Source organism: Rhea americana, unplaced genomic scaffold, assembly GCF_003343005.1.
Source record: "Rhea americana isolate MKP2758 unplaced genomic scaffold, rheAme1 scaffold_189, whole genome shotgun sequence".
In the NCBI taxonomy this organism is placed as follows: Eukaryota; Metazoa; Chordata; class Aves; order Rheiformes; family Rheidae; genus Rhea; species Rhea americana.
Window position 1 is genome coordinate 1,389,486 of NW_028186027.1, and position 119,260 is coordinate 1,508,745.

At 45.5% G+C, this 119,260-nt stretch overlaps 5 protein-coding genes across 8 annotated transcripts; 4 read left to right on the plus strand and 1 right to left on the minus strand.

Annotated features, from left to right (window-relative positions):
- The first annotated feature begins 1,382 nt into the window (after window positions 1-1,382).
- Window positions 1,383-16,704, plus strand: STK38 (serine/threonine kinase 38). The gene is given in 13 exon segments (XM_085302271.1): window positions 1,383-1,513; window positions 3,669-3,720; window positions 3,873-3,995; window positions 4,564-4,647; window positions 6,407-6,530; window positions 7,443-7,597; window positions 8,728-8,830; window positions 9,994-10,055; window positions 10,597-10,714; window positions 10,909-11,032; window positions 11,788-11,883; window positions 12,148-12,242; window positions 13,355-16,704. Coding segments are annotated over 13 exon segments (1,401 nt in total). The 3' UTR covers window positions 13,489-16,704.
- A 1,049-nt stretch (window positions 16,705-17,753) lies between these two features.
- Window positions 17,754-45,983, minus strand: KCTD20 (potassium channel tetramerization domain containing 20). Of its 4 annotated transcripts, none has more exons than XM_085302273.1 (9): window positions 45,914-45,983; window positions 39,824-39,880; window positions 26,012-26,211; window positions 25,012-25,291; window positions 24,036-24,138; window positions 23,417-23,537; window positions 22,417-22,614; window positions 21,719-21,829; window positions 17,754-21,027 (listed from the first exon to the last, which is right to left on the minus strand). In XM_085302273.1, the coding sequence occupies exons 3-9, from the start codon at window positions 26,160-26,162 to the stop codon at window positions 20,735-20,737; spliced, it is 1,257 nt and encodes a 418-aa protein (XP_085158399.1). In that variant the 5' UTR covers window positions 26,163-26,211; window positions 39,824-39,880; window positions 45,914-45,983; the 3' UTR covers window positions 17,754-20,734. The 4 variants fall into 4 exon arrangements, with proteins under 4 accessions (XP_085158399.1, XP_085158400.1, XP_085158401.1 ...); XM_085302274.1 differs by lacking the exon at window positions 45,914-45,983 and adding an exon at window positions 44,110-44,187; XM_085302275.1 differs by lacking the exon at window positions 45,914-45,983 and adding an exon at window positions 40,013-40,677.
- Window positions 45,984-47,212: 1,229 nt separating this feature from the next.
- On the plus strand, window positions 47,213-55,950 carry ETV7 (ETS variant transcription factor 7). Its single transcript, XM_085302277.1, has 8 exons — window positions 47,213-47,585; window positions 50,313-50,430; window positions 50,693-50,857; window positions 51,687-51,794; window positions 52,827-53,042; window positions 53,293-53,435; window positions 53,848-53,948; window positions 54,752-55,950. The coding sequence occupies exons 1-8, from the start codon at window positions 47,580-47,582 to the stop codon at window positions 54,861-54,863; spliced, it is 969 nt and encodes a 322-aa protein (XP_085158403.1). The 5' UTR covers window positions 47,213-47,579; the 3' UTR covers window positions 54,864-55,950.
- A 6,298-nt stretch (window positions 55,951-62,248) lies between these two features.
- LOC146597361 (uncharacterized) lies at window positions 62,249-65,693 on the plus strand. Its single transcript, XM_085302300.1, has 7 exons — window positions 62,249-62,270; window positions 62,340-63,167; window positions 63,986-64,120; window positions 64,560-64,621; window positions 64,896-65,159; window positions 65,200-65,202; window positions 65,649-65,693. The coding sequence occupies exons 1-7, from the start codon at window positions 62,249-62,251 to the stop codon at window positions 65,691-65,693; spliced, it is 1,359 nt and encodes a 452-aa protein (XP_085158426.1).
- A 6,816-nt stretch (window positions 65,694-72,509) lies between these two features.
- Window positions 72,510-80,698, plus strand: PNPLA1 (patatin like domain 1, omega-hydroxyceramide transacylase). Its single transcript, XM_085302276.1, has 8 exons — window positions 72,510-72,711; window positions 75,635-75,867; window positions 77,002-77,067; window positions 78,611-78,823; window positions 79,214-79,274; window positions 79,387-79,527; window positions 79,944-80,052; window positions 80,584-80,698. Exons 1-8 carry the CDS (start codon window positions 72,510-72,512, stop codon window positions 80,696-80,698), a joined length of 1,140 nt encoding a protein of 379 aa, XP_085158402.1.
- Window positions 80,699-119,260: the final 38,562 nt, after the last annotated feature.

Consider the following 119,260-nt stretch of genomic DNA (forward strand, 5'->3'; position numbering starts at 1 on the left):
GGCGATGCTGCCGCCGCCGCCGCCGCCCCGGGCAAGACCCGCGGGGTCGTTGCGCTGGGACGAGCGCGGGCGAGCCGTGCTGCCGGGCGGAGCGCGCCCCTCTCGGCGCTCCTGGCGCGTCCGTCCCGCTGTCGCTGCACCTAAAAAGGAACAGGTGGTTTTTACTGCGTTTCAGTTTGATACTTTCTCTTTTTTTTTTTTTCTTCTAACCTGCTTCTACGAGATAATTTTCACACTCTGTTTTCTAGGAAATGAAAGCTAGAGGCATAGTTTTCCTAAACGCACACTTGTGTGCAGGTCTCTAACGCGATCTCCCCAGTGTCGTGTGGAGATCGTGACCCTGCTTCTTCGTGGGRTGTCACTTAGAGCTGCTGTTCCGCAAGGGCATAACTCCACTAAAAAAGAAAAAAAAAAAAGTACAGCCAGAAGCTCTTACCTGGTTCCCTCATTATATCTTGTCTATGAAGAAACCCACATGCCAAACAAAGCAGTTATGTTCTGTAAAGAATATAATTTGTAAAGGTACTGTGATACCTTCATAAATAACTGCAAAAAGTACACAGGCAAAATCCAATTTTGCTAGCACCTAAATATTGAAAAAAGGGGAAGCGTGTCTAACTTAGGTTTGTCTGAAATTTCTAGTAGTAGCTGAAAACTTCAGTTACATTGTGACTGGTAAGTGTAGACTAAAATATAATTTTGCCTTTGATATTTCTGAATTTGAATGTATTTTAGAAAGCAGAGTTAGGCTGTAAATATGCTGTGCGGCAAGATGGAATTGGTGTATTCTGATATAGTTCTTAAAAAAAAAATCAGTGTAAATAAAGGATGCTTAAACTAGTATTTGCTGTTTGTTTGTTTTAAGCAACTAAATGCCTTTTTTTCTTTCTCAATTACTCCCTTATCAGGATAACTTTCAGGATTCACAGTAGAGGAGATAGCATGCAACTGATGGTTTTATTTCTGCAAGGGTCAAAGGAAGAGGAACTTCTGGATTAGATGTTTCAGTGTGATGTTTTTGAATTCTTAGTATTTATGAATGATAGGGAGAAAATATTGGGAGAAGTACAAAACATTTGCAGCACTGCCTAAAATTGTGRGTTTTGAGGCATCATGTTTCTTAAGTTTCCTTCCCTCTTATTTTCAGATCAAAAATGTTCAAAACAGGAAGTTTGACTTGTACCTTTATTTTGTAAGATTTTTTTTTCTCTACTTGGTTGTAGCTTATACAACTGGACTTTATTACTTGTTTTGCTGATAATACTAAAATTTAGCTCTGGCCTCTGTGATTCAGCATTGCTTAATTGATTATAGTTCTCATTTGAAGATTATTTGGCATTTCTAATGTCAAATGTTTCCTCCCTTTTTCTTTTCTAATAGCCATGGCAATGACAGGCCCAACACCCTGCTCATCCATGAGTAATCACACCAAGGAGCGAGTTACAATGACAAAGGTGACATTAGAAAACTTCTAYAGCAATCTCATTGCACAGCATGAAGAACGGGAGATGAGGTAAAAATCTTTCTTGCTTCTATTCTACATTGGTTAAGACCCCAGCAGAAACATTAACTGATTTTTTTAGCTATCTGTGTCCAAAGCAAAACCAGAAAATCTCTGCTGAGCAGGTACCTAAACTCATGAGAATAGTACCTAGATGTGGCTTGGCGTGAGCATCCAGAGGCAACTGCTGGGTTTCTGGATCCCAGTGTAGTTTAGGCTGGAGCTTTTTGAGTCTCTTCTGAAATAACCTGAAACATGCTTGCAAATGCAAAAGTGAGGTGATGGTCATCAGGKTTTAAAAAGTGTATATTTGATCATACGACTAAATAGAAACTAACTTCAGAGTCATTCAGGTACAATGCTGAAGTAAAAACTCAGCATTTCCAAATGCTTATCCTGTCTACTTCTGTTCTGTGATTTCTTACCTTCTGATGTCTCTGGTTGTAACTGAAATCCCATGGCATCAATTTCATTTTGGGTTGTAATTTGTCATAGAGTCAGCTGGTAAGGGAAGCTTAATCTTTTCAAAGGCAATGAGCGATTGCTATATGGATGTCATTTAATGTCATTTCGTGCTAACTTCTTGCCTGTGAATTAGCTGAATTTATCACATCCATTGACATATATCAGTCAAAATATATAAAGTGATTTAACTGAGATGTATTATTTTTGTTTTCCTTTGATTGGAACCTTCTAATTTGCTGAACACCCTCAAAATGTAGCACTGAGACTGTTGTGTATTCTCAACTTGTAGTCTATAATTGGAATTTTCAGAAGGATTTGGTGTTCCTTTGCTTTCAGACTTAGAGCTAAAAAAGATAACTTGATCCAAATGCAATGTCTGCTAACTACATGAATGGCAGAAATGAAGAAGCAATTTAGAAATAAATAGCAAGTTCTCCAAGACTTCAAATTAATAATGAGAGAAAACAGAAAAATATCACTGATTTAATTCATTGCTTTCTCTTYGTATAGTTCTTGCTTTGTGTTATGAGTATTGCTTTCTACTCCCAAAACCTCAATGACAGCTGTTGTTGTTGAAGACCAAGATTTTTTTCTGAAGAAATATAATGGGCTTTTATAAGTTATGTGGTTTTTAACATGTGCTTGTGGATGTGCARTTTAGACTTTCAATAGCATTGATAAATGTATTCTGAAGTGCAGATAGGACTTATTAAGGATATTTAGGAGAACTTCAGCATTGCTCAGTCATTCTGAGCTACTTAATGTTGTACACTGTAGTAGTGGTCCTCTTCTGTTGCCTTGAGTCACTGTTTTGAGTGTGAAATGTGATGACTGGACAGTGCAGACTGTGTACTTAAATAAGGGCAAATCAATTTAAATGTGCTGGATTCTGGAAGCAGTAGCCCACAATACTATCACATAGTAGCAGCTGCTCAGTAGCATAGGAGACCGGAAGGGGATTGTGCAAAGAATGACTTGCATAAAAAGAAGGAATTATTTAATATGCTCTTAATGTCATACCAAAAAAACAAACACGCACAAAAACTTACTTCAGCCAGCTACTGATGTGATCAGTGCTGGGAAAAGTTCCCACCAGATAATCATAACAAATGTTCCCTGAAGCCATTCTCCCATCTGAAGTCTTGTTTCCTTTTCTTTTTTTGCTCCCATATAATCATTTTGTACTAAGGTTTGACATACTCTCTGAAGGGAAGAAATAGTCTTTAGAGAATGTGTAGTGACATGTTCCCTCTTCCCAAGTATTTTGAGCATCTCAAGTATTAGGAAGTTGAGAGAAACTTTTTCTCATTTTGCATATGGTGAGTTTGAGATGCAGAGATACTACAATGCAGATYCACAAAAGTTTTTGGACAGCTTAATTCTCCTGGGAATAAAGGAGACTACAGTGTTTAAATATTTATATGGCTGTGGCCTTAAGTGACTGAAATTCCAGGCAGGCAGGTTTAAATTTTTGAAATTAAGGAGAACAGAGCTATAGCAGTAAAACTGTAAGGTTAGATTCTTCAAAACTAATCTTACTTCTGACTCTCTTTTATATAGCTGATCATTTACACTACTTGTTATTTGCTGGCATTACATCCTCTTTTCACAGCAGCACAGCTGGAGGTGTTGGGTATGTGCATGTGATTAAGAAAAAAATATTAAAGATTCAACTTTTTCTTAATTTCTGTCTCTGCTTTAGACAAAAGAAGCTAGAACAAATGATGGAAGAAGAAGGCTTAAAAGATGAAGAGGTAATGAATATGGAAAAAATGATTTTAATGGTTAGATAATACAAGTGATTTGCTTTTATAAATGGAGATCTAACACCTTTACTTGGATTGCTGTCATATCTGTACAGAACCTAACTGCAGAATTCTTATTGTGCCTTTTTTGTAAACTTCAGAAGAGAATTAGGAGGTCAGCACATGCACAGAAGGAAACAGAATTTCTTCGCCTAAAGAGAACAAGGCTGGGTTTGGAAGACTTTGAGTCTTTAAAAGTAATCGGCAGAGGAGCATTTGGAGAGGTAAACCAGAAAAGATGACTGCTTTCAAAAGGCACTGATACTTGTTGAAGACTTACAGTTTACACAAGTCAAAGATAAATTGTGCAATAATTGCAGATTGGTTTAGTTCAACAGTTGCATGTATTTGTCTTTATGCYTATTCAATTCTGGCATAAAAACATTGTGCTTTAAATGAATATTAATGCTGTTGAAAAGGATTTGATGGGCAACCTAAATGCAAGTTGGGCGGTGTACTTTGAATTCAGACCTTCTGGGGCTGGTTTTATAGAACAATGAGAACTGAAGGGGCGCTTAGTATTGAGGTGGCTTTTTTTCAGGGAAAATGGCTTTGGACCATCTAATTCAGTTGAGTGGTTGCTGAATGTATCRTCTGTATTAAAATGATTTGATATCCTAGAATTAACAGAACTTGTATGCCATTACTATGCACTAAGTAATACTCATTTTTATCAATCTGATATGACTTCCAGAAAGAGGCCAAACACCTGTTTTAAGGGCTTGATATTCAATTTAGGAATAGTTGCGGTGCTAATGGTGTATTTGACTCAAATTTTTGCATACTTTCCAGGTGCGACTTGTCCAGAAGAAAGATACAGGACATGTTTATGCAATGAAAATATTACGCAAAGCTGATATGCTTGAAAAAGAGCAGGTGAATAACCRTATTAAGTAGCAACATTATCAACCCTGTTTTAGATGACTTTGGGAAGTAATTGTCGTTTGTGGTGAGGAGTAATGGGTACCTGTAGTCTATGTTTCATAGTTAAAAACTTCTGCTGATATTTTTGTCTGTCTTTTTTAATCGAGGGACTAGAACATAAAAATCTCATATGAATTCACAAGGACCAATCATCTAGTGGCTTCTCTCAACTCGCTTTTCTTTTCCTTTTTTTTTTAGCTCTTTTTGTAACAAAAATTTGAAGAATACGTAATTTTCATCTAAATAGGGTTACAGTAGTGATGACAAGCTATAAATATACACTATGGTTTGTAACTGAATGCTCAGTTGCCTGCAATGCCTTGCTTAGTCTTAATGGATGCCACAATTGTAACACTTTTCTTAGATGCTCTTCAGTCTGAAGTCGGGTAGGACTGAACTCAGTTTGTACTTGAAAASATGGTAAAGCAGATCGTTTTTCGAAGAACTAGATTTGTCTTTCAAACGCAACAAAAGGACAGTTGTATATGTCTGACTTACATTCCTTTTCCTCATTTTATGAGGTACATTATATGTCTTTTTATCATCACATGCAAATGCCTCAGCACACACATTAGATCAGTGGTTTACAGCATTTCTCACTTACGGAATCAGATGTAAATATTAAAATGCTATGACTGCTGGAATTGTTTTGACTTAATTGAGGGATGTCCAAAGTATTGGCATTTAACATTTTAAGGCTTTCCTCTGACAGTACTTCTGAGAATACAGTGGTCTAAAATAATCATTTCTTGTTCAGCGCTGGGATTAATCTAGGAAGTGCTCTGTGTGTGTTGCATAAAACTCAGGAACTGGTTCCCATTTCTCAAAGTACATGTTTAAAAAACAAGCACCCATGTGCTCACACATGAGCTTTATGCAGCACTGCTAAATAAATGCTCTGGTCTAAATCTGTGGGAGTAGGCTGAAGCCATATTTGAAGGACATATTAMCTGTTTAGAAAAGAGTTAGTTCTTTAAAGAGCAGAAAAAATGGGATATTTTTGTATATAGGATTAACCTGCTTATATAATCAACCATATGTTTCTCAGAACTCTGTAACTTATATTTTCTGTCTCCTGATTCTTCATGTGGTAATAAATTGTGTTTTGGACTGGCCTGTTATCCAAGTAGTTGTGTTTTTTGTAGTGTCGCATATCACATGTACAGTTGTGACTTGAAGGGGACCCAAACTTCTTAACAGTTAAAAGAGTAAAATGTAGATGTGGAGTTATCTTTCTATTGGAACCTCATTGTTCAGTAAGGTGGTTTCAGTTTCTCTAGCTTGAGCTTTTGCTTGTCTCAAAAAAGTCCCTAKAAGCTTTCCAGTAGAAGTTTTTGAAAGTAAATGGTCTTTCAAAACTTCATGCTGTAGAATGAAAAGAAAGTATTCAGTGGAATATCAGATTAAAAAAATTAGATCATTTGAAAAATATGGCAGTGAGTTTAATCAAAGCTGCTCATCTTTCTGCTGTCAGAAACAAGCTTTGTGAGTCCATTTTTAAAGGTACTATGCTATTTTGTTACCTGAAAAAAAAATATTTGAGTGGTGAACCCATTGATGTTTTTAAGGTATTTGCTTTCATGCAGAAGTTTTGACTGTTGTATTTTCAWTATTTAGTGCTTTTCAAAATAATACTTGAATTGTCTATGAAATAAATTTATCTAGTAAAACATAGGCTTGTCATTAATCAAATGCATACTTKTATCTGCAGGTTGGCCATATTCGTGCAGAGCGGGACATTCTAGTGGAAGCAGACAGTTTGTGGGTTGTGAAAATGTTTTATAGTTTCCAGGACAAGCTAAACCTCTACCTTATCATGGAGTTCCTGCCTGGAGGTAATTACCTGAAATAAAAGGTTATTTTTCTCTTGTTCTGTTGAGGTCTAATCTCTTAACTACAAATCTTGTCTTTTATTACTAGGACTAGAGTACCATACAGCGCTGTCTGTACTGGACATTACTTTGTGAAGAAACAAATCACTCCTAAAGCTCTCKGCTTTTAAGAGTTAGAGTGCTGAGCTCTTTGTTGGGTCAGGTTCGAAGTTACCTGCTTGCATCTACTAGCTGCAGATGTTTGATGATTGGCCTTAATGTTCTGCTGGGTATCCTTACTGTGTGATGGCTGTCCACAGAACCATAACCAGCTTTTAATTTTCTGTCCCTTTGCTTTTAGCTGGCTTGCAGCAGAAATAACTTTCAAGATCAAGATCACCCCTTTTTTTTTCAAAGGGTGAAGATGTTCGTCCTCCAATGATAACACTACTGTAGCTAACTTCACAAGAAAGTCATACTGAAAAACATGTAATATATGTGACTAATGAAACCACAAGAATGCTTTCTGATACGATGCTGCACGAAAGCAGTCTGTTTTTTGTAGCAGCTCTGTAGCCAAAAGTATGTGTTTTAATCTGTGATCCAGTTATGCAGTCAGGAATGGTTGTACATAGCTGACTCTTATTTAAGGGATATTTCTACAGGTATTTCATGCTATTTAGCTGTCTTATTAGAACTTTAATGCAACTACAGAGCAAGCCTGTCCACCTACAGTGATTCAAAGCAAAACAAAAGTTTGCTAAATCACATAAGTGCTGGGCAACTGTATTTACTACTTTATAAAAGATGAGTTTAGATTTCATGAGATTTTTAATAGCTTAGTTATTTTTTTTGTAAATGTCCTCAAAATTAGGGAGACTGGCGCTCATGTATTAGTTTGTATTTACCTTTGCTCTTTGTGGGGCTGGCTTCTAGGTGATATGATGACATTGTTGATGAAAAAAGATACCCTAACAGAAGAAGAGACACAGTTCTATATAGCTGAGACTGTGCTAGCCATTGATTCTATTCATCAGCTGGGTTTTATCCATCGCGACATCAAACCAGACAACCTTCTTCTGGATAGCAAGGTATGTACTAACCACTTGGTAGTAGTATACAGGTCTTGTAACTTTTAATACTGACCTGAACTAGTGTTGAGAATTGTGAAAGGAATCACTGCTTCTTATTTAGCCTTCTTCCTCCTAACCTTCAAGGGCATCTCTGCCATATCCCTGGGGAAAAAAAGATGGACCTCTCCACCCTCAATTGTATTAGTAATTCACTTAGGATGTATTTTCTTGTGACAGTTGTTTCAGCTATTTTTGGTTATTTCAGCTGCAATTTAAAACATATATTCAGTTTCAGTTCTCCCCTCTTAGTCAAGATGTTTCCTTTTGGTCTCACATCTGTTATGCACATGTTTCCCAACTATTGAGAAGATGATCATAGCAAATGTGAAGGATGTAGCTACTGCATTAGCAAGCGTGAATGCTGAGCTATTCTCTGTCTTGGAATAAGGACGTATTTTGGAAGGCTAGTCAAGTTACTTGGTTGCTTCTAGATGTTTATTGCTGGCAGTTTGCTGAAAGCTTGCCTATTTCATTATTCTCCTATTGCCAACGACAAGTTTGCTTAAAATTTAGCTTGCTTGGAAAAGCTGGCCAAAGGTAAATACTTGCCTTTTAGTATTAGCCTGCTAATAATGCATTGCCTCAATTACTGTTTTAGTTCAGTATGTGTAAATCTAGATGTAGATAAATTCAGGGTTTGAAAAATGATGTTAGTTTTAATTTTGGAAGAAAAAATTCCACACAGTCAGCGTGGTCTTAAATTATGCACTAGGACAGATCCAGTAACTCACCTTAAGGTGATTCTTCCTCCTATCTAGCAGTGTTAATGCAAAATCCAGGGACTACAGCTCCCTCTGGAGACATTTGCTTTCAGTCTGAAGCAGTCATCAGCCCTCAGTTTAAAGTGGTCAATAGCTTGCAGGAGCAGAGATTTCTTGGAAGAGAAGTAAATGGCTCCTGGGCTTTCTGTGTTAGCAGTGAGGAACGTATTAATAGCTTGATTCTGTGTACACAACAAGTCTTAGGCTAAAACAAGAAAAACCAAAACACTGCATGTACTTCTTACACAAAATGAAGGTGAAGAAGTAGAAAAATATACTCATTATGATAATGTCTCATTTTTGTATTTGGGGCCTTTTCATTTCTAGGGCCACGTGAAACTATCGGATTTCGGTCTGTGCACAGGACTAAAGAAAGCTCACAGAACAGAGTTTTATAGAAACTTGAACCACAGTCTTCCCAGTGACTTCAGTAAGTTATTTGGCTTCAGAAGCAGTATCTGTGTACTTCTTGGGGCCTGACATAACTGATTTTAGTTTGAGCTTAGAATGCCACAGATGGTGTCTAATAATCAACATTGTACCTTAAGGTGTAGTTTTGATTTTCTGTAAAACATCTTCATAAAAATAATTTGTTACTTTCATGTATGCAAGCAGCAGATGACTGAATTCTCACTTGAGTTTAAATTGTGAAGCTGTTATAGGGGGAATATTGTCTATATATATATAGCTAGCCAAAAAAGAAAAAATTACTGTAACTGTCTAATTAGCTAAACACATCTCTGAACAGAGCAAACCCTGCTGGAACATTTCTAAGTGTGAGACAGTTATTTGACTGCTTGGAGTCTGCATTTTGAGAAGTTAATCTGTCAGATAGACCTCTGCTGTAGCCCTCCTTACCAYGTGTAATAAACCTCAGATGAAAACTTTAAGTGTGACTTGGTAGATGCTAGCTGTATTTCATGTGTTACTTAAGTTAACAAGTGCAATCAGAGTCTCTTTGAACATTCAGATATTTTCTCAAGGAGAGTAACTTTGATCCTAAAGTGTAAAAAAGCCTTTGAAAGCATAGTTCTCCAATGAAAGTCTTGATAACACTTAATTAATTGTACTCAAAATGTATATGTAGCAGTTATGGGTTTGGAAGTTGTTGTTGAGTTTAAGGTATTGACAGATGTGCTCTTTGCAGCCATCTGTACTGGCAGAAGAGGTTACATCCCTTGCTTGCTCTTAACTGTTAGCTGTCTGGGTGCTGATCACTTCAATCTTCTGGAGGTGCCATGTAGGCACCCCTAGATTGTTCCAGGTAAAATGAGCAAGGCAAGGTTAGGGAAGTTTTACTAGTTCATCTCTGCTTAATTTTGCTCATCTTCTGTGAAGTGAATTGGGGTGTGCTTCTACAAATAGCTCTAGCATCTGGATGATAGTAACCTTTGGCTGTAGGGGCCAGTGATGAGCACCTGGGGACTGTAACCTCTTCCTGGCACAGCTGAATACAACCTGGGTGGTTTGTCCAGGACCTGGCTACTTTTTTGATGTTGGGAAGGAGATTTTAAGCAGTGCAGTGGTTTGGGGGTAAGACTGTATGTGGGATGACCAGTAGCATTCAGTCACATACATTCCAACCCCCTTTAGCTTTCCAGAACATGAATTCCAAGAGGAAAGCAGAAACTTGGAAGAGAAATAGACGTCAGTTGGTAAGTACACTTCATCTGTTTGGAAATATTCTCTGCTGAGCCTGTTGCATTCAAATGGTGCAGATATTTAAATGGCACGAATTCTTGTCAGATTTCTAAACCACGATGAAATATAGAAGATTTTGCTGTTTCTCTTAAAAAGGGGAGTGACTCTAATTTGTCCTTCATCCATATGACAAAGAGCTGGTGACATATGGGCCTGAGATAGGGGCTGCCATAGTTGGTTACTTTGATATATGATGCCTTCTAGCTAAAACTAAGAGTTCTTGCTGCTTTCAATAAAACAATAGGTTAACGGCCCATTCCCAGCTGTATGTAGACAATGATAACTTTCCTTGTTTGTGTGAAGGTGTTTTCAGACTTCTTCAGTTGAGTGTTGATTTTGTTTCTACATATCTTGAAATAAGAGCTCTAAACAACTTTGCTAAAGATTTAACAGAGAATCTGGAGTCTTTTGCAAAATTACCATTTTTGCATAAGCTCCCATTTCCATAGCAGGCAGTTTTCTGTAAAGATGTGTAACTGAAGGTACTTGTTTCAGGCTTTTTCTACTGTGGGAACCCCGGATTACATTGCTCCTGAAGTTTTCATGCAGACTGGATACAACAAGCTTTGTGACTGGTGGTCACTCGGGGTCATCATGTATGAGATGTTAATTGGTAAGAAATAGGCAGTGCACTAGTTTTAAGCAGGAGTTGTAGATTATCAGCTGTCTTTGTGTGCTTGTAGTCAGTCTCAAAGCATACGCTCCTTGTGTGGTTTTTGAGGGTGTTCTGACTGGTGCAGTGTAGATTTTAGGAGTTATAGGAACTACTTTTGCATTATAAAGGATACTACTTTTTTTTCTTTTCAGGTTATCCTCCTTTCTGTTCTGAGACTCCTCAAGAAACTTACAAGAAAGTAATGAATTGGAAAGAGACTCTCACGTTTCCTCCAGAAGTTCCGATATCTGATAAAGCAAAAGATCTTATTTTAAGGTGCCAGTCATATGGTTTACCAATTAATATATTACTAATTTTCTTGTCATGTAAACTGTACTAAATACCTCTCATATGTGGTTTCACATTCAAAAAAACTGATGCTTAAAAGTGCTACTTATTTTGTTATGCACATGCATCAACTGCTGAGCTCCCAAATCAAATATATTTGTGTTTCAGTGTTAATTTAGTGGAGCCCTGACTGCATTGTGCTAAAAAGGAGCTCTCCTCTAAGTGCTGCTAGTTTGGCAAAATCTGAATGTTTCTGCTCTTTATTTTTTCTACAGGCTTCTCTTGGAAGTGAGTAGATCTTTTTGCCAGAGCTAGCATCTTAACATAGCAATGATTTTGACATTGTATGTACTGGAGCATACAAACATATCCTAGTGCATGCTGACTTGCTCTTTCTCTTCCTACCCCACCCCCTCCAGTGCACCTAATATTTTCAGTCACTAATCTGTTCTTAGGACAAAAATATAAATACCTAGCTTATTAGGCTTTATATGTTTTCCTGCTCTGTACTGGTCCTGAAAAGGCACGACCCTGTTGTGAAAGAATACTGCATCTTAACTGCAGCATTTGACATGACATTCCTGACCATAGCTTTGTTATTTTTGCAGTGGGAGTTCTTAACCTTCTCCATTTACAAGTTGTTAAGAAACCATAGGAGCATCAGTTCAGAAAGCTGTTCCATTTCTAAATGGAATGCTTTTGTTTTCATTCTTCCTTCATTTTCATTCTTCCTTCCATCTCAGATTTTGCTGTGAATGGGAGCACAGAATTGGTGCATCTGGTGTGGAGGAAATAAAGAGTAACCTGTTCTTTGAAGGGGTTGACTGGGAGCATATCAGGTAAGATGCCTTGCAGAAAAGGCAGCTGCTCTTCTGTATGAACTCTTTAAAGCTAGTCTTGTTCAGCAGAAATGAGCAGCTTGAGTGACATGGGAGGAGTTCTCTATGGTATCTAGATGTCGGTGAGAATAGTTTGGGCCTTGATCCAAGTTTGCTAAGGTTTAGGTACCTTCAGTCTTTGAGTCTATTGAAAAATWGGACATGTTTGAGTCCTGCTTTCTTTTACCTTTGAAATTCTAATGCCGAATCTGCTCCTGTTGGCAGAGAGAGACCTGCTGCAATTTCGATAGAAATTAAAAGCATTGATGACACCTCAAACTTTGATGAATTCCCAGAATCTGATATCCTTAAACCAACAGGTAAATGCTTTGATTCTGCATGTAAACAGTCTTGCATTATTCTACTGGAGAAGAAGAAACTTTCCTGTTACCAGAGAATCCCAAGATCTTACTATATCTTACTACGAAGCAATAGAAAGTTCAGAGTAAGAGTTAATTATGTTCTGCTTTGGGGTGTTACAAATGTTAACTTACTGGCAGTGGCTATACCCTGCGAGATTTTCTGTACAGTGAGCTTGCAGTGAGTTTGGAGAAAATTGGATGAGGGGTCAAGCTCGTGGGGGTCTGCTGATGCACTGCAGAAGATAAAGGCATAAATGGCATTAGAAGACCATTTCATAYTAAAATTCATGACACGTCCTCTTTGCTCTTCCACACGCCTCTTACTTCCTCAGCCTTACTCAGTAATTGAGCTATATGGTACATACTCTGGTTTAATAATAAGTCAGAAGTGCAGTGTAGGAGTGCCTGACAACTGCGTTGGCTTTCTTTAGATATATGTGGCAAGAGATAAGATAACAGTGTAGTACTGATGCTTTCCATGGTGTTACTGTTCATTTCCATAGAGCCACTGGTATTTAATTTGTTAGGGTGTATGCGTGAGGCTTAAAATAGCAAATGCTAGATTTATCACGATCAAATTGTTAGCTGGTAGTCTGGTGATAAAGATATCTGCGAGCTGTAACTTGGGTAGCAGAAGATGGCAAGCAGACTTGGGAATGACGCTAGGAGCCATCTGAGGAAGGACATCTGTGAGGGGCAGCACTGCTTCCAGGAAGCTGTGAGCCCAGCAGGACCTGTGAGCCCRGTGCTGTGAGGTAGTACCTCTTGGCACTATCGGTGTACTTGCTAGCATATCTAACTCTCCTCATGTGGTGGGGGGAACGTGAAGGGGAAGATATGGTTTGGTATAAAAGTCTTGGGAGGATCCTTGTATCTATGTGTCAAAACCTATTCAAAACCGCACACCACCGCAGTTCTTCTGGGTTGGGCTTGAAGAACGGAACTGAACTGCACTGCCTAGATCTAGGGTGCTTCTTTAGAAGTACTTTCCCCTCCCCCAAAATCTAGCGTGTTGTATGAAAATAAACTTCAGACTTTAAGTGGTAACTCTTTTCTCTTCGTCTTAACAGTCACCACAAGCAACCACCCAGAGACTGACTATAAGAACAAAGACTGGGTTTTTATCAATTACACCTACAAGCGTTTTGAGGGTCTGACAGCCCGAGGAGCAATACCATCCTATATGAAAGCAGGAAAGTARTAAGTCTTTACCGGGGACGACTTCTGAGCCTTGAGATTTCATTTGTCTACTCTGGGTTTCTACCCATAGAACAACTTTTCTTTTTTAAAGAAAACATGAGGGCTATGGACTCTTGGAGAAGATTTCAGGAGGATTTGTTACGCACCCTGATTATTACCAAGGACTTGTTCTTTCTGCGCCATTGAAAACTTCCACAAAAAGTTTGTCATCTGTGCTGCCAGCACGTTTTGCTGCCTCAGGAGCAATAGATTTTCTTTTTAAATTCTTTGCCAGATTGTACAGTCCATCAGGAGATGGGAGCAAACCTTTACTTTGATGTTGCAAAGTGTGTGATATTTGCACGGACTGGTTTGCAAGTCYTGCATTAAGTGACATACTCAGTCTGCCAACTCTGCCAGCACTGTTTTCCCAGTGACAAAGGACTTCAGTACAGGRGAAATGAAGCAATAATTAAAGCTTSAGGTAGACAACTCTCCAGTAAACTATCTAGCAGAAGGGCACAACTTATATTGCCTTAACTTTAGTTTGTAGTGCTGTTTTTTATAATGCTACTTGGAAGCCTCTTTTTAATAGCATTTCTTTACTCTATTGCAATGGCCTCAAGTCGCAGTGCACTTTACTTTTGGTACTAAGACAGCAACCCTCAAGTCATTTAATATTTTTCTAAATTAAAAAATTGTGTAACTTTTTATTTTTCCTCCTCCTAAACAGTGGTAAGAGACAGGTCTCTTGCCACAAAGCGTAACAGGYTTTGGTTACTGCATGGAGAGAGACACACACAAAAAAAAATGCAGATAATAAAAACTGCAGCTGGTAACACAGGCAGATCTGGAATTAGGGCAGAGAGAGGGTGGGAAATTAATTTAACCTGATCATTGGTGGGCATATTGTGTGCAGTTGGGTCAGCCATGAGGCTTCCTGCTCCTGCTGCTGCCATCTTTTGGCCACTCTTAGCATTCGCTGCCTTTTCATCCRTTTCAAAGGTGAAACCAACTTGTGGCATTCTTGTGCTTGGTTTCCACCAGAGCAGTATCACATTATTCCTTAAAAGCCTTGGTGATGGGGCATCTCTGGCTTTTCCTTCCCAAGTTCCTCTTGCTGTCATGGCTGAACTGTCTGTCCCTGGAGCRTTCCAAAGAGACAGTGCCTCCTGGGGCCACTTTTGGCAGATGGGACCCACCACATTCCTCTTTGATTATTGCCTAATGTAATTTATAAAAGCACATGCTGTTATGATCAGGATGCTCTCCAGCAGCACCCCAAAGTGCCTTTCTTTGCCTAAACTTTTCTCAGAATATGATTGCATTTTGGGAGGGAGGATTCTTCCTCAGTTAAGCTTTTGGTAATTCCCTTCTATAAGCCTGAGCTCTGCTTTCAACCTGTTTTGTAGTTAGCTTTGCACTCCAGTGGCAGGAGACATTAACCTTTGGACCTAACTGGTGCCAGTCTTTAATTTGCATTTTTTTTTCTAATTTAATGAGGTTTCTAAAAGCATGTATCAATTTGAACTGTTTCAGGTTCTTGTGAACTCTTATTGGTGCTGAACACTAAGTATGTAACACAGACAAAAAAAAAAAAGCTGTTTAAAAAAAACCCTCCCAAAACTAAAGCAGTGTTTCAAAGTGACAGGGTGGCTTTTAGTTACATTTAGTCCTATTTTTCTAAGTTAGTAAGAAAATGGGATTGTAGTGAAACTTTTTGATAGGTGCTTTTAGGACATTTCTACCTAGATGTCTTTTGAATTGAGTGCCATCATGAAGGATTGATGGGGAACGGGTAGGGGGTTGAGTTAAAGTATTGTATATAGCTAAGGCTGTGTGGTAACTTGTTAGCACCCTCTCCCTGAACACCCTTTGTGCTTTTTTTTCTTTTATGTGTTGTAGGAGTTAAATGAAATGCCATAAGCAGTTTAGATATTAGCTGGATCTGCAAAAATAGCCTTAATATAAGTACCAGGCTCACTGTAGTCAGTTGGAGCTACCCTTAAGAATAAGGGCTAACTGAAGTAATGATTTATAGGATCAGGCTTTTCATCGACTAGTCAATAATACCATCTTCTACCCTCTCCTCCCCTTCTTATTTATTTTTAAAAAAATCTAGAACTGATACCTGCTTCTCAAACTGGTCTATCTCCTTATCCTGCAGTTTCTTTCAACCATTTGAAAATGYTGCCTTAGAAAACCATTGGAAAATTAAGAGCTGTTAATATCTAAACAATTCTTTCAACTCCTAACAACTTAGGGCCTTACAGTTAAAAAAGCAAAACCCTTCAAAGCTGCTGTGGATGAGGAGTAAATGATTTTGAGATGGTAGTTGCATTATTAGCCCTTTACTAAAGGGAGTGGTGGTTTTATTTATAGATACCAAAGATTAGAGAAGCTATACAATTATGAATTGTAATAACTTGCTGTGGAAAAAATATAGTAATATGTATTATGCATTTTTTACTGCATGTTTTTTAAACTGTCTTCTGAAATTTCAGCTTGTTCACTCCCCCACCCCATTATCACCTTTTTTGAGTTAAAGGCAAAGTTTTTTCAAAGGCACAAAAACAACACCTGGGTACCTCACCTCTGTCTTTCAGTACAAGGTAGATATCTTTGAGTATGCTCCTCTGGGAAGGAGTCTTGGACATCTTTTCTGTGGGTAGGTTTTCTCTAGCAATTGTATCATAAGCCTGTTTCCTTTTCCTAGTGTTGGTAAACATCTGTAATGAGTACAGTGTCTTGTTTCTAGGATCCATACTTCACTGCTAACAGCATAGTACTTTTGTATGCCTGTTCCATTCCCCTCTATACATTAGCCAAACATTTTTATTATCTGCTGGTTTATGTGTATATTTTTCATTAGCTGCTAAATCAAGTATCTTTTAGCTCTTCTTTTCTTTTAAGATGCAAGCAGTTGTTTTCTTGCATTTTTTTTTTCCAACTGGAATTTCCAGGAATAATTCCAAGCTAAATTTCCAGTGGAGCTGAATGTGAGTTATGCTGCCAGTTCATCTCTGTATCATGCCTAGCACCAAACTGCACTTACAAGTGTTTCTTATCACTGTGCCCTGACTCTGCCTTATTGTGTAAAATGAAAGTGTTCTGTAAATACTTAAAAGCTGTTACTAAATTGCACTGTAAAACTTGGCAGATGTCGTGTGTGATGCTGGGGGAGACAACTTTTTATGGAACGATTTTTGCATTGTGTTGCATAAATAAAACTCTTAAAACAATATTGCTAACAGGCTTTTGTTTTTACAAACCGGAATCCCTCTTGGGGAAGGCTTTCCTTTGAATCAGTGACGGCTTGAGACTATTTTCAGAATCAACTGCTTGCATATGAGACTGCAAAGCTAACGCAGGTTCAAGACTGCATTTCCTAAAGATGCGCGGCAGACATATGAAGAAATAATCACCCTGTTAAAGATAAAAAGTACTGCCAGTCTTCAGAAGAGTTTAGCACTTCTCAGGAGGATGTGCCTGGTCTCTAGGCAAAAGGCGGGTGGACCCTGGCCTTACTGATGCCTAGGTGCCTGCATTGTGTAAATGTCATTTCAGTTTACCAACTTCAGCACAAGCTGGTTTTTATCCTTTCYTGTTTCTATTTTTAAAAGGGATAATAAGCAGTGAGAAAGTGGTGGTGGAAATGAAGATATGACCCTTCAGTTTTTCAACCAGTTTGTAACAAGCCAAAGTCAACTTCACATTTTTGCCTGTTCCCCTTTGAGTACAAACTTATGGCACCATTAACCTCAGTAATTCCACTTAAACCCAAATSGGATTCTTATCACCTTAATCACAAACTCTACCCTCTTTCTCAAGCTTTAGCAAAAGAGCCTTTGAACCATGTCCAATACTGAAGATGGAAAGAAAAGCCAGACTTGCTCCAAAGCTATTTTATTCCAAAGACAGAAATAGGCAGAAGAGACTTTTTCACAGCAYGCTAACCAAAAATAGCACTGGGGCCTGTTGATATGCTGCATAGTTTGTGGGTTAAGTAGTATTGTCTCATACCTGTGTTATGTGCTGCTTTCCAAATATCAGCACAATCACTTGGCAAACTTTCTCAAGGTCCTCAGCACGCTAGRTAGTAACACTTCTGTGCAGCTGCTGCACTAGGTTGCTGCCAAGGGGCCAGGCTCTCCGAAATTCCAAGGCTTTTGCATCCCAAACCTCATCTACTTTGTGAAGCAAGGAAGCAAAACCTTCTGGCAATCTACCTCCTTATCCAGTCTCCTGCTCTGTATTTAAAATAATCTTAAAAGAGCCAAACAAGCCACATATAATTTATACTTTAATACAGAAAAGAAACCATACATCTGCAGGGATTTGTAAATACCACAGGTAACACTTCAGTATATCTGGAACAACACAAAACTTGACCTTGTACCTGAATGGTTGGTGACCATGAGAGAAAGGCGGAAAAGCAAACATTTTTTTTTTGATTGATTTAGCATTCCAATGGACTTTGTTCTACTAAAAAAAAAAAAAGAATAAAAATAAATCCTTTAATAACTTGGGAAAGCCAATAAAAGTATAGTGGCCTTTTGGAGTATCAGCAGAACAGTGCATGTAGAGCATGAAAGTCCTCTCTCCCCATTGCACGCTGAAGGACCACTTACAGAGAGCACTAAGTCACTACATGGCCTTGAGAGGCTTTAACTCTCAGTCCCTCAGTCAACATCCTGCTTCAGTAAAGTGCCTGGAGTCGCTACTTCTAACAAGCTGACTGAATCCTCTTGATGGATTGCGTGGTGCCTGAATTTGCTACTTAGCTGTCAGATCCCATAAGGTGCCATCAGTATCAGACGCTCAGCATCTGGCACCTCCACGCAGGTCAGAATGTACAGGGAAGTGCTCAAAACCATGCACATTCGGGTCAACAGAGCATAACGTGTAAAACTCCAATTCCAAGCCAGCTAGTCAACACCAATACACATTTASTTAACACTGTTGAATAAATAAATACACAACATAAAACCGATAGGGCCAGGGATCAAGCTCCATCACTGCTGGGTGGGCAAGCTCACTGCTTCCTTGGCTTGACTTAGGGGAGCAGCTCATCACCAGGGCAAGTAATGGGTTTGGTCTGGCTCTCAGCTGGAAGGCTAATGTTCCGTATGTCTACCTTTCTCTACTATAAAATTAGAAACTCATCTAGAGAAACAATGGAAAGTGATCGCACACCATCTACATCACCTCTTTGCAGACACTTAAGGACACTTCTCCATCCTGATCTGAAGACACAGCAGGAGGATTTTTCAAAAGTTGSCAGGGGAACCTGGGTATCTAAACTCCTTGGACACTCAGCTGGGCCTTAAGCACTTTTGGAAATCTTCCCATAGGCACTTATAAAAAGAAGAAATTTATTTGCTGCACTTAGGAAAGAAATTAAGAACAGAAATATTGCAAATAATGGAACCTGTATCCATACAGACGGGAACTAAATATATCAGCAAGTATACGCATTGACAAAGACGATTTTGATTGCTTTTTAACTGAAGTAGCATTCATACATCTTTAAGGTAAATTGTGTCTGATATTGTCATGTTACTTACACAGGGAAAAAGAAATGTCCTTAGCACCAAAACAGTAACAATCTTCACTATTATTAAGACTACCTTACATTTTGCAAACAGATCTTTAAAGAACAATTAAAACCTGCTTGATGAAGCAACCCTGACAAAGGATTAAATATTTAGACTGATACTTGCCTCTATGTTGCTAAGTATGACCAGGTAACTTGATGTCTAATTAGTACAGGTTTTAACTGCAGTCAGTTGCAAAAGCAGAACTGACCTGAACTTGGGAAATTTGCATGGGAACTAACTCTCCTTTTACATATTTGTTTTTAAGGATTTCAAAGTTTCCTTGGACCAACATCATGCCTAAGGTGCCTATAACTCTACTTTGCATATGGAAAATCTAYGCTGCCTTCAGAAATGACAGATGTGTAAGGCAGGCCCATTCCAGTTAACCTGGCAGCACTGAACACTGTGCTAATCAGYGGGTTAAGCAAGTCTACAGGAAACTTCATACTGCAGGAGCAGAACCAGATAGTCTCCACGATAACTAGTTGAGCTGAACCAGCCTGGAAGACTTCTATACTATATCACATACTTGCGGTCACAGCTCCTTCGGTCCTGAATCCAAAGCGAACAAAGCTTTAACCACAGACTATAATATATTCAGAGCAGCAGTGGAGAGTTGTTCCCAGATGCATGCATTTTCCTTGTTGAAGGCTGCTTTATTATTGATATTTCTTACCTGCCTGACAGCAAAACTGGTTCCAGACTGGGAAGAAAGTAGCTGGCCTTTCAAAGCTGCAATGGGCCCTGTGGGTTGAGCACTCCTTGGAAAGTCAGCAGGAACTCTAAGGCTGATGGGACCAAGGGCTTTACTTGGCTGTTAGCCTGCCTGTACAGAGAGCTCCTCCGCTGGCTTTTGTTTGGCTTAGCAGAGGGATGGAAAAGAAAACTGCAAGTCTTTAACATGCACAGTCACCTCTAGAGAGCTTCTTGCATCTATTTCACTATTAAACAGATTCACTTAGTTTGTAAAATATCAACTAGAGTCTTTTTTTGGGCTTTTTCCTTCAGCCTGATTGCTCATTTTACTGAACGGAAACAATATCCCTAAAACCAGTGCGATTCCCTCTTATGCAGAAGTATATATGGGGAAATTCCTGTGAACAGGAACACGCTTCCTACTAAACTAGTTTCATCTTTCCTAAAAACAGCAGTACAACATCACTGGATGCAAAGCCAGGTGGCAGTGTAAGCAGATTCCCCCACACTCAGTATTTTGCTGTCACAACAGTGCTACATTTCTGCTGGTTGATGAAAGAGTGTAATCTGTCTTGCTTTGATGTTCGGTCCTTTGTAACCAATTATCACAAAAGCAAACCTAAGTGCCTAATGGTAAAAGAAAGCTTTGTCTTGAGAGGCCTGGAATTTTCTCTCTCATACCAAATACTTCTGCTCTTCTTTTAGAAGTTTAGGTAAAAGATTCAGCACCCACCAATCTGGAAGTTTTTGTAGTGGAAGCAAACAGCATCATTTCTTTCTGTTGGAGGAGACGTTGCTTTTGATTGCACAGTTAGACTAGGGAGTGTGGCTCTTTATTAACATGCTTGAAATAAGACAAYGTAGTAAGAGCATGAACAAGGGTAAAACACCTTGCAGGAGTTTGTTCCATCACCTGGGTGGAAACTATGCTGAGATGTTTCCAGATCAAGTGGGCCTATCTGCCCTGAGCCATGACTAATCTGGTAGATCGTTAACAGCCATTTGGGAGAACGGTGCGTTTAGCCTGTCCAGTTCATCTACCTGTGGGGGGTGATGCATTAATATCTCGTGGTCCTCAGAAACGTCATCACCCACAGTGACTAGATTTGTTAGAGATTTGCTCCTAACGCACTGGAAGTCGACGTGACGGCTTTTGCCCTCTTCCTTCTCCCACGACATCTGGATGAATGGCCGTTGAACGTAGTTGTATATCACTTCTGACCGGCCACCAGGCCTCCTCTTCACCTTCTCTTTACAGGTGGGRTATCCTGAAAACACAGACAGCCAGTCAGTTGCACTAAGCTCTTCTGACTTGCACAAAGAGACAACCGGGTCTCAGAAGAGTGGCCAAATAGAAGTGACTGGGAAAGACAGGGGAACTTGTTAGACAAATGCTCATATTTCATATTTACCACTACCGGCTTGTGAAAAACTACTTTTTTCCTCTAGAATGAGGTTGCAGCCATTGTGTGTAGTCATTACAATCAAAGGCTGCACAGTATTAGCCAGTATGCGAGCAAACTACTATAGCAATGAGATAGTCTCCTCCAGGACACAGCACAAGATTCTAAGTTCCCTAGGTAAATGCTTGGACCARCAGGAATGGTGGAAGTGTGATTCCCCTTTTCTGCTTGCGTGGTCCTAAAAGACAGAAGACTTACAGATAGGCACTATGGAGCTACCAGTTCCCCTTAACTTTCAAACAACCTGGCCAATTTCAAAGAAACATGACAAAGGTGAAGGAAGATTATCAAGTTTCTACTAGCTTCAACATGTGGTAAAACAGAGATTTCTTAGTACCCCTCCATGGAGAAAGTCTTCAGTGGAGGGTCAACCTTTATTAGAGACCAAAAAACTCACATCGGAAGTCTGCCTGGACAAAAATTCATAGGAAAACAGGATTTACTGACTACAGAGTAGCCCATTTTAGAATTTGCTTGGCTGAGAAAATATTTTTACCTTCAATGCCAATGCGAATATTTTTCAGACCCCGTTCCTTTAATACAGCTTTTGCAACGTCGCGATTCTCAATGTACTTGAAGAATCTGTACAGCTTGGAACTGTAAAGGACTTGAGAAATAAAAAGGGTGATTAGAAATTACAGGAAGGGACTGTTTTTGACATGGTTAGCTGTGGGGATGCCAAAACAACAGATCTATCCACTCTCATCACTGAGATTAGCTAAACTTCCTTAGTGGGAAGGTATTGATACATGTTATAGTCTGGATAGAATGAGACTTGGAAAAACTTTATTGCTCAGTATGCTGAAGCCACAGGCTTTGCTCCCATCTGGAATTTGATGAGGGTATAAAGCAAAGAGTATTCACTACTAGGAGCCAAGGAAGGGACACAGCGAATGCTGTTTGTTCTGCAGATATTCAGATCAAAGCTCTAACTAGCCAGCTATCCTGCTCCTGGCCACGGCCAGCTCAGGAAGATCATGCATAACAGGACTCCATTTGCTAGCATCTGTTCCCTACCCAGGGGGGCACTGCTTTTTGGGCATTAGGTTCTTCCCTAATGCCCAGATACCTGAGTGCGCAATGAGCACAGAGCCAGGAGCTGCTCTATCAGGTGCACATGCAGGAAAAGTGGCTGCCACAGCTGAGTCACCATGATCTGACATGTGCTTCAGCATCAATAGAGAGTACCCTTACTTTGCGAGTACTCCTCTCCCATTGGAGGTGGATGATCTTCATCCCAGTCCACTGTGTCTTCATCTGTCAGCACGACAATATGGCACTCACGTTCCCCTTTCCTGGCGCTATCCACCATTATAGGCAGAATCAGCTCCTCCAGATAGCTATCAAACTGTTTGTGAGCACCATCATTGGACAGCTCATGTAGCAAAGCACCTAATGAAACATGAATCACATGATTTTTTTTAATATGAAAACATGTCCCTACACCATAGGGCCACTATACATTACCATTAAAAAAAAAAAAAAAAAACAGTAAGGTCCAGCCAACATAGTGAAATAACAGAGACTGAATAATTTTATGATACTTAACTTGAATTTCCAGCAACAATTTCTGCACTTGAAACCATATTTTCTGCCATCTCTGTGATCAGTCAGAGGACAGAGTAGGAAATGCCATCAAAGCCTGTGCTATGATGCTATATGCCACATTTCAACATAGAGCCTTTCATAAATTTGCCTATGTTAAAGGTACTTTTCTGCCTGCCAGCATCCCCCAAAAGCCGCTCCCCATCAGATTTCTTCAATGAGTAGGCACTTTCTGACCTCTGTGTCTTTAGTGCCTTCTCTGCCCATCCTTCTTCAGCTTAAATTGTTCACTTTCTCCAGTACATTTGAGACAGGGATTATAACCCTGCTTTTAACCTTCATTTTACTTGGCTGTAACAGCAAGTTCTTCTAGCCTCTTCTTGTAACAGAAGCTGAGAGAGCGTTTTACAACTTCAGTTTGCTCTTTTGAGCAAGATGTCTGCATTCTACAGGATTCAATCACTTCACTTTGGTTTAATGTAGGAAAAAAGGAACTAGTTTAAGTACAATCCGTATATCAGGCCTAGTGATGTCTATGGGACTACCCTCATGCTTAAACTAAAGCATACGATTAAAACTGCATCAAATCAGAATCAGAGCACTCCTCTCCATGCAGATCTCCTCAGAGACGATTTCTCTCTGTACTTACTTAGATCTTGACATTTGATTGTGTTGAAGTCAAAGTTGATGCAGAGGTAATCACATGTGTCTCGAAGGTCTGGGATTGAAATCCCGTCAGGGCAGTTAATGATCCCTGTTTTGTAATAATCCTGCAAATAAAAAGGACAAGTGTCAGAAAGAAAACTCAGAGGAGCTTGGATATCGATCATTTTCAATTAGCTTTTTGCTCTTTTCATCAATGTTTGTTAGTTACAGGGGAAATAGAACAGCAGAAACAGCCCTGTTTGTCCAAGAATCTGTGTCTCTTGGCAGATTCTCTTGGGTCTGATAAACTGTAGACTCTAGTTAAAACTTTTACCATGATGTGGGGTTTCATAACATCCTATACGCAACATTCATTYATATGCCACCATGAGGTCAGGACAGAGCTCAGGAATTAAAAAAGCATGACACAAGAAAGGTAAAAAGCAACAYGAGCAAGTATCTGATATGCTGATTCATACCAAAATCTATTACAAGTTTTTAGCACAACACTAAATAATAACAAAAGAATATGTCCCGGGGGTACACAGTTGCCTGGGAGACAGATAGCTTTGCACACATGACCAGCCAATTGTTTTTTTTCTCATCTACAAACATCATCTTACCAGCACGGTCCGGAACACAGCCGAGCTAATTCCTTCTGCGATTTCATATTCTCCCTTTTCATTCGGCCGGGTGAAATTATATTCTCTTCCTGGTCCAAACATTCTGAACAGATAAAAGTCTACATAAATGCACAAGTAAACATGAATGCATCCATACTAGAAACCAATAGGTGTGCTGAGGTTAAACAAAACCAGCAGTACCACAGGTATACAGTAACTTGAAGCCAATACTCAAATCTCTCACATAAGCAGCAAGCACAAGAGCTTTTTCAATCAAGTCCTACAACAGCTGGACTCTGAGACTGTTGCTAAAGCTACTTCATTCTGTGGAACAAGCCACATCTCAGAGGAACAGACCACTCAATCCTGGGTCAGAAAAATCCCTGTCAAGAAAGCCCTTCCATAGAAGCTACACAACAGCACCATCAACATGCCTTTTGATCACCTGTTTTACAAGCTGACCTGTGCAAAGGTCGGTAACCCAACAGAACTAGGCTGCCTTTGGTCAGAGATAGGGTGATGGCAATATGAAAAATGAATGCTTCCTGTTAGTAGCTGCATCAGTGTTAGAAGAAATTGAGCGACTTCTCTCCTGGGAAAATATCAAAAGTTAACAGGAGGGGAATGGAGCATTATCATTTTCTCCATTCTAGAAGGGAAGTTATCAGCTGCGAACAGATGTGCTGCTCACAAACAAGCAAACACTTGGACAGAAGGTAAAAGTAGTCCACATCTAGCTAAAAGGGCACACCAGTTGAAATACTTGGACCAAAGGGAGAATGTTTTTTAGAAATCTACTGACTTCTCTCTACATCTAATCATATTTTCAAGGCCTCACAGTCCAATTTAGAACAAGTCCAACCTTGCTTAGCTTACGAATACGGATGAGATCACAACACAAACAGCATGTTCTTATTCCATTTTAGCAAATATTCAACCCATCTGAAGTGTCCTGAAAATGGCAGAAATCACTCACCTTCCCAGCATAGTATCAGGGTGAGCAGTGAAAATCTGTGGATTCACTGCAAAGCGAGTGCCATCTACCACAAGCGTCACTTTCTCCGGAGGCTGTGCTTGGGAACTGATGCTTGAAGACAAAGTGCTGCCTCCGTGGCGTTCCTGGGTATTAAAATATTCTGGCTGTCTTTTATTCCCATCTTGGAAATGACAGTTGTGCGTGTCTTCAGAAGTGGACAACATGCTACTGATGTGGGGGCTCACCAGGAAAGCAGTGTGTCGGCATTCAGGATCTAAACCTAAGAGAAACAAACAATATAAGGACAAACTATCATTTGTTGGAAAACATCATTTAATACTAAGACTTTCTAGTGTAATGAGAAAACTGAGCCACAAATCAGAGGATGTTGATATGCTTGACTTTTAAGGTAACATTATAGAGTGGAAGGCTATGCTGCATTTTCAAATTGAGCCAGCAATTGGATTTTGGATAAAAACCTTCTCAATGATCCACGATGCTTAATACTCCTTATTAAAGCATAATAGATTCAGAAGATGAAGAGCAGGAGCACAGAAATTAAACAAGGCCAGGAATAAGCACACCCCCACACACATAGATGCCTAGTACTGACAAYTACTCTCATAGGAAAGCGGGAAACGTGCCACGCTCTAGGATAACGACTACGTCACCCTTGAGGTGTTTTTGGCCAGTAGTGCATAACGGTTGGTCCATGGGGTCACGGAGCTCATCAGCACAGTTCATCTGTTCAGGGACAACCTCGGGAAGAGCTGAGGGCTGGACAGGCTATATCCATCTTGCCAAGACAGCAGGACCCTAGATCTTCGTCTTTTCCACCAGTTTGGCAAAGTAGGACATATATATTCTGCACTCCTCAGCTGCGAGTATGCCTTTTACCAGTGCAAGCTGCCTTGGGACACTGGAATTTTTGCAAGAATATAACATCTCACAAAAATTTTGCCTTAAAGATTGCTGAAAGGTAAATGCATATTATCCTCACCCTCAGACCTCAGACCTGGAGAGGGGCTGTGACCCCCTAGCACCACGTTATTTTCTTCTGACTCATGGACTGCTACAGTTACGTTTTCCACCGAGCAATTGGACTCCAGATTTCTTGACCAGCCTGTCCCACCAGCACAGTTAATATTCATGCTGGGCCTCCGCGATGTGAGGAGTTGGCTGCGTTTCCTAAGAGAAGAGCTAGAAGAGAAAATACCAGGGTGTTAGCGTTGGAAGAAATTCCCAGGCAATGAAGCTCAAATCCCTGTATCTTTTACTGAAACCAAAGTCCCTCAGGGTTCAAGAGGCATTTGTTCGGTTACTTAATCGGGCTTCAGGGAGGCTTATGATGCTAGTTATACCCCTACACTAACCTTGTGAGAGGAAAAAAGAAAAAAGGGGGGGGGGGGGGAAGAAAAGTTTTAAAGGTTTTAAAGCAACCAAGGGTCTATTTTACCTATAAGTCTCTGGTTTCTTCAAAGCAAGTCCCAAAGCACTGACGTCTCTAGATCACATGCATGTTTCTTCAAATATCTTCCTGGCAACTGTCTGACYTCCAGACCGCTAGAGCCCTTTAAAAATGTTTATGAATCTCTTGATTCCCAGCACTGGCGAAAAGAGCTCAGTAACTTGGCTATAGCCTGAACATTAACGTTTTYCCAGTTAACAGCCCAGGCACTGTTCTCTAACTACCCTGAGGTTTGACTAGGAGGTGCTCTGCTTCTAGTCGTTGTTTTGTCTTCCTTTTCCTTGATTCATCCCCCTGCTGTCATATAGGGACCACTCTCAACATTTAACTCTGCATAGTCCTACAATAAATACTCATATCACATCAAATACTCATGCTTGCAGCAGCCTCAAGTCCATCACACTCTGGCTTAGCCCAGTACATACAATGTTTTGACCCATTCTACTCGACTCTTAAATGTCCTTTCTGCATATGGTCAGAGACAACTTTGCCCCTTTTTGGCCTCTTCACACTAGGCTAAATTCATCTTCCTCGTTCTTATGTTAAGGTTCTTCCCTTTCTCTGTTCTCATGTCACTCAACTCTTTTTCATCTTCTAACAGCTCTTTTGCCTCTTTGTATCCGTGGCCTGTTTTWTTCTTGCTGCTGCCTTGGACAAGAAACAACTCCCCTTTCCAGGCTCTGAGCGTTTCTTTTCACTCTTTCAAACACCAAACCACCAATTTCCTCATTAATGATTTTTTCTCCAATCTCCCCCCACCCCGCAGAACAATTGCCCTGTGTCTTTCTCTCGAGAGAATTAAGACTCCAGCGCCTGGGGATGCCATCTCTAAAGCACAGCARAACATCCACCCGGCTAAAAGCAAACAAGATAAAATACAGCAGTAATAAACAACTAAACGGCAAATCAGAGTCGGCGAGCTTTCTGGTCACGACCTGCTGAGGATGAAGGCCTTAATGAGCAGTTCAGCGGTGGGTTTCATCATTACTGGAAATCAGCGCAAGCATTTCACTGTTAATTAGAGATCAACAAAAGAGAATAACAATTCCTTCCTCCCATCTCCCAGAATAAATACTAAATTGTCAGTATTATTACTTCTGTATACTTATAGAAAATCTGCTGTTTGCGCTTCATGTARTATTCATGAGAAGGAAGATTTTTGGCAGCAGCAAAACCACCTGAAAAGCTACCCTACTCTGTTTCTTTTCTTAAAGGCACTGGCTGAGCGGTAGGAACAGTAACGAAAGGGGCCTAAGAGGGTCATTTTTGTTCCAGGAAATTTAAGAGAACACAGTGCATCGCTACCCAGCTCTCCTAACACCAATTACCCAGCTTGGGCTGGGTTCAACCTCCCTCTCTTGAGGCTTTCCGGGCCGTTTCACTCTTTTTTGGCCTACCGTAGGTCCCGAGCACAGGCTGTCTCTCGCAGCCTTTAGCGGCCCCGAGTCCCTCGAGACAGTGAYGGTAAACAGACGCCTCCTTTTCGGGGGCACAGGAGGGGTGGCCAAATACGCAATCTCACATACTGTGCAAAACACAGGGTGGTTCTTGGGGGTGGGGGGAAAAGCTTTTAAATCAATCAATCAATTTCAAAATTGAGAATTGCTAGCCAAGCAACCAAATCTCAACCGTTCTCCCATTTTATACGGCCTATCGTAATCATTGCAACAAAACACACACTTTTCCAGACTGTGTCAAACWAGTTATACAACCGAAGCTGTGGTTTAAAACATATTCACTGAATCGCATGCACTGCAGTTCCGCTACGACCAAAACACTYCAAAATTAGGTAACTGCACAAAAAGCAAAAACTTTCAACTTTTCTACATAGAAACAAGCTCCCTGATGAAAGATAAGCTACAAACACACTCAACTCGGGAACAGGTTTTGCTCAGTGAGCTCAGAAGGACTCCATGAAGAAATGCTTATGCTGCCTTATCAAGCTRAAATTTATTTCTTAGGCCTCTTTCAAGAGCACTGCTGGTCCGCCAATAAGATCCCCTTACACCATCTGAACAAGCTCTTAATTATTTAATAYGTTACTCAGAGAGGAGAATTTAGGCAGGGTATCAGATCAACAAGCAATTTAGACCGAGGCAAACAACTTTTATCAAGCATTTCTCACATTCCATAACTTCACAAAAAGCCTACCTTATAAGTGACGCTTAATTTAAGTCAAACAGCATGAAACACGTCCTGACTGCACTTTTGCAACAATAAAATTGGATTTGATCAATGTAACAACCTGCAACTTTGTGAGCGATACCTTTTCATCACCCARAACTTTGAATTCAATGTCCAGGCAGGTCAAGAGGCTCTGCATGCYGCTCAGCAGAATCTTTTACTGCCAYGGACCTCACTTCTCAGACTTCATCAGATACAYCTACACCACACTACYGTTCCCAATCTCTTTCTTTTGCTTTAATTTGCTAGGTRCATTTTTTTTTAATAGCTCTTTGGCACCTTTCTTTCCCTCTTTCCCCCTCCTCCCCCATTACAATAAGTTCAGCATTGGTGAAAGGTTCCAAACCCCTCAGAGACAGTAGAAACACACTTCCGAAACACACTCTTTGCAATCGTGGCAGTTCTTAGAGGTATTAGGTCTGATTATCCCTCACTTATTTTCTGGAAAGCTGAACCTTCAGCCCTGCTGATAATCAAACTTGGCCCAGGCTGCTGCCGTTTTCCTCCCTGCTATCCCTTTTTGGTGTGCCCAAACTCTRAGATGTTTTGCATTTGCAAAACAAGGGGGAAAAAAAAAAGTCAGCATTCTTTACCCACAGCTGGATGTTACAATAAATTCTGAACTAGTCATTTAATGTGACAAATTCATCGTAATCACGCGCGCAACCCAGCGGGGAAACGAGCTTGTAAGACTTCAGAAGGCTGTACTAAAACCTGGCCAGCTTCCAAGTGTCCTGGTTTCCTTTCATGGCTAGGATCAAGGTGGACTACCCATGGTGAGAATGAATACCTATAAATAATAATTAGCACTACTCATCTTCAAAGCTTTTTGCAAATATTAACTGCTCGCTGTTCCTAACAGCCCTGGGAAGCACTGCAGGGAAATCTTTTATGATAGAAAGCAGAGACACAGAAGGAGGGGGGGACAAAATTTTCAGGACCAGAGTATGGGCACCACTAACTAGCTAGGTGTTACTCTAACGTATTCACTACTCACGCTCCCTGACTGTGCACAATTACCTTGCAGTTAACAGGGTAAATACTAGCAAGTTGCCGCCTTCTTTGAGGTCTACGCTGCTGTGCATGTTTCTAGCACACGGTAAGCAAAGATCAGCCAGTGCCATAGAAGTGGTGAGCTGTAAACTAACCCCCTCCATCTCACTTCCCACTGACTCGTTGGGATGCTTAGCTCCCGAGCAGCCTGTTGTCCAGTCTGTAGAGGAATTGAGGGCCCAAATCCATATTGGTTTTGCTTGGAGTATGTAGGTCTCTCCTCTTCCAAATACATCAACATTAAAAATGCACAGTGTAACTAAACAAGCATCTTTGTTACTTTGTGTGGATTATCAAGTATAATCATTTTTGCTGGGATTTTGAGCATCTCTTACTTTGTGTGACTTATCAATGTGAAGTCATTTTTGTTGGGAGAAAAGTATGGGAGTACATTTCTTTTTTTAAAAAAAAATAAGTTRGAAATAAAAAGTTTTATTTAATACTGCATCTTGGACGTAAGCTCTTCATATTATAAGCAGAGATAAGAAATGGGTAGAATAAGGATCATTCTGTTTAAGAAAGTAGGAAGTGTCCTGGAACATAAAAAGGCTGGGATGATCTTCAGTACATTATCCTTCCCCACTCCAGAGAACCAYAGGAGCACCCAGAACCATTTCCCATGGTACACGGTTCTCCCACAACTATCCTAAGGAGCTGAATGACCTAACTTGCACAGACAAACAAAYAGAATATAGGTGGTGTGTGCAAGGAAAAGAAACTTAAATATACTTGCAATAACACTTACAGCAAAGAAAATCCAAAAAACACAGTGCAGACTTGCTGGCTCCAAGCTTTATTTTACTACTTGGTCCTTATCCCTAYCCTTGTGATTAAGAGAGCTATTACAAAATAGTTTAGGCACCGGGGTTTGTAAAACATTACAGAACTTCAGAGAAAATCGTGAAAAGTTGAGCAGTCAAATTCCATTTAGAGTGGAGCCCTTTCCTGTAACATCTGACAGCCCAGACACTGCTTCACTGTCATCTGGCATGAGAAGAAGGAAGTCAGAAGAGAGTAAAAATAGCAGAAGCACAKAACTACTTCATCATTCAATTTGTTAATAGCAAAGAACGATCAGCAYGCAGAGCAAGTGAATCAGACGGTCAGTAATCTCCCACTCTTACTAAACCACAGCGTAACCACGATGACTTATATAAAACTCCAAACAACTTATTTTTAAGGTGACAACACTCCTTTAAATTGACAAAAACATTCCCATGTACAATTATTTTCAGAAATACGAGCAAGCAGGAAACATGCATATGCAGGGTGTGCCTGACCTAATTCTACAGTCTGTACTAGTTTAGGACAAGACGTATTTCTAATATAATTGCCCTTCAAAAAAATTTAGCCTTCCTTTCATTTCTCAAAATATATCCTTGGAACACGCCAAAAGTTTCCTTACATATAAAAACAGAGAAACAATTAGCAATGATTAAATTCCTCTTCTGGACAGCAAAAGGRAAAATCTCACTGGGTTGAGATAAATAATAAGAAGCATTTCCTGCACATAGGGATGAGCAAATCAGTATTGAGTATGCCTAAACCTCAAAACAGAGTGCAGCACAGAGATAGCCAAGCTAGGAGCGTGCCGCGGGCTACGGCTTCACGATGCAGTTCACAACACAGATTTGGCAGTCCGAGGCCAGGCTCACCTAGCTGTACCAGCCCAGCACCACGGTTTTGTAAATTTGGCCTCTCACTTGTAGCAGTTGCTACTCTATTTACTTCCTCTCAGCTGGTCTAGTCTTGGCCATGCCAAATTTCTAACCCAGTAGCTCTGATGGTATGGAGCCTTTTGATAGATTGTCAGTTTAGATGGTTTTCTGGAAGAAGACTGTTTTTAAAAGAACCACAGGGCAGGAACTTGGATAAGGAAAACACTACTCAAACYTGCTGCGATGAAAGATCATTTTGGCAAGTAGGCAGTAGTCCAATTTTCTAATTTTTGTAAAACCGTTACGTTTGCTTTCAATCGCCAGATGCATGCTTTCCCTCAGAGAGGGAAAGGAGGAAAAAAATGCTTCTGGTCAGCTAAGTTCAATGGCAATAAAATTTCCCCAGTCAGAGAAGCATTCCAGAGGGCTGTACAAAACGGAGTGAAATCCTACCACTAGAAACAAAGGCAAAAGCTACAAACTTTCTGCTCTACTAAAGACTGAGAACAGAGCTGGGGGGTCTCCTTCTGCAAATATGAAAGAAATGCACCGAAAACAGCAAGCTGGAATTTGCATAAATGAGATGAGGTTCAGACCCYGGGAATTTTGGTCCTAGCTTCTATCATTCTTTTTCTACTCAAAAAGAAGTCGACAAGTCCACATTGTCACTATTGCACTAGTTTACAGTGGAAAAAAGAGGCATATCTAGAGCAACAGCATAGGCATAAAATATATTGATTTTCTGCCTGTAAGTGGCACAATAGTTAAACAGAGGAAAAGTTAACTGTGTGTCAAAAATATACAGCAAAATTAAATTGACAGGTCTGAAGCTATTGTTATTGAAATATGTATCACAAACAAAATCATTTTCCAGTCTAGTACCTAGAATTACCTTCTTTGCCTGCCAGTGCCCAATGTAAATAAAGCTTTTGGAAGAAGTGTCCAGTATTTTCTCTTTCAAGAGAAAAGCCCTATTCTTTCCGTGATTATCTTCTATCACATGCCTGCATCGTAACCTTGTTTTTTTTTCAGTTTGTCTTGTCATTACATGGTTCCAAGTCTACATGATTTTCCCTATAACACCTCACTTTGACTCTGGATACCTAACATAATGGTTTGCCATCAACCACCATAAATCACAAGCAGGAACTGTCTTTTATGCTCTGACATAACTTTTTTGACTCCTGCTTTTAAATTCTACTCCTGGTTTTTAGTGAAATTCTATAGCCTTAAAATATTTTAAGATTCAGAAGGTCTCATTAGCAAATTYTTTTAAAAAATATTTTTTCCAGTTACCAAGTACAAATCTGGTTCTTCATCTACTGCTTCTCTTGAGCACAAGGCTTTTCGGAGAAATCAGTTATCTCCTCTTCCAGAAGGTGAAGTGCCATGTATGAAATGTCATATGAGAGCAGAAGCCAGTGTCACCAGGCTGCCCTGGGCACACATACCTTCTAGCATGGATTTGAGGAATGGATCGTATCAGAAGACCAATGCCCCATGCCACCATCTCTTACAGCCTGCGTCCCCTCTCTGTGGTCAGAGCACCCGGATTTCTTAGCAAGTTGCACAGGGTGGGGTGAGGGGGGAACAGAGATGGAAAAACATCGGCTTTATGGTAAGTGCAATATGAGACTTGGTCAGTCTCATGTTATCCACTCAGTGACACCTGTAGATGTGCCTCTATCTCAGACATGCAACATTAAAATGCATTTATCCAACCTGCAACAGAAAGAAAAACTACCTGGAGCCTTGAACATGCTTTTGTCATCCCTGCTAATGACAGTAGTTTCATTTTCTGTAGCAGACAGATATAACCAGACAAAAAAAGCGGTGACTTACAGGCTGAACCAGCACAGACACATTACAAAATGGTTTTCCCTTGTTATGAAATGGTTCTATCAATATAYACTGGATTCATTTTCCATCTGGCTTCAAATTATAGATGGAAAATGATGTCTAGCAGGACTGATGCAATTCAGGACAGCTTAAAAATTCTGGCAAGAGAATGCAAGAAGGCTGATGAAATGCTTGATTGTTTTCTCCTATTCTGTGCATAGTGCTTCACTGTTAGCAAAGTTTGCAGACTTACACGTTTACTTGAGTCTTAACAAAAATCCACTGTTTCTACAAATGTAATCCCAAACTAGTCTGCAGTAGGGTTTTAATGATTTAACACTGCACATCTGCACCTTGATTTAAGGATCATAGTTTGCCAGATCCTTCTATAGCTGACAGTGCCTGGTTTACACGTTGAAAGCTAGCGCCAGCGCTAACAGCACCTACCCACAGCAAWTCTCCACACTGACAGTTATCATTTCTTCTGCCAACCTGCAGTCAGCAAGACTAACACATGCAGAAAACCAGTTGAGATATATTGATTTTAAGCAACCCACTGCAGATTCTTCCAAAATAGGAAAGTTGCATCATGACAGGTTCTCATAAACTGGAATAGATTAACTGCATCCAGTAGCGTCCTACAACCGAGCTTCTCAGAAGGCAGCAAAATTTCTGAATAAGGCAACAGGTTAATTCTTTGACAGTGCTGTTTCCCTCTCCTAAGGCTCAAAGCCAAGCAACCTATGAAGGSTACATTCACTACGCACGCTATTGGTTTAAAAATCTGTCATCTGCAAAATGACATTTCCTGTATCTCATCCTTGTAAAAAGCATCCTAACACATATACAGTAATGGCAGCTTTGCTATAGCTGCCTAACTAAATTCAGTTAGCCATCTCAATACAGCTAGCCATGTCAATACAGAACACGCACCTCCTCTCTAGCCAGAAGGGTGAGGTACATGGATCTGATCACAGTAAGGAAAAAACCTAGTAAAAGATGAGTTGCTCATAATATAAGCAAGACCTTTTATTTACTACTAGAGACAAAAAAACAAATGTTTTCTTCTAACACATAGAACAGCGAGCTAAATACATACAGTTTGAGGGCAGGTGAGAGCCAAGTTACACTTTGTATTCACTTATGTTAGATAAACTTACAACTTCTTATACAAAAAGCTTCTTTAACAGGAGCAATAGCGTCAGACAGTTTTGCCTTGTATTCTCTGTTCCATCATTTACTGCAAAACTATAAAAGCTATCAGGAAAAAAAAATGTATTTCACTAATGTATAAAAATCTTATCCTGTTAGCATTTTAAAATGCTGTTTTCTCAGTTTTCCTTTGGCAATTGTATCTTACCTGGTTTCAAATGCACATCAATTCCTATGTCTATACTATAGAAGCTAAGCAGTTCATTTCTGAGTTTTACAAAAAAAGMATAAGAACAGCAGTATCTCTGAGAAGACTCAAATCCCCAAGCCAAATACCTGCAGCAATCGGAATCACTGAACAGAAGGAAATCACTCACATTCCCTATGGTAACTCTGGAGCAAACCCTCTGCCAAGCACCCGCACTGAAACAACACAACCCCTTACTTACTGTCGGCTCATATGTTCTCAGTGCTACCARCAGCAGTATCCTGAAATCCTTCTTTAATAGAGGGGAAACACTAAGTCACAGCAAAGCTTCAGAGTTTAAACTGTTTGTGCAGCAATGGTCACGCCTCCAAAACCCAGATGTCTGATTCATGTAAATATTTCAGTTTAAAAGTCCTGTCATTTCCCTCCCCTCCAATGATTCATGAAAGGTTTACGTATAAAAATCTTTATGGCCACAGCTAACATTATTTTAAGCTAACACAGTCAGATTTCTCTCAAGAGAGAGACTTCTGGTTCAGCCTGCTTTTTCAGGAACAGTCCAACAGAAAAGGTGCAGTTTTATAAACCCTTGATGCTTCACGATTAAATACGCTCCTGTTGTCCACCTGCCACATATCCCTTATGCAGGCAAAAAGGAATTAACTACCAAATTTTCCAGAGCACCTGAATATATATTTAACCACATGCATGTGAATTCCAGTGTCCAGAAGACCTTGAATTAGGGCCCAAACATAAATTTAGAATAACTGGGGATATCAAGTGGACTCTTTTTATGTCAGTGCTCCTGCAGATGCATTGCTAATGAGCCCCACATACAAACACCTGAGTCCCTCCAAGCTCTGACGCCTCCGCACAGCACTGCAGAGGCATGATCACATTTGGCCTGGGAATGTCACCCTTTATAGCTCAAATCTTAAATCAATACATTCTGTTGCACTTAAAGCTTCTCTAAGATATCTGGATTGCTCAGAGATGGCTCCAAATGCAATTTCAYGGAACAACAGGATTAAATTCTTACTGCTTAATTTAATGGTAAAAATATATCATTTAAAATGTAAATATAATTTGGGGAGGCATGAAACTATTTTTATCCTGACTCACGCCAGTGATAAAGTGCTTGTGTATACTGACACAAGTTTTAAAGTCTGAACATTACATAATATCTGATTATAGTAATGAAAGATACACTAAGAGATTCCAATATAACAAAAYCAAATTGTCACTAATTTACTAAGTAACATGTTTGTCCTGTCCATAAGTAYGATGTATTGCAAGCACTCAGTATTACCTTTGCTTTGGGGGCAAGCTTTTAGGTCTTTAAGGCCCAATCATCTGGTCTGTCTCTGGTAAAAAATACCTGTAAAACTACTGGGTACAACTATCAATAAAACACCTGAAGCCTGYTAAGGAGGAAGGAGGACTATAAGGAAAAAGCAGCAGCCTCTAATCACTAGATGCATATTATCCCAAACAGGTGAGATGAGATATTAATATTTAGACCTATTAAAACCCCACATAGAGCACACAGGATGCTCAAGAGCAAGGTAGGCTGGTGCACTGTCAACACATTTCAGCACTATCATATTTGCTTTTGGTACAGTAACTTCCCTGTGCCCTGATCCCCTTGAGATGAGGATCAGTATATTAAGAATTAGCATATTTTGAAATACACGACAGGTTTAATGAGTGGATTATTTTACAGTAGAAAATCACTGGAGGGAATATTCAAAATAAAACTCCTTTCCTCACTTACTGAGCCTTTTGTTCCCTACTYGGTGTTGCTCAATGTTTCATCTACAACACAAAGCACTTACTCACTTTGACTCTTATTTTATAAAGGCTGCGAGCAACTTAAAACTCCACCTTCCTCCACTGGRAAGGATCCCAACAAGTAACTGCTAACTCATTCCCCACTCATCTGCTACAAGTCTAACTGCCATTCATTTTTAACCAATTACATGGCAGCAGCTTGAGAAAACTAACAACAGAAGGCAGAGTTTTGAAAGCTGAACGCTATCACTGTAGCTGTTCACTAAGGAAATCTCAGAATAACAGACAGTCAAGAAAAACAAGGAAACAGGATGTTGTTTAATGAAATGCAGTAAAAATTGAAAGCGTCCTGTCTTGAAAAAAGGCTTTATCTATACASAGTCAGGAGCTCAGTGCTTATAAAGGCACCTGAATAAGCTCTGTTATGCCTACACATCTCTCTGCCTCTGTTTTGAGGTCTAAAGGTAGGCTGGTACCACGAGGATGGGGAGAGCACTGGCCGCAGCTGGGCCATACTGGTATGAGATGCGCTCCTAACAGCAGCAGCACCGAGGAACAAGCCAAAGCTCAAGCTTCACAACCCAACRCAGGAGTCAGGATAGGTCTTTAACTAACTTCGGTAGGAGATGGGATGGCATGGGATACCTGCCAGGATAATTATCTGGTATCTCCACCAGGCACTGGTGGATCTTACCACAACCGCCATCAGGGCAAGCAGCTTGAAGTCAACTGACATGAACCTACAGCTACTTTGTCCAACGGCAGGTCTGGCACTCTTCCCCAGGAGCCAAGGCACGAGCTAAGTGGAGACTACACCAGTGCTGTTGGTAGAAACTATTGTCCAAATTCTCTAAATCAAGCCAACAGGTTGTTTAATACATATTAAAACAAAGACAGTAACAAAAAGCAAAACAAACAAGGCCTATGTTAAAGAGTGGGGCAACATTAGCAAACTCCGCAAGTAATAATACAGTAATCCTGCACCGACGTAAACAGAGTTTTATTTAGCACAATTGCAGCTCTTCAGGAAAGCACATCTCTATTTTTGGAGAGGTAGCAGTATGGGCTAAAACTTCAGCTGGATAAAGCCAATCATTAGTGCTATGTCTATGTCAGCAGAGGATGCGACACCTTATTTTTAAGGGCTGAAAAACATCTTGCTCTAGATTTCAAAATAACTAAGGCTTACTAGCACATTGGCAAGACACCTCTTGCTTTGTTTACATGGCTGGATAAACATTTTACACGTCAAGCATAAAAATAACTAAGACTTTCTGAGAATATTGCATTACATTATATGACTACTATTCTTTCACAAAAATATTTGGCTAGTATATGTTTCAACAAAATTAGCTAGCAACTGTAGCCATATTTTGTGGAAGTTTAAAAAAATAAAAGGGAAAATTCTACAAAAACAAAATTGAAAATGCAGAGATGATGCCTATTTCAACACATATAATGAGCTGTTTGTAAAGTAGAAAGGTGCCTATTTGGTCTCTGAACAGGGCTGCTCCTGGAAGTGGAAAGTTCTAAAATTGAAGTGTGTTTCAGAAAGTCCACTCCAGCTAATTTTTAATTTGACACTGCTCAAAATACAGCCTATTTTGTGAGTGTTTATCTCAAAGACAACCACTGAAAAAAATGCTAAGACTTTGGTTTTTTAATTAAAGAAAACATCTTCAAAATTGGTCTTTATGAAGAACACACTGCTCTTCTGCTGAATAACAAGATGGATTCACACATAAATTACCATTTTTCRGTATCAGAGCTTATATATAATTGTAAGAGATTTTTAATAAGACAGCTCTCCCAGCAGAGCCTGCTAATTAAGCAGGGGGGCTAGTAATGTATAAAGAAGCTCTAACTCTTGGTTTTTGATTCAACCYAGAGCAGAAGGGACCAAAAACTGGATGTTTCAGAGTTCTTACAGAGACCTCATGAAATGAGTTTGATAGTTTCAGTCTGGCTGTCAACTAGGCACTGGACCTTTACAGGAAACCACCACCGCTGTGCAACCCTCTCAATGGCTAAATCCAGAGTCAAACTCGGAGTTACAGGCATGAAGGCTCAATACACTCAACACCAGTGGGCGAAGGCTCCTTCCAGCCTCTTCTGCTCTGCAGCAGGGCCCGCACCAGGGCACTGGRATGTCAACTGCCACGGTTCCAACTCTTACAGGGGATAAGTAAAGCCTTTAAGCCCCAGAGCTGTCAATCTGGCTGGACCAAGTTCACARGAGGTTTTGTTCTGAACTGTTATTTTTAATTCAACTGCGACACTCTCCTAATTAAARATAACACTGAGCGTCTGCAACATGCATGGTGTAAAGACTGCAGAACAGTTCATTTTCTGTACTGCTAAGTTTCATCTTTCAGAAATGCAACAGATTCACTACACTAGCAGTGAAGGGGTACGTCCCATGGTTGTCTGCGACATCTTTAGAACAGCRTTCGAACAACTTAACAGAGCAAGGACAGACACAGATAAACTATAGCCCTGGCACATCAACGATTTTTCTGGGAAACAACTGAAAAAACAGCTTTGAAGAGCAGAGGCTCACCCCATGATCTTGGTGAAGAACATTTTGTAATAGCAACATCAGGCAGATGGGGTATCATTTAAATATAGCACAGCTCTAACACACTAAGCTCTCTGCAGCTTTATAATTAACAGTAAACAGAAATGCAGTTACTCACTGCTCTGTCCAACACTGGGTAACGTGCATAAGGGGACTGGTTTCACTCTAGTACCCCACACAGCACACTTGAGCAGTGATAAACAGTTGGCATTGAGATGGTTAGCTTCAAGTCCGACAGCAAAGCTGCATGTAAAAATACTTCCTCACTGTCAAATGTGTTAATTTAGGCCTTTTTCAGTGCACCACATCATACAGCTCTGGGATGGGACTACCATCTACAGCAGGCAGGGAGCAATGACGCAAGGCTGAGTCACAGTAACCTTTTCAAACCACCGCAGCAGCCTGAACAGCATGTCTGACCTCAGCCTTACGTGCACATTTGAAGATACACACGCTGCTACAGGGAACAAGGCAGACGTGGTGGAGTCCCAGATACAGGATCAGAGGTGAAAATAAGAAAGCTCCTATCCTACCTACTGTTCACAAATGACCAAGAAATTTGTACAATCGATATTTTTCTCCATTACTGCAGCATCAAAAATCAATGCCTCAAATAATACTAAAAAAGGTCTTAAATTTCGGTATGGTACYGCTTAACCCAGAGATAAACAGTACCAAGAGTAATATCTGAAACCTGTCTAGTCCAAAATTACTCAAACATTGCTAACTAACACATCGTAAGAACGGGTCTCATAGAAAATGGAAATTAACAAAAATGAGTGCTTTGCAAGGAGCCACTTCCCCTGAYCGCCCTAGAAGCTCTGAGCTTTTGAACTGTTTTGTTTTAAAACCAAATTATTTAACAAATATACTTGAATCACCTGATTTGGAGATGACTGATTCATCTTATGATTCTCCATATGTGCAACCTGGCCTATCTGAAAGGAAAAGGAACAGAGTCARTACTGCAGTAAATGTCTTTTAGAATAAAAAGATCATGCTCACATATAATTACAGAAATTATATTTATGTATMAAATTATCAAATCATAACAGCAAATCTATACTTACTGAAATTTAATAAACTGTTTCTTTCACCATTCTTCAGTTGCCCTCCTGAACAAAGTTACAACAACTGGCAATAAACTCCAAACACTCCCAAAGACTACATCCCAACACACGCAGGAAGTCTTTTGCMTCTTATTTGTATTAAAGGTGTTTGCTATCATAAACTTCTACCTCCTGAGCCTGTATCAGTCACTAACACCTGATGAAGAGCAGTTATCAAAAAGCATTAGACTACAAGGAGGCTTTCAAATGTCTGCCAAAACATTCATATCAACGGATTAGGGAACTCATTCATAACTGTTAACTGCTACAGCAGATAATGTTCCAGGCTGTAGTAACCTTTGCAGTGGCTAGAGGTTATGTAATACCATGATTTTTAATCTGCTCATCTAGAGGAAGAAGAAATTAGCCCACTTTCACAAAGGTTAAAGCTTTCTTATCGTTTTCCTCCTTCATTTGTTCCAATTATGTTGATCTAGTAGATGGCATCAACGGCACAAACTGGAGAGACTTGTAAAACTCATACCTTTCATTTGCAGTCCTGCTAGAAACTCCTACAAAAATGCTACAGCCATTGCTGTAAAGCAGCTCAGAACAGTCTCTCTCCTCCTGCCTTTYCCCCCATTCTCCTCCTTAGCAGACTTTTCACTCCAGTTATGTTAAGGTATCAAAACCTACTGAGCAAGAATTGCAGTCACTGAAGCCACAAAACAGGTGCAGTTTCTTACAAATACCACTTCTAAAGTGTCAGTGATTATTAAACTGATAAAATCTGCTGTAGTTGGGGTGCGTCCTTAATCAAGGCAGCTAATAGGACAATCTAAAACATAACATGGACTCGCAGATTAATTTCAGGAAACATAGCCAGCTGTTGTCCTAGGAGACTGCAGCCACTGGGCTGGGATCCAAGAAATCCAGCTTTGCTTTCTGACCCGGAATTACTTTTACTGAGGAAACCCTTCATCTATAATATATGGCCTCACTATTTTTGCAGGCCCTACTTTTTCAAAGCTATATAACCAAAACTTTTTGACAAAGAATATTACCAAACAGCAGTGAAAGCTAGTTATTATACATCATTTCTTACATCGGATCTGCGTGTTCCTGCATTTCTCTGCTGTTACGAGCATTAAGCACATGGYTCTGTCCCACTGCTCCTACGGCCGCCAAGCTGTGCTTCCTTCTGAACATCCTCTCCTCCGATTCAATGGAATAAACGACTGCATCTCAACACGCAGGTTAAGGACATGGCACTACTTTAGSAGGACTAATTGGCAATTGCATTCATTTTGCACTTCTTGCAACACGTGCTTTTGCCACCAAAAGCAACCAGTTTCAATCACATTATTTCTGCATACCAGCTACAAACGCACGCCTAACACACAACTACACTAATTTCTGCTTTGATCCAATTTCACTTGCCCCACTNTTTTTTTTTTTTTTTTTTTTTTGCTTCTTTTGTCTATCTTGCTATTGTGTCCCACACAAATTTTTATTGTCAGAATGAACTGCTGACTAGTTTTCCAGTCACTCCGATTGTTGGATACTTCTGATCTGTTCCAATTTAGAGCTCACAATTGAACCACAGCTGTAAGGATATTCTTATATTTGCTCATTTAGTAACAAAATCAATGGACTGACTGAACATTCCCACAGCTAGTAGCATTCAGTGGATTAGCACCACTTTTAACAGCTGCACATAACTACACTCTTGAGGGTTTTTTGAGGGCAAAAGCCAGAGAAAAAAGAATCCCACAGTCATTACATAAGAAATCGCTGTATGTTGAACTTCAGTGACTACAGCTAGTGTTCAATGCCTCTTCTAAGATTTACAGCCATTGATTTTGCTTCTGAATTTCATGCCCACCCTCATGAAACAGCAGCCTCATCAAAAGTCCTCTCTATTTACAAGCTCTGAAAAGTGAATATATGGGCCAAAAATATGGTCTCTGTTCAGGTCAGGGTTCTGCTCCATCAAAAGAGAAGAAATCAYGACCACAAATTAGAATTTGAACAAGAGAGGGGAGGAGAAACTGTCCTGAATGCTGACAAATGCAGACATAGGCAAGGCAAGTCCTAGGATTTCTGCTACTTTCACCATCTGTAATTATTTCCTTGTMACAGATTCTTGAAACACGCATGTAAAAGCCCACTCTACCCTGTCTCTGTGGTTCTGCTACATTACAACCTAGCCTATTTTGGTCAACAGTCCTGCAAATGAATTGCAGTTCACACAGTTGCTGCAAATTAATTCCACTCACCAGGTCCCATGCATCCCAATCAAACTAGTTGGCCTTAAATCCCCACACACACTATTTCTAGGCCTGAGACTACACAGCACATTCCTAAACTCTGGTCTCTCGTTGTAACACCCTTCTCCAGGGAGCTGGGCATCCTTTGGCCCTGAAAACCATTGCTCCTCGGCCTCACCTCACATACTCACACATCCCAGAGCTCCATCTTAGCTGTGGCCCCCCAGGCCTCTCTTTTTGCCTATGCTAGGAAAAGCAAGGAGTCAGGCTGTGCCACAGAGATTGACCACAAGACTCTCTCATCTCAGAAAACAGCATGTTGCATATTCCCACTGCTAATCTGCATCCATGTGTGTTGCAGGCTGGATGGATTCCCTCCCAGAGATCCTCCTTACATGCAGCAGTGGCTGCCTTCCCTTCCCCCAGGATAAAACAGCCTTAGGCATGCCCTATTTATCCCAAAGCACTCAGATTTGGATTCACCTAATCTGAGCTGCCTAGATTATGAGCCTTAGCTTCTCTGTACAGACATCAGTAAGAAATAAGCATACAAAGGCAATTCAGCTCATCAGAAAGCCAATGGGATCAACCTGGCCTATGGAAGCTGCAACTGAGGGATTTTTCAGAAATGGGAGGCTACTGAGTAGCCTCACACAGCAAGGCTGTCCAAGGCAACAACAAGTAGCTAGGAGAGACTGCACAGGAACATGCTATCTCAGGAGCTCCGCAAATACTTTTTGCAAGAATTTGTGAAATGGACTGTTAACTGACTATTGAGTTGGCCTGTGATCACACAGTAATTTTCATAAAGCATTGCAACTTCATGATGCAATTATTAATAGAGCATCGCTGCTTCCAGCTGCTTTGCCAATATTCCATCATGGTCACAGCTTTTGGCAAAGGAGGCTAAGTTCTAGTTAGCTGTTGTAGAGCATGAAATTTATTACAAAGAGTGAAGTGCTATTTACCTTTCTCTATAGCTAGATTTTCAGGTATAGCTAGAAATATTATTTTTAAATGATCTTATACTCTGCTTCCTTTGACACCACTGTTACACTCYGAGCTAAACACTTGACTGCCCATGATGGATACATGTAATGAGTGCAAGTTGAGGTCAAGTGACAAACACATCCTAGCATGCCCCAAACTTTGCATTGAAAGCATCAGCTAAAGCCAGACAGYTACTTCTCAAGACCTGTAAAGACAGACTGGATTGCTGAGGAAAGAGAAAGTTATAATAACCTTCACAGAAAACTAAAAGCAGGTAGCTARGAAACCTGTCAGACTCCGAAGAGGCAAGATTGAACATGCTAAACATGTCACAAAGGCATGACAAGAAACTAGATTAAAACTAGATTATCAAAACAACTGAATAAAGAGGGTTTCTCAATTCTAATGATTAAAAACAAATTTGGAGTCAGGATATAAGTGATTTTATTTATATATATCTATATATCTATATAGATATATATATAAATAAAAGAGAGAGAGAGAGAGAGTGAGGGAGAGAGAGAGCGCGCGTATGCCAGGATTGCTGCATACAGGTCAGGTAAGGCTAACCTCAGTGCACAGAAAAAATCAAAGCGGTTTATATTCATTCATTTTATACTCCACATATCAAATGTGCCCACATTAACAATGATCTTAGATTATGTTTCTTTTAGCAAAATTATGACCAATGATGCAGATGAGGCTTTTCTTTTTTGAGGTTCTGGRCTTAGTATATTGCCTTCCACTAAGAACTGCTATAAAGCAATTCCAGAGAAAAACCTAACACTTTCCCTGCTTTCAGTTACATGCAATCTACATCAAACAGCTCAAATGTGTTTGCCAAGTCTTGCTTCTCACCACTGTTGAGTAGTGCATAAACAACAGTTTTGGTCCTTTTGACTCCAGCTTCTTCCAAGTAGATACTGGTGGCTTGACTGGGCCCACTGAAGTCCACCCAAATTCATACAGAACAACTACAAAAGAGAAAGTTTCAAAAAAAAACCCAATATATGCAGTGGATTCCTATCCAGAAAAGTCACTCTAAGCAGGAAATATCCATTTCAACACTAGCAGCAGAAGATAGTACTCGAAAAAATAATAATAATAATAATAAAAAAAACATTCCACATGCTGCAGATAAGGTAAGTTTGTCTTAAAACACATATCAATTTAACTAAGCCAGTATACACCTATTTCTATTAAAGCATGACCTACTTCAGCCTGTTGTTAATTGCTTTAAGATAAGCTGAAATAAGTCAGTGCATAGTCTTCCACACAGGTTTCGCTGATAACTAGTACAACCATAAAACTGCTCAATTCAACTGTAAGAGACTCTCTAAYGTGAATGTTGTTATAGAAAATATAGTTAGGCCAGTATAAGTAATTGCCATACAAACTGTTTTGCAAAAAAGTGCTTTTAGTGATGTAAGTATATGCAAGTTGTAAATGGTATCAGACTATTTTAGTAAAAGATTTCCCTAAATAAATTTATTCCACTAATACTAAAGGCATGTGTAAATTCAGTGTGAAGAATAACAGCTAAAACCACTTTTAAACAAGAGCAGCTTTGCCGACAGACTAACTCTCAGATTGCAAGCCCAGCGGCCGCCTTTTTGGAAGCCTACATCACTAAAAACGCTTCTATGAAGCGACTGCAGAAATATTCATAACCCATCAGTCCAGGTGATTCCAGGCAGTGCAGTCTCACAGACCAGGCACAGAGGTGAACAAGGACACACTTTGAAAGTGCAGACTGACAGGTTTTCATTAACAATCTCCTTCCAATTAACAGTTCAGGATTGCCAAGAATATCAGCAAGGACTGCGACTTTGAGAGGAAGCTAAGGAGCACACAGGAAGCAAAGGGGACTTCTCTGCCTTAAGCCTTAATTTACTGCTACAACTGCCTTGGTTTGACARCAGCCACTCAAAAGTCACTCAAAACATTCTCCCTAAGAATAGGTGTGCATAACCTCCCAAGATGATTAGCATTATTATCACCCCTTCCCCAACAGCTTAAGGTCACTTGGAAGGCAGCGCAGAGAAGAGATTCAGAGACGGCAGGGAGTCATAATGCAGAAAGGTGCCCACAGGCAGGGGCCGACTCACTTATTCCTCCTGTAAGGAAAATCCCGCAGCCCCTAGAAGCTCCTGCTCCCTTTCAAAGTGGGCCAAGGAGGAAAGAAAAAGGAAAGTAGGCCCAAGCCTTAAAAGAGGGACTGCGAGGCAGASACAGGGACATAGCATGAACCTCGCAGGCCCTCAGGGGTGACGGCCCCAGCCCCCCCACCCCATACACCGCACGGAGCGAGGGACCCCCCCCCCGGATCCCCTCAAAACACACAGGGGACAGCAGAGGCCCCGTGGCCCCACCGACACCCCCCAACGCCCACGGAGGGCAGGGAACTTCCCCCCCGGCTCCATCCCTCCCCTCTCCCCCACTACGGGGCAACGGACCCCCGAGATGGCCGCGGGGGGCAGGAAAGGCCCCACAGGGCCCAAAATGGACACGGAAAGCAGTGAATGACCCCCAGGTCCCCAAATGGCCGCGGAGGTCAGGGAGGCCTCCGCGCCTCCCCCCCAGGCAGGCAGGCAGGCAGGGCCCCGGAGCCCCCCGAGGGCCGCGGGGGGCGGGCAGAGCCCCCGCCGGCGCCGGCGCCCACCTCCGAGGCCTCGCTCCCCGCGTCCCCGGCGACGCCGCGGCTTCCGGCGGGCGGAGGGCGGGTCCCGCCGCCACGCCCCGCCTCCTCGCCCCCGCCACCCGATTGGCCCAAGGGGGCCGAAGGGGGCTAGCCAATGAGAGGCGAGGGATCGGGCGGGGCGGGGCGACGCCGGAGTGGGCGGGGAGGTGGGCGGGGCAGGAGGGGGACGCGGGGTGGGGGCCGGGGGGCGCCGCTGGGCGCACTCTCGTGTGCACGCTTGTGCACGGAGTCCTGTGCATGCGTGCACCTTCCTGTGCACACCTTCAGTGCACACCCTCCCGCGCGCACACACACCCTCCCGGGCACCCCTGCGCGTGCTCTCCTGCGCGCACACCTCCCGTGCACGCTCTCCTGCGCGCACACCTTGCTGCACATACCCTAGTGCACAGCCGTACACAGCCCCATTGCCACCCCCAGCCCCTCTACATGAAAGTCTGCGTCGCACCGAGACAGCCCAGGTTGCCCCCAGTTGCCAAGGGCCTGCTTCAAGAGCCGCTTTCCACTCCAGGCCTGGGGACAATTCATTTCCTGAGCYGTTCTGGGGGCTTTGCAGGGGTGTGGTGACACTGGCTGCTCCTTCTTGCCTGTGGGGCCGCAGGGACCACGGTGACCCCACAGCCAGAGCATGTATGGTTRTTACCAGGCTGGCGTGGGCTGGCACCCCTGGCTGGCACATTTTGGAAGAGGCTCTGGAGCCAGGGGAAGGATCATTGTGCTGAAGGACCCGCCAGGCCCTGCCGGGCCCCGCRAAGGGGCTGGAGGCTGCACCAGGCTCAGCGCAGGGCCCCTTGCAGCCTCTTCCCTCCTTGCTCAGAGCCCCTGCAGCCAAAAGCCTCACTCATCATTACCCAAAAGAGATAAATCCAGATATATAAGCCACAGGCTCAGGTGCCATGGAGCCTGTACGCCCCATGGTGACCGGCAGACCCTCCAGCAGCGTGTCCACCCAATGCTGGCCAGGGTCCGGGTTGCTGAGCCTCGCTGCAGCCCCCGGTGCTGCCCAGTCTCTGCTGCGGGCCAGGCACCGGGGGGGGGGGGGGAAAGAGGGGGGAAAAGGGACCCCGGGCCTGGCAGGGGACACCGGCACTGTCCCGATGCTGGCGTCCCTCGGGGTCCCCGGTCTGCCCGGGCAGAGGCACCGGCCGTGCGGGGACGCGGGGGCAGTGGCCGGGGCGGAGGAAGAGGACGGGGAAGGGGCGCTGCCTGCCTGGGCTCCGGCTCGTTTCGATTTCGTTTCCTGGAAGAATCTCGCCGAAGCTCGGAGCGGCCGCAGGGACGGGATCTGTCCGCGCCGGGGCAACGCCGAGCACCGGGACAGCGCCGAGCACCGGGACAGCACCGAACATCGGGGCAGCGCCGGGCACCGAGACAGCGCCGAGCACCGGGGCAGCACCGAGCATCGGGGCAGCGCCGAGCACCGGGGCAGCGCCGGGCACCGGGGCAGCGCCGGGCACCGAGCACCGAGACAGCGCCGAGGAACGGGGGCAGCACAACAGCGGCGGCAGCGCCGAGCACCGGGGCCGCACTGAGCACCAGGGCAGCTCCCGGCACCGGGACAGCGCCGAGCACCGGGGCCGGGGCGGCGCCGAGCACGGCTGCAGGGAGCGGCGACCCACCGCCGCCGGGGATGCAGGTAAGAGCCGCCGGCCTTGCATCCGAGCCCGAACCGCCTCAAAAAGGAGACAGGGCACCCAAGATGCCCCCTCCACTTAGGACTGACCTGTACGGTGCTTTTACACAGCCAGGACTTTTTAWTTTATTTATTTATTTATTTATTTTTTACCAGTTTTTGTCTTCAGCTTCCCACTCTAAATCATCCAAGGACAATTTTCTTTCGAATCAAGGAAACATTGTCTGTGTCTCAGAAACATGTATGAAAGCGGCTAAGCAGGGAAATAAAAACCCAACAAAACAAAATCAGTGCGAAGTCGGAAGAGTTAAGAGTTTTCTCTTATTCCCTAGAAATCTTTAGAAGCTGGAAAGCTACCAAACGTTCTGGATCATTTTTAGAGTAAATCCACTTGTAACAGAGCCATGAAATGGGGGAAAAACATAAAATGTCTTTACAGAGGAGTTATAGAGAAAATGCACTGCTAATCTCTTTCACTTTTATTTTTTCCTGTAGCCTATTACTTAGAATGAACCTGAAACATGGTTTGCATTGCTAGAAAGTATTTTCAGAATTTATATTGGAACTTTTCAGATTTCCTCATATGTTGTTAAGAAACTGATTACTTTGGTAAAGCTAACAACCCAGATCCCGTAACAGCACCGCCAGAGAAATTGTTAATACCAGTTCTTCTGATGAAGAAAACCCCAGCAGCCTGAGATTTAGTTTTGGAATGATTCAGCTTCTTATCTTTATCATAAAAAGACTGAGCTATAAAGATAATTCTTTTAAGKTTTCCCTCTTGTTTTGACATACTTAATATGTGACAATAAAGATGTATCATCACTATAAAGCACTTCGGTAATTTCCAGCCATTTCCAGCTTCCTAGCCAAATTGTTCCCTTTCTCCAGATAAAACTCCCCCAGGCCAAAGTAGAGCATTTTCCTTGGGAGAGATGGAGGGATCTGCTCCTCAGACACTTGTGGATCCCTGTGGGATGCTCCAAGACTTTGGGGGCAATCTTCACATTTAAGATGTGTGTCCAACCAYCACAGCCTGCTCTGTCACTAGCACTTTGATTTTCCTTACCTCTGATTTTCAAAGAGGCTGAGCTCCTACAACTCCCTTTCTCCCCCGTAACCTTGAGGAGTGCTGGCTGGCTTAACCACCTGAGAAAATCTCCCTGAGGGTGTATTGAAGTGCTCAGAATCAGCAATGGTTTCAGAAAATACTGGTTACAAGAAAAGTTGTCAATCTTCCAGAGAATTAAGCTGCTCAGATCACCTTGCGATTGCTGGGATTCACATTAGTAGACTTCTAAGAGGAAACATATCTGCTTGTCCATCAATATTTCAAGATGTAGATGGGACTGAAAACAAGATCTCAGCTGGCTTCTTGCTCATAGGCTCTGGATAAAAGCCCAGTGACAGGCTGCCTCCCAGCCCAGGAGACAGAGGTACTGGTGCCACCTTTCCTTTCAGTCTTGACCAGTGATCATCGCTGCAGGCTCTGTGAGCATCTCAGCTTTTGTTGAGGCTGGAGGAGCTCATTAATGAGCAGGCAAGAGGAGGAATAATTTTTCGGAGTGTGAAGTTCGGGGACTCAAGAGGGCAAGATGAGGGGAATTTCACTAATGCCTGGGATTGCTGTTCCAGTCAAGTCCAGGTGATTGCTAAGGAGTTACAAACAGAGATACATCTATTTATATGGTGTGATCAAGACAAAATCTAAGCACCATTATCATCAGCTTTATTTATCTTCATAACTCTCTGAAGCATTTAARTCCTGTCCTTAAAACGCAGACCTCCAATGAGCTGCCAAGGATCTTGCAGGAAGCCTGGAGCTCACATGRGCATGGAAGGCTCTGCTGGTCTTGGCTTCATCTTCCAATCCCTGCAGCCATGGGGCATTGGAGATGCCTAATAACTTACTTTTGGAACCTAGATGAGCCCTTAATGATGGCAGATACCCATGCTAATGTTGAAGAAAAGAACTTGAGAAAGAGAGAGGGGATCTCTGGCTACAAACACTGTCTAAGGGCAACCAGAAAATCATTCTGGGCCTGATAAAGAACTTGGAATCGGTACTGAAGAGTCATGCAGACATGTCTTGCCCATACGTTATAGGCTGAGGACTGCAACACCAGCCCAGATTTCCTAAATTTAAGCCTAGGTTGGCAGTATCCTTTATTCTAAAGCATGTGGCCAAAAAAAGTGCAGCTCAGTCCTCTCTAAATCTAGAAATGAGTTAAAGGTTGGAAATACAGAAGATTCCCTGATCCTATTAGAAATCAAACGGAGAAAAAGGGTAGATTATTTGGCACTACATTGCAGATAAAACCTTGCCTCCCACTGACCTGCAGAGAAGAGAGGGGAACTTTCCCTACACCCTATGGCTATCATTTCCCCTTCATTTGGGAAGTTGAGGTGGCATTTCCAGGAACCCACCGCTATCTCTATTACCATGTTAGGTAGCCATTGTGGCAATGATTCACTGTGAAGGGTACCCACTCCCCACTGCAAACTGAGTCACCAGCTTTACCTCCAGACGTGGTTTTCCCCTGTGGTCTCCTATCAGTGACCAGCCAAGCTTGAACTACTTTAAAGTGTATCATGCTGCTGCTCCAAGAAGCTAGCTGGAAACTATTTGGGCAATGTTTACTGTGGTGGAGGTGTCTCCAAAGCAAAGTGAAGGCAAGAAACAAGAGGGATTTTTTCCCCCTGTTGATGTGTTTGATTTCTTTTCCTCAGGGTGAAGTGACAGTTGGTCCTTCGAGCCCAGTTGTTGTAGCTTCATTACCACCCCAAYCCCAGGCCAGATGCACTTCCATTGGCGAGGGGGAAATCTTCAAGCTGCCGGGAAGGCTGAGTGAGTAGACATTGAGCAAGTCAATGCTTCTTACAAAAGATATCCCCACAGGGTGGGACRCAGTGGGTGCAACTGTGTGACCACTGCCCACTGTCTAGATTAGGGGACAAGATAGGCCAGTCACCACAGCTCATTTTCTTTCTCTGGGTAATTTGATCTGTGAATGTTTAAGAGGAAATGTTTGGGAACGGAGAAGTCTAGTATCTCTCACTGGTTTTGAAGATGGAGACCAAGCTRTTTCAGAGGCTGCCCGTGGTTTCAGGAATCCAGCCCTCGCTGTGGAGCAAGGAGGATGTGATCCACTGGTTGAGATGGGCTGAGAAAGAATATTCCCTTCGGAAAACGGATGAAAGCAAGTTTGAAATGAACGGGAAAGCCCTGTGCATTCTCACCAAGGATGACTTCAGATACAGAGCTCCTAGCTCAGGTTAGATGAGGGGGAATGGTGTTTCTATGGACAGACTGATCACAGCACAGGCTGTGGGCTGCTGAGAGGGGCTGGATAGGTCCTGGTAGATGTGGATTGAGCCCTGCCTAGCCAAATGGATGAGGGAGGCTGGGACAACTCTCTTCTTTCCTTATACCCTCTAGACTGCAAATTCTTTGGGATGGGGATAATCTCCTACTCTGTAAGTGACACAGAAATATAGGTAACAGTATTAAAATCCAGCTGTGGGGAACACCAAATCATAGTGRCTTTGGGTGTCACCTTTTGTTACCCTTTCTTGCATGGTTTCAATAGGGTAGGATTAAAAGGACCATCATGCACAGCCAGATGCACAGCCCACATGGTTGTCCTTCCCCATGACAACACTCCTAGTTATCCACTCAAAGCCCTATTTGAGATTCTGCTATGTGCTTTCTCACATACGGAGCATGTTGTCGCTGCYGTAGTTTCAGTTAGTAAACCTGAGTTTCCTGTCCAAAAATCAGGTGTGGTATTGCTTCATATCAGTAAAAAAAAAAGTTTCACATAGTTACAGTTCCCACAGTGATAAAAGCAATCTTTTAYGATGTGCTTATGAGAGGTCTGACATCCCTGGGGGACAAGATGCGATGGTGAAAGAGGGCTGTCAAAAAAGAAGCAGATGGTGACGGAGAGAATAGGGACTACATGGCTTGAATTGCCAGTGCAAAAATAAAACTTGTTACCACTTTTTGCAACTTCTATTATCCAGATGATCTATTTCTGTGATACTCTGTTGTAGTATGGCATCATCATCTGAACAGACTCAAATGCTTTCCTTCCCCTGTAGGTGATGTCTTATATGAATTACTCCAGTACATCAAAACTCAAAGAAGAGCTCTAGTGTGCAGCCCTTTACTGAACTCACCTTTCAGGGAGGTCAAGAGCACGGTGGAAGGTATGATGGAGAATGGCAGCTGTCCGTCAGGTGGAGCCTGCCCTTGGCCACAGTAGGTTGCCCAGGTCGGAGGTTTGAAGCTCACCTCTCTGAGGGAGATGGTYTGAAAATCTCCAATGTTGCGGGCATGAGTAGCTGTGTTCCAGTGCTCCTCTTGGCTCGGCCATCCCTGCAGAGCTGGCAGATGGARAAAGAGAAGGAGTAAGATGTTAGGCTTGGGCAGAGAAATGAGCACTAGTGGGGTGGCAGAACCTAGGGGTCAGAGCAGGGCAGTCTTCTTTTCTGGATGCTGTTCCTGTCCCTAGAGCCAAAGCTGCATGTTCAGAGACAGCYGCTCATTTTAGGTGCCTTGCTTCTGCAAAGCCAGCTTTAACTTTGAACTTCCTTTCTCCTATGGCTGCTATGCTGGTCTGAGGGTGCAGACAGTCTCYTTTCTGGGCCCAGCTACAGTGGCTGAAGACATCACCGGCCCCAGCTGCCCAATGTTGCCCAGTACCTGGAGAATCTCCTCCCYGCAGCTCTGCCAGCGTTAGTTTGCACAGCCAGTGAGGATGGTTTCATACGACCTGGCTCACTTTGCACTGCGGCAGATTCAGGAGCACTCTCATGAGCCTCTCTGCTGCCATTAACAAGTGGATGTAGGGTGACAAATTTCTTAAACTGCCATGGCAGTTTCCAAACGGATCAATCACATGCATGTGCTCTGATATTCTCCCATTCCAGCTTTTCTTCTCCTCTAACAACTCTCCTACCTGCCCTCCACATGACTGGCAGCACTTCTAGCCCACCTTGGACCTTTTGCTGCTTCTGCTTCCAGCACCCTTTTCCCTCAGGAAAATCCCAGGGCTTTCCTCTTTGCTTGTSTCTGCTGACTGCAGCGTCAGTGGGTTGGTGTGAGACTGGGGCTTGGAGTGATGACAGACTCAGATTTTCCACAGTAAACCAGTCTCAGGCTCTGCTTCTCTGCGTGTTTCATGGCTTCAAAGGTCTCCTGGGTCCTACTGTAACGCACTGCATGGGGTTTTCTTGCAGGAGTGGACTGCTGTGCAGAGGCTGCCCCAGCTGCTGTTTCTTCCCCTTTGCCTAGCTGCTCAAGCTGTGCCAAACAACCSTTGTTCTCCAGCGGGACCTGCAGCCATGTGGAGCCACTGAACCTCTCTCATCCCAGCTCGGAAGGCAGCTGCAGGGCAGATGCCCTCTGCTCTTTCCGTACACCCCCACCAGCTCCAGCAGATGGGAAGATTGCAGGTGAATATGAATTTTCAGCTTTGCTCTCAGGGGAAATGAGGTTGCATTGCCTTTGCCTCAATTTCCCCACCTGAGAAATGCCAGTTTTCTCATGCATTTTGAGATCAAGCAATGAATGTGCTGCACATGAGCTCTAGGCTCTTATTGTTATTATTCCTATGACAAGAAGTCTTGTTTCTGACCAACCCTCACCRGAGTGTATGTGCCTTAGTGGGAGCTCTGTGATTATTTCTTCTGTGTCAACACTCAGACTGCAGGTTACTGTGGGATTACGTGTACCAGCTCCTCTCTGACAGCCGCTATGAGCCTTACATCAAATGGGAAGACAAGGAGGCCAAGATCTTCCGAGTTGTTAATCCTAATGGACTTGCCCAGCTCTGGGGAAACCACAAGGTAAATTCAATTGATATCAAGTTTGTCATTCTTGGGCTTTTGAATGTTGCCTTAGCTCCATTCGCTCACAACCTGCTCCCTGGATCCATCTAACGTGAGGGCAGGGGAGGGTGAGAGCAGAGTGGGCCCAGGTCTACAAAGAGATGCCAACYTCTTGCTGGGTCAGATGGGTGCCACTAGCCCCAACCCCCTGCAGCAGGGATGCAGACCACAGCAGCAGAGACTTGCTGCCAAGGGCCCAGAAGAAAGGCCAGGTTATGCAGACCCATGACACCACTTGCAATGTCTGTGAAACCACTTTGGGCATTCCATCCATGGCCTAGTAGGCCCAATTGCTGCACAGAGATCCAAACCAGGTGTTTGTGCTTAGTTTACTCCAAAAAACCCCACCCTAATTCTTTGCTCCTTCCAGAACCGGATAAACATGACATATGAAAAGATGTCACGAGCACTCAGACATTACTACAAACTCAACATCATCAAAAAGGAGCCAGGGCAGAAGCTGTTGTTTAGGTAAGATAAAGCAGTGGTGGGCAACTGATGGGCTCCAGATATTGGCAGCTGCTTTATCTCACTGGATCCTTCATGATCCAGACCTGAGATGAAGTCATAGTGTCCTTACTGTATTTTGGGGGTAACTGCATGAAAATGTGGCCTGTCTTAGTTTGATGGTGCTGTGAGGAGCCTGGTCCCACTTGGCTGTCTGCTACCATGCACGCAGGAATCCTGCAGCAGCTGCGTGCGGGTATCTGCTGAATCAGCCCTCATGCCGAGGTAAAAGGCCTGGGCTGGCTTTGCAAAACCTCAGTGGTTGCTTCTGTGTTTGCTTCTTTTTTTTCTTCCTCTGCAAATGCAGTACCCTAGCAGGTTTGTATCTGGACTCTGCTCTGTGCAAACCAGGCGTGTGGGATGCCTGGGTGCTGTGCTCCTGCTGGATCTGCTGCCCCACACAGCAGGTCAGCAATCCACCCAGGCTGAACTCCATCTGCCAGCAGCAACTAACCCTTGTGGAGGCAGGCAGGGAATTCAATTTTTCATTGAATTTCACACTGTTTTCAGTGCTGGATGCTTGCCTGGGAGTAGTTTAAACTTAAAATGGCAGCATTGGGCTCAGGGCTGAGGTGCAAAGCACCTCACAGCCCCGGGCTTGGTGCATTTGAGATGCAAAGAATTGGGATTCTCAGCAAAGCCTGGAGGCTGCAGGTAGCCTCCAAGGGGAGCTCCAGAGCTCAGCTGGCAAGCACAGTGGCTTGAGCATTTACAGGCTGTTGTGGGGTGGGGTTTGGCTATGAAGTTGAAACTGTTCAAAAATGCAGATTTCTGAAGACTCCTGGGGAGATCATCCATGAGAAACCCAGCAAACTGGAGCAGCTGGAGAATGAGGAACATGAGGATTTCAAGGAAGATACATTGGAGGTCTCTCTGTAGGAAATCTCTGCGGGTAGCATTTGCAGTGTATTGCAGATTTGTACTCCACTGTGAAATACTGGAGTCTCTTGCTCTCCCAGCAGAAGGCCACAGAGCAGTGGTCATGGATTTCAAAACCTGTCCTGAGCAAAGACTGTGACAACTTTGGGGCTTTGTCAGCAAAACTCACACACCAAAATTATCCTCCTACCCAGAAAGTGAAGGTGAATTTGTGTGTTGGTCTTTTGCTTGCTTCTTTCCCTCCTCAGTGAGGGAACATGATGTTTTTTGCTTTTTATGTTTCAATGCTTGTCTGCAAGGTTCAAACTTGCTGGTAAAGATGGTTCCATTCTTCAAACTAAGCCTGATGAGCAGAAAGCGCTGGAGCACACACTTTGCATTTAATCAAGCACTTTCATTGAGAGCGGTGGTCATAAGCATTTACATGCTGGTCTGAAACTGAGCCTTTGCCCCTTGTTGGGGAACGGACTTACATTGCGGATATGCTGTACATTAATCTCACAGGCTGCAGTGGAGCTGCTCACCGTATTGAGGGCGGGAATGTCCACCTGGAGCAGGCCCAGTTGGAGATGTGCAGCTCCACACTGCAGGGAGTCTTTAAGCTGGGTCTCGTTTTAGCTCCTTTCCCTCCATATAATTCTTATTGTAATTAGCTGACTAGATAATGTGACAAGAAACACAAGCCAGTAATGAACACGATCACACTTATTGTTAGAGATGTAGTTATTTGCTTTGGGTACAAAACAGGACACGCACTTTCATGCCCCACAAAAGGGCACGGTATTGACTCCAGTCCTCCTGGGGTTTGGCTGTTTGCGGTACTCGTGAGAAATCTGTGGAGGTGCTCTGTGTTTTACACCATGGGAGGATGTAGCACATATAATCTTTGCCCTCAGCTTCTGAATACCCAAACCAAAGTTCCCAGTGAGCCAAAGTTTACTTAGAGTATTTGGGCAACTAATGGAAAAGGCTGGCTTCGTAACCTCACTTATTGTTAGTAAGTGCTAGAAGGAACAATGTGCATGTGTTTCTTAAATCTGAAAATATCCATTAATATTTTTGGATTATGTTTTGCTGAGGAAATAAAATTCTGAGACTGCACAGTTGAAAATCCCACTTCTTGCTGGTTGAAAATCTGAAACTGAGAAACCCAAACCTTCTTCATTTACCCAGAAACAAGCACTGCAAAGAAACTCATTCGACCAGCTCCAGATGAGCAACCTGGTTSTTGTCACCAAGCTTGTCAGCCTGGAAACCAGAGTGCAATAGTCCAGGCTGCTCAGCAGCTATTGGGTGAATACAGCACAAACACTTGGTATTTTATAGCTTTGTGCAAAAGCACAGATACACGTAGCAAAAGCAGCATCATGTTTCATGGTTGATGGGAAACGGGGAGTTCCTTCAGACCTTGGTTTCGCATCAGTGCAGAACTAATCCTGCTGGTTTCTATCCGTGCTCTGGACACTTGCCCCCAGCCCTAGGCTACAGTCGCAGAGCTGTGTCAGCTCCACTTTTGGGGAAGCAATGCTGTGAACAGATCAGGGAACCATTGGGTCTTAAAAGAAATCTTGGCAAGATTTGATGACTCAGGTTTCCATCAAAGATTGATGTTGCCATCCTGAAACCACAGCCCCCCTTGCTGTAMACTGGCATTGCACTACCAAAGTGGTTTACACCAATTAACTGACTGCTCCAAAGAGGGTGATTCTTCCCCTCTTGTATGCTGGCATTAGTCCTTGCCATATTTCTTGGGTCAAAAATTGATCAAACTTTTSTAAGAAAAAGAGTAAAATTCCCACTCTCATTAAAAAATCCTCTTTTATGCTCAAAACTTACTCCTTTGCCTAGCTTCCAGCTGTGGTTGGTAGCAACCTCACCTGAAGTGGGCTACCTGTGGTGGGAAGCGCAGAGGTGGGTTGGCAAAACATCCTCACTCCAGCTCCCAGCTCCTGACTCGCAGCATCAGCGTGTGTTGGCACAGCGCAGTGCACAATGTCTTCTTCAGAAACACACTGGTTGGGAAGTTTCACTTCCAGAAAATCAGCAGCTCATCAGCAAAACACAAGGGCTGAACAAGTCAAGTGATGGCAGAGAGGAAAATGAGGAATTAGATGTGCTGGTGGGCTAAATGAACGTAATAGCCTTTGGGAGATGCCAGCAAGGGAGAGAGGCCAAAATCTCTGCTAGGAGAGGGATGGAGGGTGTCCAGCACCCAGCCAACATACAGCCAGGTGCCAGGCCCAGCCTGGGGATTCAGGTCACACCAGGAAGGACCCTGGACTGCATGATCCTTCTGTGGAGGGTGCATTTGTCTCAGAAAAGACTAAAAGAAGATTTATTGGGGGGTGAACCCTAGTCCCACGTAGCGAGTTAGCATAAAGCCTGCCAGCCATGAGGGCCAGCTTTGGAAGGAAAGAAGGCCTCCTTTCTTGGAAGTTGTCCCAGCCTGGCCCTGTATTGTTCTTGGGATATACACCCATGGGTGTATTTTACTTGGTCTTCTCATAACAAGACATCCCACCTTCCTTCTTGCCATGGAAACAGTCCTAATGGCTCCTGAGCAGCCCAAGGTCTAACCACTGCTCAGGCTGGCAGGGTTTGTGCCACGGGAGAAAGTGGCCAGGAGTGATCCTGGTGCTTGYGGGTGACGTGCATTGCTGCCACGTGGGATACTGTTAGTTCACCTGTTTTTCCAGCAATGACTAAGGATCATGCTAGACTTAAACAGTGGGGATTTCCTCTCCTATTTGGGAAGCTGCCAAACACGTTTAGGCCTCCTTGTGCTGCACCATGACCGTGGCTTGGGAGGGAGCCAGGGCAGTTGTTTCTTGRGGGCCAAGAAGCAAAGTACACTTTTGCTATGATGAGCGATGACACTGCACTAGGCTCTTTCCTGGCTCCCAGGAAGTACTCACATCCTCCCTAGGACAATGTGATCATGGCTCTTCTTGCTGAGATGGTAAATGGAAGCAGAAGAATGGTAAACACATTGTTTTTMTGGACACAGAACCCATCCCTTTCGGTAAACATCAAGTAACTGCCACTTGCACTAGGGCTGRTTGGGGTGGGTGTGCAGCAATCAAGAGCATACACAAGCCAATGACTTGTGCTGCGACTGAAGTCCAGGGGTGGTGGCGCAGATACACCCTGGCAGGTGCTTYACATGAGCTTTTTCAGATATTTAGGCACTTAATTCCTTGAAGACCTCTGTTATTGCTTCAGATGTGTCTGATAGCAGGTTTGAACAGTGTTGCCTAGAGCAAGGTGTTGCACAGAAGCAAATATAGAGGCTCACACCCACCYACTGGCAGTGCTGTCTCACATGGCTCATCTCCTGAGGAAAGCAGGCTAAAATCAATCCTTGAGCTGCAGAAAAGTAAGATTTGCTTTGGAGGCTGGTGACCACAAATCGCTCAGACCAGATGCACAGCAGAAGTGGGCTCAGTGGTGCCTATTGAGGCTGCTGGGCCCTGCAGGTCCCATAWACTGCTGTGCGGTCTATCCAAAGCTTAGCCTACAGGGGAAGAAGTGGCTGTCCCTCAACACCTGCATCTTGACTCAGATCTGACGTTGCAGATCCCTCTGTGCKTTGGTGTTTCCCATTTATAGAATCACATAAATGCTGGCGGGAAGGAACCTTTGGCATCTCTAGTGCACCTTTTCACTTAAAACAAGACTGTCACCAGCACCAGATCAGACTGATCATGACTTTGTCTTCAAAACCTCCCAGGAGAGAGACCTCCCACCTCCCTTTGAACTTGTTTGAAGGCTGCTCCACCTTCTGCAGAGGAGGTTTTTCCTGATATCCAACCTCAGCTTCCCACACTGTAGTCTGTGGCTGCCTTGTTTCTAAGAAGTTTGGAGGTTTGACTCCTGGTTTCTGCTCAGGAGCACATTTTAACTCACAACTCATGCAAGGCTATTCCTTTCCCTTGTTTTTTTCATCTTCTGGAACAAATTTCTGTAAATAAAGCCAGTCTCCCCCTAGGCTGCGTCCTTGCATTTTCAGTTCTGCTTTTTCCCTCAAACATCACTAAACTGAAGATACTAATCTTCTCTTTGTGTTCTCCCCCCACATGACTTCTCTGCCTGCTAGCTTCCTCATTCTCCCAGTGTTGATGAGAAAAGCAGACAGATTTGGATTTAGATCTTAAAACCTTTCTCCCCAACTCTGGCTGTTTGTGGACACAGGATTTTGGTTTGGCTCTGGTCTTCTGCAAACATTTTCTTCTTATGTCTCTCATCCACTGGGTTTGAATATGTCCAAAATCCCAGAAGGGATACGAATGTGGATAAAAGCCTGGCTCCAGAATCACAGTTCAGGTTAAAATTTATCCTGCAAACCCCTACTAAGTGCTGGAGTTGCTTTGGGTGTCCTATTTTCAGACACCAAAAGTGCTCTTACAAAGTGGAAAGGCCTGGATAAGGCCATAAGTCAATATGGATTCCCAGTTTAATCATAGGAAGTCTTCCATGAACTGGAATGGTGTTTGCACTTAGAGTTGGATGACCTCCAGCATCAACGCTAAACCATGCCTCACTGCCAGACGGGACACGGTCTGGTCAAAGTGGCCTTGAACCAATCAGCCTTTCAAAATCCTCTTTGTTATTTGGCGGTTGCAGAGAAAAAGCACCCAAACAAAATTGGTTGTGAGCCTCCTGATACTCTGTAAGCAACCCTCTCATGAAAGGACATAGCCATATGCTACTCAGCAGCATGGAGCTCCTGAAGGATGGACTAATTACTTATCAGCAGTAGATGAGGACACTGAAAAACAGAGCTAGTCCCTAATCAATACCAGACACTGATTCATCAGTATTGGCGAAGAAGGAAGAAGATTGGCTCTCTCCTGCAGGATGGTCCAAATAATAGGAAATTATTGCCCACAAAGTCTGTAGAAACAGATCTAAAGAAACTAAACGTGGACTCATTCAAGTGCAAGCTGAATCCAGTACCTGGAAAAGATCATTTTTATCCAAGATGGACCTGGCCAGCACTCTAGCTGAAAAACACAGAAAATGAAGCATTGTTCACGCTGAAATCTTGCCAAGGGATTTTCCAGCTCTGTCCTGGTGGGAGTTGCACAGCACAGGTCACTGCCTCCACTGCAGCTCATGAAATACCTCCTCATCCCCTCACTTGCAAGGTGCAGTGCAAAATTTTGCCATCAGATGGCAAAATAGCAATGAAGATGGCAGACAGCAGCCTGCAGGAGGGTGGCAACAGGCGAGAACAGGAGGATGRCTGTGGTCCAGATTAATATCTAGTGTAAGAAACACCACAGATTCATTGGATACGTCTTAAAAAAACCCTAATTTGTCCTCATTGTTAGCGGCTGATGAGGTGCTTAAACCCAGAAAACTTGCTGTCCCATGCTCATGCTCCAGTATGGAGTTGTGTTTCACATTTTGGGGTGGCTCATGGGCTGTCTGAAGGACCCAAGGCTGAGTTTCAAAGACCCAGCAGTGAGCAACTCAGCCAGGCCATATATGATGTTAGGAAAGTCTATTAACATTGTGCCCTAGAGCAACTCCAAGCTGTGCAGCAGCCTTGGACATCTGGTTTCTTGGGGGCTCCTGGGATCTGAGCGGGGAGATCTGGCTGCTGGATCCTCATTTTCTTGAGGAAGACATGATTTCTCTCCGCCTTTCTTGCAGAAATCACCTGACAAAGCCTAAACATGGCAACACACCTGTGAAAAGTAAACTAGCTGACTTAGCTGGTTTCAAAGGGCAGCCATTACACGAGCCAACATAGGTGTTTTATGCTGGTTTGTTGCAATTTGTCATCAGGAAATTGTTTTCTTCTCCAGTGAAACTCACGCGCGCTTGCCTTCCAGATATGGGTGATGTATCTTCCCGCCACGAGGGAGTGGGTAACAGAGATACCACGCGGAAGTGTTGCCCTCTCTCATACCTGAATGGCTGCTAAAAATAGGAGTTGCTCAGTAAGCAACCAGTCTGTGGTATAAAAACAGCAGCTCCCAAGAGAGCCTGATAACCCCCAGTACTTGTGGCTGAGGAGCTTGTCTTCACAAGTCCAGAAAGGCAGAATTACTAATGGAAAGGTAAATACAAAAAGAGCAAATAAAAATGATATAGTTTCAATTGTACTGGAATCAATCAAAGCAGGAGGGGGTTGTTGCTTTGCTGTGATTAAATCTATTCGAATGATTTATTAATGGTACTGACCTGGGCTGTTGGATGCTTTTGAAGTTGCCTTGGAGGGGCGCATCTTGCCTTCTCGATCCAGAGAAAGATTGAATTGTGGTGGATTGGTGTGCATGTGTGTTGTGCAGCGCTCATCCGGGTTGTCCTAGCAGTGGTTGGCACTGCTCCTGAGTTGCAGAGACTTTTGCCTTGCTCCAGTGCAGCTTGTTTGTACAACCAAGAGCGAAGCCGTTCGGATTGTGGTGTTTGCTCCTTGAACAATGTTTGGCAGTGAAAAAGGTCTGGTTTGGATCTCAGAGCCAGCATGAAACAGTCATGGCTCAGTCCAGCTCAAGTGTTCAAGAGACAGTTTAGCTGGACTTGCAAGGTACATAAACTTTCCGCTGCTGGGCTGTGCAGGGCTGAATTTTGTATTTCAGGAGTAACTCTATCAAAAGCAGAAGTCCTGCAAAATGTCTGAGGGGATAGAAAATCTGGACTCTGTTTTTTTTTTTTTTTTTTTTTTTTTTCATCTCCTGTTTAGTTTTGCTTGTAAATGAACAGGAAAAGATTGCTGAAAAAAGACTGATCAGATATTCTAAGTGCCAGTTGTAATCCTGAGCTACCAAGAGCACATGGAGGGGCCGTGTCATTGCAAGATGTTCRGCCAATATTGGGAGCAACTGAGTTTGTCTGCAAGCTCCCACATTGCTTTCTCCAAGGAAGCTCCCGGCCCTGGTGTGCTGGGTTTGCTCTGCAGCCTACTTCCAGCATGGGGGAACGACCCATTCCAGCAGTTCTGAGAAACCTGGTGTCAGGCCTTAGACTGGCTGGAAGCACCCGGCCTTGTCTGGGAATGTTTTTTTTTAGCAACATTACTTTGAGGAAAAATACTCAGAAATCTGAGGTTGGGGGTTGTGTGGCTTGTCAGAGGCCAGGTGCTTTTGGTACGGTTTTTCATCACATTCATGTTACAATATGAAGACTCAGCAGCACATTATCTGCATTATACCCTTGCAAACCTGCTGAATCCTGCACAACTAGGYGGGACCAGCCAGCACTGGTCCTTGGGGACCCACTTTTGGGAGGCAGCTTCAGGTGGTTAATGGGCTCAGCAGTTTCCTTCTGAAACCTGTGACCASCTCGTCCCTCAGCTCTGCAGTTTCACTTCCTGTATCAGTAGTGTCTATAGCCCAGCTTATAGCATCATAAAACCCTGTGTACATGGTTTAGATATGGACGATTTAGATAACAACTGTAAAAGGGTTGATCATTTACCAAGGATTGAAACAGCCTCAGACACCAGGAGCTCCCCTTTGGGTTGAGTCCAAAAGGCAGTTATTTCCATCGTGCCCAAGCTGACYGCACAGTGTGGCGAGAAAAGCAAAAACCACAATGAAAATGTTGTTTTCCTCCGCAGCAACATACGGGTTATGGATGTGGATATGCCACCATGGGACCCAAGGAGGAACCCACCAGGAAAGATCCTCTCACTAGACAGGCAAGGGGCGAAAAAAGTGCTGGAAATCTATGTCAGGCGCTCGCTGAGCTGCTGTGAAAACTCCCTGGCTCCTAAGAAGAGATTTCAGGAGAGAACTGGAGGGCGAGGGAAAAAGACAGCCAGGYTGCAAAGGTCAGAAAGCGACTTCTGCAATTATTCGTGCTCCAAAAGTAGCCTGAAGAAGGACCAGGAGGAGGGACCCAAAACATCAGATCTGGAAGAGRCTCTGGATAAACAGAGCAAAGCATCGGCTCTGGGGAACTCCACGAAAGAAGAGTCAGAGCACAAGGGGAAAAGCAGCAAGAATTCCTCCCAGGGGAAAACCCAACACGCCTGGTTCAAAAGTTTCTTAAACTTCCTCTTCAAGAAGAACCCTGATGACCAGAAGGAAAATGTAGGACAAAAAACAAAGGAAAAAGATATCAAAGCTCCTCACAGCACCAAAACAGAAGTGGTTAAAAGACCTGGAACAGATGTGAGCACATCCCCGCCACTGGGTAAACCTCTGAAGAAGAGACCCAGCCTCAAGAGGGTTTTCTCCTTTAAGAAGCATGCTGCCGCAGAGGAGGAGCGGGGTGAGGCAGGAGCAGAAGGGAAAGTCAGGAGACCCAACCGCCTTCTGCTGAGGCACATCCAGAGACCAGCCTCACCAGGTGGGACTTAGCCCCTGCACTCTTGCCTCTCACCTCTTGGGAGGATGGGGCAAAGCAGATGGGAGCTGAATGCAGGATTATGTTTGGCAAAGCAAGGGAGAGGGTCCAGTGCTGAGTTCCTAACTCTAATCCTTCCCTTCCATTAGGAGCACACCAACAAACATCCCAGCTTTCCAGGGCTTTGGGACAAGCTTTTGGGGCTTCTGACTCAAATTGCTGTCCCAGAAAAGGGTCAATTTTGGCTCTGCTTGAAGATGGCCTTGGGTGAAGTTGACAGGCATAGTTCATTACTCAAACTTGGGAGTGCARTAAGTTACTACAAGTCAGCTGCTCCCCAGTAGCTATCTATGCACAGGTTTTTCACCTCTAGCAAATGAGAGACATTGCAATTTAGTTTACTCCTCCATTTGGGATCCAAGATTATATCTTTAATTATTAAAGGTCTAAGATAAGCCGCTTTAAATTTGCTGCTGGCTAAGGCTGGGAATGAGAACATGTGACATAGCAGGTTACTTGTACAGCAGGTTACTGTACAAGTTACTCTGTCTGAGCCCTTCCCCTGCTGAAAAGTTAACAAGATGGTTTTTATCAGGGTTTGGTCAATTCCGGGCAAGTCGTTGAAGCTCATTTATGGTTCAGAAAACACAGTCTAATAGTTAATTTAATGGTCTACACTAATCCAGGGTGAACACAAGCATGAAGTGAGCACGCGCAGGAATTTTGCTAATCAGGCACTCGTCATGTCTTCATTTCCTTTTTAATCAGTGAGGGACTCGCCCCAAACCCTCAATTCTGAATGTGTGTTTTTCTTCTAATAGTTACAGACCAGCCTGACTGCTACTACGCGCAAGTCTCTGAAGAGATAGGGCTGATAGTCCACRGCAGCGAAAGCCAGGGGAACAGCGAGCACAGGTTCAAGGAACTGCAGGGACCAGCTAGTGCGGATGGAGTTGGTGAGTGTTGCCCTCAACAGTGCTTCATCGCAGGCTAACATTGCTACCATAGCTGCAGGTGTCAAGAACATGTTGGCATGAGATTTGTGCCCATGCACAGAACCTGTACAAGACCCCAAACTCACTTAAGGCCTGTCCCATGGGTTTATGTGACCCTAAGAACTGTATGTGGGCTTTGGATTCATTTTTAGCATCAGGGCTTGATTTTGAGAGAGAGAAATTTAAAGACAGGAGGGTCTTTTTCCTGGCTGAGGAAACAAGGCATTTGTCAATAGTCTTGTATTTCCATGTATTTTCCATGGATAGAGGCATATGTCCTTCCCCCGGAGAATTTTTTGGGGAGGCTACATAGGCAGCATTACCTCCTTAGAACATTTTGGTGTGGGGCTTGTAGAAAAGGCTGGAAATCATGTGGGAAATGATTGTTCTTTCTCCACAGAGGAAGCCATCAGAAAAATTGTTGCCCTCCTCCAGAGYGCAGGAGATGAGCTGGATAAGAAGGTAAGAGGAAACCTCTTATTGGGTGGATGGGTACAAGGAATTTGGGCCAAGCTCCGCATTGCTGTAAAATGGTGCCACACCACTGACTTCCATGGTGCAGCACCAAGCCACAAYGCTCTGTAAAATCAAGGAAATGGCATCTTCTAATTCCTTGACTGGGTGTGATCATGTCTGTCTGTCTGTCTGCTCTCAGTGTGGTTTGAAAGCACTAACACTAGTATGACACACTGAGTTATTCACTCTTAACATGTGTGTTCATTTGCTGCTTAAACAGGTAAAGGAAGATGCACGACTACGGACATTTTTCAAAGAAATGTCCTATAGCTCCTTCAAGAACTTGGCTGATGCCTATGTCAGCAAGGAAATGACAGCCAGCAGGCCCAACATTAACCCCGAAGAAATCCAATTTGCCTTTGCTGTGCACCTCACTGCCAAGGTAGCAGGCATCTGTAACCAGGCAGTGAACAGGATCATGGGCTTTGGCACGCGCTACCTGGAAGATTCGTTTGCACCATTGTCCTACAGCAAAATTCTTCAGGTATGTAGGAGYAATGTGCTCATGGTTGAGCTGCCAGCAGCAAGTTAGAGCAAGTGGTGTAATTTAAGGATGATCTACAGACATAAGTGGATGTCACGCAAGCCAGCTTACGCTGGAAGGGTTAATGAGTCCTGCATCTTGCATAGGGCTCTGGGACTGGATCCTGTTTCCATAGCAAAGGCTGGAAACCCTGTAGGACAGGTTGCCTTGATCTCTCTCCAACAGGCACGTGGCCCATGCATGAACAACAAGCATGATTTGGTTTGCTTCCTGCCTGTGTGCTGCATCTCTGCAGCCTGGAGGCTGACCTTAGTGCATAGTGTAGATATAAATGGGGATATCCTCCACCTTCCTCTGGGAAAATTTCCTACTGAATATATACAGACCGTGCTATGTCAATAGCACCATCCCCAGTTCAGGCCTGTCCAGGCTCTCCGGCATCACCCACATGGGGAAGGGACTCATGGATGTCTCATTCTGTCTCAACAGGACAGAGGAAAGTTCAACACAGAGAGCTGTGAGAGCCCAGACTGAAATCGGCTGCTCAAAAACATGCATTCCCAACCATGGCTGGTGCCCATCGTGTCTGTGAACCGAAGGATGCAGATTTACCAACGTGGGGAGCAATCCTTGTAGCTGATCTGAATCTGCTGTAATTTGTGACCTGTGGATTTAAAATCCTCTAAGGAAAACAATGGTAATAGACACAGCAGCATTAAATGCTTAGAACTACCTAGCTGGGGCAACGACATGGTCTGTAATTCAAACACACCCCATATTTCTAGGGGTATGCCCTATATTTGCATTTTAGCTCTCATCTAATGCATGTTTTACCTGACAGGTTGTTTGTCTATGTGTATTTTTATACTTGCTTTTCCATATGTATCTGTGTATGTGCAATATATAGCTTCTGCTGTCAAACAAAGATCCAGTTCAGAAAAGTCCATAAAAATCACACTTAAGTGTGTTGTGCAGATGTGCACATGCTCCCTTCTTGAATACGATGCTGTATTAAAAGTGCCAGCTGTCACGGCTTTCATTTATCATCTSTAGGGGCCCTGGGGAAGGGTTGGCTGCCAGGGCTCAGGACCAGCTTAGCGTCCTCCCACCCAGCCCTGAGGTCCCATAGGAGGCAGCTGACCCCTGCTGCTCCTTGACATCTTCGTTAATTGTGTCATTTGGAAAGGAAAGGATATTATATTTCATGGCTTTAGCTTTTCTCCCAGCTGGAGTGATCAGGATGAGATCTTGGGGGAGATGCTCAAGCTGCTCATGTCCTTCTGGAGCATCCAGAACTGGCTGCTCTTGGAGATAGGACGCAGGGCAAAACTGAACCAAAGCTCATGTAGACCTGCAGTTCCCATGTTACTGGCTGTTTTGGTTATCAGAGTTTTTCCTTGAATGGAAAATCTGTAGCTGAGTTTGCTGGATGCAGATTTGCTGAGACGTGATGCGGCCACACTGGGATGGTTGTGGCAGATGGTGTGGCCTTCTCTATAGTCACAGTAAAACCATTTTTGGCAGGATGAAGCACCTGATTTCAAGCTAATTTAATCCTATAGACAGCAGAGCCTCAGGGTCACCAAGTGTCACGTTTAGGATGGGGTTGTGGRTTGCATACGGGCAGGATGGATCACCATGATTTTAGGCTGGAACTACTCTGCCAAGACAAGTTTCTGTGCCAAAAGATGTATTGTTGTTCTATAGCTTCTTCTAGAGCATTTCTCAAATGTGATAGTTGAGTGCTAGCCAGTCTTGTCTAAAGGAAATGAGAGATGTGTATGGAYATTACACTTGGAATAAAGTTTGCCTTGCTACAGCTGCTGTGGGCTGCTCCTTTCAAGCTAGATGTAAAGTGGAATAAAGTAAATTTTACAGCAGATACCTGGTGTTGTCCAGCCATTTTTGTCTATTTATGGCCATTCTCTTTCTAGCAGCAGGAGATTTATTAGCAAAAGCAGATTGTGTTGACACAAAGAAATGAGTAAAGCTTGTTTCTGAGTGGCCCAGAAGCTGCACTTGATATAACTCCCCARTGGACTGAGGAGATTTATAGCTGCTGAGGTCTCACCTATTATGTCTAAGAAGATGTGAAATGTCAAAGAGATTAAATCATAATCACTGGGAACATTCTCAGCTAATCTTTGCCCAAACCCCTAAGCAGGGCCCTGGATTAAGGCTGTGGATCTTGGCTCAGGGCTGTGCCGGGTTTGCCATGATTGAGTTCAGTGGGAGCCAACAGGACCTTGCTGGGGTCAGACACAACTGCTGGGTGAGCACGGGAGGCCCAAGCATGGGAGGAAGAGGATGAAATTTTGGATCCTGCAGCAGGCAAGAGTGAGTTAATGGTGCCAGTGGCCTTGAAACACCCTCTGGTGTGAAGAAGCACAGTCATATCACAAATAGCCCAGGGAAGCCAACGAGGCCTGTTTTGAGAGTGATCCAGAGGAGAGAGAAACTGTTGCTCTCTGGAGCTGACCGAAGTGCCTCCAAGCAGGGCCTCCAGCCTCACAGCCATGTCTCGTCCCAGTGATGTCCCAACCTTCATGGTGCAGTGCTGCATCCCTGGCACTGCTGTGGGTCCTCCTCACCAGAGTGGCCCTTGCCCACCCAATGGCTGGGCCCATGCTCTACATCTCTCCTGATGCTGGGCTCAGCTCCATGTGTTCAAGTCTCCTCAGGGCAGATTTGTGTGTCCCTTGTCCTCACCTGTGACCATGGCACATGAATCTGTGGGTCACATCCAGCATCACTCTCTCACTCTCCTCTCCCAAAGCAATCGATCTTTTCAATTCTTGCAAATGTGCAAAGACAAATAAATGGAGAAGCAAAGTCCTTGTAAAAAGGAAATAGCCCTTCCCCATATAGATGAAAATTTCCCTTCTTCCCAAACTGTKTAAGGAAAAATATGAGAGATCAACAGAGACTGGAATCACCAGCTGATGAAAAGCCCCAGAGGATGGCACCTCACAGGGGTCAGTCCGGTCTAGCCCTGTGTGATTAGGAGTGTGAAAAGCATATAATCCCACTCCTCCATCCTGTTCAAGCAATGCCAATCTTAATTGCAGCACAAGTGCAGTATTTCCKTTTGGCTGTGAACTAGGCTTATCAGACTTTTACTGCAGGAGAAACTGAAACTGGTCTTGACTATTTGCAGGCCTTCATGATGTTATCTTGCCCCTGTCCAGCACCAAGAACTTAGGGAACTTTATAGAGTTGATGACCAGGTCAGGGTGAGATAGTATTGGGCATACAGCGGGGACCTGGTGGGAGGATCACACAACAATCTTTGATGGCCAGGATATTTGCTTTGTATTTGAGATCATGCAGTATTGGGTGCCTGACTGGATTTGCATYGAGCAGAACAGGGTTTTATTTACTCACTGACTTCCCCGAGGACACCTTCTCCCCTCTGTGCATGGGACACTCCTGCCAGGCAAAACAACTGTGAGAAAACTATTCATCTCATCCATTCCTTTCTCCCCCTCTTCTCAGAGTCACAGCCGAACCAAATACCCTCCTTTTGTGCCTGCTGGGCCCTTCTCCTTCCCACTCATTGGGGGAGTGGTGCTGGCTAAACATGAAGACAAGTGCCTGCAGYTCCTTACACAACAGGCTTGTGTTCCCAAACTATCAAACCAAAACTAATGATGCTGTTTTGTCCTTGGGGTCTGGCTGCTACAGAAAGAGGGCTGGAGAGGTGAAGCCTACTACTAGCACAGAGAGCTTCATGCTGGCTCCTAGTGCTGACAGCTCTCACTGTTCAAGTCTTTGCTCATTAGTGACTTTGACATGCTGGCCTAATCTCTTGGTTATAAAATTGAGACCCTGACTGCCTGTGGCCACTGAAGATCTCCTAGTATTAAAGAAGGACAAGTTATTAGCCCTAGAGTTTTGATTGGTTTCCAACTCTTGGTATTACGTTCATCCTTCCCTAAACTCCCTGCCATGGTTTCAGACCTCTAAGGCAATCACTTCTCCTTAATATCCCTGGGATCACAAGAGCTGGCCACCTGTGCTGCTATCCTGCACAAGAAGGAAAGAAAAACCACAGTCTCCACAGCCACCTGTCAGCACTGTGGGATGGCTCAGTGCTTAATGTGAGCAAGGAGTTTTTTTTCTAAAAGCGCCTCAGGATGCTGCTGGGATCCTGCATTTCTGGAGTCATTAGTCCCAGCTAATCCTGCCTTGCAGAGTGCCAGGTGGGGGGAAGGCAGCTTAGGAAAACACCCAGCCACTTAACGAATCAATCAACTCAAAGTTCTTGGTCACTAAGAGGATGATGGCAAGGTTTTGTCTCACAGATAGTATGGCACCAGGCCAGGGAGAGGATCACAATACAGCTGGCCTGTGGGACCCTGTCCCCAGTCCTCGGCTTTTACAGCGAGCGGGGATAGCGGACAGTTTTGCCTCCCGTGAGAAACCTCGCAGTAGTCCAGAGAGTGAAGGAAGCTGCAGCAGTAATACCATGCCTGGCCCCACAGGCTGCAGGGGGAGAGAGATTAGGGCAATGTATGGAAAACACTGTAATGTGCCTGAACATCCCCTCAGCTGCTGCCTCAAGGTATATCTTCAAAAGCTTCGATTCTCTGCGGACCTGAATGAAAGCATGGGGCATCTGGGCATGCYGTGAAGTCCTAGCAGGGCAGCACCAGTTCAGGCTCAGCTGCTGCTTTTCTGGGCGCTCACTCTCACCCTGCCAGGCTGGCCATCTGTCATCCAYCCCCAGGGATGGGCAATTGTCCTGGTGCAGCGTTGCCTTGCTGTCCCCTGCCTCCTAATTTGGGGCTGCCACTGACTCTGTTGAGGCAGCTGGGCTCAGTCTGCCAGGCTTTTTCCTTATTACAGAGCCTAGGTGGGCCGTCTAACATTCCCCATCAATCTTCCCTCAGAATTACTCATATATCTTGTACAAAACTGATTATTTTTTATGTGCATCATAAGGTTTTCCTTCTGGCTCCCAAAACAGAAAAACCCCATTTAGTATGTTGTTTTATGGCAGCTGCAACAGAAGAAACTATTGCAACATGATGTCTGTTATGAAAGCTCAGGAGGAGATTATCTCCTGGCACAGCCCTGACAGTGTTTGCACTCCATGCAGCTCTGCAAACCTGGTTGCAACAGAGGCCTCCTGGAGCAAAAACTTTTAGCTAGCCCAGTTTCCATGGGGAAACCTACCTTGTGCTGTGCTCTGGATGGTGGAGCGCTTTCCTGCAGGTCCCATGGGATTCATTCATACCTTTCTTGAAACTTGGCAACCAGTGCTGAGCTCTCAGCTGAGRGTTACAAGTGTTGAGCAAAGCAGGAGCACCCTACGCCTTGCATTTGCAGTTCCTGTTTTAAGGGCCTGATGAACGTAACTGTGACAGTTAATTAACAAYGTGGAAACATTTTCTTTCAGTGTTAAAAGGCTTATTCACTTCCAGTGCACTTGCGTATTCAAATCAGTCACAGTAMGACAGTATCTCTTTTGACCTTCATTTTACTGGCAGATGCTTGGCAATGATGGTATAAAGTCCTCTAAATGAATGAATTTGCTTTCCTATGAGCTGGAGGAGACAGTGGCATGAATCACTGTCAAAACATGCTAGATCAAAACTCAGATATTACTGCATGATGACAATGTCTGTAAATCACCTGATAGATGGATAGAGCAGGGCGTGTGGTAAGAAATACATCTGACAAGGGAATAATTAAAAAAAATCAAGCACAGGGAAGACAGGAATGAAAACAGTAGAACAAATTCATGAATGCTGTATTTCTATGACAGCAAATGGTCACATGCAAATGTCCTAATTCCAGACTTTGGTTATCCTTGTGATAGTCCAGATCACATTTTAACAAATTTACAAGCTCATAACTTGCTGCCTCTTGTTCTGTCTTCAAGGCAGCACTCAGACAAGTGCAGTTTTGCCTATATGGAGTTATATTTATTTGGGAATGCTTGCATGTAATATTCACCTGGTGATGCTGAAASGTTGCCTGGGAAGGTACCAACGAAGCTTCAATCAAGAAACATTCTGCGCAACAGAGATGGGGTCTTTGCTCCCAGAAATCAGACCTGACAGAGCCTCTTGTTGTGGATTAGCCAAAGCCCAGCAGCAGGTGCCCAGAATGGCTGAAGAGACCAAGAAAAAAGCCTTCAGGTCCTTATGAATATCTGGGGCAAAATAGCATTGTAAAGGTTTCGTCAGGATGCTGAGACAGTCCCTTGGTTTTTTTGTACTCTTGTGGTCAGACTGCCACATCAACACAGGGGATGAAAGCTCTCTGATGAAAAATGCCCATTATACATATATGTATGTAATATATACACAATTTTGAATGTAACATTTCTAATATTCATTATATAGTATGCCCACTGTATGTATATGGACATCATAGGAGACAGAGTATTTACTACATATTTAATGAATATATATATTTAAAATGGCAATTTTCATTCTGTATTTTGGCAGCAGCATTAAGGCTGAAATGACAGTACAAATCTAAATTTGTACTGTATTTTTCACTATTTTTAATTTTCATTCAGATGATGAAGATAGCCTGAAGGCAGTTTCCCTTTCATTCAATCCAAGACTCAAGGAATACTGCGCTACTGCAGGAATCCTTCTAGGGCTTTAGGAAGCATAGTGCTGGATGGGAACAGGAAAGCAAATCCAAGTCCTTGGAGGTTTCTTTCAGGAGAGACCTAAGAAACTAGCAAAGATGTAAAACCTTCAGATTGGGAACAGATAAAAGAAATATTGCCAAACCGAACACAGCCACGCAGAGCGCTCTGTGTAACGCCCTGTATACAACCCTTGTGTAACTTAAAGCCATCTGGCTTTAAGTGTCTTATATAAGCCTTTACTCACTCAGTGCTGAGCTGTTCCTAAGCTGGGATTGAAGCAGAATCCTATTTAGAAAAACACCCTTGATGAAGAAAGCATGAAGCAAAGAGGAAAATTTGCAGGGGTGTTCCAAGGTGTGATGGCAAAGTAACGCAGAGACCATCTCCCGGAGGGCTCCAGGAGGACTTAGGATCACTTATTATAAAAGGGAGCCTTGGTTTAGCCCTGAGCAAAGAACTGACTGCAGTCGAGGACTATTAGTGCTGTTCTGATCAGGAGAAAATTACTCTTCTTAGCGAAGGAGGTAATTAAAATAGCTTGTGAATCTAAACACCTCAGGGATCTGTCATAAAAGGAGGCAGAAAAATCCATCTTCTGTATTCCTCTGTAACCAAACAGAGATGATACTGGAGAAATCAAGGGAGACGAGAACTTGAAATTTCTCTGTGAAGACGGACAGACAAGAGATTTCGAGCCAGATACAGAAAACTGATCTCTGCGAGTTCCGTGGCTGGAGATGACTAAAGAGGATGTCAGGGCTTCAGGCACCCCATTCTCACTCTCTTTTTCTGGCAGTGGCTTCCTCATCTTGTATCAGGTAGGAGTGGTGCAGTCCTTCCTGGARCTGGCTCCAGAGCTGCTCAGGTCGGCGTGCAAGGTCTATGGGTCATCTGCCGGATCTCTAATCGCGGCGGCTGTGGTGTGCGGCACCAACCTCGGTAAGAGAATTATTGCCTGGATTTTCTCATTATTGATTTTTGTTTCAAAATACGAACACAGGCATTAATGCCTTAAAGGGCTGAAGAGGGTGATTTTTGTTAGGAACCTATTGTAGGTTCAGTCAGTCACAGCTGGAGGTAGGGATCTGGGGATGTGCTACCGGCGCTATCCATATTAATCATAAGGTACAAAATCATGCCACTGTTTTTGCAGCCCCCAGAGCAATTTTGGGTGGTGCCAGCTGAAGAAGTTTGTTAACATACTCTACAGCATGTTACCACAGAGTGTTGGAGGGATCTTACGTGTAGTGTTTTATAGGCTTGTTTTCCTGCTTATACAGCAGAAGGAGCAGATCTCCTTCTCTTTCGCTGGTAGCTCTAGGGAGAGCTGAGATGTATCCAGAGAGAACCCATGCAGCAGAGGAGGGAGGATAGGCACAGGCGAAGCCCTCTCATTCCCTACAGATCAGGCTCATCAGCCTCTTTAGCTATGAGGAGACACGAGTGACAGCCATGCGGCTTGGCAGAGTGGGTATCTACGGAGCTGACAGCCCTATTTTTGTTTTGCTTTGGGTTATCCCATTTGGCCTTTCCAGAGTAAAGACAGGCATGYTGTGATTCCTGTGTCCAAACAGCGGAGCACCTTTCCCATTGGCAAATCTACATGGACTCGTCAGTGGAGGTGCCAGTGAGAACAGTGGGACCTTCTCCACTGAGAGGGGGATGTTCTTCTGCCTTAGAGAGTTTTACACTGAATCTGTTCAGTCACTGTGGAAACAGGCTCCCCTTTTAATAAAATTACCTACACATAGAGTTAATTCAGAGCAGTTAATCGACTTTAATAATCACATCCTACCACACTCCTAAGCAGCGTCCATCTGTAAACAACATTTAAGCCTTCAAAGGTACATCCTCGTCCTGCCTCAAATAATGTGGACATTTAGGAGAAGCAGGGATCAAGTGCTCTGTTTTAGGGTCAAAAAAATGAAGAAGAAAGTGGGGAAGAAATTCAGAAGCTACCAGGGGATTTAGGAGCACAGAGTCCACTAAATCCTAGCAGGACTTTCCCCCCTAAAACACCCTTACTTTAAAATTCCTCCCATGTTACACAACTGGAAGCCAGGTCAGTAATGGGGTGTTTTCAGGAACACTGCAGTGGCTGACTTTGCTTTTCCAGCCCCAGCGTCTTGGGGCTGCACTGCTGACTGGCCCCAAAGGAACAAGCTCCCGCTGCAGCTTTTCTGCAGCCTGGGCACTTGTAAGAGCTTCTTTGTGGTTCCTGGTATGCAATGCTACAGCTGAGCCTTTCCATGCCTGGGACCAAGTAGCTCTAAGCTCTCTGACCCATGTGTCCCTTGTAGTCTTGTGGACCCACATCATAGATGGCTCTCCGAGAGACAGGTCATCTCCTGAGCAAACCCACGGGCAGCCAGAGAAGTCACAGCAGCCATCCCCAGAGCTGCGGCTAGCTAACACTTTCTACCCGGCAGCTTGCAGGCAGTCTTTTCAAGCTTTCTTGCATTTCCAGGGCACAGGGCGATCAGAAAGCAGTGCCAAGCAGGTGTGTTCTTGTGTTGTGGCCAACACTCCTCCTGGGGCATCTCAGGCTTGTTCTACTTCCCCAGGGACCCTGTGTGAACCTGTCAAGCATTAATCATCATGCCACATGGTCTAAACATCCGCTCAAACATTTATAACCCCTCTTAATACCTGAGTTGTTGCAGTTGCCTTCAGGACACTCCATGTAATCCATCTGTCTGGCCATATTTTTAAAGCCATCTCATGGGACAGCCCAGATGACCCCTGCTCCCGCAAGGGGAAGGTCTCAGTGCTCAGGCAAGTGCGCGGCTAGCTCTAACAGGTCAGGAGTCCTGTGGAGCCTACCCAGGGTACAAGGATAACTCTTTGCAGGATCAGGGAAAGGGAAAACCTTTTCGACATGCCAGTTCAACCACCCAAGGCATGGGTATCCCCTAAAGTGACCTCGTTCCCGTTTTGGCAAATGCATCTGGCTCCCTTCCTGAAATCGGTTCAGCACTGCTGACTGTTGGGCTTGCCACAGGTCTGGCAGGTGGCATTTTTCTCCCCTCAACTGCTGCACAGCCTATAAAACCTGGTGTATCCTGAGCCCTCATCCAGAGCTGCTCCCCTAATCCAGTTTGTGGGATGTGCTGACATAAGTGATGACTATTAGGACTAGCTGGGCAGTAACCAGGGGAGCTCAGGTGAGAGAAGTGAGTTCCAGCACAGTGTAGCCAGGATGCCCTGCTTGGAGGAAAGACCTAAGCAGGGCGGGGGAGTGTTTTCCCCTTGTTCTCACCTTTGAGTGGTTCCTGCTCCCAGGGGCTCTTGGTGAAGCCTGCAGGAGAGGGGCTGGTCCCACACCTGCCCGCCACAGATGACTTCAGGCACGGCTTTTTCAGTCGATTCATGTAGGGAATTGCCCCAGGAGAAGCTGATCTGAACAAAACAAGTTACCTGATGTGAGGGCTATCTGAGCCCCTGCTGGAACAGCAATCCCAAATTATGCATCCCTAAACTGAAGCAGAGATAGAGCTTGATCAACTTCAAACCACTGAATTCACTTCAATTCACTGCCACTTCAAACCTTGACTGCATTACTGCTGAATATCTGCATTTCATCACTGGTGAAAGCAGATTTATCTTGAACACAAATAAGCAAATTAAATGGAAGAGGGAACAGTTAAGCCTCTGTGCAATGACTGTCAGACTTTTCTGAACCTTCCTCTGCTCCTGTAGGCAGACAGCATGGAAAATGTTCAGCTAGAATATCAGATCTTACCAAGTTCTGCCGCTGGAAGCAAAGGGCTTTAATTTGGGGCAGTGTTAAAAATAGGGTTAAAAATATAACTGTTAGGGGAGCAACAATACTGACTTTCTCTATTTTTTTTCCCTCTATCAGATGACCTAAAAGAATTTTTCTTTGCAAGTGCAAAGGAAGTCAGGAAAACCATCCTGGGTCCTCTTTCTCCTAAGTGCAGCCTGCTGGCAAATATCAAGGCTGTTTTACAGAGGATTCTACCAGAGAACTCCCATCAAGTGGCTTCGGGGAGGCTGCACATCTCCCTCACACGGGTGGTAGATGGCCAGAACGTCATGGTTTCTGAGTTCAGCTCCAAGGAGGAACTCATTCAGGTAAGGGACTTTCCTCTGAGGCCTGTAAGAAGACCTCCTGCTACTCCTTTGAGGAGGAGGTCCTGTAAGCATTGATGACTTTAGCTGCACTGTTTTCTACATCAGGCAGAAAGAGCATTGGGAAGCCCCATCACAGTGAGATCCGCCAGGCCTGAAGGGGACTGAAGTATGCAGAGGGAGATGCTGTTGGGCCCAGAGCCTGACAGGAGTAAAACATGCTAAAAGAGCAGAAAGTTTGCTTTCAGCCTCAAAAACCTCATGCTGACATGTTGTTTAGCTCTAATAAGTGCTAATGACCCCTTGCAAAGAGCTAGGTTAATGTTAACATGACCTCTGAGCTTTCTGGTTGGGTCTCTCCTTGGCCAAGTCCTATCAGCAGTAATTCCTCTTGTTGCCTCAGCACTTTCCTGGGAAAAAAGCACTACACAAAAAGTCTGGGTTGCCAAACCACCAACAGCTGATTAACCAGTGAATTAGCTGCTAGAGCAAGAATCTCAGCTCCTAAAGGAGCTCRCCAAGAGATTCTGGGCTTTGTTGTCCTGGGGAGATGACAGAGGATGACAAATACAAGGAGATGCTGAAATTCAGCTAGTGGTGCCTGCCCCAGGTTAACCCCAGAAACTCATGCTGCTAGTTGACTCCCAGCTGTTGAGCTGACTCCCAGCTCAAGAAACTGGTGAGGAATGGTTGCAAACTATCCAGCAGGATGGTTTGGCCACTGAAAAATCCCAACATAGTCAAAATGTTTTGAGAGAATGTCAGTTTTGTCGGAAAAAAATCAAATACGGAAAACAACCTAAAAGTTTCACCTTTCCAAGGTCAAAGAGCAGCATTTGGACAGTGAAATACAGATACAGAACTGTAACGCTGCTGGCAGTTATACAGTGAAAATGATGTGCTGTGCCCTTATCAAGAGAAGCCTTTCAGCTTTATTGAAATTAGATGCTTTAGCCTTTTTGAAACTTTTCCTCTTGACACAGTCATGTGCAAAGTCCAGGTCGTACTGGCAATGAGGCTCCAGGTGATTTGTCAAGCTTGAATCTGCATACACTCAGTTGAACAGCCCTTTGTCCAGAACTTTTTATAGAAACATATACTTTACTGCAACTCTTCTATAACCCCTCTCTCTCCTAGGCTCTCCTCTGCAGCTGCTTTCTTCCTATCTACTGTGGATTCATCCCTCCATCCTACCGAGGTGTGGTAAGTGCTATTTCCAACAAAACATACGCTCTCAGCAGTATGTTCCTGTGTTTAAACTTTACATTCCCTTGAGCAGGGAGGGATATAAATGTCTAGGCATCTTCTTAGGCAACAGAGGCACATTCTTCATCCCAACCTAAACTTATAGCTTTGTTGAATTGCCATCTGGAGAGCCCTCTCCTTCTGCTTTGCTTACTGACAGAGCCTGGATGACTGGACAAGGCACTTGCCTTGCAGATCTCCAAAGTGATATGGCACCCACACTTGGGACATGCAATCCAGTTGGGCAAGATTCGTCTGCAGTGCAGATGTCTCCATTAGCTTAGGCAGGGACATGTATGACTGAAATATCAAAAGTTTGTGGGAGGAATCCTCCCCTAACCACGTGCATATTCATACTCTGTGAAACACCACAATAAGTCAACAAACTTGAGCTAGCTTGTAGCTAATACTCAAAAAAAAAAAACAAAAAACAAAAAACAAAAAACAAAAAACAATACTTTCCATTTTTCATGCAGTGTGATGGTTAAGTGTCTGCAGATGGGACACCTACCGCAGGGCAGCTGACGTATGGTAACCTGCCTACGTGTCAAGGGCCACAAAGCCATGATACCAGATTTGCAGCTGGTATAAAATTGGGATATCTTCCAGACTTGAGTCAGTCTACACTGACTGAGTCTACTCAGGCCACTGAAATCTATAACTGGCTGCAGGTCAGATCTCCATCTTAACCCACACTGCAGAACATGTTCACCAAGTTCACAGAGTTTGCAAGACCCATGGCTCTATGACATTACTGTGCAAGGCTCCTCTACGCTTTCATTTCAACAGCATTTAAGTTTGATCAGCCGCAGTCCTTGCAACTTCAGATCCCATTGAGGTGGGTGGCAAATTCAGATTCCTGTCAGAATAGATCAAATGATATTTTCCTTGCCAAGTGAATCCTCCAGGGTTTTGCAAGCAGTTATTAAATGTGGAAATCCTACTGCTTAAGCTCACAAGAAAAACAGAGTAAGACTGAACCTGAGACGGAGGACTTCACATTTATATGACACTGTAAATTCAGTGACATTTGAATTGGCTAACAACTCCTGGAACAATCTCATGAAGTTTTGTSAATAAAACAGTTACATTTTTATTTTAATAAATGCTGTTACAGCACCATGCTCAATGTGACACGTAAACCTTTTACAGCTGCTGTGCCATACAGCACAACCTCAGGATATAATAAGGAGTGAGACTTAGTTTATGGCCCCTCTCTCACTGGGATGGTGGGTCTCTGCCTGGTGGAGTCCCTTACATCAGATCTTGGTCAAAGACCCTGGCTTGGTGCTGTGGACAGGGTGCCAGGGAGGAGCTGAGAAAGGCACGGATAAAGGGTGAGAGGTGGGAAGAGATGTTGCTGCAAGTGGACTAGACATGCTAGGACTGGCTCCTGTCAGGAGGTTTGTCTCCTGGAGCTGCTTGCTTTCTTCTTGGTGACTACGGACTCTGTAGCAATCCTCTTCTCAAAGCGTATCCTCTCTCTGCTCTTTTTCCTCAGCGATATGTTGATGGAGGATTCACCAGCCTGCAGCCTGTTTCCAGCTTGGAGGAAGCTGTGATCACTGTGTCCCCATTCACAGGAGAGCTTGATATCTGTCCACGGGACTGTCCTGCTATCTTCTTCTGTTTCCAGATCTTTAACGGCAGCATTCAGATCTCAATAGAAAATCTGTGCAGGATTAGCTACGCTCTCTTTCCACCTAGCTCCACAGTAAGCCCACCGTGTCTTCTTCCCAGCCTTATTTTGGGTAACGCAAATTAGTGCTGGACCTGCCTTCCCAGGATTTAAGGTTCACATCAATCTCCATCGCTATTTAATGAGACTAAAGGGGGAGGAGCCAGGCCTTGGGGTAGTCCCCACTTCTGTGTTGCATCTCATAGCAGACACTGCAGATGGGTGACCAAYCTGGGATGGGGTCCATCCTGGTTTCACAAGCTGGAAAGAACTAGTGCTTTGATGGCTATAAAGCAGCTTGTGTTTGCTGCCTTCTAGAATGGTCAATGCAAAACTCTCCACAGTAAAACAGCTCCTGGCCKTGGACTGATTCTGCTAGTGCCTGATTGAGCGCACTTTTGTGACCTCAGGTGTTTCTCCTTGCAGGTCTTGTACGACATTTTTTCCCAAGGGTATCAGGATACTGCTCTTTTCCTGTACAGGAATGGTAAGTTTTACCCTGAGACCAAAAGGGCAGCCTAATCTACTGCCCAGCAGCTTTGCACAGCCACCTGGGACATCCTCTGAGAACATCAGCCCTTTCTTTTTCTGTTTCATAGATGCCTTTGGCACAAACTATTTTGACGGCAACTTCCGATTTGCCAGCATGTGTGGGAAAAATGACCTGTCACAATCCAGTGGGACATTGAACAGCCTACACAAAAGAGCACCATGGCACCTGACACCACACTTCCCTCCAGGTATAGCATTTTGGGTAATGATCTTGACCTTTGGTAGCAGTTGGGGCCACTGAGAGCTGCTGCAGGCTTGGAAGGGAGCGGTATTATATTTAAGATACTATAGGGATACATAAAATATTTTTGTATCTGCTTTGTAGCAGATTCCATGAGAGCTCTAGCTGCTGTTCCCCCTCTTAGAGCCAGAAGACCAGGGGGATTATGAGCCATTTTATTTCTTAYCAGTGCCACCAGTGCTCTTTGGCAACCATGGGCAGTAGCCATCCCAGAAAAGCTTTGCAAGAGTGGGACAGGTTGGATCACAGCCTGGGCTCCAGTATCCATTGGTTGAGCTGCAGCAAGAGCTGACAGACAAGAGCAATTTTTGTTATTTCTTATGGCTGATCTTTCTTTATTTGTGTCATCACTCATGGGCACAGGCCTGGCTCGGTGGAGGAAGCAGCAGCCTGGACTGCAGGATGCGCTGTCAAAAATCCTGTTACAATCATATAAGCTCCCTATCAGGATGCCAGCTTTTGTCAGGAAAGGGTAAGAGCGTCTTCATAAAGGGATGGGGCAGATCCTGATAAGGAAACCACTGGCTGTGCCTTCAGCAGTGGAGATCTGGCCACGTCTGGAGGTAGATGGGAAGAGAAGCAAGRCTGTAGGAAGACGGTGCAAGGTTAGTGCTGGGCACGCAGAAGTCCGTGCAAGCTCAGCGCTGGGGTGTGCAGTGGGCTCTAGCAGCCTTCAGGTGGAAGTTCCAACAGAAACACATGGGGAAGCCTCTGGGACAGTGCAGGCTGGTGCAGAGTCCCTCTTCCACTGATGAGAGCAAGGCAGTACACATCCATTTCCCTTGTGCAAGATAGGCTTGATGGCATCACCTTCCTCTGCAGGAAGATTTGTTATTTTCTGATGGAAAGCTCTCTAGTAGAGCAGGATACAGTTAGTAGTACCATTACAAAATTGTTTAGTGAGGGTAGAGAGTATTGCAATAGGCATTTACTGTTGACACCCTCCCTCTTTTGCTGCATTTACCAGTCATCAAACTGTGTCTGKTTTTTTTTGCTTTTCCAGGCTACGGCAGCTGTGGGGATTGCTAGAAGGGATCGGCTCCATGGTAAAATGGTTCCAGAAKCTCCTCCAAAACATGGTGCCTGGTTTGCCTAAAAGAGCTGCACCTAGGGGCTGAAGCACTTGGGCAACTTAAAACCTCAGCAGGAGGAGGAGAGGATGCAGAGCAGAAGGACATCCAGCGAAACCCCAGGGAATCTCACTGACAGGTCATTGCTGCTGAGCTTGGCAAAAAATTCCAAGTTGGGTACTYCAAATTAGAAGTGGCTGATTTTTTTCCCCACAATGTTTTGCCATTTATTTAGTGACATCCCAAAGAAGCTACGAACCAGCTTAGCACCACTTCCCTTGAGTAATGCATCCTTCGTCCAGAGCATTTATCTGTTGGGCTCTGTCCCAGCAGGATATATCAGGCAAGTCCAAGATCCTGGGAGATGTTTTGGTGCTAAACTCTCATAGATTGAAAGCACTTAACAATCTGGACATTCTGAGAGTGAGCAGCCAGACTTTGATACCAGCCAGAGCTGTGGGAGTGCTTGGGTCAGAGTAGTAATGCTCTTGCACCAAGTGTTTATGCTCCAGATCTCCTATCCAAGTGCTAAACATACATGTTTAACCAGACAGACAGCTTTTAAGCTATGCCTCGGCAAAGCCTGCTTGCAGGTTACTTTGCATGCAGCTGGCAGAGGGACTTGCACATAAAGATGTTATAATGCAGGCAACTATTGCTACATAATTCCCCAACCATGATATAGTCCTTCAGTAGAAAACGTCCCTGGGGTTATTTGTCCCCATTGGCCCACTGACGCCAACTCCCTTGAGCACCTGCTTGTTCCCTTTGGTAACACTCACAGATTGGAGCCTTCAGGATCTCCAATACCACATGGTTCTGCTGTCCCAGGAAGCACTGGTAACACTAGAGCTCATTTCACACAGCAGTACAGGTAGGCAGGAACTCGCTTTCATCATACCCTCAGAGGCCTGCTTCTCCTGCCTGGTTGAAGCAGGTACACTCTTGAACCCCTTTGACTTTGCAGCAGTGGAGAAGGAAGTTTTCCCGCCACACACACTTCAAAGTATCACAGTCTTGCAGAAACCTTATGCATCTCCCATTATACTGGAAAAGCTGGTATTTCACAAATACATTAGTTTTCCCCATCTGATTTTTCATGACTCATTGCTATGAACGCTGTGTTATCCAGGCAAATGCACCTCGTGTTTTTGATCTGTATATAAAATGAACTGGAATCACTCATCATCTCAAATACATGGCACATCGGATGCTGATGGATTGGCAGCACCCTCAGCCAACTCTGCCCAGTTTGTTGGTTCCCAATGGGCAGCCAATGGATCACAACAGTACAGTATTTACCTGAACAAGCAGTTTATCTAATTGCACAAAGGGAAATGGCACAGAGGGAAGTTTCATCCAAAGAACCCTGGGGGACCACAGGCATGAATGTCAGATAGCTGAAGGTTACATTGATGTAAACAGATTCAGACCTAACTATGAATGCTCAGTAAAAGGTTGTTATACCCTGCTGTCTCTGGTTGGAGTCAATGACTTGGCAATACTGTCTCTGCAATGTGCACCTTTGAGCATGCTGAGACTGACATGCTTATTTGTGTTGGCTCCATCAAAACCTCTTCCTGTCTCCCTTGTGGCATCCTGGATGGATTTACATCTCTCAGCCCCTGCAGCCAAAACTGAGGCTGCTCAAAACCAGCTTGTGAGCTGTGACTATCTACATGCCACAGGTGGAAGCGGAGAGGGCRCAGAGATACCTGCTGCTTCCAGGGAGGCCCAGGGTCAGTTAGTCCTTCATTTACTTTTGGTGATAYTGCACTTCTAGTTTTCCTTCCAAGTAAACAGCCCCATTTGTAGCATTTCCACTGGGGTTCTGGGCTCTCTAGCAAGCACCACTACCTCTCAAACAAAATACAACCATTTCAAGCAGCCTCAGATAGCCATACACMGCATCCCTGCTCAGATGGGAATTTTCAACATCCCAAAAGACAATTGTTTTTTTAGGAATTGGACATTCACATTCACTAATTTTGTTTGCAAATCTCAGCCACAGAGTGTAGCTTGAACTACCCAAGCGTGTCTAATCTTCCCCAGATAGAGGGCAGCGTGCTTGATCATGAACAGTTGTTAAAAGTTCTCAAATTAAAATTTTACTAAAAAGAGCCCCCAAGGAACATCTAAAACTGCACATCCCTACAGGCTTGGAGCAGAAGGGCTCCATGCCTTGTCCTTTCTCAAATGTAAGTATGTAAAAAGTCATCATCCAAATCAGCTGCTTTGTGCTATTAATCCCTCACCTTTTCAAGCAAGTACACTTGACACTGCTGATGCCTCTTYTGTGTGAGCTTGGAGTTAATGGCACAAAAGAGGCTGTGCCAGAGGCAATGGATAGAAGTTTGTCATTCATTCTGAATCATCTCACGCAGAAGTTGGTTTTACCCTGGGGACACAAGCTGGGAAATCCAGCTGCATCCACAGCTCCTCAACCCAACATCTCTCTGCAGGGGCACAAGATTCTCATAGGACCTGAAGGTAATGAGTCTGAGAGATGTGATCTGCTGGGACTCRGCCCACAACAGGCCTTGAAGGGAAGGAGTTTTAGTGAAGAGGATCACAGAAGAGCTAGTGTTCCAACAGGACCTCTCTAGCTGGGGCACATCCTAAAATCTGCACATTTGTGGGRGAGATAACATGTGGGCAGCTAGGAGCTCAGGGTGTATTTGCATGAGTTTGCTTGCAAGAAGCAGGAGAAACACAGCTATGTCCTCAAGCCTCACCCAAAGCAGGCTCAGCATGAGGGTTTACTAATAACCGTTGGCCCAGGAGGGACTTCCTTCTCATTCCTATTGTTTTCACCTACTGGAGCCTGCAAACCAGAGAGCCTTTTCTTGCAGTGAGAGCCCTGGGTAAGAGTCGCTTAGATAATGAAAACCCGTGAGGTAAAGGAAGCACATGTCCTATCTTTCTGATGATGCAAAGGCAGCTACTGGGCTTTCTCTTCCATTCAGTTTGCTGCCAGCAGGTCACAGTTTTCTTTTGTGACTTCCTCAAAGTCTGTGACTCTGGAGTGCAGTACCTTTGCTGCTGGCTTCAAGCATGGGTCTCTTTGCCTTTCTGACCAGATTTGTTGTCCAGCAGGAACATAAAGACCTTGGCAAAATAACTTACACCAAATTCACCTGGGGGAACAAACTCCAGGTCACACTGCTTGTGAATCAGCTACCAGGAGGTCTCCACCAACATGAGGTGAGACTAGGATCAGCTGGAAATAAGTGGCCTGATGACCACAGTTCATGGCTAATCTGAATTGGGTCTCTGGGTCACAGACCAAACAATGCTGCTTTGTGCATCAGTGGGTGGTCTACTACCCCACAGGGTACTCAAGCCTATAGCTCTCCTGTTAGGTCCTGGGGACCTTTATTCCCTGGAAAGCTTTATCATGCCTAGCATGGCATGGGAAGAAAAGAGACCCAACACATTCAGAGGGGAAGTAGTGCACAGGGAGCTTCAGAAAGGGCCACAGAGAAGATGGGACTTGAGTAACCATGGTCCAAGCCTTCTTTTCCCAAATCAAGAGTATGGATAGGGAGCTAGAAATGTGAGATACTGCTGAATTACTTTCCAAATGTAGCTGGACAATTATGTTGCTCAAATTGCAAGCCAAACACATTACTTAGGCCACTCTAGTAACATGTTTTACTCTCTTAATCAYATCTCTGCATTATTGAGAAAACCTGTAAATCCATTTATTTTAACTTCTTACTCAATCTTGATCTCATCAGTGGGGCTGGTATTGCAAAAGAAACCCAGCTGACCTCAAAGTTACCCAGATGGCCCAAGTAGGAATTGAGAAATCCTGCTGTGGAAACGCAGAAGGTTTTTTATGGCCTCTTTGCTCAGAGCAGGAGGGGATGCAGACCCCTGCCCAATGTCCTCAGTTTTAGACCTGCTTTGTTTTACCAGGCCAAATGCCCTCGTGCTGCTTGGCAAATATCATGTCTGTCATTAGGTCAGAACAGACTTCTAGCAGAGGAGCCCTGCTTGTTTGCCTCTTTGTTGTTCATCTCAGCTTTGGAGAGAAAGCCAAGCAGAGCCTTGAGCAAACCAGCCATCCAGGGTGAGCAGCCTGAAACACCACTTCAGGCAACCAAATGAATTGAAGAGAAATCAATGTGTATTCAAATGAAAGAAATTGCAGGGCAGTTTGATGAAAGTAGCGTTTTTTACCTAGGGAGTTGAAATGAATCAGAAATCCACCCAATAACCAACAAAAAATGAAATCAGTACTCCAAAAAGCTGGACTGAAATAAAATGGTGACTCATAAAATGACATTTTTCAAAATCCTATCAATTACAGCTACCTCTACTCAAACTCTGCACCAAGGAAGGAGCCATGCTCTGCAGGTGATGTACTCAGGACAGAGCAGAGAACATGATGGGTGCCCAGATTCTGGCCCCGCAGGGTTGCATGTTTTAGCATAGAACTGATCCCAAACTAAAATGTTTCTTTTGAAGATCTGCAATGACAAAATTATGACCTCAGGCTGCAGCACCCCTAACCTACCTATGGTTTCTGATATGCATGTCATCTCAAGAAAGAGACTTTGAGGAATTCATTTCTATTTCTTCATTTTCTGTTAGACAACGAATCACCTTACCACTTTGAATTAGATACACAGTTTCTCAGATTTCAAGCACTAGTACATACCTCCACAAATATACTGAATGTCCCACAGATGACCTGGTGCTACCACCTTGTAGGATTTACCTAGCTGCAAGTTGTAGTTGCTTTGCTTCCAACATGGACCACCAGAATGTGCAGAAATACCGTCAGCTGTCACAGAAAAAAGGACAAGTCACATCCTGAATGTTTTTGCACTATGCATAACAAAATCAATTCCCTTAGACAACAGTGTCTGGATACTCTAAATGCTTGGTAATGCTAAATGCAAGAAGCTTTTAGCTGATCAAGATGTTCAGGGCAAGAGGTAGAGTCTTAGGAAGGGCTGAGCTCAGCCAAACTGCACACAGTCACCTCCCAAAATTTTTTAAGCAGGCAATACTTGTAGCAACATTCACTGCTGACCTAAAAATTCTAGGATGGTTAATGATCCTTGCCAGGAACAAACTATGTACAGGACTGAGAATATTTTGAAGCCTGAAGCTGCTGATGCAAAGGTACTTAAAAAACATATTACTGTCTGCAAGCTTTTGAGCTGCTGGGGCATATGGCTTGCCAGAAAAGAAAAGCTCCTGTGAGATTTTCAAAACACAGAGAGCCTCTTGTTTAGAGTCTGTTTCCTCTCTAGATATCCCAGGCTGCATTCTTCACTGAGACTTCCTGGAAGTTTTGCTCGCACCAGCCACATGCCTGTTCCTCTTCTGTGACACTTGGTTCACAACATGCAGCCTCACACTGCCAGGAGACGCTAAATATGAACCACAGACATCTTTAGGGCCAATCTGCGGCTAGCTGTTGGGCTTTTCTTTTACCATGCTCCAAAGGCAATGGCTGGCTCCAAGTTGCTGCCTGAAGTACCAGAGCCATTATGTGGCTGGGATATTGGAGGATCATGCCAAACTTTTCTTCCCCAAAGCCGCCTCTGCTGCAGCAACTACAACTCYGTGGCTACTTGTAGGAAGCGCACATAAGGGCCTTGGGTTTAGCCCTATTCAGAAAAAAGTCCAGAAGTTACTGCAGAAATTCAAGATAATGGTTTTATTTTAGGTTGAAATCTGCTCATGTGAAAGACAAAATCTTGGTGACGATCTATTTATGTCACTTTTTTTTTTTTACCTCCATGGAAGCTTTTTTAAATTTTTTTTTATTTGTTATTTTTTTTGGTCTAAACACTCAATCCCTAAGGTGATTAATCAAGGAGTTTCCCTTGCACCTCCCTGGCTGCAGCACCAAGTACATTGAAATATAAGTGTGAGACAAAGGTGCGTCTCTGACAGCAGTCCGAGTTCACTCATGCAGGGAAACTTTGTTCCTCCCAGTATGAGGGAATGTATGTCATACCCAGCCCATTCACCTTGCCTACTTATTAGCCCACTCAAGTGTTACATCAACATACAGTTCCGATCTGAAAACATTTACTTGCCGAGTCTTCTCCCAGAAAAGGMTGACATTGGGCTCAGAAACATGCTCCTATCTAGCTGTCCTCCTTTCACAAGGCCTCACAGCAAAATTGGGGCATTGAGCTGCCTTGGTGACCTGCTTTTGGGGACACGCTACCAGCTCTAACTGCTGTCTGCATATAACTGCTGTCAGGGAGCACCCTCTTGTGGCTCCACAGGGTCTTGTGGCCATCCTGCCTCCCTTTCCCTTCCAGAGCCAAGAATAACATTCTCCCACCCCAGACCCATCAAGCCAATGCTACTGCACACCAGGAGGGCAATTCACAATCCCCAAACTTTGCACTTTTCATCTGTTTTCCCAGGCTGTAGCCTCAGCTCTCTCAGATGACCYGGTTTAGCTCTTCCACTCTGAAACCCCCCATCATGGGCTTGGAGCTTTCTCTGGAGTTGCTAACTCCTAACAATATTGTAGCAACGGCAAACACCTGCTCCCAGCTCAGTGGGAGTTAGCCACCTAGTATTCATCAAGTGAATTAAAAATGTAACCCAAAATAGCATGCCAGGCTGTTTCTGAGTAAGCAAATCATGTCCTTAAAGGCACATTTTGCTACTTTTATTATTCAAATGAAAAGGATTAATCAGAGTCCAAATTCCATGTCTGCATCCCATGCAGCAGCAGCAGCAGGAGTTACAGCAGCAGTGCCACCACCAATGGGAACACAGATTAATTTGGCAAGCCTTAGAAAGAACAGGAGCTGTGAATCCATCATTTCCAACCAATCCATCAATATCCAATCCCCTAACAAGATTTCTCCAAGACAGCTAAGACACAGCAGATTAGTGACCTTCCCAAAGTGCTTTATGTTTGAAGAAGTAAACCAATGTGTCAGAATAACCCTGCAGAAAACCCACAAGAGATCAACACAGAGGCAATCTTTCCTCTTACCCATTTAAAAGTAGAACTGGGCAAGAATTTGGAAAAAAATATTAATGGGTTTTGGAGTGAAAAATACATTAATACTCCAAAATAAACCCATTCTTCACTGCGTCTAGACACCGGGGTCTACAAAAGGAATCTATATATTTCCTGATACAAAGCAGGCTGCAAACATCCTCAACTGGAATAAGCTGCACGTTGCAGATTCGTCTTCATCATAGAAACTTAAATCAAAAGCAGACACCTTTCTAGGAAAACAGACCAAACACTACACAGCACATTCTAATCAAACTGACTTTTAACATCTATTTCAGAAAGATACCAGCTGCATGCAGTAAATTTGTAGCCAAAGTCCAGTGGCAAGAATGTCTTCACTCTGTGTAACTACTGGCCGTTGTTTCATCTAGGCAAAGAGAAAAGCCATAATTTCCCTGTTACATAGATCTACTAGAGTATGAACAGAAAGAAGCAGACAAATTAAATCTAGAAGACTAGTTTTACCTGAGCTGACAACACAAACAACATTTTTGCCAGAGTTCATTGATAACCTTTGTAAGAAAAAACAGGGATTAACAATACATCCTAAAACCTTGCCTCACAYACCTGTATTTCTGTGAATTTGGCAGCTCCCAGAACGTGCTCTGCCATATGTGGTTTCTTAGAACATTGCCTACGAAACCCACACTCAACAATTTTCCCATTAACTACAGAAATCTTYCCCGGGCTCATGTGAGTAGCATCACATGCCAGATACACGATAAAGATGTCCCGGCCTACAGGAGCCACAGGTGGGCCAGCTGAACTGTGCTGAAGGTAACAAACCCCACTGTCCTCACAGGCGTCCTGCAGCCACAGGCAAAGGCCTGTAGCAAACAGTGTAGGCAAACGGACCACCRCAGTAGGTGAGACGGTCTCTGCTTTCGCTGATGGGGGGACATCAAAGACAAGGAGACTGCTCAAATGTAATGTCTGTAGCTGATCCCCACTTCTGGTCTGAAGGAGTTAGGGCAAACACYACTTCAGGCTAGGAAAAACACTTTAGCTTTTACCAGAGCTGTARGATCACCCTGTTATATTGTTAAACTGCCTTGGCAGTAGATCTTACRTGGTGTCAGAGCACAAGTTACATCGTCTTCTCTGTTAGGTAGGAGAGGAAAACCAAAGAGCCACTTTCCTATCACTACRGTAAGCGGCAACTGGAGTAACTCCTGACTTTTATGACACATTCATCATCCGCACTGTGCCTCACTGCTAAGGATCTTTTCAGTGTTCTTGGCTATAGGGTTTAATTACTACTCAGGCAGCCACATAATACATTCTGGGAAGAAAAAYAGGGAAAATTTTCAATTTTGACGCCTGGAAGTTTGAAGAGCACTACCAATGCAAAAACGCAGAAACCGAAAGGTTCTGGGGCAGAATTTGAGTGCCTCATCCGGAGCCTGCCCTAGGACGAGCCGGGCGGCCCCGACCCCTCGGCGGCGGCCGGGCGCCGCAGCCGCTCATCCCACCCCGGCCGCCACCTCAGGCGACCCCGCCGAACCGCCCTCCGTCCCGCCCGCCCGCTAGCGGCGCTGACGTCACTCTACCGGCATCTCTTTACAYCGCATTTCTTTCCCCCTTTTCTCTCCGCTTCTAGTTCCCTCACATCCTGCAGAAGAAAATAAAAACACACCACGAAAAAGAAAAAAAAGTGGAGAAAGAAGAGCCAAAACACCGCCCCTCCCGTTTTTAACGGCTTCGCCACGCGCATGCGCTCAACCAGGTTTTTGCCGGGTGCGCCATCATGGAGAAGGGCAAGGGTGAGGGCAGGGAGGCCCCGCCCCCTGGCGCGGGTATAAAAGCCGGGCGGGAGGGCGATGCCCCTCAGTGAGGTGTCGGGCTGGGGCTGGGGGGGTTTCTTGCTCTCTCTGTTTTCTTTCTCTCCTTTAGAACAGCTTTTATTTCTTAGGCTGTTTTGTTTGTGTGTCGTTGGTAGTGCCAGGTCAGATGTGCTAGGCTAGAGACCTAGTACTAAAGCATCCTGCAGCCAGTAATGGCAGAGAGAGCAGGAGGTAGGAGAGGCTGTAACAAGGCCTTGGGGATGCCTGGCAGTCCCAATGGGTCTAGGGGTGCTCGGGGATCATGAAATCTGAGGTTGAAAGAGCTTAAGAGATCTTTCTAGTCTAGCTGTCCTGCTAAAAGCAGAGTCTGCCAGCAGATCAAATCAGGTTGCTTAAGACTTGGTGTAGATGCTTAGGAGTGCTAGGCTTAAAGGTCTTYTGATTTGCAGGAGCAATTAGTAAACCTTGTTAGATGGGCTTTTGTGTCTCAGGGCTCCTTAAAGCACTTAGCTGTCTCATGAAGTGCAGCTGCTTTTTACTGGGAGGGGATGGAAGTTATAAGAAGAACTCAAGATACTTCTTGAGCAAAAAGGACTTCTGAAACTTAAATGACAGATAATGTCTTCCTTGTTCTGTGTGCCTGGCTGCTTCYGGTTGTCTTGTAGCATAATGCTTTAGTGCAAGAGTATCAATAGGGAGAGGATAAATGCCCTGCAACTTCACATAGGAACTTACCTATCTGTTCTGACTACTCAACTCTAGCACTCAGTGATTGCAACCTACTAGGTAGAAGCAATATTGTTTAGGAGAGAAGTCTAAAATCACTTCTACAGTCTTTAAGGGCTTTACACTTAAATATGATGCTGAGGTTTCTGCAGGCAAATGCTCTGACCTTCATCCTGTCTTACTTGTCAGAGCTGGTTGGGCTGTGGATTGCTGAGTGTTTGTCTGGGAACAGCGCAGGGTGGCGATGCCATCTGGTGCGTGGCTTTGGATACACTCAGTGACACCAATTGTCATCTTTTGGGATGTGTCTGGTGTCAATACAAACAGCTTGCTGGCAGCAGTGGTGAAGTTCAGAGCTGAGACAGTAAAAGTGGCCCTTCAAAGGAAATAGGCACCATATAGTGTTGTCCTGCCATCATATGCAATCACAGAGTCTAGGATAAAACACCACATCTTAGGGAACAGTCCTGTATGGCTGTGAAAAGTTAACTGGAGGAGATCAAATAGGAGTTTGTATTCTATGTTTCACCTGTGCCATTTAAGTCAGCACTTAACGTGCTTGGGAGCCTGGTGCCCATGGGGTGGCTGTGCTATATGTATTTCATACTGCGTCATCGTGCCAAAGCCAAGTGATCGATGGGACTGGTMGCAAACTATATAAAAACATTAAATGACTCAGGAAGATGAGAGGGGCTCCAGGGAGTTTTTAAGCATCTATTACTGACAAATTTAGGAAGGAGGAGAAAAAAAATCAGTTGTTGCACCTTGTGTATAGCTGCAGTGTCTGTCTTGGGGAGCCTTTCACAGCTCGGGCATGTGGCTGGATCTTCTGGACTCTGTCGTGGCGGTGTCCTTGTAAAGAGGGAGATTGCAGCCTGTAGGCACAGGGGAGTGCCAGATACAGATTTACAGAGGGTTTGGGTGGGCTAGYGTAAAAATGCTTCCTCTGAACAAGAAAATGAGTTGTTGATGAAATGACAGCATGGCATGGTTTCAGGTGGACGGAATGGGGTATGCTTAGAGGATAATGGGCACAGCAAGCCAGGAGACAACCTCTTCTCTCCCTGGCTCTGTCTCAGTTTCTACATGAGTCACATCCCTTCTGTCCYTAAACATAACCAAGGGGAAAGACATGGGATTTAGGTGAAAATCCGATCCATGTGAGTACAGCCCTCCCTGACACACAATATGGATTRCAGCCAAATTTCCTGCTCCTTCCGGACAAGTAACCTTTCCGTCTTCAGGAGGCAGGAGCATGCTGAGTCCCAGGCTGCTTGCTGCAGCCCTGTCGTGTTCCTGGCTGTATCCCTAGGTTAAACCCCAAATCCTGGAGTCCCATGGTGACAATACTTGAAATAGGATCATGAAGAGGGAAGGTTGCACCCTGCAACATGCTGGCCAGTGAGCCTAGGGAAATTGTGAGGAGGAAGAGCAYGGAGACATGCTTGAGTGATAATCAGTAGGTTGTTTGGCACTTCACTTCCACTGGACCCAGGAGGAGAGGCCCTGGGGTAGGGTGGATCAATGGAACAAGAGTTTGGCCAAGGCTAGTTATGAAGGAGGGGGATCTCCTACCTCAGGGCTTTTAAAAGTGATCAAGCAGAGAAAATAGGGTTGATCACAGTCCTGGTTGTCTTAGAACTGGTAGTAATGCTCTCTTTTTAGAGAAGGACGGTGATGGTCCTTAATACTTTTCATTTAAGCTCAGGAAATCTCTGTCGCTGTGAGTCAGAGCCAGTACACAATCTCTTTGAGTCTCTGCCCTGAAAGCAAGCAGCATGAGAAAAAGGATTTGTAGGAGTTGCAAGTGCTGCTGTAGTCCTGAATTTCTGCATAGCTTCACAAGAGGGCAGAAATCAGCTGCGGGAAGTGCATGTGGCTTTTGGAGCCTGACAATGACTTTCTGATTGAAAATTCTTGGGGATGTTCTGGTTTGCTCTCAAGCAGAAATGTATTACAGATTTGCAGGGAGAGCAGCCATAAACTCACAGCAGAGACTACAAGTAAGAGAACTATCCCTACCGTGAGCACTTTTGTTGAGATAGTTGTGCATTTAGTCTCACCTGTTCTCATTTAGTATCGCCTACCTTCATACCTCTGTCTCCTCGGGAGTATACAGGAGTCCATGCCCATTCACAAAAGGTTATTTAGTTCAGATAAAGATGAGAAAGAGGGGAAAGGAGAAGTGAAGCTATGGAAGGAGATGGAGGGCATTAACTCTAGTTTGAGGGAGGCTGGAGAAAGAGATGGTTGGACGCAGTAGCRTGGTTAGCTGTTCGCTTGCTCAGCTGAAGTGCAGCTCCTCTGTCCCCAAACATGTTACTGCTTCTGTTTACAGCCCTTTCCAAACTGAAAAGGATTGTGGTTTACACCAGTGCACCGGCTTGAAAATTGCCGTGACAGAGGAAGCAGACACGTGTGTGTCCACTTGCAGTCCTGACTGCATGCAAACCACGCTCCTTCATCTGGTGTGCAGCRTGGAGAGCTGGGGGCAAGGAACCCCTGAGCCTGTTCTCATCTAATCTGCTTCTGTGTCAAACTGAAGAAGCAGCTCTTTGGAATGAAGTGGGCTGGTCTGAATGGGAAGCAATGGAGCTTGGGGACGGGCTTTCATCTGTCCTTACTCTGTGTTAGCACAGTGCATTAGCCTGCCACAGCCAATTGTCTCAAGGGAAGGTCAGCGAGGAGCTGTGATTGTATGTTCCTTTGCCCTCTGCCTTGATCGATAACCACTCTCGTAACAAATCAATGTGGGAGAGGTGGTTTTGGATGTGCTGCTTTAATTGTGTCCAGAGGATCCTGTCAGCTCGAGCATGCACAGTGGTTCTTGGGGGGTGGGGTGGRGGTCTGCCTGTGCATCAGCTTGGGGAAAATATTATGGCTCAGTCAAAGATCAAGAGCAACCTTGGCCCCAGAGGACTATCTGTTTCCCAACAACGAGGAAGCTGTAAGAGGAATTGATGATTGTCAAACTGAAACCATTGCACATGCAAAAAGGTGCCTGTGGCCCTGGTGTAACTCTACACTTATCTAGCTCCTGTCAGGGAATCCAGAGCAATTTGAAGCATCCATCCAACAAGCCTTGTTCAGGAAACTGAAATACAGAGCAATGCTGTGACCTCAGTCTTGCATAACAGGGAGAGATTTGTAAGAACAACCTGGGAGTCGCAACTTGTCCTTTCTTACACGCCTTGCTSTGGTCCTGGTTCGTTTTTACAGAGGTGGGAGCCAGATGAGCATCTTTTGCTCTTCCCAAAGAGAAGGAACCCAGGMATGCTGATTTTTTTGGTCATGCCCCTTTCATAACAACCTCATTGCACCTTTGGCTCTATAAGGTAACGAGTCTCTACAGGGCGGGGACAAGTGTTTTGGGGATCTTGCTGCTCTTTCCTCATTTCTGAGGCAGAAAGGAGGACCTAGAGCTCTGAATGTGTGTTCTCAATCAATTAGTCTTTCTTGGAGTTGCAAAAAGCAGCCAGGAGGCCTGACTCACAACCTCCTCCTCCCTCATCTCTAACCCCTAGACAACACACTCTCCCACTCACTGCGGGAACAGATGGTGAACTGTGAGGAGCAGACAGCCGCCTGAAACAAGCTTATGGTGTAACCCTGCTTGGCAGGGAAGGGCAGCCCATGAGCAGGGGAGCGGTCTAGGTCACTAAGTGGCACGACGGGGACTGAAGCAAAGATAGATCCACTGGGAATTAATCTTACCCCATGTAAATACAGCAAGGCTGGGAGACGTGTGTCAGCTGGGCCCTGTGGACAGCATCAGCAGAGAATGGCTGTGCTGAGATGGCAGGGATTGAATCAAAAAGGGCTGCAGAGCCTGGGGTGGCCAGGGGCTAGACAGCAGTCGGGTACTCTTAGGAGCAGACAGTAACGGGAACCAGATRATCAACAAGTGACGCTTCTGGTTCCTCATATGATATTTAAATTCAAAAGTCTCACTAAAGTCAATGYTGTATTGGTGGAAATGGCCCATTCTGCGTGGTACAAATGGCCTACGAGGAAAAGGCTGAAGAAACACAGCAGGGCTGTTTGTGGAGYAAGGTGTGAACTAAACTCACCCTGCAAAGTGGAGTCTTTATCTCTTAAGTCCTCATGTATGAAGTGGGATTTGCCTGGGATTTGCTGGCAGGAGGAGTGACTCCCAAGGAAGCACAATGCCAGATCCAGGGCCAGTGACAACTGGGCCAGCAATTTTCCCATTTTTTTTTCCCTGTGGAGGGTCTGACCTGGAGGTGGGGTTAGCTCACATGGATTAACTTCAGGAAATCAATGTCTAAGTGCTTAAAATAATTTAAAGAGCACTTTCACATTTGAAATTTTTTAAAAGGAGCTAAAAATAAGCCTTCAGCTGTAAAACAAAATAAAAACACTGCCATCTTTCATTCCAGTTATTATACAGTAGCTGGCATTCTTTAGACAAAGCTTAAAATAACCATGAACATACCAGTGAAAATAAACGGATGAGTCATGTTTGTTAATGCAGCATTAGAAGTATTGCTCTTGGCTCTACTGCTGCGTAGCATCGCGTGCACCCTCTCCCAAACAGACAAAAGGTTTCTGGCCAGGCCAGTAAAAGAGAATTTGGGATCTATCAATTCCAGGCCCTTCTGAGCGACTACTTTGTTTGTACAGTACCTGGCACTGTGTCTTAAGCACTGCTGTAGTGCAAACTGTCAATAGCGATTAGCCTTGTGCCTCACTCGTCAGATGTGTAAACCTGATTTTGAAGGTTTAAGTGGGGAAGTTCACTCAAGGACTCGTCTCCAAAGCCTCAGTGAGCTGTTCCAGGTCCTGCATTCCTCTCTGTTCTCTCTTTACAGCCTTCCTCCATGGGGCAAGTGTTGAGAGAGGAGGAAGAARGTGCCAGTGCTGCAGTTCCAGAAGTTGCTCATGGCTTGGTTGTATGGAGTTCATCATCTGCCCTTTGGCAGTCCTTAGGAAGGACTCTTGCTGCTGACATTTGGCACTCTGCCTCCTGCCTGCAGTAGGACATATGTCAGAGGGGAAGGTGTCATTAAAAGTGGCTCTAGATGACTTGTGGGGGTGCTGGAAGGATTGGTTTGAGCAGGTTTCGGAGTGAAGGGCAAACACGTCCGACCTGCTGTGACAGTGGTATGCTGTCAGGCACGGATTACCAGCTCAGGATGTCCGTCAGCGACCAAGTCGATTCACTGGGACCAAAGCAATGGGAATTTGTAACCAGCAGGAAAGATGCTGCAGTTCCCACTGTGAGTCTAATTTGTGGAGATTTTAGGGTGCTTTCAATGAGCTTCAGTGGAGCAGCTTTACTCTCCAGGGCTTAACGACTTTGGCAGACCAGCTCTGCTGAATCTTGCTGGTGCTCTGGAAGGAGCTGCCTTCTGGCTGTCTGGAGGTGACTCTCCTTGTAGGAAGGACAGCCTAATGCTCACGTGTGTCCCCATCCCACTGCCGCAGTTCACAGCCTGCTCCCTTAACACAGGCAGCACATGACAGTGATTGAAGTCAGGCAGTGACATATGGCAGCTAGGGAGGCGCGAGACGTCCATGTTGGCTTTCTGTGTTACGTAGTGGGGCGGAGAGCTGCTGGAGGCAGCAAGTGCAGTGTACAGGCTTTCTGCGAAAGGACAGGTCTGTGCAATCAAAAAGGACTCAGTGAAAGGCAACGTAGCTAATGTGGAAGATGTAGAGCAAGGATTCAGGCAAACGACTGTTCAAGGACCCTTCTGAAGSACCTGCAAGGAGATACCAGGCAGAGTCTTGGTTGGCTGGTGATGCACATAATCCACCCGTATCCGATCATGGGCCCCCAACTACACTGGCTGAGTCCTAGAAACCCCATCTGTGGGGTCCTGAGTACTAGGTGCAAGATGGGGCTCAGCACTACTGGCTGCCATGAGTTGATTTACACTGCTTACAGGTTAGGGCCTCAGCACCATCACCAGATAATGACTATTTGGGGGTCTCTCAAAGTGAAAATGAGATGCATATTGCCTAAATGTTTCTTCTTCCTGCCACCCAAGCCTTTCTCTATTTCTGACATCAGCCTGCTCTCATTTGGGGATTTCTGTGTTTCTTCCTTTCAAGTCCTTAAATATCCCAGTCCAAATATAGGCCAGCAAAGGGGATTTCTATTTGAGAAAAATAAAAAAGAACCTAAACCACCAGAGAAGGGTAACACTGCCTAGTGCAGCCTAATAGGTCCTGTATTTCTAGTCTGGACCTCTTTGCTATATATTGTAATGTGTATATATTGTGTATGACCTTTGAGCTGTTAAGGACATGTGCAAGCCGTGAACTATCACCTTGGGAGGAAAAGCAGAATAAAGAAGACCAAAAAAAGCCCTAAGTGCTGTGGCATGGTGGTGACAGAAAGCATTAGTGTTCAGTTCCTGGGATAGAGCTTGGGTTCATTAGAGAAGTTAGTAGTAATGCATATTAATTGAGGAAGAACACATCTCTTATTTATTAAGGAGAGTAATGCTTTTTCATATGAATATTTAATGAAAGACCCCCCCCCACCTCAATTTCATTTCTCCTTCTCCCCTTTGTTTCAGCTTGGTTCAAGCATGTTCCTGAGCAGAAAGTAGAATCAACTGTACTGCTGTATCATCTGAAAATCCAGCTCTAGGTTGTGATCTTTGCTGTCTTTGGGGCTTAAGACTTCCCTTTGTGGCCCTGTCATTCTTCTGTTTTTTTATTACCAGTATGCAAAGGGTCAGAGCGCCTGGTTTCGTGTTCATACTGGTCCCACTCTACTTGTGACAGACAGCTTGAGTTACCTGCAGGTGGTGCTCAGGGGTGCAGTGCCATCCAGAGTTTCTGCATTCCTGCAGTGATTGAAATCCTGTGTCCAGCCTGGGTTTGTGTGTGGGATGCAGTGGAATTAGAGCCAGCGTCAGGGCGGATCCCARTGCCTTCCATAAGAAGACAGCTTCAGCAGGCTTTGAGTGTCCAGCATAAGAACAAGTCTGCTCTCTCTTTGCCTTAATCCTGGAGGAAATCTGAAAACAGAATTGTTTTCAATAGAAATGCTTCAAGAAATGATTCCTCTCTCTCTAGCACCAGACTTTGTTTTATCTTTTTACAGTTCCAGTGGTGGGTGGAGGAAGCTGGCAGAACCGTCAGGGTAGTGCTGCTTGGTCAGAGACTTGTTTGGATCTCCGTGCTTGGGAAGCCGAAGTGGCCTTTCTCATGCCATCTCGCAGAGCAGTGGCAGAGGGGGATGCGCTGTCACGGCTTTAGCTCCTAGCTTGCTGTCCACTGCCACCTTATGTCCATTTGAGCTTGGCATGCAAGGCGCAAGGAACTGCTTTGTGTTGATGCAATCAAGGCCAAACGGCCCTTTGATCGACAGAGGTGAGCAACTCCTTCCTCTGTTTTGGCTCCACAAGAAAAGGGAGGAAACCAGAGGCTGCTCTTCCTAAGCAGGATTGAATCATTTAGCTGTGGTTCTCTTGCTTCCTTGACAATGTGTTAATTGCTTGCCTGGCTAGTGGGTCTGCTGGGCTGCTTGCTGCAGAAGATCTATGGGTTTATTTTATCCTTAAAAAGGAGAAAGAAATACCTCCAAAGAGCTCCCACCCATCCCTACAAGGTTCAGTGAGAAACGGTGTATAGAACTTGTGCTCCAGATGTTTTCACTGCAGGAGCCCCACTAACCTCCTTCCACCCCCATCCAGGTTTGGGACTGTAACCAACCAACTAACCAACCAAGTGCACAACTTTGGGGGGGACAGGAAGCAAATTCACTCTTTGCAGAGGGAAGAAGTGGAACCAGGGTCTCGCAATGAGCAATGTCTTGCAAAAGCGGAATTTTGACTCTGCAAAGTGGATATTTGACTGCAGTGGGTTCCTGTGCTCACATCCCTTCTGCTGATGCAATGGCTCAGAAGTCATAAGAGCTGTCTCTCTAGTCAGCCTTGYGTCTGCCAGCTCTGCCTGCACAGCRGCTGCACAGTCGCTCCTGCCTTGGGTCACTGTCAGCACGCAGCGGGCAAGGTTATTACATGTGACAGCCTTGTCAGCCCTCTGATAAATCACACACCAGCGCAGTATTGATTGTGCTTAAATTCACTAAAGATAGTAAATGACCCATCTTTCTAGGATTTTTTTTTAGAGGGAGAATGGTCTTGCTGTTAAAAATCCCACTCTGGGTCTGTCAGGAGTCACAGACAGTGTAATGGGGCTGTTTCTCCTCACCTCGACTGGCAGCGTATTTCTGTGCTGCTGCTTCCCTGGAGCCGTGGTAGGGCTGGCGGAGTGGCTGTGTGCAGCACTGCACAGAGGTGGCAGAGCCCCACTTTGCCTGTGAGCAGCTCTGATGAGGTTTGGCAGCCCAGAAGAGCAGCCTCCAACTCCTTTCCAAACATTTGCTTTCTACTTCACATGGTTTGGCTAGACTATAGCCTCCCCAGAGATGGTGGCAGACTCAGAAGACTAGCAGACAACAGCAGGAGGGCAGAGATGGTCTGAGTGTCTCCTCATTCCTGCTCTAATTTGTCTCCCAGGGCTGTGGTTTCTGTGCCCCGAGCCCCTTTCCAGGTGGTGAAAGTGCTTGCCATTTTCTCCCGACATGGGTTTTGGGGACAGGTTCCCATAATGCATGGAAGCCCCTATGATCTAGGGGAAAAAGTCCAGGGGAAATGGTAAAGCTGTCTTGGTTGGCTGGAGCTTCTCAGAGCCACTCTGTTGCATCAGCTTCTTTGGGGGTTGCAAACTGAGGCACTACAGGACCGTATCTCATGAAGCCCATGATCTGGAAGGCTCAGATCACACCCAAATCTGACAGATACCATCACTGCTTTCCCTCAGATCCTACAAGAGAGGCAATATTTTTCCATCCCTTTGACAGCAGAGCCTAGTTCTGCCAGGCAGCAGAGGCTGGACTCTGGCCACTGCCCAGCCCAAGGGTGTTCAAATCTATCTCACTGSCAAGGATGGAGAAAATCACTAGAAGAACCTCACTGAGCAGCACCCACCTCAGACAAARCAATTTCCTGGGTGGTTCTTTCATTCAGAGACCGACTGGCCCTAGAGATTTGTGTAAGGCATATTTTCTATAGCTGGTAATAAAGGGTGGTCATTTGTGAACGTATAAATGACCAGAAGTCACCAGCTCCTAGGCTTAGGTGAGTTTGGATGCTGGACAATAGGGAGGGCAAGTGATCCTGTGCACTTGTTGCATCAGGTCTTACACCAGCCATCCTGCCCCAGAGCCGACTGTGGGTGGAGAAGGGGGCTGCGCAGGCGGGGGCTCGATTTGTGCCCTGCTGGAGTGATGTGCCTCCACGGCTCATGGCAAAACAACAGCAGCAAAGTCCTTGGCAGGAGGAGATGCKTTACAGTATTGTAGTTTAAATGCCAACCTGCTTGGTGTTCATTGACTGTTCTTGTTAGCGCTTTGCGCTGTGGGACACTGAGAACCCCCTCCTCCATCCCTGCCCCTGCAAGTGTGTGTGGCGCAGTGTTTTAGGAAGGAAATAGAGCAGAAGGAATTGAGCGTAGCATGTGTTCCTTCTAAAGATAGCATGCTGTAGCTTGGACCAAGGAGCCTGCCACACCGGGCATCAACAACAACTCCATCGCCCTCCCTTAATGACAGGTCTTCCAGAGCCCTGGAAGGATGCCAGACCTGGAGTTCCTGGGACTTGGCTTCCCTGCTGCAGTGGACTAGAAAATGTATACACAGAGCACAAAAACGTGGGCGCTTTGGCTYTCTGGTGCTACTGCTTCAGCCCTATCCGAGCCCGGCTGTCACCTGCGTCACAACACTGCTACATGGCCTCTGCCAGAGAAGAGCGGCAACCTTGGCCTGTGTGATAGTCTCCGTGTCAGCTGGTGGCTCCATGTGTCACGTAAATCAGCTTCATGGCTACCAGACTGTGTCTCCAAGTTGCTTTTGGGGGAATAGTTTGATYTCTCTGCCTAGCCTCACTTGTAGCAAGCTGGGTATCAGCGTTGTGCAGGGATTCCCTTCACGCAGGGAACCCCGTGGAGGCTGCCTGCCCCGTCAGGCTACCGGAGCAGATGTAGGATTTGGGCCCAGGATTTCTGCAGGGTTGTGCAGTGCGTTAAATCTGGCCGTGCTTGCTCGCCTGAAGGCCCTCCATCTGGCGCGCGCAGGCTGAACTCGCCAGGCTGTTGCTGCTGAGAAGGGAAGTAGCAAAGGCAGTGGGAGCTGGAAGAGGCTTTTGTCTCCTAAGTAAATCCCAACCCATACACATCACGAATCTTGGGTTCTCATGCGTAACCACGCGTTATGCACGCTACAGCCCTTTGCAACAGTAGAGTACTCATAGAGTGTCCCTCAGCTATTCAGCACCCTGTTTTGCCCAGAAGTCCATAGGGACTGGATTTTTKGGGAGCCCAGCTGTGGTTCAAGGCATTCCCAGGAAAGGTGCTGTAGAAATATCTAGTTCCCATGAAGAGCTGGCCCCAGAGACAGAAGCAGGGGCTGAATCCCTCTTGCAATTAAAGGGAAGAAAAACACGTTTTGGTCTCCCTCTTTTGCAAATTCTCTGCGCTGCAGAGTGCTGCCTTCTCCAAACCGCTGGGCCAGCCCCTTGCCGCCGAGCAGGCTGAGGCTGACAGCTTTGCAGCCATCAAGAAGCCAGACAGAGAGAGGAGAAGACAGGCAGTGTACCTGGGAAAAAATTTGTGTCAAGTCATGTTAAAGCAAGARAAGAAGTTGCTGTGGGCCTGAACGGAAAGCACTGTCTGGGGTGAGCTCTCTGGGGCTTTGAAACCTTTCCAGCCGTGCCTGCAAAACAGATTTGCGTTCTTCGTGCAGCCGCGCTGGACGGCGTTGAATTGTTTCCATTTGGAAAGCCTCGGCGCTGAGCTGTGGAAAGAGTATCCCTTGCCGTGGCTTTCCCTAGCGGGGAAGCACAGGTGGGCTACAGCCGAGAGCTGCAAAAAGGGGTCGTGTCGGAGCACGTAGCCAGGGGCTGGAGACATCCCTGAGGCGTCTGGTCGATCAGCCAAGATTATTAACTTCATTCTCTCTAGCAGCAGTGCTGGACCAGGATGTACCAAGCGTTGCTGATTTTCTCCACTGAAGCGTGCTGTTAAGAGAAGGTGAAACATCTTGTTGCTGACACCTGTGAAATGGCCCAATCCAACCGCTTTTCYGGGGTGCTTTGGGCTCAAGCCAAGCCAAAATGAATCCCTCGGCCCCATTCCTCTCACTCTGGGAAGGTCACAGAGTTGAGCCTTAAATGCACAGCTAGGTAGAGCAACAGAGACCYTGAAACCTTCTTGCAACTCCCTCCATCCACCGTAAGTTCTCCCCTAGGCTCAATTTTCGGTTGCCTGCCAGATTTTAGCGTTTCCTCTCATCTGCTCTCTCAGCCTCTCCCTGTCTGCATCCAMATAGCTGCACCTCAGCTCTTTGTCCTGTTTTCATGCTTGGTTGGTTTTTGAATACAAACACAGTGCAATAAAACTGCATTTACCAGGGATTAACTCAGCTAATCCCGTAAATGTGGTTTTATTTAGTTATCGGAGGCAGGGTAGCATGTAGGGCTCTCTCCTCTGTTGATTTAGCTGCACTGGGGGTGCTGAAGGGCTTGCGGATCCCCCCCCCCAAATGAAAAGATGGGCTGCCGATGAGAAAAACTCACTTTGTCATTCTGTGGGATTATTTTAATTTCCTCATTTTACTAAGTAAAGCAGCAGAGGTCCCTGCCTGCGGGAGCACAACTCAGCATCCCCCTTTGCTCCTTTCCTGTCTCCTCTAACCCCCAACCACTGCAGCTTTTWATAGAAGAAATAATATTAAAAATAAACACAGCCACACTTAACGGGACTGGCTACCACTGGGCTCAAGGCACTRTTGACAGTGTTTTTAGCAGCTTCCTGAAACACCGTGTGCCACCGCTCTAGCACTGTGGCTTTATTGTCCGCTTATTTTTGCTTCTGTATTAATGACCCTCCCAAATGCCTGCAGACGAATAGCTCAAGCCGTGGTGGGAGCGCAGCACAATGTGCCCTCTCAGGTCCGGGCTGCTGCGGCACATACCTTTCCCCCCTCCCTGAATTCGGCTGTGTAAGTTGGCGGCGTGGGGGAGAAAGGCAAACAGAGCRCCTGGGGCTGCGCGGAGGGTGGTGGTTTCACCTCCGAGAAATCATAAACTCATTGCAAGCTCTTTTCAGCACCCAGGGCCAGCATGGAAAGTTTCTTTTTTTCCACGCACGTGCGGTAGCTTGGGTTGAAAGCGTGCGYGTGTAGTTGCTGCGGCTGCAGGTTAATGGGGTGGCTGTCCCCACCTTCTCCCGGCTGTTGTGTTCACACCGCGGAAAGTCTCGCAAAAGAAAACCTTTCTGCCAGTTGCACCGCAACACCTTAAAATGGAGGTGTGCTGGTGCGTCACCAGTCTCCCATCACATCGTCACCTGACACGAGGATGTCAGCCTGGCTGTTGGGTTTGGGAGTAGATCCTGCTGCAGCACAAGCGGTGAAAATCGGGAGAATTCAGCCATCCTAGTGCAGCGGATGTCCTCAAGGCAACCGAAATTAGCAGCTGCTTGGCTCCCCAGYGGGTGAAACTGGGGCTTCTCAGGGCTCCTTGTGCCGAAAGTTGCCTGTGGTTTAGTGGCAGAGACACTCAGGTCAGATGCAGGAGATCCTCTCCTCGTTCCTGAAACCAACCTGCTAGAGGAAACCCTGTGCCTCGGTTTCCTGTCTGTAAGACAGGGTTAGCACTTCTCGCTGAAGCTGTCTGGAACAGAAGTGGTCTCTCTCAGTAGACGTGTACGAGCTGATGGAGCCCAGTGAGGGGCTTTTGGGCCCAGAGTAATGGCAGCAGATACACTCACAGCGTGGTAAGGTTAATGGTATCAGCTGATAGATCAAGAGACTTTCCCAGTGCATGCAGGACTGATAAAAATCCAAGACGGTGGCAGGGATGTGGGGTGGATGCAGATGGTGATGCTTTGCTTTCCAAGCACGCTGTCCTGTGGAAGTCTCCAGGAGTTACGAGCACATCTCATGTTCCAGCACGCTCCGTGGCAAAGAGGTGACTGTGTCTGCCCGGCTGTGGGGTCTGTGGCAGGAGCTTGGGGCGTCCGCTGTGGTCGATTTGTGCCATTTTATGCCCTATCTCTGTCCAAACGCCAGCCTTGCTACTGCATGCATGGCTGGTGGGATCGCTTGTTTGCCAGTTCTCATCTCTCTGCTCTTGCTGGAGAGTTTACAAGATGTTTAGTTAACGTGAGAGAGGAGAAACAGGCTTAGGTGGAGGCTCTGCTGCACCAGGCTGCCAAATGCTAACCGTTTCCSTATCGTAGGCATGTCATAGATACGATACAGATAGATACGGAGCCAGAACTAAGGGATGGGCCTAGATTTCTCGGTGTTTGGGGCTATTCAACTGCACAGCTCAGTTGTGCAGAAGGGGCATCTCTGAACGCGAACACCTGCATTTCTGGGGCTTTTGGGCTCGTGGATTCGCGGGAAGCGGAGCTGAGGGTTGGCAGTGCCAGCCTTGTTTCATCTCGACTTGCTTAATGGAATTTGTATTCAATTTTCTTAACAGCCGTGTGTCTGAACGGCTTCCTAAGGACTTGAATTGTGCAAATGCTTATTCTCCGGGTGCGCRAGGAAGAACAAAGGCTTATCACTTGGCTAGCAGCTTCTTTTGCAAAAACCAAAAACAAAATATAAAAACCAAAAAAGACCAAAAAAACCCCAAAACAAACAAACAAACAAAAAAAAACCCCAAACCTGCTTTTCCCAGCTGGAAATAGAAAACGAACAAAAACCAAGGTGCAAAACATGTGGCCCCAAATCTTGTTAATGCTGATGGTAGAAATGACAGGCGCTGAATAGATGTGAAAGTGGGCTGTTAGGACCTGGAAGGATGCAGCTGCTGCCTAGCACGACGGAAAATAAGCTGACTGGCAGCAAGCTAGCTGTGGGGTTACTGATGAAAAATGARAGATTGTATCAGCTTCCTCCGTGTTTCGCCACCAGCTGCTGCAGATGGGCGCAAGGAGTTAACCCACCTCCGGATTAGCACAGAAGTTAAACAGTCGTTTCTCTCGGAGAAGAGCGCTCCTCAAATCGCAGCTATGCTTGAGAGGGAACAAAAGCCCGTATCAGCCTGGTATTGCCGCAGCAGGGAGATTTGCATCTGATTTTTAATGCGTGCTGTTGTGGAGGAGAGTCTGGGTGGCAACGGTATTGAGGGGAAGCCTCGGGAGAGCGGTGAGGTTTCCTGCTTTCCGGGAAACGTCTCCGTGCTCTTCTCACGCTGGCACACAGACAGACATCGAGAGGCGTTTTGGGGGTCTGTGCGTTGCCTCGGAGAAGGGGGCTGGCGGCGGGGCGGGTGCGTGTGCGAGGAGACGCGCAGCTGGAGGGTGGGTGGCCGGTCCGGGTGGCGGTGCGTCCTCGCAGCCTCCCCGAGGACGGAGTTCTTGCCTTGCGAGGTGGAGCGCCGCGTCCTGGGGCATCTGTTGTAAAGCAGMGCTGACAACCAAGGGCAGCAGGTTTTCTTGGATGAACTCGTTACGCTTGGCTGAGCGAGTCCCTGGGCCTGCAAAGGTCAATCTTCAAGGCTCGAAAGGGAACCATTCCCTCTACCCAGCAATTACTAAAGACAGCCTTTTTGCCTTTTATTTTCTCCCCGTGTCTTGGTGGACAGATCAGTCTGAGACAGGGAGCCTCTGTATCTGGGCTAATCCAAATCGGAAAGGCTGCCGTTGGGATCCTCAGCTCCTCATCCCCAGCGTCTCGGTGAAGTGTCCAGGACAGGACCTTTTCTGATTTTGTGAAGTGCTGTTTTTCTGAAGTTTTGGTGCTTCATTGCACCTGGATATCACTGCATCTTTCCCACCGTCTACGTCTCCTTGCCTGAATCTGTGTGCGGAGCCTACTGAGCTCTGAAAAAAAGTGAAAAAAAGGATCATATGAAGTTGTGAGCTCAAAGCCAAGTTTTTTTAACGCACCACTGAGGCCTGCAGGACTGAAGAATTCACAAATCTAATCCCTGGGTTTCCTAGACAGGGAATGCAGGAAGGCTTGCACAGCTGGAGCTCAGCAGAACAGTATAAATAGAGCAACACAGAGATTATTAGGCAAAACGGAGATAGTGAGGATTAATGCAAGAAGCAGAAAGGATTTGGCCACTGCTGAGCTTGCTCGGCTTGGTTAACGCACAGAGGCACTTACGGAGAAAGAGCAGTGCAAGATCTTCATGGGACATTTCAAAGGTAATAGGTTTGGCATCAGACAAAATTGAGGGCCACAAATAGAAATTTGAATCGAAGTCTTGGTGAACTGCATTCATCCTGTCTTGACACCACCTGGACCCTGTGGCCAGTGGGTGCTAAAACAGGATGAGAAACAAACTCCTGGCTGACCTCAAATTTCTGTGATTGCTGTGTTGACTCAAAGAAGGTGCTGGGTGACACAGCGCCGTCTCTCCCTCAGCTGCCTTGCAGAGATAAAGTTTTCTTCCTAAGCAAAATTGCATCTTTCATTCATCACAAAAGAATTAATACAAAGCTGGAGTAAGCTGCCTTTCTGAAGCTCTGTCCAGTAGGCTCAAGTGCTAAAATACTTGGCAGGGAAATGCTCTTCCCATTCTTGCCTCTTTTCAATGATGGCTCCATTTCTGTGATGTTTTGAGCTGAGATCCTAAAATTTGCAGTCAGAAGAGGATCTTTCCCAGGGGAAGGGGCTTTTCTGGGGAACGGCTGTAGGATGTAGCTAAACAAACTCAGCCATGGGATAAAGACTGAATGGAACAAGTAGGGGAAACTTTGTGGTGAGATCAGGTGTCATGTTAAAGATCTCTGGCTCTGCTGCAAATTAGGCTTGATTTAGGAAGCTACAGAGCAAAAATGTGCTTTATGTTAAACAGGGAGAGAAGCATGATCAAAAGCCTTCCTTCTGGCCTTCAGATCTCTGTTCTGTCCTAATGTTGAGCCAGATATGGAGAAGACCAGATCGTTTACTTAACCTATTTGTCAAGGGAGACTGGGTTTGGTCTGTTCCAGGGATGCAGCTTGGACATTTCCCAAGAAATGGCTAAACTTACGCTATGAGTATTTCAGAGCAGGGTCTTTTGACCAGGACAAGAATTTCTAGTATTATGAAGCTCTTTTCAGGTGCCTTAACAGACATTTAGAAGAGCTCATTGCAGCAAGAGGTGGGTGCTGGAAATGTTACCCCTCCGGGTTTTCAGTGCAGCTCTTGCAGGATCCTTTTACTAAGGCCAAGGTAAGAGCTCGTTTGCTGCATGCCACAGCTGGATCTCCAAACTGTGTCACCTTCCCTGGTGCAGGGCTGCTTCAGAGTGGGGGAACAGCTGGAAACGAGGTCAACTCCTTCCTCTGCAAGGGYGAGTGCATCGATCTGTGTATGTGAGTGGGGGCAGAGGAAAGGTAGATTCTCTTTAGTAAAGAATTTATTATCTTTTGCAGTTACAGGCTAAGCTCACATGGCTGGAGCTGGCTTTTCTCAAGATTTAGGCTTTGGGGAGGGTTCAGGGCAGATGCTCAGCACGTCATGTGGTCCAGGGGCTGACATCTCTGGACCAGCCAATCTATTAATATTGTGCCGTCTCAGATAGCTTTGGACTCGCTTATTTTTCTGCTGTGGTCTGGGCARTTCTTTAGCTTAAAATAAAACCCCCCAATGCTGGGGAGCCAACGGACACCCCACCACCTCCRCCTTTTCCAGCTCCCTTTGCCAAGTGCTGGAGTGGGCAGGCACTCCAGGTCATGCCGCAAGGGACCTGCCTCTGCAGCTGCTTTCCCCCGACTCTGCGCTGTAAAGGGTGCAAGCCCTGCCCGTATGCATCACCCTGCGGCTACCCCACGGCAGYGCGCGCAGACAGCTTACTGGGGACACGTGGGAGGCCCTTCCAGCCACTGCACCCGGAGCCTTAATGAAGCCAACAAGAGACATGCTGGTTATCCCAGAGTGCAGAATTTGGCCCAGATAATCCATCTGCCAACGAACACTTTGCAACACAAATCGCAGTAATCAAGAGTGCCAGATCCGTGTCGGAGTCTCCCTGGAGGACACGTGGCCTACATAGCCCCWACACGGCAGCAGGAGGTTACGACAGCCTATAAACCTGCTCTCGTTCTGGCTGCCTCCCGGCGACTCGCTGGCGTGTCAGAATGTGCTCCAACCCTTAGCTGCCCGCGCTTGGCTTTCGGCTGGTGTCACCCTTGCTACCCTGAAATCGGCTGAGCGGTGCCAGCTGACGTCAGCGGAGGAGCCAGCTCGTTGGGTCCCGGGTAAAGAAATCCCGATGAGGTGCAACTTGCAAAATATTAATGGAGAACCGTCATGAGAAGACATTAATTTCCATTAAAATGCACTGTCTGCACTTACCCTGTATCCCAGTTACCCAGTGAAGGAAGTTTGTATGTGAGCTACGTGTGTAGACACACACAGGCCCCAAGTCACTTGTTTTTACCGAGGACAGATTCAGTGATYGCAGTACGTCAGAGCTGGCTGTGGGTCAGGATTTCTGTTTCACATGATTTGTCACTTTGAACTGTTTCCTTCTTGATTTTATTCGAGATTGTTTTTAATTTTATAAGGATGTGAGAACTTTGGAATCAGAGTGTTTCATTCTGGTTTTGACTCCTACAAGGTGTCTTTTTGTAGCATTTTTGTTATACTATATGAAACAATGAGTCATTTTGAACTGGAAACCTGGACATTTGATGTAAAGCTCCCTATGGATCCGGCTACCCGAGCACGGGAGACACGAGCAACCACCTGGGCAGTGGGAACTGTAATTGTGCTAAAACTGTACAAAGCTGCTGTGACCTTGGGGCAGTTTTCAAGTTGGAGATGATGGGATCCGTCACACCAAAACTGTGTTCTCCTCACTAAAACTGTTGTTCTATCTTAACTGTGACGTGGCATAGCACAGTCGAGGCTTGAGAAAAGACTGTTGTGCAAAACAAAGCCTGTGTAGCCTATTTCAACATCAAGGTGACAATAAGAGGAGGAGAACATTCTGTTGTTATATGTTGAAAATCAGAAACAACAGCCGCTGCCATGTAAAGGATCTTGTAACTTTATCGCTGCACTCGGTGGGATAAATCCCAGAGCTCTGTTCATGTGAAAAACAAACAAAAAACACTTTGGAAACTTAATAGGACATGTAGCGACTTGATTTGTCAAAACATCTAACAAGATGCCATGAACATTTTTAGCAACGCTCAACTGCCTTCGGAGTTCCTGCGCATTGGTACGCCTGCACCGCATCCCTCCAGAGGTGCCTTCCAGCCAAAATTATTTTGTGTTCATATGATACTGTTCTCTTAAACCTCTTGCACAATGTGTGTGTGCGCACGCACACCTATAATTTGTTTTGCTGCAATCCTCCGCAGCTAAAAAGCRTCAGAGCCGCCACTGCGTGAACTTGTTATCTGTATAGGTAGCACGGTAACAGCTTCAGCAACAGTGGGAATGACTCCCAAGTATTTTTCATGGTGTGATTTACATTATAATGGAGAGGTTAAGGATTGTACCTGCCATTCATGATCCTATAACAGCAGCTCTATATAACTGGGAACTCCTGCCTGGAGCAGCAAGGTTGTAAAATACCTTTTAGCTGAGTTACACTGTGGGCTGGAAGGCAGTATCAGATACCATGGGGAGSACAAGTGCTTTGGGAGCAGAGGCTTGGAATTAGCTATGGAAAACCCACCCTCCTGATTTTTTCAGGGTTAATCAGAGGCTGCCTGGAGTAAAGGGCACCTGGCTGGCTCTGGGGTTTATTTGGGACCTCTTCAAAGGACTAGGAGGAGACAACTGGTTAATCTGCTCAATAAGCTCCCCGTGGGCTCATCTTTTACACGCTGATGGGGTGAAGCAGCCTCTTTGGAGAGAGCCTTAAGACCTGCGCCAGCGCTGTCCTAGAAAGCCCAGATGATCGATCCTACGCACACAGTAGCCTTCGTTGGCAAGGGTCTGCATCCTGGAAGGAGCCTCTTCAGCAATTTCCCATAGCACATCCTATTAGTCATCCTTATTTATTCAGCTCCTAGTTGAGCAAAGCCTTGTCTTCTCTCTCTCTCCTTTTTTTTTTGTGTGTGTGTGTGTGTTATCCTGAAAACCTATATTTAAATATGAAGGGGTGGGAGTTAGTTTTAATCTTGGTTGTATAATTCCTAAAATGCAACGAGGTAGAGTCTGAGCAGACAGCTGCTCGGAGAACGTTGGTGTGTTGTTGCCTTCCCCGGCCATGCTGGACGCATGAAACCGGACCTGTGCGCAGCTTCAGCAGAACTGCATCCTTCAAACACAGATGCCACGTGCAATCTTGGCCTGAAGGTACAGAGCCTAGAGGGACAAAATGACTGACCCAAGGCCATGGAGAAAGAGGTGGCAGAGCCGAAGAGGCCTCAAGGATGGTGGCAGCCCTGGCTGCTCCCTGCCCCTGGCTCTTCGTCTTCCTCACGGGCTGCCTTTCCATCCCAGTAATCGAAGATGAGAAGGTTTAGTCCCGCCTTGCAATCTTGATTTGGAGTTGTGTTATGAATTACTTGAGTCTCCTGTGCTGTTTTAAATTGATTCGCTATGCTAAGTACTTGCCAAATGCATAATGAGGGTCTAAATCGGTCCGTATGTAACGAGGCAGCAATTCAATTATTCTGAACGCTCGCGGTTTGACAAAAGRCTCGGTTGTTTCGGTCGCCGGTGTTTTGGGACCCGCACGCAAGCACGCGCAACGTCTTTCGGAGGCACTTCATGGTTTCTTGCCCCCGCCCCGTTACTTATTATTRTAAACGCTGCTATTTTCGGCTTCCTAACACATCAGTGCCGGCCRGGGAGTTAGCCCTAGGGGGATTTGTATTAATGAGAACTGGAGCAGCTTGCTGTGGGCTCGCCGCTGCCTCTCCTCAAATCCATTCACAAAGTCTGCCTGGCAGCTTTTAAAGACCAACACAGAAATGAGAATTAATCAGATGTCTGTTAGGCAGGGCGCATCAAAGAGGGCTTGGAAGCCGACAGGCCGACTGACAAAAAAGCTTTTTATCTTTCTAACAAATGCTGAAATCTAACCGCACCCGAGATAGGCTCTAAAACATGATTAGGATGGCGTAAATAACCATAACCAGAGTCTTAATCTCATCTTCCCTAGATCTCAAGCTGCTCAGCAACGGAAGGGTGACACCCGTAGCCTGCTCCATAGGCAGGGAGACTGAGGCCCYGGCAGCAGCATTTCTGAAGGATTTTGCAGAGTATCAGTGCTGGGGCAAGAGGAGGGAGATGCCCAACAACTGCCAGAGACGAGAGCACGTCTAGTCCTTGGCCATCGCCTTGGGGAAAGTCACTCTGCCTCTCTGAGCATCATCTTCGTGCATCAGAGGTGGAAATAGTCACAAAGTCGTGGGTCWTTTTGCTTTTAGGATGGACTAATCCAGACCTGGAGGTGGGCACTGGTCCAGCCCCCATGCTGTATGCCCCAACGCTGGGAGCAGAGTGCCAGCAAGCATTTGCAGTTAAGCTACCTGCAAATGATAAAGCAATCCTCAAAATACAGGTCCAGGGAGCTTCTGCCRTCCCTGATCTGAGGATTTATTCTTATCCTTGAGTAGGTGCAAGGGGTGAAGGAGGCAGCTGCAGTGTAGCACTGCATTTTGAGACAGACCTTGAATTTGGAGCTTGAGAAACCCTTTCACCTGCTTGCTTTGAAGATTCCTGGTGTTTGGATGAGCTGAGAGCGGCCGCAGATCCAAAGCTRAATGTCGCTCGCAGTTTCCCCTCCACCCTGCAAAAAGCCTGGAGCTGCCAATAGCTGCAAACTTCTCCTCCCCGTGTCCTCGCCATGAAACGTCAGTGCAAGGCAGCGCTCCACTCGTGCGGTGCTGGGGCTGGCAACGGGGCTAGTAGGTACCATGAATCATCCTCATTAAAACGCATTTACAATTCAGCTTTGCAGAGATGCCTCGCGCTATCTTTGCTGGCATAATGGAGCTATTAAAAGCTGCCAGGGAAGGCAGGCAGCAGACAACAGCCACGCACAGGTAGAGCCTGAAACCCCAACGGAGAGGGCACATGGGACAAGAAACTCGTTGCCTGAGCTCCAGGAGGAGGAGGAAGATGGACCTGAAGGCARTATCTCTCCCTGAACAGATGCTGTGGCCGGGCATGGATGGATCTGACCTTCTAGCATAGGAACTCTCAATGAAGCTCAGCTACAGGTGCTGATTGTCACCTGCCAGCATGGAGAAAGGCGTGTGTGTCCACATCCCTATGGGGGGGGGGTGGCTGGCCATTGCGATGGCCGTGAGCATGGTACAGGCTGTGCCTGCCGTCCRCCAAGCTGCTGGGCACCTGCAGACAGGTTGGTGTCATAGCAAAGCRTATAGTATGTGTAGGGTCCATCAGGGTCTCCAGCAGCCAGGACACACGACGTTCATGCATGCTGGGCTCTGGTGTCTTCGGGCTCCTATGCTAGGTTAGATGTATGCCTAGGGTGATGCCTTGCAGAAGCAGGAGGATTTAGCAGGATTTCACAGTTGAATTACGGCCTTTGATAATGGTTGAGCAAGGAAAGATCTTTCRGGTTGATATGTCTCCAACAAGCTCTGCCACCCTCATGCCTTTCAGAGGTGTGAGTCAGATCTCACCTTCTGCTCTTCCCCCTGCCCGAAATCATCAGACACTCCTACTGCTCATGAGATTTTGGAGGATAACTGTAATATCTTCTGAGGGGTTTTTGCTGCCTCTGCATGGGGGCTAAAAAAGCACTCTTTTAAGCAAAAGGCAAGGGTTTCCTGTCCTTGCTGGCTGACAGGAGCTGGGGTTAGCAGGAGAGAGAACCCAGCCTGAGACATCGCAAGATCTGGCAAGGCGATTTGACTGTCCATCACGGAGCACCTGTTCATCCTCCCTCCTCCTGATGGATCAAATGGATGAATCAAAAGCAGAAATAAATCCTGGCAATTAAGATTTTGTTGCCAGATTCCCGATTTATAATGAGGAGTGTCAYGGAGCTCCGTTACCACGGGGCAGAAGGTGCAGATCCCAGCGGAGACCCCTGCGGTATCTCGGCTCCCTCCCCGCTCCGACGAGGCACCRGGTTACCGCCCCACGTCCTTCCCCGCGATGCTTAAAGCCGCTCTTGGACCCGGCTCCCGCTGCCGTCCGGGCACCGCAGGCAGCGTTGCGCCTCGGTGCCTGCACCGGGTGCCCGTTGCTCTCCCTCCAAAGTGGCTTTTCCGGGGGGGRAAAGCTGTGACAGACGGGGACAGCGGTTGACTGCCTCTCTCTTGCCCGTTCTCCATCTCATCTTGCACTTCCCCAAGAGAAGGAGGGAGAGAAAGCAACAACTAAAGAGCAAGATTTGCATTCAAAAAGAAAGCGAGCAGCAGACAAAAGGAATAAGGTCAAAGCAAAGAGACTTTCAATCCTTTTGGGGAGAATTCTTCTTTTAAGCAGGTTTTCTCAAGTTCCCGTCCCTTTCTTGCTATCTCCAGGCTGTTAATAATTCAGTGATATATATTTGCAGCAAAACCTGGCGTCTAGGGTGGTTATTTCTGTTTGTAACGACTTCAGCGGATTAATGGCGGGCGCCTTTTGAACCAAAATGAGTTCGTTTGCAGAATTAAAGTTTCATTAATAGTCGCTGCTACTTTTTCATGCGTYCGTTTCTAATTGAGTTTCTTTATTTAATTTTTTTTTGGGGGGGGGAGGAGAGGGAGGGAGGACAGAGGGAAAGAATAGCAAGACTCTTCCGGCGAAGCTTTTTATTAAGGGTGAACTGTGAAAGAGAAGCAGGCAGTGAGTCAGCATCCTCTGCTGCGAGCTGAGCTGTTGCTGGGGTTACTGTCGCAGGTGGCAGCGCGGATCCATCTTGCTGCTGTCCCCAGGCTGGGCGAGGACCTGATTTTCCTAACAGATAAAAAAAAGCAAAAGGGAAAACTCAAGGAAACCCCCCACCGCTCCAAAGAAATTATCTCCCCAGTCCCTCCTAGGGTCATGTTGGTCTTGCTAGAGAAATGGAAAAGAGGAAAATAGAAGCTCGTGCTTTTGCTTCAGAGGTTGCACAAGAAAGCTGGCTGGGGAAATCCTTCGTGTCAGGAGATCTCTTTCGGTATTACTAGCCCTGCTGTTGCACTTCATTCGTGCCTTGCCAAAAAGGCCTTGTTTTCGATGCCTTCTTCGTTGCAAACGCCCTCGGTGCGGAGGGAGTTTCTGAGCAGGTTTTCAGAGGTTCTCGGAAATGGGCTGTGCAAGGAGGGGGATCCCGGGCACGAACTGATGTCAGTAAAAAGCAAGAAATATGGTTAAGCATAAAGTGCTCTGGCATGAGCGTCTGTTGGTTTGGGGATCCCAGCTAAGAGACCGGGCCTTTGGCTATTGCCTGGGATGTGCTAAGCACCAGCTTTGCATGTTTACTGGGATCCAGATGTTACAGCTAAACGCAAGCCAACTTACTGCCTGGTTTTGCAAACTGCTCAGTGACTTATCAGAATAAGCCCTTGTCSCCTGCAGAAAATAATGTTCAGCTTTGCAAAATGTTTCAGGGAGAAAGCTCGTTCCCAGTAGCATGGTCGCGGGATAAACTCAGCACGAAGATGTGGAGGAGAGTCGAAAGGGCCTTCAGGCAGATGGGAATTTCTCCAGACTGCCAGCGAGGAAGCAGAAGATGACAATATTAGCATTTAACATGAGGCTTTATGGTTTCAAAGAACTGCAAAAACATTGRCTAATTAACTTAAACCATGAAGCCWGGAAGTCAGGCTGCAGTAACCCTTTTTAGYGTGGCGACATGTGCAAGTTTTAATTTTCTAGTTAGCCATTTCCTTTGAGACTTCAAGCCCGAGGACTATGTCACTGGGATATCCAGGCTGCTGGAGCACCCCCTTCCTTACCCTGTCGCCCTCTAATCGCAGYAGCTGCCCTGTTTGTTCCTGCAACTTTATTAAACCCTAATGGAAGTTGAAAGGCTTTAGGGCAATCATACTACAGCGAGTTGGCTCCTATGTTTGTTAGAAGATGAAAACATCAGAGCTAGGACAGGGTTTTCCTGTCTCCCTTTTGCCTCTCCTGTACCCTCCCTGTTCCTGATGATAACCACCAGCAGTTTCATCTCCAATAAAACCTGCAATGTGATTTTGGAGGAAACCWGGAAGGTTCCTTGGTTTGATTTTTTGGCTAGCATAGTCATATGKGGTCCTTAGATACACAGATCTGGGTTAGGTAGGGGTCCAGGTTCCCCCAGTCCTGCTGATGCAGAGGGACCTGGGATGCACTGGAGAGCAAGCCTGGTTCTCCAAGAGCCAAGCACCAGCTCCTGGCTGGGCTCGTGGGTTGYTGAGTGGTTGCTTCCTCTGTCCAGCCACCACATAGCAGGTGGGAAGCAGTTCTGGACAAACTTTGTCAGCACACGGAGACRTTTCCTTGCCGGTCAGTGAATAAAACCAGCCCTTTCATTTGCACAGCTGTTGTCCAAACTGCAACTGGCTTGTCACGAAGCTGAGCCTGCTGGTGCTTGTGTTAAGCTGTGTTCCTCACGCTCGTTCTTGGCTGGCACCAAAGCTGCTGAAATGTGACTCTTCTCCAATGATGTCGAAGGCACGTGAGTTATGGAAGTCATGTCCTGCTTGAATATGGTGTAGTGCCAACGCCTCATCCCTCGTTGTTGGCTCCAGGGCTGTACAGCTCACACTCKTGGCGCGTATCTCTAATACGATGTTCGCCGAACCGGCGAAGGAAAAGCTATATAAAGATCTAGAGGACTGGGAAAAAAGGGGGAAGAAATCCAAGAGACAAAATGCAGGCAGAAAAGCYTTGCCTGCTTTCCGGGCAGAGTGGCGACTGTCACAGAGATGCTGTGCTCTGCAGAGACAGCTCGGTGCCCTCGACAGATCTCCTCCGGGATCAGCTCACGCTGATCTAATTGCCAGCAGGCCCTGGAGCCCGGCGGTTGAGGCAGAGAGGGGTTGAGGCAGGCGTCCGTCCCTGCTACCCATAAAAATCAAACAGCTTCAGGGAGTCAATTTATTTATCCAGATTTAATTGGCTAAACAGTGGGAAAAGTGTGAAGAGTGTACGCTCTAAGAAGACCTATTTGACTGGAAGCCTCTGCAAGGACGTTTCGCGGCGCAGCAGTGGCTTGCAGGTTCGCCAGCAGTTCAGTGCAAAGGAAGACCTCGAGGCTGGAGTCGTTCACGCGGCCGAAGGGAGTCAGGTACCAATTCACTCTGAAAATTCAACCCAACCTACTGTCCTGAAGGGACTGACCCCCCACCAACTCACAAAGAATATCCTTAATTTCCTCTGAAAACGTGGCCTAAAATACTGTCGTGAAGAGATCGAGTCTGTGTGTTAGGGCAAACTGTTCCACAGCCCTGGGGGCTYCCAGTTGTATTGATTTGGATAGAGAGGAATTGCTGGGTTTGCTTAGCAGAGGCAGTTTTTACTGCCAGCGGATGCCATTGCAGCTCGCCTGGCTTCAGTAGGCTGCAAATGCTCCGTCTTGCCCTGTGCTGGCCCGCTGGATAGGGGCGAACGTCACCAAACCGAAACCAGTGACGTCCTTGGAATAAATAATTCAACGGGCGAATGTTCACCCGTCGCCAGCGTGACGCGCCGCGTTCGGTGCCGAGCACGGCGAGTGGCTGCCGCTGCCTGAAATTTGGGCTGCCGAGCCTCTGCGCTGAAACCGGATCTGTCCCAGGGCTCGACGCCGAGGCCGCGGCCGCGCTGTCGCGCCCGGGCGCTGGGGTCCCCGAAGAGCCGCCCGGGCGCTGGGCTTCKCCGGCGCTCGCCTTCCCGCTGGGATGCGGTCGTTGCAGCCTCGCGTGGATGCTTTCACCGCTGTAATGAAAACGCGGTGGCGTTGCCATGCCGTCTCGGTGGATTTGTGGTTAAAATTGYTCTGCCGATGTAACCTTATCTCTTAATGACAAAATAACGGCGTGCAACGGGAGCTGCCGAGGCCGCGCTGGATATCGTTTTGCTGTCATTGTGCAGGCCTGGGAACATGATCCTCATTACGGCAAAATTTGCATTAACATTGTTTGGCCAACATAATCCYACCCGGTAATCACATTTTTTAGGGCATTAAAATAGGTCTAACGATATCCTGAGCTGTAACCCGTGGGCTCCCAAAGAGCCGGATGGGATTTAGCCAGGACAGCGCTGTTAGAGCTGATGGAGTCATCGAGTGCAGTAACTCTGAGCAACGCAGAATAATTTGCCCGATGTCCTTTTCCCACCGAATCTTGTTCTTCAATGGCAAAATGATACTCCCAGGCTAAGTCCATGGCATTGTGTCAAAAAGTAACGTGAAAAATAGCTGCTGTCTGCGCTCTGCTATTTCAGGTTAGCGGTTCGATTTCCGCTTCCCCCGATCTATTAAAAATAATGACTGCTCTCTAAAGACCTGCTGCCTTCGTTAGCCGGATTGCAGCAGGAGGAGACGAGCCCGGCGTGCCCTGGGCCCCGGCGAGCGCGGTGGCGCTGAGCAGAGGTGTTCGTTAGCCTCCCGGAGCCTGCAGCAACGGTCCTCGCCTGTGCTGACTTTCAAGCAACCAGCRTTTTTTGGACAACGCTGAATTTTGCTCCCTGTTATTCCAAATTTCAGCATCTTGCCCGTTTTCTCRACTCGTGAGCACAGCTAAAAGCCTCTGGTGTAGGATTTAAATAGACCGTAGGCAAGAGGCAAGGATTGCTCCTAATTTACAACTGATTCGCGGGCAGATTCACGGACTTTGGCCACCGTTGAGTTTTGCAGCTGGTGACTAAGGCAGGAACAGGAAGAGAGATGGTGTGGTCCAGCGGTTAGAGCATTAAATTAATCCCAGGAGATCAAGATTTGGTTCCCTTGCTCTCGTGCTGCCAGTTAGGGCAGAATTTGTCTTTGCCTGCCAACATGTAGAGCAARAAAGTGGACCAGACTCTGCAGGACGGCAGAACTGGGCATCTGGAGGSAAGAGATAGCGTTGTGTGACTTATTCCCCGATTGCAGAGCAAGTAATCATAAAAATCCAGGATAATCTGTGTGGGAAGACCCATTCAAAGGTTACAAGGAGGGCAAGCAGATCTGAAAGCAGGTCTGAAAGCTCAGCGCCGCTCTGCCTARGCTGTGAGTAGCGAACGGAGTGAAAAACCTCGCTGCCCCTCATCCGAAAGGTTTGCGCTGGATCGGGGTTCCCCGTCAGCGGCGCGAGCAGCGGGGAGAGCCCAGCGAGTGAGCTCAGGCTTCGGGAATGACGTGAGAAACCTCGGGAGCGGGCTGAGGCTTGCCTGGAGGTAGCAGCCGGCGCTTGGCGCATTCCCTGCTGCGCGAGGGGGGACGGTGCGCGGTCCGTTAGGATACTCTCGCCGCAGCCTCAGTGCCGAGGGGTTTCCRAGCCTCGGAAATAAAGAGCGGCCGATTTGTCCTCGATTTATCGATGGAGGCGAGCTGCTGGCTCAAGGGCGAGCGAGGAGAGAGCCCTCCGGCAGCCGCTTGCAGGCGGCTCCCGCTCCCGGCCGGGAAAAGGGGATTTCTTGGAGCTCGGCAAGCCCGGAGGGCTGCCCGCAAGGGGATGGGTTCCCGGGGTTAATGCGTGTTTGGGTTGCGGTTGATGGGGGAGAAGGTTTAATCCTGCTCCTGGTTTCCGGAAAGGGCTTTTCCTAGCAGCACCCTGCGGGTGTGCGGCGCTCTCCGGATGACTTTGCTGGCAACTGGTTTCCCCCGAGGGAGATCCAGAATAAACCGTTGCGTTTATGGAAGTTACGCCTTGTTGCCATGAGCCTTTTGTCATCGATAAATGTTTATGGTAGAAAAGCAGCCTTGTTTGTTTCCCTTACACCAGATGACAGTGATTTATTGGCAGAAATCCTGGCAGCGCAAAGAGAAGAGCCGGGCAAGCCTCTAAGSGCTACACCCGCGGCGCGCAGCTGATGGTTTCGCGATGCCGAAACGCGCAGGAAGCGGCTCGTCGYGCTTGCATGCGAGCGGTCCTTCCGAGGAGCTTTCCTGGCTTGCTTAACCTCCAAGCAACGYGGGGAGCTCAAGGGTTAACGAGGAGCCCAAGGCTGCGCTTCCTGCCCTGTCCGCGAGCCGGGCAGCTCGGGAGACGCTTGCTCTTGCCGGGAGCATRTCCTGGATGTTAATCGCGGCGGGAGCGCCGGGGCGAGCGGATGGGGATCCGCTGGCCCAGCTTGCAAAGCRGGACTCGGTGGATGGGGTTGAGAGCCAAGGATGGAGGTGACGACCAGGGACGTGCGTCTGACTCCACGGCGAGGCGCACGTCCCCGGGCAAGCGYGGTCGCAGGTGACCGTCTTCAAACGGCTGCGATTTTCCTGCTGGTGCAAAAAATTTTCCTGCTGGCTCTACTGTCCGGAAAAAGCACCGAGGACGCTTTCCGGAGGTGCAACCGCAGCCGGCAGCTCAGCGAGAGGCTCTGCTTGGGCTCGGCGCYGCCGGGGAGGCCCACCGTGCCGGCGGCATCCCTCGGTGCGGCTGATTCCCGGGGGAACGGCGCGGACGGCGCGGGACGGCGGGTTTTCCCCCTGCGCGGGGGCAGGCAGCTTCGCCTCGCGCRGACCCGCCGCCCCGGCGTTCCCGCGCGCGGCGCGGAGCCAGCACTCGCGGCGCTATTTCTCGTCCTTGCCCGCCCCGTGCGCGCCTTCTTTTATGGCTTTGTATATTTTGTGCCGCTTGTTGCTAATTTAAAGCATAAATAAGTTTGATCTTTTCATCTCTTTCTCTCGCTACCTTCTGGAGGCTGTTCCAGTTAAAAATAACCGCGGTTATAAGCTGAAGCCGGGCTCCAAGCTGCCGGAGCGGTTTTAACCCCCTTCGCAGCGGGACCGGGCAGGCGACCCGGGACATGCAGCACGGCCGGACCTCTCGTGCCTCCACGAGCCCCGTGGCTGGGCTTTTCCCCCAGCCGGGAACTTCCTAAATTGCCCGAGCCCCCTTGGCCTTGGGATTAAAGGGCTGCGGGAGAGCTAGGGGTGGGTTTGGGAGAGCTCTTGGGGCGAATCTCGTGAGAGCGTTTGCACGAGCGCTGCTGGGCGCCGCTTGCTGCGGAGGCGGCTTTTTTCCTTAAAAAAAAAAAATCATCAGAATGCAACTATTTGCATGAGATCAGTTTGAGGTGTGTGTGTG